The sequence below is a fragment of the Osmerus eperlanus genome, chromosome 1 (assembly GCF_963692335.1).
Source record: "Osmerus eperlanus chromosome 1, fOsmEpe2.1, whole genome shotgun sequence".
NCBI lineage: Eukaryota > Metazoa > Chordata > Actinopteri > Osmeriformes > Osmeridae > Osmerus > Osmerus eperlanus.
In genome coordinates, this window is record NC_085018.1 from 3,625,205 (window position 1) to 3,747,100 (window position 121,896).

At 42.7% G+C, this 121,896-nt stretch overlaps 2 protein-coding genes and 1 non-coding gene across 3 annotated transcripts; 1 reads left to right on the forward strand and 2 right to left on the reverse strand.

The window, feature by feature from the left end:
- Nucleotides 1-7,282: 7,282 nt before the first annotated feature.
- LOC134021658 (33kDa venom protein-like) lies at nucleotides 7,283-8,456 on the forward strand. The gene is made up of 3 exons (XM_062463066.1): nucleotides 7,283-7,360; nucleotides 7,780-8,341; nucleotides 8,440-8,456. Exons 1-3 carry the CDS (start codon nucleotides 7,283-7,285, stop codon nucleotides 8,454-8,456), a joined length of 657 nt encoding a protein of 218 aa, XP_062319050.1.
- Nucleotides 8,457-27,687: 19,231 nt separating this feature from the next.
- Nucleotides 27,688-27,877, reverse strand: LOC134030883 (U2 spliceosomal RNA). Its single transcript, XR_009931761.1, has one exon. It is a non-coding gene; the product is annotated as a U2 spliceosomal RNA (small nuclear RNA).
- A 20,016-nt stretch (nucleotides 27,878-47,893) lies between these two features.
- On the reverse strand, nucleotides 47,894-121,245 carry si:dkey-81j8.6 (serine/threonine-protein kinase 10). The gene is made up of 17 exons (XM_062483519.1): nucleotides 120,909-121,245; nucleotides 117,067-117,231; nucleotides 116,511-116,559; nucleotides 91,153-91,302; nucleotides 90,988-91,060; nucleotides 90,586-90,780; nucleotides 88,174-88,342; nucleotides 85,919-87,286; nucleotides 84,800-84,927; nucleotides 84,036-84,159; nucleotides 81,861-82,040; nucleotides 81,579-81,708; nucleotides 63,896-64,020; nucleotides 53,445-53,630; nucleotides 53,030-53,155; nucleotides 52,657-52,770; nucleotides 47,894-49,864 (listed from the first exon to the last, which is right to left on the reverse strand). The coding sequence occupies exons 1-17, from the start codon at nucleotides 121,056-121,058 to the stop codon at nucleotides 49,739-49,741; spliced, it is 3,558 nt and encodes a 1,185-aa protein (XP_062339503.1). The 5' UTR covers nucleotides 121,059-121,245; the 3' UTR covers nucleotides 47,894-49,738.
- Between the last annotated feature and the right edge of the window lie 651 nt (nucleotides 121,246-121,896).

Genomic DNA, 121,896 nt, shown 5'->3' on the forward strand with positions numbered 1-121,896 from the left:
GGATACATCACAGATTTTCCGCTCGTAAATACAAGTTCAGTCAAGACACTCACGTGATTGATTTCACCATTTATTCATACACATGACAAATGGTTTAACATTGGCGGAATGGATGTACATGGGGAAGCGCTCCCTGCCTTCACTGCAGCATGCATGACATGAGGCAGGGAGCAACAAGTTAAATCCCCCACGGGGAGTACAGACAGACAACATGGGGGAGAAGGGGATGGTGGTGGGTGGCAGCAGCGCAAAACACAAGGGTAATCGAGGACATGTGTGCGTGCGACTTTATAGCGCCGCCTATCAAGCTAAGCCTATGGGCTGAGAACACGGCGATGGGTGATATGGCGCGCGCTGCCCGAGTGCCATGCCTGAACTAGCTCCGCCCATTTCAGTCAAGACACTCACGTGATTGATTTCACCATTTATTCATACACATGACAAATGGTTTAACATTGGCGGAATGGATGTACATGGGGAAGCGCTCCCTGCCTTCACTGCAGCATGCATGACATGAGGCAGGGAGCAACAAGTTAAATCCCCAAAACACCGACACTCCTCCAGTCTATACTATGTGTAGAGCGGAGCGTCGCGCCTCCTGAGCCTCAGGAGGACCGCATGACATCCCACTGTTACTAGCAAAAAAACTATGTGTGAGACAAATCAGCGGTGCATCCGCTGTTCCCAGGGCATCTGGACGGACGTCCCCATGTAGACACTGGATTCTGATGCCGACGTAGCGCATCAGAGGACGTCTGCGGATCACCACGGCTGCATGGAGATCCGAAAAGACATACTAGCATTGCATGATGTATGAAGCCACCCAACCACAGGATACATGCGGACCACATTGGTCACCGGAGGTCTCAGACCCGCTCGGCTTGAGCGCCCTGCTCGGCTTGAGCGCCCTGCTCGGCTTGAGCGCCCTGCTCGGCTTGAGCGCCCTGCTCGGCTTCTTCTCGAGCGCCCTGCTCGGCTTCTTCTCGAGCGCCCTGCTCGGCTTCTTCTCGAGCGCCCTGCTCGGCTTCTTCTCGAGCGCCCTGCTCGGCTTCTTCTCGAGCGCCCTGCTCGGCTTCTTCTCGAGCGCCCTGCTCGGCTTCCCCTGGGGGCCTGCTCAGCTTGGAGGCCTTCTCGAGCGCCTGCTCGGTTTCCTGAGCGCCTGCTCGGCTTCTTCTAGTGCGCCTGCTCGGCTTCTTCTAGTGCGCCTGCTCGCGCCTGCTCGGCTTCTTCTAGTGCGCCTGCTCGGCTTCTTCTTGGGCGCCTGCTCGGCTTCTTCTTGAGCGCCTGCTCGGCTTCTTCTTGGTAAAAAAAATATATAACAAATAGTCAATGTCCGTGTTTTTCTTTCTTTAAACCAGTCCAAACCCTGTGTCGCAGGTAGAAATTACCACAACCAAGTAAAACTGGAAGTCTTTGTAGATTGCGTAATGGTCAGGCAACTTGATAGTTTCAAAGCATTTCAAGGTCCTTGGGAGACGTCCACCTCCCACTTTTACTATCAGCTTCTTAGGTGGGACCTGGCAAGAAAAACAAATACATTTAATAAAATGTTAAAAAGCACACCTGTACAATAATAGTCCAGAAATAAGCCGTGACCCGAGTGACAACCTCGACAGAGATATCATCTTTGTCATCATCAGACTCTGGGTTCAGCCTGGGCAATGTGATGTGTGCAAGAATCATCTGGAAAGACAGAGACTGGTAATGAAGACGTTTTCATACTTGGGAATAAAAATTGGTATTGGTACATTGTTTCTTCCCAGTTCTTGAAGGTGGAGGTGGGGAGGTGATTCCACCATTGGGCGGCCAGACAGGAGAAGAGCTTGGGTTGGGAGCGGGCGCTCTTGAGAGGTGGGACCACCAGACGGTTGTCAGAAAAAGACCGTAGGTGGCGGGTGGGGGTGTAAGGCTGGAGGAGAGACTTGATGTAGTCGGGTGCAATCCCGTTCACCACTCGGAAGGTCAGTACCAGGGTCTTGAATCTGATACCGGCCGTGATTGGAAGCCAGTGGAGGGAGATGAGGAGCGGGGTAACATGGAAGCGTCTGGGTAGATTGAAGACACATAGTATTCTGGAAAGAAAACATCTACTACAGTAACTGTAGCACAGTGCACATGAGGGATATTTTTAAGGTCCACTGCCATACTGACAAAACATCTAATCATTTTGACCTGCAGTGTTTACACAATGCCAAAGGGACTTTTCATTTTGGGGGCACTGACTATTTGTATGAGAAAAGGATTTAGTTTTGACTGATGAGTTGTCTGTTTTGGGAGAGATATGACCTTTTGCAGGTGTGCCATGGTGTTTTGCTGAACCATCTAGGTTATTCTGGCAAATGTATTTAAAGCTTTGAGAATGTCCTATTTTTTCTCGAGAGATGGGCCAAAGCAATCGAGAAGGAACTTTTCATTTTGGGGGCACTGACTATTTATAAGAAAATGATTTGGTTTTGAAGCATGAGTTAACTGTTTTGGGTGAGATATGACCTTTTGAAGGTGATCTATGTATTTGTGCTGAACCATATTGGCTATTTTGCCAGATGCACTTAGAGCTTTGAGAATGTCATTTCTGTTTCAAGAATTGAGCCAAAGCAATGGAGAAAAACTGTAAACCAAATCTCATGTACCTTGGGTGTGATTTCAGTATCTTTTTCGCATGGGAAAAGCAGCTTGACCACATCTGCTTTGTTAGAGAGAAGTGGCCAAATGCCAGTCTCCTCCTTTTCTCAACTGTTTCATTTGTTTCCCTGATCGCCCCAGAACCTGTGTTAAACAGCATTACAAGTCAGAAATATAGCTGCAAGCAGCAATGAAGGGGCTAAGCAGAACAAAAGAGGGAAATCAAGTAGCTAAAAAAGTTAAAGCGAAATAATAAAATATTTACTTTTTGTTTTTAAATTGCATTATAATTTGATGACACTAATACTTGGATTGGGGTTTAAAAATTGTGATTAACACTGAACTTGGTGCAATTAAAAAAATATAACAAATAGTAAATGTCCGTGTTTTTCTTAATTTAAACCAGTCCAAACCTAGCCTGGCTGCCAGCCCAACTTCTCCCCGCCCACAAAACAATTTGGTCGGGAAGTTGGGTCTGGAGGGTCTCGTATTGGGAACAACTACATAAAACCAGGATCTGGGCGGACCAATAAAATTGCCAGGGCGGGCTTTATACGATGATGGACAGATGATCAACAGTAACGTAATCAACAACGTCACGAAAGAGCCCTTGGGTTGAATTCGTTTTCAACAAACAACATATTACGTTGCTCTGATTGGTTGTAGGTCTATCCAATTGAGCGAAGAGGCATTTGTTTTACGAGTTCGGTTGAAACACGCCCCGTAGTCACAGCCCAACGGAGAGTTTTCAGACTCATATTCTGACTAGAATTATGAGTATGACAACGTCAGGCTAGTCCAAACCCTGTGTTGCAGGTAGAAATGACCGCAACCAAGTCAAACTGGAAGTATTTGTAGGTTGCGTAATGGTCACACTTGTCTCTAAACATTAAAAATACCTCCATGGCATTGTGATAATACAGTTTTGTAAGTATATACAACACATCTTTTTTTCTTTTTTTTTTACTTAGTTATTAAATTTGGTGTAGGAGATTGAAAGTGTTTTTCACAAAACTCTAAATGATGGAAAATTTTGTGATTACTCCAAAATTATATTGAATAAATAACACAAATTGTCTTTGTCAAGTTTTTCAAATAACTCAAGAACATTGACTAGTTGCTTGTAGCCATGTCGTTCAATATCCACAACTGTCACTCACCAACGACTGGTCAATAAAGTAGCACCATGTTTAAGTAAAACAGATCAATTGTTAACGTCTCCATTCACATTATATTTTTATTTTAAAGAAATGATGCATCTCTTTTACATTTCTCATAACAGCACTTTCGGCATTTTATCACAAAACAAATTTGTACCCTTTGTTCTAATACTCTATACTATAATAAAACAGGCATTTTGTTGTTGATCTTAAATTTTCTAAAGAAAATAAATCTCTTTCCTATCATTATTACAACAAAATAATCTCATGAATTTACATGTAACATTTCTCTTCACACGTTTTAAGGAAAATATTTCTCATCACACATTTGAAAAAAATTATCTTCACACATTTTTTAAGAAAACATAAGTGCAGCTATATTTAAAGTAGCAATATTTTTTTGGTACCATTTGTTCCAATACTCTAAATAAACAAGCATTCCCGAGTCTTTTAAAGAAAACGTGAGGCATTAGACCAAACAAATGACACATTTGCCATCATCCTCTAAAGAAAAGAAAACACGTTACTTCTGAGTCAACATTAGAAGTATTAGTAGTGCAGTTGATATTACAATTTCTGCTTTGAACCTGGAGCATTTACAACATCAACAAAAAACATATTTTTGCCATGTTCTCAGCAAATGACAGAAATCATTCTGTCTCAGTTATAGATATAGCTTTGTCTGTGAGAGTTAAACCTGCAATGTTTTCCGAAGTTGAAGAGCAGTCAGGATGTTTGTCTTTACCACCAGCATGTGGGGAAGTGCAAGAAGACAGGTGTAAAATACTGGGTAGCTTTGAAGTGGTTTGCAAGGCAGATTCTACTGTTTAACAGATCTCAATAACGGCAAAGTGATTTGTGTGTATAACTTGAAATGGTCTTCCAACATGTCAGCATCTAAACTGAGATGTGTGACATTTTGTTTTTTCATATACGTAGAGATTGTAGCATTGGAAACAGAAACTTTTGTGGAGTGATCCAGACACATGCCCTTGCCCTTGAAATAGATCTGTAAGAGGATGATTTTTCTCGGAGGCTGCAGTTTCCACATCAATGTGTAGGATATTTACTGTTAAACTCGATTTGTGGTTTGCGACACATTGGACACTTCCATGTCTGTGAGATTTCAATGGCTGTTATCATTGGTTGTCTGGTAGGTTTCCTCATCAGATATTTCTTCAAAGTAGTTAACGTCAGCTTTTTCTATGTCAGTGATTTTTGTAATGACTGGTTTTGGTTGTATTCAGACAAAATTTTCGGTTGGCATTTCTTGTGGTAAGATTTGTGAATCTGTATGTGGAGCTCACATCGACAGCTGTGATGGTGTCATTCCAAAGATTGATCTTTACTGTGCCAGTTTCATCACTGCCGTACGCTTTGCTCAACTCCATGTCCACTCCTCTTACATTGACAGTCTCTGTTGGCCTTACCACAATGATTTTGAGAAATTGCACCTAAAATGAGAAGAGTAGTAAAAGGAAATGCATCAGTAACAGCAAAGTACATGCATTACTTCAGCAAACAATGGACACTAAAACAATATCAGAAAGTCATCTGAATTGTGGATAATATTGGCGATAAAATTGGGGATAATGTTATTGCAGAACACGGTGACAAGGTTTATTCACTCTCTTGCATAAAAAACATCAGCCAGTCAATTAGTTTAATTGGGTGTGCTCACGCCCTCGGCGAGCACAACCATTGTTCTTTCACATATATATTTTTATTATTATTTATTTTTGGCCCCCTAAGGATCCGTCAATATTATTAAATATTAAATGGACCCATCTGCAACCGACGCAAGCAAGGACACCCTACAATTTCCCCAGAAATTGTATACTCTCTAGTTGGGTGTGCTTTGCCTTCGGCAAGGGCACAACCTTTGTTCTCTCACATATATATTATTATTATTATTCTTTTTGCCCCCCTAAAACTCAGTCAATATTTGGCCTACATAGACAACCTAGGTGTCAAAAGTTTCGTCTTGGTAACGATTGAGTTGCTTCTATTGGGATTTACGTTCCGTTGCATGGTTTAGGCTCAAGTTAAGTTTTTGTGGCGAAAAGTGAAGCTAACGGTGGCTAATTTGCTAGCCACAGTCACTGACGTTACTACGTCACTAACGTCACGAAAACACGCGTGACTACCTGTAGCAGAACATTCGTTTCGCATCTGTTAACTTGGGGGATAGCTAAGCTAACTATAGCTTTACTGCAAGGCAGTTGCAGAAACGCCACAAGCAAAGAGGCCAGGGTGATAACTATTTACTCATTTTACTTTGTGGTATGAAACACAATTGTGAAGTGTAATGTACAATATAAGCTGATATAAGGAAGTACATCTACTTTCGGAAACAGTAGTCTACTATTTACATGTAGTCATTTAGCAGACGCTCTTAAGTAAGTAAGGGACATTCCCCCCGAGGCAAGTAGGGTGAAGTGCCTTGCCCAAGGACACAACTTCATTGGGTACGGCCGGGAATCGAACCAACAACCTTCTGATTAATAGTCGGGCTAATTAATAGCTGATTAATTAGCCCGACTCTCTAACCGCTCAGCCATCTGACCCCCCTCACTTCACGCCAGTCTGCTGGCATGTTATTGTTAACTGTATTGGCGCATGCGCCGTGTGTATTTTCCTGTCTCTGCTTCGTGCCTGCATGTCTCCGGTGCGGTCGCCCGGTTGGCTCCTTGTACAGTAAAGTACCAACTACGCGGCGCCAATGGTCCTTTGTGGGCGGTGGCTGGACCCACGCTGATACCAGCCTTTATGTGGCTGCGACATCACAACACGTACTCTCGGTTGTGAGTTATTCCTAACTACTGGCGTCAGGTATTCATTTGTTTACCTGTTGCCCTGACTGGAAAGGAAGATTACCACGACGATTGCGTATTTCCGGGCAAAAATACGGAAGTTGTGTGAAAGGTCGGTGGATGATAGCTGTTACGCCTCCCGTTGGCTCGGAGTGGAAGTACGCAACATAGGGCTACAGGCAAAGCCAGTGAGGGTGCAGTCACACAAACCAGATACTCAATATGAATAATGTAACGTTTATTCATTATACACAGCAACACCGGGATCAAAGAGGACAATCAGTGGCACCAAAGAAAAAAACATAAACAAACAAACCCGCCCGCCCCTTAGACCGGTGCTAAGCACCTAAAAATGACAGTGCACTACCCTAGAATAATAAGGTTCTATCTGACATTTTTGTCAAAATTGAGTTATTTACATAGTCTTACTCTGGTATAACTTGTGAACATTATTTAAGGTGTTTTTTTTAAATAAAATTAATTTTGGGTGTTTTATTCGCAAAACTAAAAGGTTCTATCTACAAAGTTACGCTCAGACTTGGAGTTATAAGGTTCTATCTGTGGCCCAATCATCTTTTGGAATATTTACAGAAGGACCAATCAAATACTGTCGTCAGGCGCTCGCTCTCTGAAGTCTCTTTATGGCGCCAGGTTGTCTTTTTCACCCCAGTAATAGAAGATGGAAAAATGTCAAGCAAAACCAAAGCCAGATTTACGCGCAATTTAAAGGTTAATGATTTCATCGATGAACTAACAAAGAAACAGGTGAGTTATCTTCTTAAAATCGCTTTAATGTCAGTTCTTGTTGAGGAAATCTATAATACCAGGCTATAGATAGTGTGCTAATGTTAATTTAGTAGCATACATGTAATTTAGTCATCATTTTGAGGCAAGCCCTAACATACAGTGGGATTTATTTAAGTAATATATTTCTTTCTCGTGCTTTTAGATTATGCCGAAGGCAACTTAGATAGCTAACGCTAGCTAACGCTAGCTAAACTGCATCTCATACTGGTTGTCCTTACTTGTGCAATGACGATAAAGTTGAATTTAATGTAATCTAGAACTGATAATGGAGGAATACATGGGCCTAAAGGGATTTTAATTTTATCCTTGATTCTCATCTATTTTCTAATGTGCTATATGATTACAGCAATGGTATAATATCAGTAATTTTCCCACAGACTGGTGATGTTGACCAAGATGCTGAGCCTGGGACTGTGGAGGAGGAGGAGTTGGCGGCAACAGACATTCTGGGTGGGACTGTAGATGAGGAATTGGGGGCAACAGACATTCTGGGTGGGACTGTGGATGAGGAATTGGGGGCAACAGACATTCTGGGTGAGACTGTGGATGAGGAGTTGGGGGCAACAGACATTCTGGGTGAGACTGTGGATGAGGAGTTGGGGGCAACAGACATTCTGGGTGGGACTGTGGATGAGGAGTTGGGGGCAACAGACATTCTGGGTGGGACTGTGGATGAGGAATTGGGGGCAACAGACATTCTGGGTGAGACTGTGGATGAGGAGTTGGGGGCAACAGACATTCTGGGTGAGACTGTGGATGAGGAGTTGGGGGCAACAGACATTCTGGGTGAGACTGTGGATGAGGAGTTGGGGGCAACAAAGGAGTCGGGCATGGCAGGAGAGGAGCTGGGGGACACAGAACCAAAGAAAAAGACAAGAAAAAGACCATCAAATTCATCTAAATGGAAAGCAAATATCCGCAAGAGGCTACATCAAGAAGGCAAAGAATACACTAATGCAAGCAATACAAAAGTTCCAGCCCAAAAAGTAAGATCACAGAAAAATTGTGCCCTCTCTTGTAAATTTAAATGTGCACAGAAGGTTACCCCTACTGAAAGGGAAGAATGTTTCTTGGACTACTACAAATTGACACAAAACAGGAAACATGATTACATTGCAATGACAACAGAATGTGCAATGAAAGAAAGGCAAACATGCTGCGAATCACAAAGAAAACGCACATTCTCATTTAAATACTACCTGAATATTGAGGGTGAGAGGATTAGAGTGTGCAAGTAATTTTACCTGGGCACACTGGCAATTAGTCAGAAGCCAGTTTACTACACACATTTAAAGAAAAACCAAACGACTGGCATGCCAAAACCTGATTCTAGAGGCAAACATACACAACGTGTGATAGATCTTCAACTAAAAGAGCAGGTTCGGGATCACATCAGGTCTTTCCCTGTTGTTGAATCCCATTACTGCAGGGCTAGGACAGAGAGGCAGTATCTGGAATCCACGCTCAATGTGTCTCGAATGTATGATCTGTACAAACGTAAATGTCTTGAAGAGGGCAATACACCTGTAAAGGAGTCTTTCTATAGATTCATTTTCAACTCTGAGTTCAACCTCAGTTTTCACGTTCCTAAAAAGGATAGGTGTGATCAGTGTGAATCTTATCAGACAGCTCTCGAACAGAATCTTCTTAGCGAAGTTGCTGATAGCAAACAGAGGAAACACATTACCGACAAAACTGCAATGCGCCAAGAGCGACAGGCAGACAGGGATGCTGAAAACACATTAGTAGTGTGTTTTGACCTTCAGAATGTTATAACTTGTCCACGTGCAGAAATCAGTTCATTTTTCTAGAAACGAAAACTGAACGTGTACAATCTTACAGCTCATAGCTCTCTCTCAAAGAAAGGCTATTGTGCGATATGGACAGAGGGAATGTAAGGCAGAGGGGCTAACGACATTGCTAGTGCACTTGTTAAAATTTTCGACAAAATTATTCTTGACCACCCATATGCCACGAGCATAATTACATGGAGTGACAGCTGTGTGCCCCAAAACAGAAACTCCATAATAGCGTTTGCTATGGCAGCATTCTTGACAAGGAATTCTAAGATTCACCAGATTACAATGAAGTACTCTACCCCAGGTCATTCTGCTGTACAAGAGGTAGATAACATGCACAGTCAAATTGAGAAGGCAATGGCATTATCTGAATTCTACTCTCCCGTGTCATTATTGCGTGTGTTACTCAAAGTAAACAGGAACAACCCATACAGAGTTATACAGATGAGAGAGTCAGATTTCTATGGCTTTCACTCATGTTCCAAACTGTTCAAGTACAAACAGGTGCCATTTTCTGCAGTGTGTCAGCTCTTATTTGATCAGTGCCCATATACACTTCACTACAAAACATCACATGCACAGGCATTAGAGGTAGCAGTAGACCTTAGAGGACCAAGTAAAACCAGGAAACCAAACTTGGCGCCTACATGCACCCTACCCAAGCCAAGGATGCTCCCAAAACAGAGCCACGTCCCAGAGGTCAAGATGAATGATCTAGAGTCAATGTTTAGATTCATGCCACTTGCAGATAAAGAGTATTACCATACAATAATGAAGAAATGAGCAAAATGTATGTATGTATGTATAGATGTACAGATGTATGTATGTATGTATAGATGTATGGATGTCATGGGTTGGAAATTCATTGATATGTTGAAGAAATAATTGTTCAATAGGCCTTAATGTTGCCAACATGAGCTGTGTGTTGATTATAAAGTGAATAGTATGTGATGTAAGTATGTGATGTATGTGTATAGTAAGAGATACTATGTAATACTGTGTATTTTTATCGCATTAAATTATTTTCGTTGCAAGGAGCAGCATCTCAAATAAGTTCGATTTTAAGTAACCAGTCTTGAGTTTGAAATACCTTGTTCATAAGCAAAACATTTCTGATCAGTTTTATCTGAATGAGTGTCAGTATTGCCATGTGTGATGTATGATGAATTTTACATTTAAATTGTTTGAAAATGATTTGATAAACTAAAAAAATAAAGACTGATTTTAAATATTCTTTCAACTCGTTTTGGTTTTCTACTGAAAATACTTTGATAAACTGAAGGACTTGACCTTCATCAGACCATGTATTTTTTAAATCATTCATTTACATTTAACATTATTAAATTACTGTTATCTTGAATAAGAAAGATGAAAGGAAAAATAGTGTTATAGCAGTAAGTGCACGAATGCATGAAGATTTAACATATTAACCAATAAAAATACACTTTTTATTATATAAATTGAACATCCCAACAGTATGTATAAGTAAATTGTTAAACTTATTTGATAATCATTGTTCCTTTTTCAGTTTTTTAAGATAGAACCTTATAATTCCAAGGCGGCTGTTAGTTTTTAGAACTATAAGGTTCTATCTACAATTGACCTAATTTACAATTCATGTAGAATTTTGGTATCTCAGATGTAAAATACATGTAAGGTGTATGTAACTCTGGTGCTATAAAGAAATGTGCTCCATTTGTCAGTTTTGCTATTTGTAATGCTAAAACTTTAAACCTCAATATCTCAAAACTGACCTGAACGCATATAGAACCTTATTATTCTGAGGTAACGAGTGGGTGGTGCTCACTGCTAACCTGGGGAAGTAACAAAAGGTGCTACTACGTGGGTGTGAAATGTTGGCCCCCGGGGTATCTTACCTATCCCCGTTTGTCCCGGTGCGCGCAACAAAACAAACAGAAACAAAAGAAGACACAAGCAGGGCCCCGTTCGTCGTAAGGATTGAAGCTAAGTTAATCAATTGTCCCTTTAGCCCGTTAACATTAGCGAGATGAGTGAGAATAGCAAATATCGGTTCGTCAACGGCTGATCCGCATCCAAATCATGTGGTTAATTTCAATCAGGCTAAACTTATCAGGGAAATTGCACGTGCACGTCCTACTTCAAAAGGCAGGAAAGGTTGATCACCAAAACCGTGATTTTCTAACGGTATGATGGCGGAAAATACGAAAGAGAGAGCGGTGATAGGCTATTCTCGCCATCCGAGCAAACTATTATAATGAGTCTCTATAAGACAATAAGCATATATTATCATGGCTAAGTCAAACACCGTCACCGCTGCCAGAGCAAGACAAGCAGCTTGGCAAAAAATTGCCAATAAGCTAAATGCGAAGGTTTTGGGGAAATGTATAGGCTCATCTTAAGTGCCTCATTACCCCAATCAATCAGATCACATTTCTTTAAATGTGCCTGCTGGTATAGGCTTAATGGAAATTAATAATCGAATGAGATCTTGCTAGCGAAAATAATGATCTCAACTCTTTCAGAATAAGTAGGCTAGATAAAAACAAGGCCAAAGAGTATCTAATTGATACGAATTCATAGACAATTATGAGGATATATGTAGGCTACTGCGCTTATATCATGTAGGCCTACTATATATGTGCATGTAGGCCTATGTGTAAATCCCTCTTTGATTTCATTGACTGGGACATGGCCAGCGAATATGATGAATTGATTCATCAGCTGGTTAAGCGCCAAGTACACTTTTCTTACAGAAACGCATGCTGCGGCTTTGCCAATGTTTTCTGCATCACCTATACTGTATAAAAATGTAGCCTATAGCCTACCTGACGCAAAAAACCTCAAGGCTATGCAGTCTGAAGCACAGTTAAAGTTTCAAGTAGCTTTATTGTCAATTTCTTCACATGTCAAGACATAAAAAGGAATCGATATGACGTTTCCCACTCTCCCACAGTGAAACATATAAAAAGCACAGGCACAACAGATAAGACAAGACATTTCGTAAAACATAGCGTTACATATTCACATACAGCAGCATAAGCTCATAATAAAGCATAAAGCTTGCTGCGGCGTGTGATATTTGCAATGTACGGCCCGAGAAGGTCTTGCAAATAAATGAGTCCTTGTCGGCTGAATCGATATCGCTCAAACAAGAACTCATCCGTGTGAAATAAAGGATCTTGGCAATCGCGAAGAACTCTATTGGTATGGAAAGCTAATCGAACTAAAATATAGCTCCTTGGTCAACTGGGTCTCTCAAAAAGGGAGTTGCCATGTTATTTTCCGGGGGTGTGGCAAGCTTATCCAGCTACACTTACGTTAGCCTGCTCTGGAGCAGGTTAGTGCTAATTGATATGTTACTATGGTGATTTATCGAAAGTTGCTTCCACGAACCAAAAAGAGGGACGTTTTTTATCTTAGCCTGAAAATTAGCTTGCTAAACCGCTTAGCGAGCTACGACGAATACCCCCCAGGCCTCTAAACCAAAGTAAACGGTAAAGACAAACGCATAAACAGAGATAAACCAGGAAACCAGGAAAACCAATACCAAACATACCAGAGCTCTGCCACAGCTCAACACAAAACCAGTCCTCTCTCACACTAAACACACAGAAACAAAAAGCTTTTAAAGTGTGGCGACGAACTGATGACCAATTGGACCCAGGTGTGCACATCTGATGACCGATGACGTGGGAGAATGAGGCAGTAGGAGGAGACAGAACACAAAACAACACAAAACAGAACACAAGACAGGCAGGGCAAACAACGTGCAAGCACGTAACAATAGCATAGATATATATAAAGACTAGATGTCTTACGGCGGAGTCTAGAACGTCCGCACATGGCAGCCATCTTGCTACAGTCAACTCGCTCACCCATAACATTGTGTTGGTGCTACATGTTATTTTTAAATGACCATAACTTGCTCAATTTTCAACCGATCTTTAAACGGTTTGGTTTGTTATCAACGTCAGAGATGTTGTTATGCCACTGCATACTTACGAATAATTATGTTTATTTTATATAGAATAGAAGTATGCTTTATCATGTTACACATCACCAATTGATTGCTTTTGTACATGTTTATAGTAAAGAATGAAAGACTAAATTATATTCCAAATGCAGTGAAGTATTTATTAAAGCTACGTTTCTGCATATGAGAAAATGCTGGGGCTGAGTTGCACATGAATTAGCCTACATGCATTGCCTACATTTATACGTGCTTGGATGCAACATTTAATATTGTGTGTGATTGAAATTCATGTAGACTAAATTACAAGAGTGTCACAACTGAGAGCAGTCAAATGTGATCTCCATCTCTGGATAAACCACTTGTACTCGAGATCCGTTCTACGACCAAGATACGACGTCGCGGCAACGTTGTCCACGGGTCTAAAAATAACGTAACCAGCCGACTAAGGTACAACGTCGCGGCAACGTTGTCCAGGGGACCAAAAAATAACGTCTCCAGCCGACCAAGGTACGACGTTGCGGCAACGTTGTCCACTGGTCTAAAAATAACGTAACCAGCCGACCAAGGTACAACGTCGTGGCAACGTTGTCCACAGGACCAACTGGCAACATTCCCTTTATAACGTTGCTACGACGTCGCCACGACGTTGCCAGAAGGTAACGTCGCGGGTTACCAACTGAGCATTTATTGGCAACGTTGCCGCAACGTCATGTGTTAGTTTTTGCAGAAACTGCATTTTGCCAAGTAAATATCATTTGGCACTTTTAGCAGCCATTTGTATTCAGGTTTTTTTTAACCATAAATCATTGAAGCAGCATTTGCTAGGCATGTTTGCTAGCCATATTCTGGGTTTCACTTCAAAGTTCCAACTCCTACCAAAGACACTATGCGAGTGTGTGAGTAAATTTTTTGGCATTTGAGCGCCAAATAGTTTTTGGAGCTTTATGTAAAATAAACATTGCCGTTTTCCAATTCAACCCTCTACGGATACAATGAAGCTTAAGTCGCCATTGGCTAGTAATTTTTTTATTTTACTCGCCAGACTTCCATGAAATGCATGAACAATGCAACTGAAAAAAAGTAACCTACATTATCTGTCTGAATAATTCTTTATGTTGCATATGGCTTTAATATTTAGCAAATGCATTTCTGCCACTTGACTTAAGCCACCTCTCCACAGCTGATGATGGATCATACTGCTGAAGCTCTGGGCCTTCTGTTGAATGAAGATCAGGTCTGAAAGGCGTGAGGATGTGAGACGGCTGCGGGCATCTGATTGTATTCTCTTTTGGGGACTGAAGGCTCTTTCGCAGTTGACAGAGCTGATTAGAAGAGCAAGAATAATCTGAACAAAGAACAGTAATCTTAAAATCTCAGTTTTCGTTGTTGAGCAGCAGCAAAATAACTAATTGTATGTCTGTTGTCATAGCAGCCAATCATGTTAACTCGTAGTCAAGTGACGGTGCGTCACTGAAATCTGCGCTAAACATATTATTTGTCTCGAACAATTTACTATCCATTGGCTAATTAAAGATCATTTTTAGTCGACTAGTGTGAAATTTGGTCACATATGCGAGTGATTTACTCGTATTGTAGAGGGTTGCAATTGGTAAAACCTTGTCTAGTGAAGGTAATGTCTTTATAATTTCTGGCTCCAAATTGTCGACATGGGAAGCAGAAACATGCATCTAGCTTGGCTGAGTTCTCTAACCAAGTTCGAGAGCGATACCAACCTGGGTTGAATGCCCGAGGACCTTTGTTGAAAATGCGTATAGGGTACGTTTGCTGAACCGGCTGCATTAGAGTGCTGTCATGCAAACCATGCTCGCCTTCACCCGCAGCAGCGGTAATGTTGGTACCGAGAGACAGGGAAGTGCTTCCACTCGGACCAGCAGGCTCTGCCTGCTCTGGAGTAATATTTTTTTTTCAAATATCCCTTGTCGCAAGAGTTTCAAGGTTGATTTCACTTTTACCGGTAAACGTGGAGGCGGAGCTCTAACCTACGTCTCCCATTATCAACCTGCCAATCATGGAGAATCATTAAAAAATGCATATTACTGAAAGCCTGACAGACTTTTTCATACCTTCAACATGTAACATTTTCGGATTAAGTCAGAAAGAGCTGGGGGAGCGCTGATAAATCGGGGGGGGGGGGGGGGGGGGAGGCTAAATCCAAGCACTTTTAAGGACCTCTTCATTGCTCGGTAAATTCAAGCACTTTCAAGGTCTTGATTTTTTTTAAATTATTATTATTCGTGCACTAGCACCGTTGCTGTAAGATGCCTCGAATTTGCCCATTCTCATCTGATCACCCTGGTTTGCAGAGGTGCACACTCAGTCATTTCAATGAGGGGAAAAGGCAGATATCGCGCGCGCCATAACACCAACAGCAGAACGGTTATCCAAATAACAAAGAAGTGTACAACACTCGCATTACAGCATGTGTATTCACACTGTGAAGCACGGAGACAGACTCCAAGAGAGAAAGTAAGCCGAAGGGTTTTAATAGCACCTTTTGGTACAAAACAAAAACAGTAAGGAAAACAGAGTTATGTCGGCGTGTCTATTCTTCTTCAAGGGTCTTTGCCTCTGGCCCCCCTGGCTCATTCGTTTGGTCTCTTCTCTCCTTACGGCGAGTCTGTGTAGCATAAAAACCACGTCAACCACATATCACCCCTTTTTGTACTCACCAGGAGTGGGGTAGATGAGCAACAGGTGTGCCTAGTTGAGGCTTTGCTTCGGTAACGAGGCCAACGGGCTGCCAGGCCCACAGCTGAAAAGGCCCCCTTGTCACAACACACATACTTGATGCTATCTACCTTTACATTAGCGACAGTGACTCAGCTGTTAGTTGCAGAGCTAATGTTACAGCCACATTCTAAGGGTAGCAAGATATGTAACCATATACAGTAAATCAACAAAATGATATAGCGTTAGTTAACTTACTTGTCTGAGGTTTGTAGCTGGACCAAGGAGAGTTAGTACTGATCCAGAATTTAATTTCAGCAAGGCCAGCTTTGTATTGGCTTAAGTTGAGGAAACAGTTCAATCAGGAGAGACCTGGGATGAGTGAAAGATGTTTATTACAGAATAATAAATGTACTACAGTCTTTGGAGCTTGAACCCCACAGGGAATTATATAGATCAACGGGCGCCTGCCCAACGCCCAAAGAAGAATCCCCCACGGAGTCCAGACACTGGTGGCGGTTGCGGCAGCCGACGACCAATCGAGCCGAAGACAGACAGGAACCGGGTGGCGATGGGGTGGTGGAGGGTCGCGCACTTGATAGCATGAACAAACTACACAGGGAGAAAATCATATTTAAAAGGCACTGATCATGTGACACCATTAATTGATAGGCGGGAGCGCTAATTGACCTGAACCCCAGTGACCGCCTGACCAGGGAACGGGTGAAGGAGCAGCAGCTGCCGCTTAGTCATGACAGAAGACGCCATGAGCGACCGGGCCATGCTGCTCGAGCTTCTCAGCCGGCAGGGAAGCCTTCATCTCGACCGTGTCCAGCGTGATGCCCAGAAACTCGAGGCGAGTGGCCGGCCTGAGAGTTTTCTCGTCGGAGAGGGGAACGCACAGTCCGCGGAACAGGTTTTTTAACAGCAGCAGGGAAGCGCCGGACGCGTCGCTCGGAGGATCTACCAAGAGAAAGTCGTCTAATAAGTGGAGGATTAACAGGATCCGGCAAAGGGCCTCGGAAACCTTGTTGGAGGGGCGAAATAAAACCGATTCCCCCATTTCATCCCAAGCAAGTGCCACTGTGACGGGTGGGCTTTGGAAAGCCAGGCACCGGGCCCCGCCAGCTTTATGCCGTGGTCCACGGTGGCATAGTGGAGCGAGAAAGGCTCGAGGGGAATGAGCCCGGTTTTTTACCGGAATACTTCCGTGTAGCGACACCGAGGGGACTGCTACGAAACAGCAGAAACGAGGACGAGTCGAACGGCCCTATCACATAGCGCTTACTACACTCTCTGGCCAGCAGCTGGGAAACGACAGCCGGCTCCCGCAGCGCTGACTGGAGGTTGCCTAAAACAAAAGAGGACAATGGACATGAAACCCCCACCCTGAACCCTTGAGTCAGCCCAGTGAGCATATGATCGACAAACACGGAATCGGAATGGGACGAGAGTTCGAAGGCCAATGCAGAAACATTTATTGGAGTGGAGGGGTGCTCGGCCGTTAATTCGGACCACCACGACGCCCTTGTGGGGCACGGTGTGCCGACATGGGCACACAGACCACGGATGGGCTTCCTGACAGCTGCTGCAAACATGAAGGAAATCATAGGAGCACACACTCTCATTGAAATTGTTACAGATAACCCTCCTGGAAGCAACGTGCACCTTGCGGCCACGGACGTCCACGTTCACCTTTCCGCTGGAAGAACCAAGCCCGCGAGCGCGAGGCAGGGGCCCGGGATCCCCCGGGAGAAACGGCACCAGCGGACAGAGAGGAGCAGGATGCCCCAAGCCGCCGCACGTGCCGCAAGACACGGCCTGGGAGCCCCCGACCAGCATAACCAGCAGCTCGGTATCCAGCACGGACCAGTCCAGCAACACGTTAGACCGGGAAACGTAGCGAGCAGCCTTGCTCGAAAACTCCTTGTGGTACTGGTAGAACAGGTTTCTCCCGTAGCGCAGATTCAGGTCCCCAATGAGAGCCATGTACCTGTCTAGTTCCTGCCGTCTATGGGGAAACACGGAGCACACCACATCGCGGAAGATCCCGAAAGCTACTAGAAACTCCCCAATAGAACGGAGCACCGCGCTGTACTGATCGCTGGTGGAGACGCTCGCGTCACACTCGGACGAGGGGAGGATCAGACTAATCAAATTGATATTCCTGCCTTGCAGGATGTGGGATCTCAAGCGGGGGGTTATGTCAGCCCCCGAAGGGATGTAAGGCCTACCTGCTGACAGAACAGCCACTGCGGAAGCCAGGGTGTGCAGTGTCTCCTCCATGGGCCGGAGGCTGGGAGCGGCGCAGCCACGGGAGCGGAAGCCCCGGCGTTCTCCAGAGACCGCATGCGGGCATCAATGGATTGAAGGGAAGACGCCAGGACCAGAAGGGTAGAAGAGAGGGCTTCCCCGGGACGATTGGAAACGGGAACAGGCAGAGGAGCGACGGCAGATGTGCCAGCGTCCAAATCAAGCACCTCCGGACGGTGCGACTTCCTTGTACGCTTCCGACCTTGAGCAGCGGAGGAGGGGGGAGCCTCGGGCGACGGGACTCGGCAAGGAGACACGCAGTCCACCCCCAACGGCCAGGGCGCGGAGCTGGGAAAGCCCCAACCCGGGCGCTGGAAGGACACCCACGGCGCGCAGCCCCGCCTCTAACGCAGACCCGTTGGAGCACCGACGAGCAGCGAGCCGGGAACTACGTCGAGCAGCAGGGGAGGCGGAACCTGGACGACCTCCTCCAGCTCGTAATCTGACATAGCCTCCAAAAACAGAACAAGGGAGGTCCAGCCAACACGACACACTAATAGCAATCGCGCACTTGATAGCATGGACAAACTAAACAGGGAGAGAATCATATTTAAAGGCACGGATCATGTGACGCCATTAATTGAGCGCTAATCGACCTGAACCCCAGTGACCGCCCGACCAGGGAACGGGGGAAGGTAGGGCGTTCTTAGCGGGGGGAGTGAGTAGTGTACACAACGATTAAACCCGAGTGCAGGGATCGGTCTTGCCTGACTGAACTTGCGCAAGCTTCATATCTCTCTTAAAGTATGGCATTGCACTGCGGTAAAGGATCCTGTCTATTACGCAATACAGGATTAATTCGAAAAGCTCTGCAAATGATCCTTGCACATTCCGCAATAGGTTCCTCTAGTAAAAACGGGCAAGACATGGCTGTGACAGACTTCCTGTATCACCTCTGCTTATAAAGCCTCAATCTAATCTTGTTTACATAAAATAAGCCTGCTCCCGAACAGGTTTAACTTTACAGACCTGTTGATATGACAGCAAGTCAGGGATGAGCTTCGAAGAACCGAACAATCCAAGATAATGACAAATTGTCAACAATCAAATCCAGCTAACTGAGTTAGCGACGTACGGAGAACAGACCTACATTTAGTGTCTGAGGGCCTCATGTACGTACATTCGCAAACGTAGCGTTATTAGCGCCATGGCCAACCCGCAGATTGCGCACGCTGTGATACTTCAGTTTACGTCGTATTTACGAAACATGCAAGTCATCGGGTAATCAGCGCCTTTCTCCGCCCACTATACCGTACATTGCGAGCATTTAAACGCGCAATTGAATGGGCCTCCTTCTCTCTTTCTATCATGGATCAGCCACCAAAGTCGAAACAGCGATGACTGTTTGAAATGATCCTGATGCCAATATTTGTAATGTAGCAAGGAGTTTCCGACTGCTGGAATGGAATGTGAACGCTGAGTCGGAGATTCGATGTAATCTTTGATTTCTTCCAGTAACTGTAATATTGCATGACTGCTTAATCTGTAACGCGTAATGATTTTGTGTTCGCTCAATTCAAAAAGTGTGATCCTTGTGGCAAAAATCCTTTGGGCATTGTCTTCGTCTTTCTCGGATTACTGCTGCCATTTCACCAGGAAGCATATGCGCATCCTGGTTTACGCCTGCTTTTAAAAAGCGTAGAATTTTCAACGCAAAATAGAGGTGCGCTTTCACAGGCGGTTTTTGTACATACCGCGGAATACATATTTAGGCGCACTTAACGCATCCCCTCCCATCTTTTTATGGGAAACTACCACTTTCCCCTTGACCCTCCCGTGAATGCATATGCATGACACAAAAAGCGCAATTTGCCATTTTCAGTTTCCGCGACAGGCAGTCTGCGCTTTTACCTCAGTGCGCCATGTTTGTACATACCTCGCCATGCTTTTACGCGCAAATTGCGAAACAAATACGCCTGAAGTGGGCGCAAAAGTGTTAGTACATGAGGCCCTGAGTGTTTTACGTGTTAATTACTTGGTCTTTGCATCGTACCAGCTGAGTAACGGAATGCAACCGTCTGTGATCTGACGTAGATAGGTGGCTGTGACGTAGATAGGTTGGGTTTTGCCCAGCCTATATAAACCCTGACCTGAAAATGTGAGAAACGGTTCAACGGTCTAACTCCACATTTCAGTGCAACAAAGTCTTAGACCTTTGCACATGCCTTCAGCAACTCATTTCACACATATATAATTTACTTAGAAGCAAATCATGGAATTTGTTTTACAGCATCTTTGTGCGTTGTCTGTTAAGACTGGAATTGTAGCTTTTTAGCATCCATCTCTGTGCGTGAGGAGTGCCGTAAAAAGTCGATCTTCTTGTGAGAGAAAGCAACAGAGGCAGTGTAGCTTTTTACCTTCCCTAGCACAAAAAAATCTTATCTAGCGACTTTCCGTTACTTTGGCAATCTTCGTTTAAGTCGTTGAGCAGCAGCAAAATGACTAATTGTACATCTGTTGTCATTAGGGTTGCCAACTTCCTCAACCCCAAATGAGGGACACTTTCTTCCAGGATATAGATAGAGGACAACTTTTGTTGTTTTTATTTGCAGATGTTGTTGCATTTCCACTCTGTAGTGGTTTGACAACTGACAAGCTGCTGGGGAATCGAACAATCTTCTCGTTTTGGATAAGGATGGTGAAGAGGATTTTTGGAAGAAGAAAAGATGTCAACAGTAGCCATGTGCTCGAAGGTCAAAAAGAGGTTTTAGTGACTCCTATGTGTGTAAAGGGCAGGTGCATCGAAGGTTTTTCTATATATTTTGGCTTGTTTTCAATGGAGACACAGAGAAGGTCAGTGTGAGAAAGATGGTTCACAAGAATTGACCAAGAAACAATAGATCCATTTGAAAAGCATCATTTATTCAACACAATCGTTTCTTCAGGACAAGTCGATCATTTATTCGACACCACGTTATCTTTGATGTGAATACAGGAGAAAAGGCTAGTCACAATGATACATTTGTTGTGGTTTCTCAAGACATTCAATGTAGCAACAACAGTGCATTTTTTAGTGCACTATTCACACATTCACCGAATACCCCCCTATTTTGACGATCTGAAACGCAAGTATCAAACCGCAAAGCGCAAGTAACTTTGTGGGCGGGACTCTGGCTCGGTTGCTATTTTGCCGGCGGGATAAATGACTGCGCCTGGCGCAAATCTAAAATGGGTAGGTCCGAAGTAGCTACATTACTAATGGGTGTGGTTTGGGCGTAACGTGCAATAAACCAATCAGAGCGTCATCTCACATTCCCTTTAAGAGCAGCGCTTGTTCCATGGCGGATTGCTATTATAACGGCGGATTTGCCAGGTGCACGCCAGGAGCGGTTCACAGCCAAGGAGACCGACGTTCTCGTCAGGGCCGTAACAGATAGATAAGTGACATTGTATGGGAAAGGCAGAGAAGTTTTCTCATTGCACTAAATTGCCCGCTCATGCTGCTCATTCAAATTCTTATTCTTATTTTTATATAGCCTACCCTATATTTTATTGTTTGGTTCTTGGAATTAGTTTAACTATTGTACTTTTTAACTTAATTTAAGACCCGTATATGTTTATTGTTTGCACCTTCCTGCCACAGTATATTCCGTGTTTGTGTAACATAGGCTACATGGCGAATAAACCGAATTCTGATTCTGATGGAGATGGGAGAAGAAACCCACCCAAATTAGCTTCGGTTAAACAGGCGTGGGAGAAAATTGCCACAATTGTTACAAATCATGTTCACATACATAGAGATTTCTCATGAAAATCTTTTTATAATCATTGAAGAAATGTAACACGCCATAAATCAAAACAATGTAACGTAGCTTCGCAGAAAGAAGACCCTGGCCTCGCCAGCAGTGTGCACGGACCAAGCTTGCGCCCTTAAAATAGCATCTGAATAATGCGCCATTGACTTTAGACCACGTTTTTCCTGTTTAGTGGCGGAATTGTTTTTCGGAAACTGCAAAATAGCACCAGGGAATGTTTGCGCCGGAACACGCCTCCTTTTTCGCTGAACCGCCCACGGGAGCGCAAGGTCATTTTGACGTGCGTCTGTGGAGGGAAAAGTCCGCTTTGCGTCGAGTGCAAACTAGGAATGATACTTGCGTCGTTGACAAAGTCAATTGCGCTGGGTGCAAGATCAGGCCCATAGTCTTAATACAGTTTAGCGTACTCTTTGAATACAGTTTTAGTTTACTCTCTTTCCGGACATTGGATTGGCTCGAGCCGAAAACGACAGCAGCGTTTTTCTCAAACCCCACAGACGGTGACATTGTCAAAGCAGAAATACCCCCCCCCCACGCAACAACAACAAATACGAGCGTCTATACGACAGCATAAACGGTGGAAAATGACTTTAAAGCTTCCAATTTTGTTACAAAGCAAACATTTACACCCCACACAGCATGCTGGGAATTAAAGAGACAGTCTGGTATACTTGTCATTCGACAGTTGGAAAGCTCAAGCCGAGGTTAGTCTGGTGTCCGAAGGATCCCGGACACGCGCAAGCCTCTACACCTCGTCAAGGTCTCGGATCTCGTAGAGGTAAAAAGCAGAAACCAAAGTAATAAAACAAAAAGGGAACTATGTACAAAACGTCCAAGGCTCCCCGGGAGAGGCACACAGTGTCACTATCACGTCGCCCCTTGGGAGCAGCGTCTCTGCTCCGCCAGCCAAGCCTCGACGCTCTTCCCTCCGGAGGCCACCGAACAGAACGCAACCCTGCCAATGCGGCTGTGTCCCGTGTCCCGCCGCTTTGGCTGGCCGCACTGACTGCACAGGTAAACCTTCCGGGGCTTCTCTGGACCACCCGCCTGCTCCGCCTGTCTTTTCCTCCAGGCGGTGCTCCGGGGGACGTCCAGTGGCGGGACTGGCACTGGAGGAGGAAAGACGGCGGGTGGCCAGGCAATGTCCTGGGACGTTGAGGCTGGGGGCACGGCTGGCTGAGTGGGCGCTGAGGGGGCGGGCCGTTCCTCCCAGGGAGCCTGGCGTGCGAGGCCCTGTCCCGTCTGGTGGTCGAAGGGAGCCTGCTGGTGTCCCTCCTCCTTCTGGTAGTGGAGGGGCCTGGCAGCGGGGAGAGGCTGGGTGGCAATGCCTGGCCCGGGAGCTGGGGCCAGACCTTGAAAAAGGACTGCCCTCTCCCTCTCCCTCTGACGCACGCTGTACCTGTAACAAAAACGCGCACACACGTCGTGTTAAAAAAGACTGTCGCAGCACTGTCGCAACGTAAACGAGTCACAACGACTGTTCTCTCTCACCATTGGGACAGGGTCCGCTGGTTTAGCTCGTAGAGCTGGAGCTGGGTCTGGTCCATCAGCCTCTGGCTGGCCAGCACTGCCTCTCTGATGGCCGCGTAGTCCGCCATGACGAGGGCCCACCTCGACCTCCTGACCCCGGCGGACCGCGTGGCGCTGGGGTGGAGATGGCAGAGCAGGCTGCAAATGGCCTCGACCAGGCGGCTGGTGCCTGGCCAACTTGCGGGGCCGGAGGCTGTTCTGAGCAGGCAACTGAGAGAGGAGAGGAGGGGGAACGACCATTGAAGACCGTGTAGGTTTGAGTCTGAAAAAAAAACGTACCGTTGAAGGGACTCCTTCCCGGCCACGCCGGGAAACTTGGCGGCGCTCCTTGTTGCCTTAAACCTCCCCCTGACTAGCCTCTCCTGGTGTCTGGCTCTGGCAGCGCGTGCCAGAGCTCCGTCAGCCTGTCTACCCTGCTGTCAGATAGCCCCGGAAGGTCACGCACCTCCACCAAGGCCTTGGCCAGCCTGCACACATGCTGGTATCCAGGCTGGCCGTCGGGGCCATGGCACTCCCCCTGTGTAAAGAGGAAAAGGAGAAGAAAAAAAAAAAACTTGAATACGAGGAGGCCAACGCACAACACAAACGCGAAACCAAATTTGTCTCTCACCTCAGAGTCGGAGGAGGAGCGCTGAGGTGCGTCTGCCTTTGCGTCCGGGGCCTCCGTCGTCGTCAGGGGGGGGCCTCGGAACCGATGATGCGGAAGGACCAGACCCTGGTGCGCCAGCGGGATACCCCGACCGAGAGGCCGCCGTAGCGCCGGAGGACGAGGCTGTGCGTGGCCGAGGCGGGGAGAGGTCGACGTGGACGATGGTGGGGTCCTCGTCCTCCCCCGCCTCTTTGAAGCCCTCGTCCTCCGTTTCGATGTCCTGGAAGGCGGCCTCCTCGTCCGGAACGTCGGGGTCCATGCTGGCGTCCTGCAGCACTCTGCCTGTCTGGGAGTACAGGTACTCTACCCCCAGAAGTTCTCCTGTAACGTGAAAACGAGAGGTCAGGAGGAGGAGAGAACGTTGACGCGCGCAGACACACACACAAGACAAGAGTGCGTTTGAACCACTCACCTTTGTACTCCCTTGGGGCAGTGTAATCCTCAACCAGACTCACGCCGAGCACCAACTGGCTGAGCTGGTTGAGTGAGTGTTGCAGGTGACCACTGTAGGAGAGCAGAAGTTGCTCCCGTCCCTCCACTGCCGCTGCGGCGCGGTTCTTGTTCCACCTCAACAGTCCATCCAGGAGAAACGCCTGAAAATGGCGTGCATTTGCCCTCGTGCCTAAAGGAGGAAGAGAAAAAAGACACAACATCAGCCTGAGATCCCCCCAAAAAACAGATCACACACACACACACACGGGGTGTTTCCTCAAATACCTGGGATGAACCAGCGATGACGAACCGCACGCGCAGCGATAAACCGACAGACTGACTCCGCCCTTGATGAGCCTGCCGGTCTCGGTGTACAGCTGTACACCGGGTGGATCCTGGATGCAGTGGAGGTGACGCCTCTGCTCTCGCCAAACCAGAAGGGGGATTCCCAGGGTGTCGCGCCCTCCGTCGCCGTCGAAGGTCTCCAGCAGGACGATGAGTTGTAGTTCCGTCTCCGCGGCGCGTGCGTCGCCGGCAGTGGCGGCCCATCTCCCTCCGTGATACCCGACTGGAGACCTCTCTGTCCGTCAGGTCGACTAGCCCCTGCTACACCGCCAGCTGACTCCTCTTGGCCTCCAGCAGTCGGCGGACATCCTCTGCATCCCACTCGAAGATGCAGGAAGACAGCTGCCCCATGAAGGGACCGTACAGAGGAGAGAGGCTTAATACTCGGATGTCACGATAAAGCGCGTTCCTCTTTTTTTTTGGGGGGGGGGGTCAATGTTTTTTTCTCACCTGTATGTGAGGACAGCCGGAAAGAGGCAGCGGTGATCCGTGTCCAGATGCCTCACGATGCCCTGCGACCATGCCACAACCTTCTTCGTACACAGAGACCACGCAAGGTACTCAGTGGCCATGAGATACCAAGCGTCAATGCCGAAGACTTTCCGGATAGTCTTGGTGTACATCCCAGCCTTGTGCATGTTGCAGGCTGGGGGCATGTCAGCTTGAATGCCCATAAGCGAACGGGCATCCAAAGAAACAGCCAACAAGTGCAGAAGGCGTCTGGCGATGCGGGTGGCTGGCTGTGGACCGGCCGGGGCTGCGGAGGCTCGTATCAGAGCGGGAGATCTGGACGAACCTACGCTCGGTTGTTCTTCCACACGAAGAGCACCCGGCCGATCCACTGTTGTTGGCCAGTGCTGAGCGTGCCCCGCCAGCCAGGGGGACACAACTGTGTGAGAGAGAGATTTAAATTCAGTACACGTGCTAAACTTTCAATGAGCGATGTACAAAATAGCACACGACAGTGCATCACTAATCACGTACCTCAGCACTGTCCCTCGGCTCCGGGAGGAGGGGGGCTTTGAATGGGAGAGCCCTGTCCTCCTTCTCCTCCCTCGGAGGGGCTGGGGACGCCTGGGGCTTTGGGGCTGGGGACGCCCCTGGTGGCGGAGGGGCTGGGAACGCCCGTGGTGGCGGAGGGGCTGGGGCCCCCCGTGGTGGCAGGTGGGCCGTGTCCCTCGTCGGGGCTGGGGACGCCCCGTCACTCGCTGTAGGCCGAGGTGCGTGGACCTGTACGCTCAAGGCTTTCCCCCACGGAAAGAAAAGGAAGTTAGAAATTAGACACCAAAACAAACCGGTCCACGAAATGTGTGAGGAAGCTCGGCACGTGCGTGCAATTATGTAAGACGCTTGAAATGATGCTGCATGCGAGGGAGGGGGTAGTGATGAAAGCTAGACTAAATGAGTAAAGCACGCACACCGATGCCACGACGGAGGAGGCGATATTGAAACAGACCCAACCTTACCCGTCCTTGTGTGTGTGTGTGGATGCGTTTGAGGGAGAATAAAAACATGTCGCACGGTTTAATACAGACAACGACAACAACGACTCTGGAGAAATGACTTCAAGGCTGGAAACCAAGTGCGTTATACTCAGTCTTCGTATTCGTCAACGACCATGACCATGGCTCTGCGTCCGTGGGGTCTCGGTGCAGGAGAGCTGGCCGCTGAGGAGACGCCGCTGAGAGAGGAAGAAGACGGCGTGAGACGGAGGTCGTTTTCCACTTTGACCGCAAAAAAACGGTCCATCAATACCTCACCTGGTGCTGCAGGCTTGATGACCTTCATCATTTTGGCCTGCAGCGCCTGAGGACTCAGAGTGGTCGGCTGCCCCAGGTACTGAGAGACGACTGAGCCCAGGAGCCTGTAAAACCACACACAAAAAGGCGGTTTAAGAAAGCAGGCCGCACGTCAGAACCCCGTTGGCGGAGACGACAACACGTCCTACCCCTTTTTCCTGGGCTGGCGCGGGGGCGGCGGACTGACGCCAGAGGGGTCGGGGTCGCTGCTGGTGCTGGCCACGGCCGTGGCGGACCCCGGCCTGGCCGCCGCGCCTGGTCGTCTCTCTCCTCGCTCGATAAGACGACCACGACGTTAACCGTTATGACAAATAATTTTCAAACAAAGTATTGAATGAGAGAGCACTCACGGTAAACTTTGACGAGTAGTCATTTTGCATCAGTGTAGAGAATGTTTTTCGCAATGGCCGCCCCACTTAATATGCGTATCGGCGAGCTGCGATTGGCCCAAAATGTTGAAAAAATTGCACCAGACCTAGAAAAAATTGCACCAACCCGGCTCTCACCCATTGGTGGAAACAGCCGGACCGGCAGGATTAGCCCGCCGAAGGCCATGTGACGCCGGAACCAACTAGCTGACTGGTGTGACGTAATTGCACCCTTGTTGCACCATTTTTGCAGAGAATAACCGTTTGTCCGTTGCGAAAGGATGACACCCAAATCCATGAAGCGTTCCGAGTTTTGCATTATCATCCCACCTTTTAGGGCTAGGGTTAGACCTTGACCACCTAGTTGTAAACAAACAAACAAACAATCCAATTTTATTAATTTTAGAATCCACAGAACAATGCTTCACAATTCCTTTTATACCCAAGAACAACCCATTAGACCACATCTTCACTTATGAACGCATGACTCGCAATGCTACAGTAAGTTACACAACGAGATGTGAGAGCCATCAAGTAGAGACGGCGTCCAGCAACTCCAGATTTTAGCCTATGACTGGTGGGGGCAGGATGACACCCGGCCTTGCACTCACCTCACTCACGCACCCACAGGGTTTCCCTTTGACACGCTTAGAAAGAGTGCACCGTTCCCCGGAGGATCTGCGATACCGGGGCAATGCGCTGAGCGGACGGAGCGAGCCCTCGTTCCGACCCCCTGTTTGCAAAAATCTGCTTAATAAGAACTGGTCGCCCCCGTGGGAGACCTATCAGATATTAAACTGACAAGAACAGAATGTCAATGAGTTTATTACCTTAACAGAAACTAAACACCAGGCTCACCAGCCTCACAGACCACAGGACCCCCACGGGCCCCCTCTTCCGCACCAGGGTGTCGTAGAGCCCCCGGTGGTCGAGGCACAGATCCCCCTCCCCGCACTCCGGGTGCCGGCCAGCCCACCCCACCACCTGCCCGTAGTGGGGCAGGAGCACCTCGCCCTTGGGCCTGGAATTGTCCGAGGTCCCGACCAGCCGCCTGAGGGGGAAGGATAGACAAAAAAACAAAAAAGCATCGAACCGGTGTCCGCTCGGGATCCTCAAACACTTGCACAGAAACGAGAAAAACAGCACGTCAAGCTTGAGGGGGATGTCGGGGACCCCCCTCCCGCCCACCTCCACCGGCTGGTGCATCCATTCCCGCTTGACGAATTCATGCCCCCCCCCACACAAAGGCGAAAACGTCCTTCATCAAGGGTGTCCTCAGCTCGGCCGGCAGGGGGAACACAAGTGCCAGGTAGATGAGTGAGGGCAGGATGTCGGCCTTCACCGCCAACACCCTGCCGCTCAGGGTGAGCCTCCACAGCCCCATCTTGGACCGCACAGTGGCGCACTTCCTCCAGTTGAGGGCCACGCTCCCCTCCACTTCAAAGTCCAGCCCGAGGATCCTCAAGGGCCCCGGGCACGGAGACTGGCCGCCCACACCGCCCTCCCTCCCCGCTCAAGGCCTGAAGAACTTGATGGACCACTTGCCAAGGTTTACCCGGGCCCCCGACACGGCCCCAAACTGGTCCAGCAGCTCCACCACCCGCCGCACCGACCCCTCTGATGTCAGGAACAGGGTCATATCGTCCGCATGTAAGGAGATCCGGAGCTCCTCCGGGCCCCCACACGGCAGACGCAGGCCTGCCACCCCCGCGTCCACCCTGATGGCCTCCGCCAGCGGCTCCAAGTAGAGGATGAAGAGTAGAGGATACAAAGGGCACCCCTGCCTGACCCCCGACAGCTGCGGCACCACCTCCCCCCTGCTGCCCACCCCTGTATAGAGAACCCCCACCCACCGCAAAAACCGAGGCCCAAAACCCACCCGCTCCATAACCGAAAACAAAACGGTCGAACGCCTTCTCCATGTCCACCAGCATCAGGTGGACCCCCCCGATCCCTCACCCAGTGCACACAGTCCCGGACCAGGCCTGTGTTGTAGTGTACCCTGCACACCACCACTCCGCACGTCTGGACCACATGGGGAAGCGCCGCCCGGAGCCGCCGTGCCACCACCCTGGCCAGGATCTTGTAATCGACACAGAGCAGAGTGATGGGTCTGTAATTGCCCATCAGCTCCCGGTCTCCCTTTCTGTACAGGAGGCTGAGGGCCCCCACCCTCATGGTGGCCCCCCCCCAAAAAAACTCCAGCACCGCCGCCAGCACCTCCACAAAGTCCGTCCCCAGTACCCCCCAGAAAGCGGTGTAAAACTCCCGGGGGAGGCTGTCGAGCCCAGGCACCTTCCCTCCCGGCAGCCCCCGCATGGCCACCTCCGCCACCTCAGCGGGCACCCTCCCGGGCAGGCCCCCCACAAATCGATCAGCCCTGTCCTCGTCCACCCCCCTCAGTCCAAACGCCTCCCTGTAAAAGGTAGTCGCCACCCCCACCATCCCCCTGGGGTCGGTGACGCAGGCCCCGTCCTCCCCCCGAAGTCCCGGGATGACGCTCCGCTTCCTGGCCGCCCGGACCTTGCGGAAAAAGAAGGCCCCAGACACCTCCCCCAGCTCGAAGGCGTCCGTCCTGATCCGAAAAAGGAAGGCCTCGGCCCGGAAGTAGGAGGCCAGCCTCCCCTTGACCTCCTCCATGCCCCCGAGGTCCATCCCCTCCCCACGGTTCTCTGCCGCCACCAGGCGATGCAGGGCCTTCTGGAGGCCGGACAGCTCCGCCCTCTCCTCCCGCGCCCTGCCAGCACAATAGCCCATGGCCAGGGTCCGGGTGTGGACCTTGACGCTCTCCCACCAGTCCACCACAGACCCAAAGCAGGGCTTGAGGGACGCCCAGACTTCGTAGTGCTCCCGGAAGCAGGCCCGGAAGGAGTCCTCCTCCAGAATCCGGGTGTTAAGCCGCCAGTACCCCCTCCCGTGCACCGGAGCCTCCACCCCGAAGGTCACCCGGAGCTGGTGATGGTCCGAGAACTAGACCGGTGTGACCTCCGCCTCCCCTACCACCACCGTGCCTGGCACAAAAACAAAGTCAATGCGACTGTGGTCCCCCCCTGTGTTGGCTCATGTGTAGCCCTCCCCTGTGGCACCTTACCGCCCTCGACAGACCAGGGGCCGCCCAGAGGGAAGGAGAAATCCAACTCCGCCAGCACGGCCAGAGCGTTGCTCTCCGTGGCCTCTCCCCAGGACGACATTGAGGCCTCCACCGAACCGCCAACCTCCGCTGCCACCTGGAGGCTTGGATCTGTCGCAGGACCGGGAGCCGCCACAGGAGCAGCAGGGACCCCCACCAGACCGGAAACCTCCACCGCAGGACCGGGAACCCCCACCGCAGGACCGGCAGGAAACGCCGGACCGGCCGGGGCCGCCGGACCGCCAGGAAAAGGACCCCATGCAGCAGGTGCTCCGCGACGACCGGAAACCGCCCAGGCGTAGGAGCGCCTGGGGCAGTCACGAAACAAATGACCATCCTCGCCACAGTGGTGGCACTTCTTCGGTGCCCGGCAGGAAGCAGCGCTGTGCCCCGCTTCCCCCCAGTTCCTGCAGCGCAGCTGGGCGCACCCCGTGGCCACATGTCCGAAGACACGGCACTTGCGGCAGAAAGTGGGCTGTCCAGCGTAAAAGAGGAACCCCCGCTCGGCCCCGATGGTAAAGTAGGCCGGGGGGTGTTTGAGGCCCTCTGCCCCCTCCGGATCGTCCGCCAGGAGGACCCGGAACTGCCTCCGAGCAGCCCAGATCCATCTCTCAGGTACCGAACCAAAGGGTCCACCTTCCCGTATTTCCTGAGGAAGCCCGCCACCGTTGTGTCCCCCACATAAGGATTGTAGAAGAGCATGGTGATGATCTTCAGGCTGCACAACGACTCCACCGTCATCCGGTAGAGAGGTTCCTCCCCCGCCTTGGCCCGGCACAGCGCCGCCACCTCCCAAAACCGGTCATCCTTTGTTATGGAGAGCTCGTAGCCCCCCTCTGCCAAATTAAACTGGAGGCAAAAGACCTCTGCCGGATCCAGCCCCAACGCCACATCACCACCTTCCGTACGAACCAATCGTTGTCCCCAACTCCAAGGATTTCTGCACAAACTGTCAAAAACCATCTCAAGGAAGCTCATCTGCATGCTCGTCGTCCTCATCGGGGTCTCGTCCTGACTGCAGTTTGTCGTCGTAACCGACTTGAGTGGGCAAATATTCACATTTGATGGCATCTGGCACTTGAGAGGTGTTTTCTTCACGGATGAATCTTTGTTTACACTGTACAGTGGAGATGGCAGACAGCGTGTATGGTGTTGTCTGGGTGAGCGGTTTGCTGTTGTTTCAACATTGTGGATCGAGTGGCCCATGGTGGCAGTGGGGTTATGGTATGGGCAGGCATATGTTATGGACAATGAACACAGGTGCATTTTATTGATGGCATTTTGAATGCACAGAGATACCATGACGAGATCCTGAGGCCCATTGTTGTGCCATTCATCCACGACCATCACCTCATGTTGCAACATGATAATGCACGGCCCCATGTGGCAAGGATCTGTACACAATTCCTGGAAGCTGAAAACATCCCAGTTCTTGCATGGCCAGCATACTCACCGGATATGTCGCCCATTTAGCATGTTTGGGATGCTCTGGATCGGCGTATACACAAGTTAACGCGCCAAATCCCAGGGGGCCGCCATAATTCTACACAAATGCACTTAATTTCCGCCGGAAGTGGTTTGCACAGCGTCTGCCGGTGTAAACACAGCGATATCGATGCTAGCTTGGGATCACGGTTCTACTACTTTAACTGGTATGGCGTTACTCTCCCCCACCCGAATTCAGTGCAGAACTGAAGAGGATAACATGATGACGTGGCCCAGCATAACGTACAGCAAGATTTGCTCCTACTTCGTCCAATCCATGGCAATAGATGGAAAAGCAATGGACAATCTGAAAGGCTCCGAGGCATATCAATATCTGCACAGCAACAACATCAGTGTTGTCATGTCATACAAACATGATCGTTTTGTTTATCTGAAAGCAAATGTAGAGCCTAGCCAGTGTTTGAACAATGCGTGGCATACTGCTTGGGTGCTGGTAACTGAAGATGGAGAAGTCAAAACTGCGGGGTGTACGTGTGCTGCTGGACCAGGGAGATCTTGTTCCCACTCAGCTGCGATCCTGTGGAAGAGATTATTTGACCATTGTAGCCTAGGCTATGTCTTTTTTATTGTTGGTATCCGAACTACATCATAGGCTACTTGGCTAGAGTGCAAAGTGTGTGTGTGCGCGCTATGGTTGCATGTTGTGGTGGAGAGGGCGATTGTATCCCAACCACAACTCTGGGAAAGGATTATCCTTGGTTGGTTTTTGGTTAACAAAGTGATAGGAACAAACAAAAACGTTGCGGGGTGGTTTCTTTAGATTCAATGCCTTCAGCCACGTCCTTGATTCCGAGCCGGAATCAGGCTTGCGAAAAAAAATTAACAATGGAGCGCATGGACATTGCCTCTTCGTAGCTGGTTTGTGGTCATAGCACTCTATCTAACCACTCGTTCAGGTGCTTTCTCGAGTGTTTGCAACCAACTACCGCACACGTCGTTCCCAAACCACTTTTCTTCATGTTGTAAATTTAATATCCTCTTTGTCACTGCGATATCAGTGCTTTGCACAACGAAGGTAGCTAGTAAAACAAACCCAGCCTGCCAGAACGGAGGTGGATTGCATCGAGGGGAGGAGTTTAGGATGTAGAGCGGAAACGGCTCAAAAACTTGTGTATACAACAGCATGTTCCAGGTCCTGCCAATATCCAGCAACTTCGCACAGCCATTGAAGAGGACTGGACCAACATTCCACAGGCCACAATCAACGACCTGATCAACTCTTTGCGAAGGAGATGTGTTGCACTGCGTGAGGCAAATGGTGGTCACACCAGATACTGACTGCGTTTTGGACCCCCTAATACAGTAAAACTGCACATTTTAGAGTAGCCTTTTATTGTGGCCAGCCTAAGGCACACCTGTGCAATAATCATACTGTCTAATCAGCATCTTGATATGCCACACCTGTGAGGTGGATGGATTTTCTTAACAAATGAGAATTGCGCACTAAACAGATTTGTGAACAATATTTGAGAGAAATAGGCCTTTTGTGTACACAGAAAGTCTTAGATCAGCTCATGAAAAATGGGGGCAAACATTTTTCACACCTTCAGGGACCCTAACTCTTCCGAGTCGACGATCACGCCGGCGTGATCAAATCGCATGTCGTGTTTAAGATGGTGCAGCATGTAAACAAAGTGACGCAGAACGCTGCCATCGACTTTTGTCGAAAGTGCGGTCTTGAATCTCCATTCTAGTTTTTATTTTATGTTGATAGACCAAACAGAAGCGAAGTTAGGGTCATTTCAATTTTATGAAATAGTTTTAGGCGTGCGTAAAATAATGCGCTCTTTTACGCACGTGTTGCATTTATTAGAATATTTTTGTCGTCTTTTGTCATAAAACTAAATGGAAAAAAACGTCTATCTGCTGACTAATCTTTACATTTACATTTATTCATTTAGCAGACGCTTTTATCCAAAGCGACTTCCAAGAGAGAGCTTTACAAAGTGCATAGGTCACTGATCATAACAACAAGATAGCCACAAAACATCGCGAGTAGCCAAAACATGAAGCACACATTGTGAACAACCAAAGTAAGTGCCAAAGGGAAGAACCATAAGAGCATGTAGTTAAACAAGTTACAATTAAACAACATGAACTGCTATAAGTGCAAGTGTACCTGTGGAAAAAGCAAGCAACAATAATAAAAACAATATATCACAGCGAATACAAAAATTTAAATCAGTTACCACTAACCACAAGAGCAACAAGTCTCTAAGCAAGAGTCATTGTGATCCTTGAGGAAACTAACATCGGGTCAGGCGAACCATTCCTAAGTACCGTTGTACTCCCGGAACAAGTGCGTCTTGAGCCTTTTCTTGAAGGTGGAGAGACAGTCAGTGTCTCTGATGGAGGTGGGGAGTTGATTCCACCACTGGGGGGCCAGACAGGAGAAGAGCTTGTGTTGGGACCGGGCGGTCTTGAGCGGTGGGACCACCAGGCAGTTGTCTGAAGAAGACCGTAGGTGACGGGTGGGGGTGTAAGGCTGCAGGAGAGACTTGATGTAGACGGGTGCAGTCCCGTTCACTGCTCGGAAGGTCAATACCAGGGTTTTGAATCTGATACGGGCCATGATAGGTAGCCAGTGGAGAGAGATGAGGAGCGGGGTAACATGGGAGCGTCTGGGTAGATTGTAGACCAGGCGGGCCGCTGCGTTCTGAATCCTCTGAAGAGGGCGGGTTGCACATGCTGGGAGACCAGCGAGCAGCGAGTTGCAATAGTCCAACTTGGAGAGGACAAGTGCTTGGACTAGCAGCTGGGTGGAGTGCTCAGACAGGTATCTCCTGATCTTCCGGATGTTGTAGAGGGTGAATCTACACGACCGGGAGACCGCAGCAATGTGGGCTGTGAGGGAGAGCTCGTTGTCCATGGTAACCCCAAGGTTCCTGGCAGAGGATGAAGGGGTCACCGTCGCAGATCCTAGGGTGATTGAGAGATTGTGAGAGATGGAGGGTTTAGCCGGGATGATGAGAAGTTCTGTTTTGGCGAGGTTCAGCTGGAGGTGGTGCTCAGTCATCCAGGCGGAGATGTCTGTGAGGCAGGCCTCAATCCTAGCTGAGATCCCCGGATCGTCGGGGGAAACGACAGGTACAGCTGCGTGTCGTCAGCGTAGCAGTGGTAGGAGAAGCCATGGGAGGTGATGATTGGTCCAAGTGAGGTGGTGTACAGAGAGAAGAGGAGGGGTCCAAGGACGGAGCCCTGTGGGACACCAGTGGAGAGCTGGCGAGGTCCTGACAGTTTGCCTCCCCAGGAAACCTGGTAGGATCTTCCCGACAGGTAGGATGAGATCCACTGGAGTGCAGTGCCAGTGATGCCCATCTCAGAAAGTCTGGCGAGCAGGATCTGGTGGTTAACCGTATCAAACGCTGCAGAAAGGTCCAGCAGAATGATGACGGATGACCTGGAAGCCGCTCTGGCAGACTGGAGGGCAGTGGTGACTGAAAGGAGGGCAGTCTCTGTGGATTGGCCAGTCTTCAAGCCCGATTGGTTGGGGTCAAGCAGGTTGTTCTGAGAGAGAAAGTTAGACAGTTGGTTAGATACAGCACGTTCAATTGTTTTTGAAAGGAAGGGTAACAGTGATACCGGTCTGTAGTTCTGGAGGACGGCAGGGTTAAAATTGCACTTGGACTTGAACATCATATAAATTCAACCAGGCCATCCAATTATCACTGATCACTCGACCTATTTAAAAGGACGTGTGCACCCTAGGCATACAATATGGCACAATTGCTTTTCGCTTGGACATAACGTGCGTTCCTGTTGCTTTCCTAATTGTGTCGATTCTGACTGCACACGTCACTGCTGTTGCGTGCCCTTATAAGGAGCTGTCGGGGCATGTATGTATGCAAATTCAGGAGCACGAGGACGCGCTTTCAACTTAAGAAAACTCTTTCGGGGGAGCACAGCTCAGAAAACTTCTGCTGTGTAGGAACACATTTTCAAGCGTTCATGAATTTGGCGGATTTCTTTTTCTTACGTTGTTTTTCCAAAGCCCGTAAGAAACATTTCAGAAGAAACTTCAGAAAATTTTCGAGAATTAGGCCCAATGATTTGATACCATAGCCGTTAAATGTATGGATATGGTAGTTTGTGATTTCAAATGTTTAGGCATCAGGCATAGGCCTATATCTCAATCTAAATTTATATAATTGGGTGTGCTCACGCCTTTGGCGAGCACAACCATTGTTCTCTCACATATATATTATTATTATTATTATTTATTTTCCCACCTCTAAGGATCTGTCAATATTTGGACTACATAGACAACGTTCATGTCAAAAGTTTCGTCTTGCTAGCGATTGAGTTGCTTGTATTTTTATTTACGTTCCGTTTCATGGTTTAAGTTGTGCCTTTTGTCAACAAAGGGTACTCAGTGCTAGCCTACGTCATAATGTCAGCAACGACGCATGGATACAACGTGCATAGATGTGCTGTTGCACAGCGAGTATCGTATCGTGCCGTGGTGTACTAGCAGCTAGTGATGGGAAGTTCGGATCTTTTTACTGATTCGGTTCTTTGAATCTCGTTCAGTAAAATGAACAAATCTTTTTTCGAGTCATTCGTTCATTTCAACGGGAGGGGGGGGTTGGTGTATCCGTCCACTGCAAACACGTATCATATTCTCATGTAGGTTAGTGCATGACATGTGCACCAGCAGATACAATTTTAAAAGAAATTCCTGCATTAAAATAATGTATCATGACAGTTTGTGTGATTTGGTCATTTATTATCACACTCACATTTAATTATCACGGCAAACAATTACACTGCACTAAACTGTAAGTGTAAATGTTAAGTGAAAATAACAAAACCAGTCAGTATGATGACTTGAGTGAATATCATTCACGTCTTACTAAAACAGCGGCCACGCAAAAGGGAATGAGGAAACTGTTTCCTCTACTAAAAAATACAATGCGGGTCACGTGAAAAAAGGATCTAAAGACTCGTAGAAAGACCGAGTCGGGAAATGAACGAATCGTTCGTTTCCTTTATCACTACAGAGCCTATGCAGGTCACGTGAAAAATGATCCAAAGACTCGTAGAAAGACCGAGTCGGGAAATGAACGAATCGTTAGTTTCCTCTATAGCTACCATTACTGAGCCTATGCAGGTCACGTGAAAAAGGATCCAAAGACTCGTACCCGGCAGATGAACGAATCGTTCACCTCCCGACCATGTCTTCGGATTAATGTTTCGTTCTTCTGCCAACCGAGTCCTTTTTCACGTGACCTGCATTGTATTTTTTAGTAGAGGAAAGTTTCCTCATTCCCTTTCGCGTGGCCGCTGTTTTAGTAAGACGTGAATGATATTCGCTCAAGTCATCATACTGACTGGTTTTGTTATTTTCACTTTACATTTACACTTTGTTTAGTGCAGTGTAATTGTTTGCCGTGGTAATTAAATGCTAGTGTGTGCTAAAGTTGATCAATTGCATATCTTTAACATACTGCAAAACAACTTTTCATTGTTTGTGAAGATTAACTAGTTACAAATAAAATGAAACACTTATGGAATTGTTTGTTTTTACTGTTTATTACTTCTATGGTCTTTTACTATTTGACCTACACCACAATTTGTTATATTTACAGAATATCCTTATTCTTCTGAACTTGTAGCAGCTAATCAACATATATACTTTAAAGATTTGTACAATGGGAGAAAATGAATAGTGAGCAGAATTAAGTTCAAGTTATCGTTGATGTGGCCCTCCAACACTTCAGGTTTCTCATGTGGCCCCTTGTAAAAATGAATTGCCCACCGCTGGTTTACACCGATGCAATACCAATTTACTGTAATAGCTTGATTTGCCTCCTATAACAGGATGTATAATATTGTGGAATTCACAGAGGAAGGGCTGGTTGGGATTGTAGCCCAATCCTGGACATTTAAAGACAATGGGGTACGTATACTTGAAATCTGTAAGAGTATCATGTCACTAATTCTTCCAAGTTGTGCATGACATCTGTTTTTGGATTAAGTTTATTTGTTTTTATTTCAGGAGACATAGTTATTGGCCGCCGGTCCATCAAACCAAGAGGGCCAAACTTAATGAAATGCCCGATACGGCAGTATGGATCTCGAGGAAAGTGCGGGTGTTTGCAACTACAGTTACATGATAACAGGCAATGTACTCACAAACAAAACAGAACACTAGAATGCCTATTCAAATCTCTGAAAACGTGTGTTATTTTGATTGAACCTATTTGCTATTGGCCGGGTTTCCCAGATTCGTTAAGAAGCTCTTAAGGCTAAGAGCTTCTTAGGAGTGTTCTAAGAGTGTTCTAGAGCGTTCTTAGATTCTCTTAAGAAGCTCTTAGCGTTAAGAGCTTCTTAACGAATCTGGGAAACCCGGCCATTATCATTTCGTACGTAGGAGACTTTGAGAAAGCCTTGCGGTGGAGCAAGACTGCAGAATACTAATCGGCCGTTGAGACGGAAGATGAAGCTGAACAAAAAAGACAAGTCAAACGTCCGCACAAATATGTGGACAGTAGTGGAGGTATGTCAGAACCACCATGTGTTGTATTTTGTGGTACATAAATGTGTGTAGCACTAAAACATCTACGTTAATAATTAAGTTTATTTTAGTATAATATACAAATTAAATAATGGGCCTGTGCAACAGTGTTTCATCATTTGAGTTCTGTTTAGATGAGGAGCAACCATGGGTCATGGAGAAGAGGCGAAATAATTAAAGGTACATTTGTTATTGCACTACAAGACAGCTACAAAAAAAGTTTATACAAGGCCCGGTTCCAAATATCCATGCCACCGTGGGCAACCAAAAGACCCATAAAGGTTGGATCTTGTTTTAAATGTTTATGTCAAAGACTGTACTAGTATAAATGCCATAATTTTATCACAATGTCACTCATCTTAAACTGTGCAGAGATTACCTTACCTACTCCACCACAACCACAACATCCCATCGTAGGTTATTCAAGAATCTAAATACTCAACAGTAATAAAAAAATTGAACACAATAGTTGTACTATCAATATGCTAATACTATGTACATAAAGTACATGCTGTCGTTAAGCCTGTACTTAAAAAGCCCAGTTTGGATCCATTACAACCTAAGAACTACAGGCTAATTTCCAAACTTCCATTCATGTCTAAAATCCTTGAAAAGTTGTAGTAGAGCAACTCACTCTTTTCCTAGAGAATCACGAGCTGTTCGACAAATTCCAGTCTGATTTCAGGAAAAAGCATTCTACGGAGACTGCACTACTTAAAGTTTGTAGTGATATTATGACATCAGCTGACTCTAAGAAATATACAGTTTTGGTCCTATTGGACCTCTCATCTGCTTTTGGCACTATTGATCATAATATTATGATCAATAGACTTCGTGATCTGGTAGGGATGTCTGGATCAGTTATAAAATGGTTTTCATCCTACCTTTCTGGTAGAAGTTTCAGTGTCTATGTGAATCAAATAATGTCTGAAACTGCAGAATTGTTGTGTGGGGTACCTCAGGGTTCTGTTTTAGGACCTATTCTGTTCCTCTTGTATATATTTCCTCTAGGACAGATTATTAGTCAATTTGGCGACATATCTTACCATCTGTATGCGGATGATATTCAATTGTACTGCTCGTTTAAGGAAACTGAGTTCTATAAACTGTCGTCTTTAATCAATTGCTTGACTAGTATCAAACAGCGGTTGGGGGACAACTTTTTGATTTTAAACTCAGATAAAACAGAAACTCTATTGCCCCTGAATGTAAAATCCCGCAGATAAAGCAGCATATTGGTGATTTAGGCTCATCTGTCCAGCCGAGCCTCAGGAGCTTGGGTGTAGTGTTTGATTCAGCTATGTCCTTGGGTCATCACTCTAAACAATTAGTTAGAAACTGTTTTTTCCAACTGAGGAATATTTCCAAATTAAGAAAAGTAGTGTCCAAGGGTGAACTGGAGATGATTATTCATGCTTTTATTTCTTCTCGTTTAGATTATTGTAATCATCTTTTTACCTGTTTGAACAAGAAGGAGCTCGACCGTCTCCAGGCCGTTCAGAACTCTGCTGCAAGGCTTTTAACACACATTAACAAAAGAGCACACATTACACCCGTTTTAGCATCACTTCACTGGTTACCTGTCCAGTACAGAATTCAATTTAACAATTTAACCTACATTTCTGATTTAATACAGCTTCATACCCCCACCCGTAATTTGAGGTCATTGGGTCAGAAGCTTTTAGTGGTTCCCTGTACCCATTTTAAAACTAGAGGGGATCAAGCAGGCTTTTAGTTAGTTGAGGGGTTTTTATGGTTGTCTGTCATGTTTCTATTTAAATGTTCTGTATTCTTTATTTGTAGTGTTATATTGCATTTTGTTGTGAAGCACTGTGATTTTATCTGCGAGAGGTGCTATACAAATAAACTTTACTTACTTACTACATTCCACTTTCATTTCTCTACAGATTATCCTACCACCATCACACGGCCTAGCGACGTGTCCCTGTTACATAATGGTAAGGTGATGAATGACCGTATAACCGTATGAGCCATGGCAACCCTAAAGGCTATGTTTTGAAGCAAAAGCATGAACTTTTGCATCACCAGATGCCATACACCCAGGAGTCATTTCTGGAGTGGTGGAGGAGAACCCATTGGGGGCCCAAGAAAACAGCTGGCAGCCCGGCAAGTTCAAATATAAGACACTCAAAAAAAAATACTAAATACTAATAGCTTTTCAATAGAATTGCCAACTCATTAAAAGGCATACCTAAGTTGTTCTGTTCGTGGCGGGGGGAAACATATGTCAAAACAACACATGTTGTTATACTAATGCTTTTTATACCCCATTCAGCTGTACCATCTTGGGAGAAGAAATGTCAGAAAATTCAAGGTAACATTTGTTAAATATATCAATGTTAAAGCTAGAAGAACCACAGTGTATGCCAATCATGTAAAATCGTTTTACGTGTCCTTGAGTAGACACGTTACAGGTTATTCTCCAAAAAATGGAGACCTTGGAGGAGAACCAGAGAGAGGCTCTCCTCTTTAGGTGGTCACAGGGCGGACACGGTTTTAGACCTTCAGGTGTCCCAAACTCTGGCCGAACTCCAAGACCTGGAGGAGCGCCTTACAGTGCTGGAGTTCCGAAAGAGAGTGGTAGGTGTTTGGAGATGCCAGGATCTATGACTTACACGCAGCGTGCAACATTTTAATTCTAGTAAACAATTCAGCAATGGCTTGTAATATTGTACCTACCTTGTTGATTCTGGTTGATATCCTAGATCCACCATCTTAGCCTTGTAAGTGGCTCCAACCCTGGAGAGTGCGTGAGGAGGGTGATGCGGGCATCGGCCACCAATGCCGTATGGAGCAGCTACAGACTCGGGGAAGAAGGAAAGCTGCCACTCCTCGGCACAGCCCTGAGCACAACAATTAAACGTGAGTCTAACCACTCGTTTCTAAAAAGGATCTATGTGATATCACATGTCCCATAACCACAAGCTACGTAAAAGTAATTAGATCACAGGCAAATAACTATCACGTCCATTACCAACTTGAATTCCGATTAGATTTGCTAGTGGTGAAGTAGGCCCACAGTAGTTAACTACCTGTAATGTAGCTAGTTGGCTAGCTAATCCTGGTTGGTTATTGATGAAATCCATGCATTAATTTCCGTATCTGACACAAATAATTCTAACACTTTCAAATCATTGTCATATTAGAATTGCAAAAAAGAATAGAAAATATGTATCTTACCTGGCTGGCAACAGCGTTCAATGTTCAAATTGGTGCTGACAATAAGTTCACGACTTCTAATTGCAGATGCTGTGATGAAGTGGCAGACCGGACCGGGGGAGAAGACAGTGGAAATCCTCATAGGGGACATGCTCAAACATGCCCCGGCAGTAGTGATGGGCATTCCGGCTCTTTTTCGTGAGCCGGCTCGTATGGCTCAGCTCACTAAAAAGAGCCGGCTCTTTTGGCTCCCGAACGGCTCTTTAAAAAATACATGTTTTAACTATGAATTTGACTATGATGGGTGTGAAAACAATTTGAATTAAATTATTAAATGAAATCATACTCAACCGTAACCACATATCTTTAAAAATGCATTGATTTGTCATGGCTCTCCTCCGAGTTTTGACTACTCTCTGACTGTGTGTGAGTTGGCTCGGCCCTCCCTCATGCAGGATTGACAGGAACAGAATGTGAGGATGATCGTGTGCGCCTTTAAGCCTACAAGTATTTTTTTGTTGTTCTTTGAATTAGTCAATTATTTTAAATACAATTAAAATTCATTATTTCATAATCATTTAGTTTTTATAGGCTGTATTAATCTATTAAAAATAGAGTCGGCTCTTCAGATATGCGAGCCAGCTCCCGACGTTCACCTTCAAGAGCCGGCTCTTAGAGCTGGATCGTTCGCGAACGACCCATCACTACCCGGCAGCCCATTTGAAACAAGCCAGGTGAATGACTCATGATTGCAGCTTCCATATCCAATCTGTCACATTGCTATGTGACAAACTAGAATCACATATCTTTCTGAAGATGTATGTTATTTTAGATGTGATTTTTTTGATGACTTGTTTAGCCCCTTTCACGTGTGCAATTATGTTGATAGGACACTAACTTATTTTGTGCTTCATTGTCAGGGCCAACAGACAGGACCTGTAGCGGAATGGCAGACGATTTTAATTCAGTTTTGCACTTTGTTTGTTTGGCACTTTTGTTTTGCAGTGTTTGTTTGGCACTTTGTTTGGCACTTTATATCAAGTATGTATATATTTTGGCCATTTTAGTTTTTATTCTAAATGTTACATACTTAAGCCCCTTAGGGGTGAGACTTTGTACATTGACATTGTCTAGACGCTCTTATCCAGAGCAACTTACAGTAAGTACAGGGACATTCCCTGGAGGCAAGTAGGGTGAAGTGCCTTGCCCAAGGACACAACATCATTTGGCAGCCTTCTGATTAATAGCCTGATTCCCTAACCGCTCAGCCATCTGACCCCCCTTTAGTATAGGTAGACCACATATTTAAGATTCCTATATGTTGAATGTATACACCTTCCTGCCAAAGTAAATTCCTTGTCTGTGCAAACTTTCATGGCGATTTAAAACGCTTTCTGATTCTGAAATGCTGCCTTGTTTATGATTAGCTTGAGTTAGGCTACACATCACACAAACATAATCCTCCTAACGTTGGCTACCATGTAGCCTGGGGAGTCAGGTGGCTGAGCGGTTAGGGAAGCGGGCTAGTAATCAGAAGGTTGCCAGTTCGATTCCCGGCCGTGCCAAATGACGTTGTGTCCTTGGGCAAGGCACTTCACCCTACTTGCCTCGGGGAGAATGTCCCTGTACTTACTGTAAGTCGCTCTGGATAAGAGCGTCTGCTAAATGACTAAATGTAAATGTAGCCTATTATACCAAAACAAGTAGCCTTTTGGGCAAATGAGGTCTGCATATGAAATATAGGTTACTTAATTAACGTCGCAGTTACGGACTAGCAACGTCACAATTTACGTTGCTAGGAGGTCGTGGTTACGGACTGGCAACGTGACAATTTACGTTGCTAGGAGGTTGCGGTTACGGACTGGCAACGTCACAAAAATGTTGTTGCCAGGACGTCGCGGTTACGGACTGGCAACGTGACAAGATTACGTTGCGGTTACGTTCTGGCGTCCCACAGATGCACGGTCCCACGTAACTGTGTTAGCTGGGTATGCGCCAGGGAGACCGCATAGGCTTACGCCTGGGACACACTGGCTGCGAAGCGCCTGGACGCGAAGCGCCACGATCGGCTACGACTGAGCAAAAGCTGTTCACACCAGACGACACCAGACGCACATTTCTCCGTGTCAGTCACCAAGCCTTTCAGCTACTCTGAGCTTTCCTTTACGCTGACATGGTACATAAACATGGCATTGGCTATATCCCAGCATTGATCCTTATCTACGTTGTCCTTGTAAAATTGTTGCTGACATACAACAACTCCCTGTGCTTTTCAACTTTGAGAATTCATTTGATGCTGATTTTAGAAATCGACTTGGGGGTTCTCTCTCGGTAGGCTATGTCTGCGTGTGTGTTGTGTGCAACGAGTGACAACTCGGTTCTCTCAAACAAACAAAACAACTACGGGCATGCTAGCTCAACGGATCAATCCGTTTATTTTCATTCGTTTTCATCAGGGTAACCACAAGTAAAGGACGTTCGTTACCAACATTGTGTAATTATAAAAGTCTACAACTTTACAAATGTTCACCGTAGTCTACAATTAATGGAGTAAAATCTTAATAACATGTTTTTTTATTAAAATATATCAACTAATATGGTGTATTTCATCATCCTGCAGCCGATTTCGCAAGCATCTGGCGAAAAAATTCGACCAGCTGCCGAAACGATCGCAGGCAATCGCGGCGCTTCGCAGCCAGTGTGGTCGGTCCCATTTGATAACATGGGCGCCGAAAGAAAAAAGGAGGCGCTTCCAGGCGCGTCGCAGCAGATCGCAGCCGATTGCAGGCAGTGTGTCCCAGGCGTAAGGGGGATTCTCTTCTTAACGCAGCTGTTGTGCAGCACCGCAGTAGCATCAATAATTACACAGACGCGTTCAGGGTGCATTCACATTTCACTGTGGAAGCAGTGAAACCTAAAAGAAACAAGAACTAAAATCACCATATAGGCTATCAGAGAAAAATATGCACCTACAGGTCCTACTGGCCTTTACTAAATGTGTAGGCTATTCATTTTTGCCCGTTAACCGGGCTACTAACCTGCGTTCGAGCACTCCAATGCAGCGCTCAACAATGTTCCTTATTGCTGCGTGCTTGTTGTTGTAGTTCTGCTCTTGTGCAGTTCTCGCTGCGATCACCGGTGTCATTAACCACCGTTTCAGTGGGTATCCACTATCCCCAAGGAGAATGCCATTCCCTCTCCCTGCCTCAAATTCCTGATGGAGGGCACTCTTTCGGAGGATGCGAGCATCATGTGTTGACCCAGGCCATCTTGCCACAAGGTCGATATGTCTGAGTTGCATGCTATTTGCACATTAATTGAATGGTAACCCTTTCTATTTACATACAAATATTCATGATCGGTGGGGGCCTGAATACGAACATGGGCACTGTCAATGCACCTGACAATACCAGGTATCCCAGCTTTCGAATAGAAGTCTTGCTTTGTTTTTGATTTTTTGATGCTTCTTCTAGGGTGGGTAGGTTGGTATATTGCCTCAAGCAGCAGTGGAGGGCCAACGACACTCTTCTAATTGCTCAACAAGAAGTCGTTCTGTGTGTGCATTTATCATGTCTCCCATAGTATTTTGGAAGGCCCCGTTTGGAAAAAACTTGAGAGCAATCAGCACCTGCTGGGCGGGGGACAGCGCGGCGTTTCTGTCCGTTGAATGTTGGAGATGAGGGGAGAGCTCCTCGATTAGCTCAAAAACATCATTCCTGCCGAAGCAAAACCTCTCAATGAGCTTGTTGTCCGAATATATATCCAGTGGATTTGTGCGATCACGGACGATTCTTTCTTGCCTGCATGCCCTTTCCATATGTTGCCGATAAACAAGACAGGCTGCCATCGTTGTGTGTATTGTGCGATCAAACTGTTGTACATTATAATTACCATGGATATTAGTCTGACTTTCCAACTTACGCCTGCTCCTCAATAGGCGTAAAATGTACACCCAGGTGCAACACATAAAGGGCTTGAGTCTAACTTGTGCACTAGTCATAACTTTAAGTTGGTCGTAACTTTGAGTTCTATTTCGGACGTAGCGTTATGCCCAGGCGTACGCCCAGCTGGTGCACTCGGCTCCAGAAGGTGTGTCCTCGGTGCCTTGTGAGATTGTGTCTTTTAAGATGTAGTCTCGCTGGGGGAATATCTGGCCTCACTCGCTCGCCTAAATCAACAGGAGCAGAGCTCCCCTATGGGGTGGAGCTCCACAAAATAGAACAATAGGTAATGTAGGTAACTCCAGTTCTATGAGTAGAGCGGAGCCACATAGGGCTGTAGGCCCAGCCCAACTTATTTAACCTGGCTGTATTTTATACTTTTGCGAGGATGAGTGATAGCTGTCACCCCCTTATATAGGGCACCTGTGTGAGACAGATGCTCACACAGGGTCTATGAGTGGGGCTCTGCTCATAGAACTGGAGTTACCTCCATTAACTATTGGTTTATGGATACAAAATATTTACTTTGAGAAGTATACTAAAAAAGCATTTATATTAATATTGAAATAGCAATTATTCTTTTTTATGTATGAGAAAAATTACTGGCAACTTGGCAAAATGTGTTAGAAAAGAGAAAGGAATATAATTTGAATTTGTATTGGGTTCCAATTCAATAATAGTTTAAGTATTAGAGGTTTAGATTAGGTTATGAGAGACTAAGTTTTAACATTCTATTCGTAATTTGAAAGTTGTTACGTGTAGCGGGGGTTTGTTCGTTGAAGAATAGAAATATTTGATCTATAATTTATTATTGTTGATGGGACACCACCTCAATATTGGGGGGAGGACATCGAGGAAACCTAGGTTAAATATGTAATAATCAGTTGTCTGAAGGAATGCATTCTTTAAGTGTAGAGTATCAGATAATGTAAGGGGATATATTACGTGAGTTAAAATTATACAAAATGATTTATTGAAATAAATGGAAATATAATGAACAGTAATAGAGATTGTTATTGGTTTTGTAAGATTTGTAATGGGCTAACAAATGTAACAACATAAGAGAATCAGGCCTTATTTTCAATTCTTGAATCTCGTGGTGAACTAGTCAGTTCACATGTAGTCAATCAAACATGCAAAATGTAAATGACTTCATATCCAATGTCACAGAATTGATTAATATAGCTAGTCACATTTACTTTGTCGGTGTGTCAAAGCGGATTCACAGCAGCGTTGTACGGACACTAGTCAAATCAATCCAGAGGAGAGTCGGCGACTGTTAGTTTCTAGTTTTTATAATCAAGAGAAAAGACTTGATGCAGGTAAGACAATACTACCTTGAACATATCTAGAAACCACTTTGTTTCAACACTGGTAAACTAGAGTGATATGGCAAGGTCCTTTACACATAGAATATTTCTCCTGTGTGTGTGGTTTTCTTTTTGGGGGATTTATATCCTATGCTCCCTGTCTTGTCAATGGATGTACTTGTGATATGCTAGATTCTCCAATGCAGAGAGTTTCCCCTTAGATAGGTTTGTCTTTGGCGGGTGTGGTTCTATTTGCATTGCCTATGTGTGCATTTTGACACAAATTGGCGGAGTTAGTTCTGGCATGGCACTTGGACTGCAAATAACTCCAAGAACTTCAATAAGTTCCTCTGCTTTACTCGCTACATGCTCTGGGTCAGCAGGTCCTCCACATCCTCAGCTAAGTCTAAAACGTCTCTCACCAACTCCCTAGAAAGTTCATGAAGTTTCTCCATCGTCTCTATCCAGGCAATGGATCAGACTAGATTCGCGCTAGCCCCACCCACTGACTTTGATGGGCGAGTTTGACAGATAACACAATTAATAAAGCACTGCAACACGACACGTTGTGAAATGTAAATGCAACATGTTGTGAAATGTAAATGCAATCGACTGGGGGCGCTGTTTAGCGTTTGTAAATGGACCATGAAATACTTAAATAGTGAAATAATTATATATGTATTTTACTTAAAATGTATTGGTATTTTAATGAATTCATGACACATTTAAGAACATTTATGTATTTAATTCCTATTTTAATTAATTAATGACACATTTAAGTAATTATTTAATGGTGTATTTATTTAATTCATTGTGGCACTTTTAGTCCTACATAACTGAACTGATGTTCAGTTATGGAGGACATTGTGACATTGGTGACATTTTGTGACATTGGTGACTGTGGCTCGCTAGTTAGCTACCAGTAGCTTAACTTTTGGCCACAAAAACTTAAATTATGCCTAAACATAAAACTTAACCTTCGCGGAGATACAAGCAACGCAATCGGGACCAAGATGAATATTTTGACACAGAAATTGTCTATGTAGTGCAAATATTGAGGGAGAAGTTAGCGTTGGGAAATAAGAAATATATATGACAGAGAATATAAGTTGTGCCTTGCCAAAGGCAAACACACACAACTATCTGTAGCCAACTGAGATTAGCTAGGTTGTAAAACATTATGCAACTTTTTGATCAAGTTACTGTTAGTACTGATAGTACAGTTAAAAACAAGACAGTGGTTCCAAAAATGCATTATAGCTTTATTTGTGGCTTTATCACAAGGTACTAGTTTGTTTGTTTTATTTATTTGCACAAAATATTATATAAAAACATAATACAAAAACAATGGGTAAAACAGGTGCAGGAGGAGGGAAGAAGCGTAAAACGCTTATACGAGGCCCTCCTCCTCTAAACTAAACAAAATGTATAATAATAAACAAGTGCTAAAGCAAACTAATACATAGAAAATGAATTAATACAATGGGGATAATCAAGTAATTAAGTATATCGAATGGTTTGGATTACAATAATAAAAAAGTAAAGTATTACATAGAAATAAAAATGCAATACGGATACACAGATGACTAAAGCTTTGAGTCAACAATAAATAATAAAGTAATACATAGTAAATGAAAATTATGTGGAAAGGGCAATCAATAATTAATGGTATGGTATATAAATGATTGAGTGACAACTACAACGGGGTTGGATTTTTTAAACAGGTATGTTTTAAGATAATTTTTGAAGGTCAGAAAAGAGGAAGTAAAATTCTTGAGAGAGGGGGGAAGATCGTTCCATATTGTGACACACTTGAATTTGACAGACATTTGGGCAAAGGTAACAGGGAGATTATGGTTTATATATTGGGCTGTAAAAAAGCAAGTTGAAATCTGTTAATATCATCAATGTTCAAAATTCTAAGTTTCTCAAATAATGATGTAGAGTGGGTGTATAAACTGGAACTAGTGGCAATGCGTAGAAATCTTTTCTGTAGAATTAATCGAGGGTGTAAAGAAGTTTTGTAGGCATTTCCACAAACAATATTACAATATGTAAGGTATGGGTAGATTAAACTGTTGTATATGGTTGTAAAGGTTTTCTTAGATAAAAGATGTTTAATTTTCCCTATAATCCCAATAGTTTTCGAACTTTTATTTACTGTCATAGCAATGTGAGACTTCCATGTTAATCGATCGGCGATTAATATTCCTAGGAATTTAGCCTGGCATTCCTGGGAAAGTGGAAGGTTCTTTAAGAATATATTAGCATTTTTCCTATTATATGTCTTGTTTTTACTGCAAAAGATAAGATAGAATGTCTTTTTAATATTAACTGATAACTTGTTGGCTTCGAACCAAGTAATGACCTTATCTAATTCTTGGTTGGTTAGATGTATTAAATAATCAAAATCTCCATGTGAAAGGAAAAGATTTGTGTCATCAGCAAATAGGATAGGATACAAAATAAAGTTTTGGATGCTTCGGCAAGATCATTAACATATATTAAAAATAATAGAGGTCCCAGAATTGATCCCTGGGGCACTCCACAAGTTATAGGTTTGCATGAAGATGAATTCTCGTTGAGGATAACGTACTGTTTCCTGTCAGATAGATAGCTATTAAACCACTTAAGTGCCGCGTCATTGATCACATATGTGTTTAGTTTTTTGAGAAGAATAGAATGGTTTACCGTGTCGAACGCCTTACTTAAATCTAAAAATATTCCTATAGTAAATTCATTGTTGTCAATAGCTGTAGTAATTCTGTAGTAAAACATACAATGTTAACTTCACCATCAGTTCCTTAATAGGGAAAAGCAAAAGTTAATGTAAGTGTAAAATACTACAATTAAATGTAATGATTGCAAGTAGAATAACCAACAATAAATGTAGATAAATATGTCACTGTAAATTATAAAATGTAAATTAGATCGGCGGGGGTATAGGTATTTGTTTTAGCATTTGGCTGCAGATCAAGACACGGCAGTTAAAATTGTCCTTTGTATGTCGCTTTGGATGAATGCCTCTGCTAAATGAATACTTAATATTATTAATATTTGTTCCTGTAATGCTCCAATTTATGTGCCTGCCACACCATAGGTTATGATTGTTCAAAAGGTTAAGAGAGGTTGAGGTTGGCAAAAAAAAATGTTCTCCGATTTGTAGATTTTGACTCTTGTTCATGGTCACCTCTCCTTGTTCTGTCCTTCTCCCTTCTTTGATGAGTCAGGTCCTCCTCTAAAACCTGCACACAAAGATTGCTTTTTTTATTTCAGTAGTAATAACTCAAATACGGAAGCGTATTGCATTCACCATAGAAAAGAAAATAGACACCTTATCTCGTAATAGAGAAAAGATCTCGTAATTACGAGAAAATATCTCATAATTAGTTGTCTGTAGGCCACGGCTCAGTGATCAACTATTGTTGATCAATCAGTGTATCCCCTCTGTAACTTATCCTAGAAAAGAGCTGACATCTCCATATTATCTCAGGTTGTTTATTGTGACCAAAAGAACACAGAAAATAGCACACATGATGGCAGGACAGACCCTTTGCATGTTAGGGGAGGGGGTACACATTATATCAGGTCAAAAAACGGCCTGATATAATGTGTATCCCCTCTGTAACTTATCCTAGAAAAGAGCAGACACCTCTGTATTATCTTAATCCACAATACTAAACGACGCATTAAACAATTCACACGTTGCCTTAATGTAACAGACAAATAAGCATATTTATGTAGATAAGAGTCCCTTGTTACTATGGAAACCCCTGTTGAATCTTCCATGACACTAATCAGTATTTTGAAACAATGCAGTAAACAATTCACACGTCGCTATTTGTTCCCTTTAAGAGGTGAAGAGCTGGATTTTGATACAAACACCGCCGAAGGTGCCGTAGTTGCACTCCGTGGGGATCCAGCATTTTCAGACATTGCCTGGTTGTCTCGTGAGTCACCATGTAGCCAGCTTGGACACATTTCAGATGCATCATCTTATAACCGTGAAGCATGCCACATCTGTTCAACCGATTCTGCAGAAACACTACAATGTCCAACAGATCAGAATGGGCTTTCCGCCGGAACAACTGCAAAGTCCTGAAGTGCCTGCGCAAAGTCGACAAACTGATAACAATCTGGTCTATAGTGCTTAAAGACATTGGCATCTCCCAATGTCTCAAAACAAAATAATAACGGATTAAACTAAACAGGTGAGACGTAGGCCTATTTGCTTCCATGGCATCAGCTAGCCTGAAAGCTTCACACAAGAGAGCTGTTTTCTGTTGTTGTGAAAATGCATTCATCTCGTAATTACGAGATATTTTCTCAATATTACGAGATCTTTTCTCAATATTACGAGATAAGGTGTCAAAAAAAAATCTATGGTGAATGCAATATGCTTCCGTACTTAAATCCTCAAGTTGAGAACAACAAATCATATGGCTAGCATCACCAAAGTACCCAATTCTTGCTTGAACAAACACCTCTCTTTGTAACTATACAACTGAGGCCTGTTCCATAAAGCGAGTTTACCGAATAAGCCAGACTTATGTCAGTTAGTCGGACTAATTTCTAGTTCATTCGGTTCCATAAAGCTAGCTCAACGTAGTTCGAACTCGGTTACTATGGCAACTTAGGCTGTGAAACTAGTCTGGTCCGGGGCAGGCTAACTGTCAGGCTTAGCGTGACTTGGTGCTTAACCATACCTTCCACTGACCCAACGGGAAAACGATGATTTACCACGGATATTCTCATTTTCTTATTCTCATCAGTTCAATATGTTCAACATTGATAGAAAATCAACTTAAATAGCCTACATAGGCTACAACATTTAGCCTAATGCATTAAACGATGATGAACAATGATTTGATACACGCCACGTTAAACGTAGCCTATGGCTTGCCTAGTTTGTGATTTCAAATGTTTAGGCATCAGGCATAGGCCTATCTCAATCTAAATTATCTGAGTATAATTAGCATAGCTGTATAGTTGTTAACAGTAGTATACAATTGCAAAACAAACCTAAATCCATAGGCTACATCTATATCCTCCATTTTCCCAACACAACCATGTTAAAAAGTTAGGCTACTGGGTAATGTATTGATTAATAGTAGGCTATTAATTTAAAACAATGTCAAAAAAGTAAATTTACATGTGTTTAGAGGGTGTCTGTTTTTTAATCAACGAAGTAACTAAAGGTCTAAAAAAGGACCTCGACCTACGTAGCCTATCGTTCACGTCAATCATGGCGTGTTGTTTCATTTTGATGAAGCGGTGGATGAGGGAGCTGTCATAGTACAAGGCTTAAAGGGAACGTTCTTACATTTACATTTAGTCATTTAGCAGACGCTTTTATCCAGAGCGACTTACAGTAAGTACAGGGACATTCCCTCGAGGCAAGTAGGGTGAAGTGCCTTACCCAAGGACACAACGTCATTTGCACGGCCGGGAATCGAACTGGCAACCTTCAGATTACCAGCCCGATTCCCTAACCGCTCAGCCGTGACTTTCTGGAAGAAGTCACGTGGCCGTGTGCATTGCTTTTGCCGTGGTGGATTGTATGATCCATGTTTTACCTCTCTGGCTGCTTAAGAATAGGGTGCACGCGTAATTAGCTTGACTACTTAAATCTGACTTGAATTAGTAGGACTGCGTGAGCTGAAATTGACCTTTATGGAACCGCTTTAGCCCCGCTTGACTTGTTAAGATAATTCAAGTCTGGTTTGGGACTTTAAGTCCAACTTATTTGAGCGGCCTTTATGGAACAGGCCCCTGCTCTACTTGCCAGAAAGGTGATGTAATACTAAATAAAATTCATTATAAAGCAACGTCATAATCAGATTGTGTGGTAGGGAATCTGGGTTGTATTGTTAATCAATAGATAATGAATGGGTGTTAGTTATGGGTAGTATTAGCACAACAATTAAACACTGACAGAATCTTAATTTAGATACTTTGTTACTAATTTCCTCCTAGATAACTTATTATTAATTTGCGTGACCTTTTATTCCCTTTATAACCTCCATTACTCTCATACCTCTTTCCTGAAAGACAGCTTGTCTTTCCACTCATTGTGTTCCAGTTTGTGTTCATCATCTAGACCACGGATCTTCTTCTTTTCCATGTCCACCAGCAACTGCAATTTATCTTTCTACACACACACATGCACCCATTTAGACAAGCATGTATGCACAATAGCATAACACACCCAGAACAGCGACAAGGAATAGATATTATTTCTCACAAACTCAAATGCCGTAAATAAGTCTGATCACATCTCCATGAATACTACCTGTTTCACATTAAATCTGCCAATAATTTACGTTAACACAATGTACCGCAATGTAACATGCTTTTCTAAACTTAATTGCATTTATGGTTTTTGTTCGGTTGCATTATTCATCTTGTACCTGTAGTTGTTGGAGTTCTGCCATGTTGGCTTCACACTGCTGCCGGAGATCCAGAAACTGACTCTCTTGGACCGCCTCTAAACTCTGCTTCATCTGTTTTTGTCTGACCTCCTCCTCTGCAACAAACTGAAAAGAGAGATTTCATTATTTACAGGTGTTGGGTGGGATGATGACATTGTTGTCTGTGAATGAACATTGGGTGTATTAAGAGGAAGTAATAAGTTGTGTTTCAGTCTGGAGCTCATTAACCACAGAGTAGAGGACCAGGGCCCAATCCTTCAACAGGTGTCTACTCCTAGCCAACAGTACACTCTGTCAAATCTTTAGTAAGAAATTTGGATAAAACAGCTGACAGAACTATGAGATACTGTTCAAATAAAAGATTCTCATACATATAAGAGGTTCATACACTCACCAGTGCTAGGCGCTGTCTTTGCTCAGGACCACTCCACCCCAGTGTTTTCAGCTCCTCCTTCAAGAGGGAGAGCTTGGCCTTGGTCTCTATGCGGTGTGCTCGTTGGAGCTCGCCTTTCTTCTGTGCATGCTCAGACTGTAACTCATCTAGCAGAATACTGTGAAATTGGCATGTCCGCTCTGTATCCTGCAAAGGGGAAGTGATGAGGGGAAAGGTGTTTGAGAATTGTGTCATGAGGATGTGCTACCTTTAAAAAAAGAAAAGAAATCATGACAATAATAATAATAATGTTTCCCATTTATGCCATAAAAATCATATAAAGAATCCCCTAGTGGCATTTTCCCGTATATAAAATAGCAAAACAAGTAGTTTCCGCACTGCCCCTCATATGCCACAGGTTGAGCTGATTTTAGTTTTGGTGTGAGACCGGCTTCACGCTAATTAGTAGTTTTTTCCGCTCAAATTTAAAGGTCTAAAAAGTGAGTGTGTGCTGAATGATTGGATCGCTTGAAATTGAATAAAAAATGGCAGAGCGGGGCACAGAAAAGTCCTAACAAAGAAAAAAAATTACAATTTGTAGCAAAAGTTCCCAATGTTTTTTCAAAAGCCAAGATCTTCCACTGATAATACAGCACCAACATCCAGTTAGCGGCCTCTTTCTGAGAGCTTTGAGACCGGCCAGCTAGCAAATGAGACCAAACAGTACCGGTGTGCCAAAAATCCACACTATGCCTAAATCTAACTCTCCTGCTTGTGAATGTGTGCACACTGTTTCTGCATTGCTGCCACTTGCTTGCTTGTGGAGTTTGCTATTCACTTTGTGATCAATTTAACTTACGTTTCGCTGTTCTTACATATATATTGGAGTCCATTAAGACAACATTTTGGTGTTGTTTTGTTATATAAAAGAATTGTGGTGTGTCCGCGTGGGTGACGCGCACCAATGTGCAGTTTTCGAGTGTAAGCTTATTCGTCTATAAATAAATTTGTTTACAGTATATGCCCTTATCGCTCCACGTCTGATATTTGTAACGGTGTTAGGTTTAGTAGCTCATGTTGACCAGTAGACTGTGCCACAAAAAGTATTTATTTCCAGTGACAAGGGAAGCACAATGTCAAGGTTTGCATTAAAGAAGTTGACTCTAAAACGACTCCATCAGACAGTTGCTGGTCCTTGCATAGCTTATCAAAATGACGCCTCGTCTTCCTTTTCCGAGTGTCTTCAAATTCGTTCTGAGCTCCCCATTTGTCTGCAAGGGTCTTCGCAGTGACTTTGGCTTTCTCCAAATGTTGTTGGAATCCGGTAAGGACCTCTATCATGTCCCTGAGTAGGCTTACTGCTTTGTGCAGGTTTGCGTTTTTGACCTGTAGAATTTTGGAGACGACGTTCACAGTAACAAAAAATACAACTATATTGTTCCATTTTCTTTTTCAGTGCTGCTGCATCTTCGACCTCGTCCTTCTTGTCACTTAAAAGGACAATCTTTGTGAGGGCTTTCATTATGTCCATATATCTGTATCTCAGGGCGGCAAGGGACTCATACCTTGATGACCAGCAAGTGGGACACATTTGTTTCAGAGTTGCAGTTTCCCGGATGAAACATCCAGTATCCCCCTTGACCATCTCTTAATGCTATTCCCAAAGAACAGTTCAACAGTTTTGTAAAATTGTTAAATATCTGGCACATTCTTGACGGAGTTGTTGAGAGCCAGGTTAAGATTGTACGCTGCGCAATGCACATACATAGCAAGCTGCTCTTTCTCTGCTATTCTGGCATGCACACCTGAGTAGACCCCGCTCATGTTATCAGCTCCATCATATCCCTGCCCATGACATTTTGAACAATCCAGCCCATCCCTGCTGTCCAGGATTTTATGTTGAAGCTGAGCTGCTGATATCTGCAATCTCTATAGCGACATTATTTGCATCCCTTATCCCTCACGTAGCGCCAAACTTGACTCAGCTGGTCAACTTTGGCTATGGGGCTACCTGTATCTCTCCCTTAATGTCACACAGCTCATTTTGGATTTGAGGACTGAAATAATTAACAGATCCTGCAGGCCGTTCTAAAAGCTATTTCAGAACGGGTTTGTAGAATGACAGCAGTTCGACTATACTGAGAAAATTCCTACTGTTGGGCTGCCCCTGCTTTTCACAGTGCCCTCTGAATGCCAGACTGCATTATGCAAGTGTGAGAGTGACATACACTATCCGTTCCGACACCTGTCACCAGAAATTTGGTACATTGGTACGCAACGCTGCGCGCCTCCACGGTCCTCTTCCACATATTAAAATAGTGCTCCTGCCAACGAATAATGCACCTAATAATATGGTTCCTGCAGTGCCATGGCGGGCCGGACGTTCCCCACCCCTGCCTTAGATCATCAAACTCAGTTCCTTTTAGCCATTCCACAGACTCGGATGAAAACAAAAGGTGATCGTGCCTTTTCAGCTGTAGCCCCTACTCTATGGAATAAACTGCCAATTTTTACCAGGTCATCCCCCCACCACCGAGACATTTAAGTCTCGTTTTAAAACCAATTTTTATTCTTTGGCTTTCGAGTCAGTTTAGGGTCACTCGTGCTTACTGTAATTGTGTTGTTTGTTGTTCTTATTTATTGTTGTTTTGCCCTATTAGATGATTTTGTACAGCTCTTTGGTTAGCATTGGCTGTTTTTAAATGTGCTCTATAAATAAAACTGACTTGACTACCTCTCGGGCTGCTTGAGAATAGGGTGCATGCGCAATTAGCTTGACTACTTAAATCTGACTTGAATTAGTAGGATTGCGTGAGCTGAAATGGGCCTTTATGGAACCGCTTTAGCCCCGCTTGACTTGTTAAGCTACTTCAAGTCAGGTTTGGGACTTTAAGTCCAGCATTTTTTAGCGGTCTTTATGGAACTCCAGAGGCCATTTTTTATCGGGTCTTACAGGGTTTTAAGGCATCTGTATGCAAAACAAAATTCAGGCGTAAATAAAAACTTTCTATTTCATTGTGTTCAAGCTTATATTACTCAAAACCAGTAGCACTTACAGGGATTCTGACAATAGGGGAAAGAACCTTTCATGATGGCAGGACAACCTCAAAATTAAGCAGGGGAAGAGGAGCAACGTGTGTGGCGTATTATTAGCCTCAAAACTTATTTTAAACATTACATTTCATGCTAAATAAATAAAATCACTGAAACAAACATCTTTGTATCAATATTTTTACAGGAGAATCCTTCAGGATCGATCCGCCTACTCCTTGCAGGGGTCATGTATGTACAGTCTGACAACCAACAGTCACAAAGGACTATTAAAAACTGCAGTGTGCACCCAAGTTAAATCTTTGTCAAGATATTTTCAGTTGATATTTTTACTTAATTTGTATAGGCCACTGCAGAGATATGAGAATAAACATAAATATTCTAGACACATGTTCAGAAAAACAATTTCAGATACAGTAATATCCAACAAGAACCATCGTAGTTCACCTGTTTTGGAAGATTTATAGTCTAGATGGAAACAGGGGTCCACGCGCACCCCCCGGCTTTTTTTATGCCACCTGATTTTTTTTAATCCTTTAAGTGTTTATTTTCAGAATCTGCCAGGTACCAAGCTGAAATAATGTCCCAATGGCTTCATTTTTAACCCTTTGCTGCATCCGACCGGAACCCGAAAAACCAAAAAGTGATGTAGAAAGTGGCATAACATTTGAAGTAAATAACATATAGAGACAAATGAACACATTTCCCCATACAATTCTGACCCCAGGAATTTAATGGAATGGTTATTTTTGACATTTGACAACATATTGACCCTATTTCCGGACAAAAATAGCAAAAAATGGCCAAAGATGTGTAAAAGATCAACTATGTTTTCGTTTTCTCAAGCGCATAGGGTGATTTTGTTTTCACAACCTGTTATTTCTTTATCATTCAAGTGTCTATTTTAAGATTAAATTGGGTATCAAGCTGAAATTATGTCCAAAATGCTTTATTTTTAACCCTTTGCACCAAACCTGAAAAATCTAAATATGATACAAAGTGGCATACCTTTTGATGCAAACAACTTACAGAGACAAATGGACACATTTTTCTATACAATTCTGACCCAGGGAATTTGTTAGTTGTTATATTTTACAATATATTGACCATCTATGGTCAAAAACAACTAAAAAAGCTCATTTGACAATGTTTTTATTATACTAATAGCATCCTGAAATGGGGTTTATTTTAACATTTTACTGCACCTATCCTGAACCTGAAGAAATTGAAAATAGCTTTACTTTTGAAGTAAACAAAACAAAGCAAATTGACTTTAAAAAAAACAACAACAAAAAAACAGAAAGAAGGAATTCCAAAAAGGTCCAAAAAGTTGACTGAGCATCAACTGCCAGTTTTGGAATGTTGGGGCTTTGCAGTTGGCAGTTGGTACCTGAAGATCACCATCTCCCACTGCTCTCTCTTTTGGAACAATTTCAGTAAGTATTTGAAACTATAATTATATACCTTTGTAGTCATAACTTAAAGTAATTTTTCAACAGTTTTACTATAACAGGCTTTCGGAAATAAAATATGTATCCTTTACTAGCAGTGTTGGTAGCTTAGTTGGTAGCTAGCTAAAGTTTTGTTTTTATTTTCAGGCTCAATACTTCATACATACTTACCATGGGGAAAACCAAACATTGTAACACAGCTGAAGTGCCTCCAAAGAGGATACGTTCCCTAACATGTATTTTACATGTTAGGGAACGATATGAGATATGAGACTCTGTGAAGCAGCCAGTTCAACATACCGCATGATGGATATTTGTGAACAGATTCCATTAACATTAGAGGACCTGCCTTTGGATACAATTGGCTATCACCAAAACTGCTATAAAAGCTTTACAGGAAAAATAGATCGTTTACAAGTGTCAAAGGTTTGTAAATCTGGTGAATCATCATCAATGAAAAAGGACTCTCTGCGCCATGTCAAATCTCTATCAGTTCAATCTGAAGGAGCTCCAAGAAGGTGTTCCTTTTTGTTTCCCAATCAGTGCATTTTCTGTGACAAAGCAAAATCCAAGTTCAAGGGCAAGACTGAAGAGCTTACAAAGTTTCAGAGTTGGAAACACAAGGAACCAGCCTGGAAAGTTATTGAACCTAGGGCACAGGAATTAAAGAAAGAGGCTCTTTATCGCAAGGTGCAGGGCAAGGACCTTTTTGCAATGGAAGCTAAGTATCATCTATCATGCAGAAACAACTTCAACACAGAGTACCAAACCCATGAGCGTGGAAGGGAGAGGGCAGAAAAGGCAGCAGACAACATTGACAGCCTGCAGGCTCAGAAGATAGCAGCACATAACAAGTCGTATTGTGTGGTAAAGGATTACATTCTTGGGAATGTGATTGAAGGCAAAGAGGTTGTCCAGCTAAGATCCATGTGCAACTTGTACATAAAGACATTGGAAATTCAAGGTTTTCCTAATCCTGAATACCGCAGTGAGAAATTGGCAAGACGGTTACAAGGAGACAAAGACATATCTCATGAACTCTCACTCTCCAAGGTGCAACACCGTGGGTGTATTGAGTCAAACCTCATATACAACTCTAGCATTACTGTAGATGAAGCAGTTGGATGTGCGTACAAACTTGGAACAGCTGACCAACTTCAAGAAGCAGCACTCACCCTCCATTCTCACATTATAAAGGCATTCAAAGAGTCGAAGGAGCTACCATGGCCCCCGACAGCACAGGAGCTAGATGCTGTGAAGATGGACGTGCTTCTTCCAGAGCATCTTGTACAATTTCTGAGCTCAGTGGTGACTGGGACACTTGATGGCAAAAAGTGCGAGAAGACACAGAGGCTGGTGTATTCGATTACACAAGATGTGTGTCGAGCAGCAACTAACAGCAAGTGGAAACTCCCAAAGCACATCCTCCTATGTGCCCCACTTCGACACCTCTATAGAAGCAAACAGGTGAGTTCTAAGTTAATTTACTGCTTACGAGGTCCTATATTGTCAATGCTGAACTCTTTTTGTTACAGGTATTTGATTTTGATATTTACTAAAGCATTTTTCTGTCTTTGTAGCTCACAACCATCCTTTCACGACTAGGACACTCAGAAACATATGACTTCAGTATGGAACTTGAGACAGCAATGGCCAAGGCTTTTGATGACATTTCCACCCAGCTGACCCCTCAAATCATCACCGGCGAGGGAAACACTGTTTTTCACAGCGAGTGGGACAACCTGAACAGAATCACAACCAATGTTCATGGCTCAAATGTTGTAAACAGCGCCGGGGGAATCATGATTCAAGAGGTGAAGGAGAGCCATGTGAGCACCAAGAAGAGGACCCTTTCTCTCTATGACAGGTCATCCAAGATGAGAAGCCTTAACATCACGCCTCCCGAAACGCTCCCAGGGCTGGCACTCAAAAGAGCTGGCCCCAAATTCCCCAAAAATGCCAACTTTACCCCTCCTGCTGACAACCAAGAGTCATATGACTCTTGGTTGCTCACTGGGCGCAAGTGTCTTGGAGCTGGCTATGCTGAGATCCTCATGGAAGCTGGCCTCGCAACCAGTGGTTGCCTGAAAAACATTCTGAGCGGCAAATCATACGCCAAGGCTCTCTTCAGTCTGAGGGCGGTCACAGAGGCACTCGAACGGTTACTCATCAATGTTTTCCTGGAGGAGGAGAAACCAGACATCCCACATGAGACCCTCATCAACCTCATCCACTGCTGCACTTGCGAGAACCTTGACTCCACTCTGAAGAATCCCTCACTCATCAACCTGATTAATCAGTACAAGCAATACCAAGACAAGGTACGCAAGGGCCATCTGGGCAAAACAGGCATGTTCTGGCTCTCCATGATGGATCATGCAAGGCTGGTCTTCATGATGGATTTTGCAGTGAAAACCAACAACTTTGAGCTCTTCCACCACTGCAGTGGTGCTATGGCAGATCTCTTCTTTGCATACGATAGCCACAACTACTCCAGGTAATCTATGCAATCAATCCCAATATATCCCCATACACAATATAAAAATAAGTAAGTGGGAGCTCATCTGAAGTATAAACTTTATTTATTCTTCATTTCCTACAGGTACCTGACCTGGTTTGAGGCCTTTCTAACAAACATTGACCTCTCTCATCCTGGTGCTCTTGATTACATCAAGCACGGAGCCATATCAGTCGCAAGATCTCTGATCCCAGGGGCCCATGCAGAAGTGGACAAGACCATGGAGGAGACATTCATGAAGTTTGCGAAGTCTTCAGGTATGTCAATGTGTGAACACAAACATAATCACTATATGCAATTACAGGCTCATGTTGGTTGTTGTGATAAAATTAAGACTTCTCCCTCTTTACATTGCAGGTGGTCTACTCGGTCTCTTCAACAACTGTGGCGCATACCAGAAGTGGTGCCGCACAACCTCTGCCCGAGCTCAGTTCTATGAACTTACTCTGGAGATGTGCGACATGATTGACGACCCTGAGATGCCGAGGGCAGGCAAGCACCGTGAGCTGGAGCCCGCCCAGATCAAAAAGTCTGAGGAGGCGGTGCAGAGAGTCATCACTGCCATCAAGGGCTTCACAAACCCTTGGAGAATCCCTGACAAAAGCCGACTGTACTCCCTAGCATCTGGGGCTCCAATCGATCCAGAGGTTGAGGTTGACGTGCTGCGGGCCGAGGCTGCAGGGAGGGCTGCCAAGGAGCAGTTCATCCAAGACCGCTTTGTTTCAAAGAGGAAGGAGTTCTTTGACCGCCTCAAGAAACTTAAGCTCAAGACAATGGATCACTGCAGCAAGAGGGTCAAACTTACATCTGCACAGGGGAAGGTGGATATTGATTTAACTTATACTAATTGCACATTTCATTACACAAAATATACTCTGTTAAGGTCTGTTGTATTTATGCCTTCCTCATTTCTTTACTTTCCATTACAGCTCTTTGTGTACCAGGAGCAGAGTAACCTCGCCTATCAGCTACTCGTAAAGTCACAGATTATGGAGATGCCCATCAACCTTGAGGAACTCATGCGGTATCCCCTCTCGCCTGTTCCTCATGCCCTTGGCTCTCCTGATGGCTATTTTGCCAAAACAAATAAGGCCACCATCCTTCACCATCTGCTGAAGGACAGGGATGAAGAAGTACCTTACCCCAAGGATGCCCTCTACATACAGGATGGCAATGCCCTCTTCCACATGATGTCCAACCTACCACCAACCTGTGGAGAGATTTGCATGCAGCTCCTGGACCTAATGGTTGCCAAGCATCATAATGTGTTCTCCACAGATTGCTACCATCCAGATTCCATCAAAGCCCAGGAGAGGCTCAGGCGTGGCTTTACTGAGAAGTATATCATTGATGGTCCAAATACCCGGAAGCCCTATGACTTTAAGTCATTCGTTGGTAATGAACTGAACAAGAAGCAGCTATGTGACCTGCTTCTCAAGGTCTGGGGGAGCAATGAGGCAGCATCCCGGATTGATAAGAGTATGAAAGCAGTGGTGTGTGTTAACGGGAAATCCTATGACCTAACATCAACAAATGGAAAGGTAAGTTGACAGAAGTCTTGAGCAATCACCCTATACACAATCCTTTGAAAAAAATATTTAGGTTTTACAATGATATGTAGACCAAATGGTTCTGGAATTATGAATTCTAGAATTCACACATGTACAATTGCAGACCATATTTGGGCTCTTTAACATTTGTAGTCATGCAGTTGTTGTCTTATGTATTAATTGTAACATTATGTAGTAGTATTCAGTTTCTTTATTTGTAACAGGTCCAGACTTCTGAGATATTTGCACTGCGGTCCAACCAGGAGGAGACAGACAGCCGCATTGTCCTGTACCTCCATCAGGCTGTCAAATGGGGGTACAAGTCCTGTGTGGTGAGGACACCTGACACAGACATTCTGATGATCCTCCTCTACCATGCCAGCAACATCAACCTCTCCATCTACCTTGACCACGGCTCTGGAAAACATCGCACACTCATAAATGTGACGGAACTCTCTGAATCACTGGGCCCTGACTACTGTAGCACCCTGCTGGGATTCTATGTCTTTACTGGGGAGGACTGTACTAGCGCTTTTAAAGGCAAAGGAAAGGTGAATCCCCTGAAGAAGCTCCAGCAGAATCCTAAACTCCACAGTGCTTTCAGGCAGCTTGGTGCAGACTGGCTGGTCACAGATGAGCTTCAACGGGAGATGGAGAGCTTCACATGCATCATGTATGGCCAAGCACGGATGACATCAGTTGACGCAGTACGAGCCAAGATTCTGAGAAAAATGGTCGGTGCTGACAAAGTCCTGGACTTGAAGTCAAAAGTAGACCTGGAACGCCTGCCACCCCCCAAAGTGAGTCTCATCCCACATGTACAGAGAGCCAACTACAGAGTTGCCTGCTATAAGAGAGCAGATGAGGCAATAATCGAAAGCCTTAAACCATATGATCCAGGCATGGGCTGGGAGAAGATGGGAGAGGAGGAGGTGTTGGAACCTGTTTGGACAATTGGACCCATCCTCCCTCCTTCTCTTGTTGAAGTACTGGCTCAGAGAGCAGAGTCAGAAGAGCAGGCAGCTCTTGACAAGGTAGCTGATTCCAACAACAACTACTTGTCTGTGGGTGAAGAGGATGGAGAGTATGAACATAATGATGAGGATGAAGTGCTGGAAGAAATAGACTTAGAAGATATCTTCAGTGATGATGAGGAAGATGAGTAGTTTAGGTCAACTTTTATTATTTATAATTTTTTGGCCATAAATTAAAGAAAACAGAGTCGATATGTTGTCAAATGTCAAAAATAACATTAATATTGAATAATATTGAATTCCATTCAATTTCCCTGGGTCAGAATTGTACAGAAAAATGTGTCATTTGTCTCTGTAAGTTGTTTGCATCAAAAGGGTTAAAAATAAAGCATTTTGGACATTATTTCAGCTTGATACCCAATTTAATCTTAAAATAGACACTTGAATGATAAAGAAATAACAGGTTGTGAAAACAAAATCACCCTATGCGCTTGAGAAAACGACAACATAGTTGATCTTTTACACATTTTTTGCCATTTTTTGCTATTTTTGTCCGGAAATAGGGTCAATATGTTGTCAAATGTCAAAAATAACCATTCCATTAAATTCCTGGGGTCAGAATTGTATGGGGAAATGTGTTCATTTGTCTCTATATGTTATTTACTTCAAATGTTATGCCACTTTCTACATCACTTTTTGTTTTTTTGGGTTCCGGTCGGATGCAGCAAAGGGTTAAAAATGAAGCCTTTGGGACATTATTTCAGCTTGGTACCTGGCAGATTCTGAAAATAAACAATTTAAGGATTTAAAAAAATCAGGTGGCATAAAAAAAGCCGGGGGGTGTGCGTGGACCCCTGTTTCCATCTAGACTATTAGGCTTGTGTGTGTGCATGTGTTTTGAATGTTTGTGTCAAATTGTGTGACTCACTTTTTTGTGCCTTTTGATGAGCTGCTGTCTTTGAAGAGAAAACTGCTCCTTAACCTGCTGTTTAAACAGATGATACTTCTCTTGGAGATGACGCTGCTCCATCTCCCAAACCACAGATTCTCTAGCTGAAGATCAATATGAAGAGGTATAACAATTCAGTGAAAAAAATAATATATATATATATTTGAGTACAAGAATGAACAATGTCTACATATTTTGTAACAATTAAGTAGTCTTGAATTAAAGGAACAACACTTGTAAACATACCCAGCCTATATCCAATGCATCAGCATTAATGTAATTTAAGTAAAGATTTCAATCTGTTAGTCACTTCATTTGAGTTAATTGTGATTTTTTTGGTGATGGATAGTTTTTACACACCCTTGACCACGCCAACTGTATGTTCTTCCTGGTACGGCAGCAAAATCTGACATGGAATTATTTGAAATGTCTCTCTGTCTGTCTGAATTAATTTCAAATGGACCTCAAAACCACCAGGTGGCATAAATCATAAAACAGGCTTGACCGACCACCTACATACACCTTATCAGAAATGGAAATTATGCACTGAGAAACCATGTTTTGCCAAATGTATAAAATATTCTTTCCCATCCTGGGGCCATGAAAGGGTATCAACTTTATTGTAATTTATTTGAGAAAAAAAAAATGTTTTCACTAAAACACTCAATACAATGAATTTGGATCCTGGATGCAGCCATAAATGCTAACAGGTTACATAGACCAGGGGCCAGTTGTTCAAAAAGCCGAGGAGAACAAAGGATTCAACAGTTTTTGGACCGAATAATTTGCTTTTCATTGCCAAAAAGTTGAATCTGGATCCGAATTATCTGGACTTTGAAATCCCATGTTTTGCTATCCAGGATCAGGTAATCCATTTTACATTAGTACTGTTTTTCAAAGTAACATTGGATCACCCTGATCCAGATACAAACTTTTCAAGATTACCAAATTCAGATTCCCAGTGTTGTAAATGGGGCTACGTATAACAATGTAGGTCAATGTAGTAGGCTAGCCGAGTAAAGAACAGGTTCAATAGCCAGCATGGCATCACTTTTAAGTGTTTTGATTTGTAAAGTCTGAAAAGGTCAAAATAAAACAATCCTAACAGTCAGAGCCATAATCTGACCCACAAACAAATATACATTATTCACAAATACAATGTGAATATTTTGAACATGCGTTTCAAAATCAGAAAAAGGCTAAATGTTCAAACTCTCCTTTTAGGAGGCGGATCTCAAGTCGGGTTTTGGTTTGCTGAAGTTGGGAAAGAGTGATTTTTTCCTCTGCCAGAAGAATCCGTACTTCTGCTCTTATATATAAATAAATGTATATGAACTAAAGAGGGTACAATTTCTGCTTGCGTCGGTTGCAGATGGGTATGTTTCCAGGCTGTGAATATCAACACCCTGTATTTTTGTACGCCCTTTATCTAGGAGCAAAACGGAGCACAGCTGCCAGCTATAGGTATATGCAGATAACAACGCTAGTGCTAAATAACTATTTAGTTGGTCGGCTCCATGACGCCGGGTAAGTAGGGCTTGTGAGACTGCTCACCAAAAGAACGAAGGGGAACCCACTTGTCTAGCAGATTAAGACATGTTCGTAGGTACACTGTAAAAAATGATTGATGCAAAAAGTTGTACAAATGAGGAAATACATGTTTCCTCAACATAATGGTTGTGTCAAAAAAGAAAAATATGTTTGGTCAATGATTGCATGATTTTCATTACTGAACTACAAAATGTTCATCAAGAGAACATCTATAATTGTGTTCAACAAACTTTTAGCATCGCACAAAAATTATTATGTTGGCCGAGCAAGAGGGACCAGCGATAATTGTCTGAGCATGCGCAACGGAGTTCTACTAGGCTTCTGGAATTTTCCTCTCAAGTCACAACATTGTTTGAAGTGGTGAGTGCTTCAAAGATAGCTCCCTGTCTTTGTGCTACGAGGTAATCAGCAAATTTAGGTTAACAGTGCGTTCACACTGCAGCGACACAAATCGCTTGCCATCGCCCGCCTTCCCACAGTGCACCACGCTTGGGGGCATGTCAGACAGATTAATGTAGAGTTGTAGTTCTCTAGAGTCACTGTTGTAGTTCGTATAACGTCATGGCAAAGTGTGCAGACTTGGGTTTACATACTCGCAATATCGATCAGAATACAACTTGTAGCCTATACAAAATACAAAAATGTTTAATAGACATACACGTTGAAATGTGTAAAAACGTTTTGTTATATTACTCAAAGTCTGCTAATCTGTCGATACGACCAGGGAGTTCCATCCGGGCTAGCTAGGTAGTTACCAAAGAAAGAAGTTACGTAATGTGACGAGAGACTGAATTTGAAAGTACAAAAAACCCACCAGGAGCACCGACAACATCGGCAACCCTGCGCCAGGCCTCATTCTTTTTATTAATGTCTTTGTACAAATACAGAGACGTATCGTACAGGACTGGATATGCATGGATACTGGATTGGGTCGCTACCCACAATGCACCACGCAAGCGATTCTCCTGGCTCCATTGAAAATGAATGAAGAGCATGTTGTCGCGTTGCTGCAGTGTGAACGCACTGAATATCTATTGTCTATTGTATATATCTGTTTTCAACAGTTTGAAATAGCTATATTGTCAGTACCTGCAGCGATGAACAGTGCGCCAAAACTATTACAGCTTAGCATTCCTTTCCAACTGGCACGTGGTTAACATTGGCGTGTTAACGGTTAGGTAGCGCTACGTTGCATGGCATGTTCCCCGTTAGTATTTTTAAAGGTTACATTTTTAATTTTCAAATTCCATTTGCATAGCTGCTACTCGAGTTTTAAGCCGTTTAACATATTTTGACGTAATCAATTTGCCTCACCAAACCCCCTGTACCCAGCTATACTAAGCCTAGAAGAGGCATGATGGCTAGTGCGCCATTGTTAGGTTTAAGAATGCCCTGAAAATACGTAAGCATCCTTTAATATGGTTGTTCTCTTCACATACTTATGAGTTATTGATGCATTTGTCTTTGTTTGTATTTCAGGTATTTTTTTCAGGCTTAAAACCAAATGCAGTGCCGCTATTGTAAATGTTTTCATCTGAAAAGCACTACAGGCTTCATCACTGGCAAGCCGGTAAAGGTTCTTTTCCCTGCATTCATCCAGACTGTGTTTGTATTTTTACAACACGGTCTTTAAAAACTCATATATGGAGAGCACATCCTAAGATAGAAAGGCCTAGCTCTGCATGCTCTGACCATGCCAGTTTTCAGTGTGAATTATGTGAATTCTCAGATATTTGCTCACTTACGCAATTTCTGAAACATTTGGAAGACATTTGCAAAACCATGAGCGAGTTCATTGTCCATTCTCCAACTTTGATTTTAGCAGCAACAACAACAGAACTTTCAAAGCTCACAAGTCCAAGAAACACAGAAAACAAACTTTGAATGACCTCTGCACATCTGTTTGTACAGTAGGCAGTACAGACAATGAGTTTGACACAGTCAGTTTCACAAAGTCTATCAGATCAAGCTGATGACATTCATGCAGATCCTCATGTGTCAGATTTAGACCTTGAGGAATGTGAGCCAGTGCTTGAACACAAACTTGCTGCTTTAAGCTTAATTTATACTTCGGTCGCGGACACTTTTGAAATGGTCGCCGACGAAAAAAAAAAAATGTCGCTCAGGCTGCTGCATTTATACTTCGGAAAACAGTCGCCTGTGCTCAAGGTTCGCGTGACGTAAACAGAATCATTTTACCGTTACATTCATAGCTATGGTTACATTGTTAACGCTTTGTAGCCTAGGTGATCAATCGGAGAAACTGACAATTTTAATTTTTCACTATGTGACGACATCCGCGCCAGTAGAAATTTCTCCTGGTAGGCGACACTTCTAAGCGACGGTTAAAAGTGTCGACCGAGACGTCATTTCTGTCGGCGACCTTTTCAAAAGTGTCTGCGACCTAAGTATAAATTGGGCTTTATTCTTGTGTATGCAGTCACAGTTGCATTTGTCCAAAAGTGCCTCTCAGCAGATTATTGATAATGTAAATGACATTCTGTCAATTGGAAACTCAAATACACTGTGTGTAATTCAGAATATTCTGCTAAAACACAACTGCAATGTCAATGAGTCTATGGTTGCTGACATTACTGACACATTACAAAATACAAACCCGTTTCTGAGTGCCACCACTGACAAAGGTCCCCTTTCAAATAATTATAAGCGAAACATCTACTTTAAAAACTATTTTGGTATAATTGAACCTATTGAATGTGTTTTTTGGGGGGGAAATGCTGTTTTTTTACATTGAAGTTAATTATTAATAAAAGTAATTTTAAAAAAGTAATAAATAAATAAATAAAATATATTAGTTTTTATTAATAAAAGTCATATTTACCGGCAAAGAACAGTTTATAACTAGAGAGGGTACAATTTCTGGGGAAATTGTAGGGTGTGCTTTCTTGCGTCGGTTGCACAGGGGTCCGTTTTTGAATGACATTTTTACAACTGATATTTCTGTGTATTTTATATAAAAATGCATACTTATTATTTATAAAAATTACATAGATTTAAAAGCATTTTTTTGTGCTGCTCGTTTACAACTGAAAATACGAGTGAAGTGTAGAATTAAATATGATGTCTTCTCATTTCCCCTGCAAGAGACAGCCTCATAGCTGAATCAAAACGAATAAATTTGGCAGACCGGTGTAAAAATGGACCTAATCTCTATGACTTAAACGTCCTTTTAAGTTTCCCCTTCTCGTGATATTTTCAGGCATTTAGCCTACTCATATTGCATTCATTCATTAATAAAGAACCCCCTTTGAAGATTATTCTACGACGTTACCCGGCAGTAGAAGATGGAATCGTGATTCAAACAGTATCATCTGCTAACTGAAAATATGCCCCCAAAAACGTAAATAAGCTTGACATTTATTTAGTGGAAAATCGCTCATTCATAAAAAGCTCACTGGTAGCGATCAGTCAGTAACAACGCAAAATGCGATATAGCCCTGTGTGGAGAAGCTGCCCCGGTAAATTCTACTACAGTACAGTACTAGACTACTGCTGTGTTCGTCTTGGTAGCGATTGCGTTGGTTGAATTCGATTTAACGTTCCGTTGTACGGTTTAGGCTGAAATTAATTATTTTCATGAACAGATTGACAAAGTTTAGACTGTGGCAATGAAGTTAAGGTTAGTAGTTAGATAGGCTATATTTTTGATTTAAGTAAGGAGAGTGCCGAACATGTTCTGTCGCCGTTTGACTTCCTAAACAGCTGTGTCTCGCGTAGGCTACTGCGTTTAAGTGAGCAACACTGGTTTGAAACCACAGGTAATGATAATTTCACCCACAAATCGTTTACTTGTAATGTAATGTCATAATAAATCCTACAACGAAAATGTATTTGTGAGGAATGTTTATTTTAACGATTGAAAACAGATGCATCATAGACCACTGTAGTATGTGTTGCCCGGGCAACAGAGGCTAATGTCATGATGCTAATACTAGTAGTCTACTATGACATAGTAGACTACTGTTTCCGAAAGTAGATTTACTTCCTTAATAAAATCTGCTTATATTGTACATTACACGTCACAATTGTGTGTCATATCACAAAGTAAAATTAGTAAATAGTTATATTCTACGAGTCTGGCCTCTTTGCTTGTGGCGTTTCTGCAGCTGCCTTGCAGTAAAGCAGTTAGCTTAGCTATCTCCCAGAAGTTAACAAGCTGCTAAACTAATGTTCTGCTAGAGGTAGTCACGCGAGTTTTCGTGACGTTAGTGACGTAAGTAGCGTTATTGACTGTGGCTAGCAAGTTAGCCACCGTTAGCTTCACTTTTCGCCACAAAAACTTAATTTCCACTTAAACCATGCAACGGAACGTAAATCCCAATAGAAGCAACTCAATGGCTACCAAGACGAAACTTTTGACACCTAGGTTGTGTATGTAGGCCAAATATTGACTGAGTTTTAGGGGGGCAAAAATAAATAAAAATAATAATATATATGTGAGAGAACAAAGGTTGTGCCCTTGCCGAAGGCAAAGCACACCCAATAATGTGAATGTACACAACTTACATTTTTTTTACAATTACAATTAGTTTTTTTCTAAATATCTGGTTTATTCAGGATACTATTACACATTTACAATAAGAAAATTGTGGGGGGTTTTTACATCGAAGTGTAATTAATAAAATATTTACCAGCAAAGAAGAGCACGTAATGTAAGATTACAGATATATATTATAAATTCGGTACTGGAAAAATACAATTCTTTTACGGCTAATTAATGTTAATCAATCTTCTGTAATTTAACTGGGTTTTTTTCTGGCGTCCCAGCTGCCAGATTGTTCCTGTTTTTTTTACTACTTTTTACAGTGCACCTTTTTTAAAGGACTTAGGCCAGGGGTCGGCAACCCGGGGCTCTAGAGCCGCATCTTTAGCGCCGCCCTAGTGGCTCTCTGGAGCTTTTTCGAAAATATGAAAATGGAAAAAGATGGTGTGAACATATTTTTTGTTTTAATTTTTAAAACAGAAATGTTGAAAAAATATTTATTATACACATTTTTACAGCAAAATGTGTATGTGTATAATAAATATTTTATTTCAACATTTCTGTCAACGAAAATTTACGTCATAGCCTGCGACACACGTTTCTTTCAGCTCGGCGTAGTGCCAGACAGGTGGCTTTTGCAAACAAACTGGCGGGTGTGTCATGGGCCATGGATCCCAAAGGGAAAAAGAGAAAGATAGCCGAGGAGAACAAAGGATTCAACAGTTTTTGGACCGAATCATTTGCTTTCGTTGCCAATGCGGAAGAATTGCCTGAATGTTTGCTTTGTAATAAGAAGTTGTCAAATAACAAAAAGAGTAACGTGGAAAGACATTTCCAGGGAAGGCATGCTACATTTGCAGCTGAGTACCCAGTTGGGAGTGAGAGAAAAAGTGCGATTGCATGAATGCTCATTATGTATTTGTAGCCTACTTATCATTTTGATAGTAATATAGCTAATATAGACCAATTATCACCCTACGTCACACCACTGTCAAGCATGCTCAACTGCGCATGTCGGCTGCAAAGGACGGACTTCTTCCAGGTATACACTTGGATCAGGTCATCATATCTCTGGCCACTGGATTTCAGAGCTTGACACAAACTAGCCTGGCTAACGAAGGTCGCTGTCTCAGGCAAATGATGAATGAAACAGGCTTGGTTAAAGAAATCCGAGATGCTGGCTATCTTCAGCAGGCTTGTATCTACAAAAGGCAGTCTTCCCTGACGTTTATAGTGTAGAATGGAGTGAAATACAACATTGTGCACACTGCCAGTGAGCGACCCGAGTCTGACTGAGGCTAACAACGTGAAAACAGTGTAACGGGGACGCAGTCTCACTCAGATTGCCAGTTTTACACAAATCACAAAAATAAGCAGTCTCCCACAGCAGAATAAGCAGAATTCCCATATCTCTTTAAAGCTGCCCTGCTTGACTTTTAAGGTGTATAATTGCCTGTAAAACTGTAAAATTATGAACTTTGTGACATGACGTGAAGACATGGCTGCCGCATGAGATGCGGTCTACCGGGCGACATTCTCACTCAAATTTCAAGACTTTCGTAACCCAAATCAAAATTCTGATGTGACAGATCAATGGGGAATCGACTTTTCTCTTAAAGGCTGTCCTTCTCGACATTTTTGGTCTTCGAACCAATCAAACTATTAGTATAATCCGTGTACTTCTCTAGCCATTATGAAGGCTATCCTTTCCCGGTTTTCTGCAGCCACATTGCGCGCGCATCCCAAATTAGTGATGTGTCGTTCGTGAACGATTTGTTCATTTTGAACGAATCCTTACAAGGACTCGGGAGTAACGAGTCCTCTCAAAGAGTGATTCGTTCATTTTCTCGTGGCCACGCATCGGGACTGTTGCATAGGCTCGTCCAAGTAAACATAAATGATTTGTTCATTTCCCGACTCGGTCTTCGGGTACGAGTATTTGGATCATTTTTCACGTGACCTGCATAGGCTCTGTAGTGGTAGCTAGAGGAAACTCTAGAGGGAACGATTCGTTCATTTCTCGACTCGGTCTTTCTACGAGTCTTTGGATCATTTTTCACGTGACCTGCATAGGCTCTGTAGTGGTAGGAGCTAGAGGAAACGAACGATTCGTTCATTTCCCGACTCGGTCTTTCTACGAGTCTTTGGATCCTTTTTTCACGTGACCCGCATTGTATTTTTTAGTAGAGGAAACAGTTTCCTAATTCCCTTTTGCGTGGCCGCTGTTTTAGTAAGACGTGAATGATATTCGCTCCAGTCATCATACTGACTGTGTTTGTTATTTTCACTTTACATTTACACTTACAGTTTAGTGCAGTGTAATTGTTTGCCGTGATAATTAAATTGTAGTGTGATAATAAATGACCAAATCATACAAACTGTCATGATACATTATTTTAATGCAGGAATTTCTTTTAAAATAGTATCTGCTGGTGCACATGTCATGCACTAACCTACATGAGAATATGATACGTGTTTGCAGTGGACGGATAGCCCCCCCCCCCCCTACTGAACGAGATTCAAAGAACCGAATCAGTAAAATGATCCGAACTTCCCATCACTATCCCGAATGTTTACAAACAAATAATTGGTCTATAGACACTTACAGCATGTGTTGCCTTCATTATAAGGCTTATATAAGGCTTTTAATTTTTTGCGGCTCCAGACAGATTTGTTTTTTGTTTTTTTGGTCCAATATGGCTCTTTCAACATTTTGGGTTGCCGACCCCTGACTTAGGCCTACTTTCAGTGGGAAACCTGAGCCTGAGATGATGCACACAGCCTATCAATTCTGGCAGGAATGGATGAGAGACAGACACGAAGGTCCTGATCCACCGTTCTCAGACGTTCTCTGTACTTATTCTTGATGTACGTCAGGCTAGAAAAACTCAGTTCGCACAAATAGGTTGTGGAAAAGGGAATCAGAACTTCAACGGCACTATTTGCAACAGCTGGATATTCTTTCTTCACAGTTATCCAAAAACTGTCCAAAGCCATGTCTTGAAATTTCATTTTTAAACTGCGATCTTCCCTTAGGTCTGCGAATTGTTCTTGTACTTGCTGTGGCATGCCTTTTGAACTTTCCAGTCCTGATGAACTCCAAGGATCAAGGACCCAGTCAAACTCAGCATAAGTCTCAGCTGGAAAATAAAAGTTGAACCTCTCCTCTAGGACTTTCAGATGCTGGGTGATAAGCCCAGGGAGTTTGCTGTTTGAGTGTGCATTGCACAAGGGAAACATATCAAGTTGTCTCTGTTCAACAAAAGAACGCCAGAGTGCGAGCTTGGACCTGAAGCCTTGCAATTTCCCGCTAGAAGTGAGAATATTTTCATCTTTGCCTTGCATTTTTGTGTTGAGGTCATTGAGATGCTTAAAAACATCGGCGAGATATGCAAGTTTTGAACACCATTCCATGTCTGCAAATAACTCTGCATATTCTGACTTCTCTTGACTGAGGAACGTGTTTAACTCTTCCCTCAGTTCATAGAGCCGCGTGACAGCCATCGAATGGCCGTATGTAGCAACAAACTCTGATGTTCCGCTCCCATTTCCTCGCACAAAATCGAAAACAGACGGCTCTTCAGTGGGCGTGCCTTTATAAAATTAACTACATCTACTGCTCTGTCCAGTACATCAGAGAGTTCCTTCGGGAGCGTCTTTGCTACCAGTGCCTCCCTGTGTAAAAAGCAGTGTGGCTTTCACATGAGGGTTTTGCACTCTGACTCTGTTAATGAAGCCCTTCGTGTTTCCCGTCATGGCAGTGGCCCCATCGGTACATAAACTGTGACAGTCCTTCCAACTCAACCCCCCCTGTTCAAGATACTCCATTGCCACACGATATATTTCTTCTCCCGTTGTTTTGTCGAGCATTGATTTACAAAATAAAGTTTCTCTGATACTGTCGCCATCTACAAATCTAACATTTGCCGGGAGCTGTGCGTGCCCACTTATGTCAGTTGACTCGTCCAGCTGCAAGGAAAATTTGCCGCTGGATCTGATTTTTTCCCAAACCACACTTTCAATGTCTGAAGACATATCATCTATTCGCCTGCTAATTGTATTATCTGACAGGGGAACCTTAGATATTTCTTTCGCTGCTTGTGGGCCTAGCATGGTGTTAACGAGGGCTTTGCATGCTGGCAAGATAACGGTCTCAGCGATCGTGTGGGGTTTTTTCGACTTAGCTACTATTTCAGCCACAAGATAGCTTGCCTTTAATGCTTTCTCAGACACTTTTGCACTCTTCGTTATCATTTCTTCTTGTTTTTCGTGTTGCATTTTCAGTCGACTAAAATATTCTGCATCCTTGCTCACTAGAGATGGGTGATTTTTTGTCAGGTGCCGTTTCAGTTTGCTAGGAACCATTGACTCATTCGCCTATTTGTCCCCACATACCAGACACAGAGGAAGAGCCATATGACAAGTAATTGTCGATATACTGTCTCTTCTTCTTCGCTCTGGACTGCTGCTACATGAGGACGTTGACGGTCCAGAAGCATCTGGAGCTTTTCTTTTAAGAAATCTGTCCATATTCTTTTGCACTACACTCATGTTACACGCCAATTGTTAAGGATAAAACACTCGCATACGTCACGCATACAGACGATGATGTGCTGACAGGTCAGTAAGGGGCGGATATATATTTTTTTAATTATGTGTGTGTATGTCTTATTTGTTATTTCAGACATTAGATATTGATCTTATATCTTAATTGTTTTATTCATATTTTATCATAAAAAATAAAATTAAATGGAAATTTGAATTTGAAACTTTTACACGGCACCCCTGCTCTCGTCAGACGGCACCCCAGGGTGCCGCGGCACCCCGGTCGCTGTGCTAATGGACCAAATCACTTCTTTATGTACACTTTTTCATGTCTTCATTAACATCTAACTGCAACATCAAAGCTGTTGTATATGCTTCATTATATTAATTGCATTAAGCTAAAATGTAAGTATTAACCATGTCAATTAATATTTTAGATGAACCCAGGGATGACTCCTTCCATCTGACCTCTGACGTGGAGAATAACGTAGTACCAACTGAAGATGCAGCACCACACCCAGACAGTCACATTGACAATAGCCAAACATTTGCTGCACCTGAAGGTCCTCAAGGTATAATTTATATAATCTCAAAAGCGCACAGTTTATAGCTGGGAATTACTGCTATTGTAGTACTTGGCTGCTGTGCCGAAAGTAATTTGTCTGCCAGCATTGACTTGCAAACAATAAAGCATAAACACCTAAATGTTAAATTATGAATTCATAAGTTCCAAACTATTAGGGAAAATATACGTTCTTAACTAATCAGGAAGATGTATTTTCTCTCACAATAGCTACAGTATTTTTTAATCTGTAATCTGTAGTTATCTTTTATCCTCTAGTTATAATCAGAATGCAACAATAATGTGAACTCTGAATAACCAGGGTCACTTTCCTACCATCCATGGGACATGTTAAGAACTCATTTTACATTAGCCTACTTCTCAGCTCATTTAGCGTGAGAAGATTTTCACCAGCAGCTCCATAGAATTGAATCACAAGATATTTTTGAACTCTCAGCATGCTTTACAACTGTCTACTCTAGTCCTAAGCCATTGCAGTATGTAACAAGTAGTAGTTTTTTTTAACTCTTGGTATTTGTAGATATTTCGCAATCAAGAGCTGTGGGCCCGGTGCAACCAGTGATGAAGGTATTCCCCAGAACTGAAGGACAAGGTGGAAAGAGGAGAGCTTTTTTTTGCTGCGTGGTACAAAGACTTTACTTGAATTGAGTACTCCCAGAGTCAGAACTCTGCACATTGTTTTGTATGTAGACATTTTTCACTCCCCTGTGCTCCTCAGACACCATTCTCATCAGTTAATGGTTTTTGTAACTGGAAAAAGGCCTTATACAAAGATGGCGGTTTTGCAAAGCACACCAAGGCAGAGCACCACATAAATGCCATGATGGCATGGGCTGAATATAAGAGGGGTGTAAAAAGCAACTATTCAGAATGAAATTCTGGAGGTGCTAGCAGAGATGGTGAGGACTGATATTGTCCAAGAAGTCAGACAAAGTGAGGTGTTTAGTGTTTTAGCTGATGAGACTAAGGACATGAAAAAACAGGAACAAATGTCCTTGGTGCTGAGGTATTACTACAATGGCTCTGTTCATGAAAGTTTTTTTGCAATTTCAGCAAGCTGAGAAACTTGATGCGGCTGGTCTTACAGAGAAGATAATAAATTACCTTGAACGCTATGGATTGCAGTACCGTGAACACCTTGTAGGCCAAGGATATGACGGCGCCTCTGTAATGAGTGGGAGACATTCGGGTGTCTCTGCACGGATAAAGTCTGTAGCAAAACAAGCCTTCTATGTCCATTGCAATGCACATTGCTTAAACTTGGTGTTGGTGGACACAGTCAAATCTGTGCGAGAGGCCCATTGCTTCTTCTCTTTACTTCAGAGATTGTACACCTTCTTGTCTGGCTCTTATGTTCACCAGAGATGGCAGGAGGTACAGAAAGAGATGGTCAAGGATCAGCCTCGAGAGCTACCAAAGCTAAGCGACGTCAGATGGGCTTGTAGGTTTTATGCATGCCGCAACCTAATGGACCGGTTGCCTGCAGTTCTTCGTGTCTTACACCAGCTTGACCATGAGAATAGCGGAGACAGGTCTGTAGAGGCACGTGGTCTACTTAGCCAAATTGATTTGGTCTTCATTGGCCTACTGGCTACATTTCGAAGGGTGCTTGGTAGCACAAAGTATCTGTCTGATATGCTCCAATCCCCATCCTTGGATTTAGCAAGTGCGGTTGACCTAATTGACGCGTGACAAGACACCATTGTACACTACAGAGAGGACATGTATTTTAGGGAGTTGTGGGCAGAAGTGCTGGACACTGCTCACCATTGCAATATTAACTCTGAGGTTACCAAAAGACACCCAAAGACCAGCTCTTCCCTTCATGGGTCTGTTGTCACATCCACGATTGGTCAGCAAAACCGCAATGACGACCAGGATAGTGTTCGTAGGAATATTTTCTATCCTATCTTGGACACTGTGAAAGCTGAATTAGAGAGGCGATTTTCCAAAGACAATTGGGACATAATGAAGGGCATTCAAGCATTCAATCCTAAAAGCAACAGCTTTTTGGATGAGATTCCTCTGGTTTTGTTTGGCAAGATTTATAACACTGACATAGAGGGTCTTAAGCATGAGCTTTATCAAGTGAAACAGGTTTTCGAGAGGAAGAAGGCAGCTGGAATGGAGTGTCCAGATAGTGTGCTGAAGTTCACTGTATTCTTGGAGCCATTCAGAGAGGTCTTTCATGAACTGTACAGATTGTTCAAAGTTGCCATTGCTCTACCTGTAAGCACAGCAGCATGTGAACGTAGCTTTTCGGCACTGAAATTTATAAAAAATCATTTGAGCACAACCATGAACAATGAAAGGCTCAGTGATCTTGGAGTGCTTAGTGTGGAGTCAAAAAGAGACAATCCCTTAGATATGGACAGGTTCATTAGGCTGTTTAGTAGCAGAAGTCTTGTAGGGCCTGGTAGGGATCTTGGGGGGATTTTTAGGTGGGACTGGCATGTTAGCCCATAGCTAGCCCATAGCTAGCATGATGTATTCTTTCTAGATCTAGATCTAAGTTTACCGGTAGTATTAGTCTTAGTATTAGTTTGCTAGCTGTATATAATATTTCACTGGGTCTTGCAGCTGTTTGATTGACCGAAATTGTTATGAAATGTTATGGTCTACTAGCCATTTGCCTACTTTTGCAAGTCACAGTATTTCCAGGCCCTGATAGGAATTACTGTGTCTTCTCAGTTACACTCTTTCAAGTAATAAGCCCCCGTTCAAGTGTTGAGCATTAAATTAGCTGCACGGTCTGTAGAGATATTGGGACGAAGCTGCAATACAGTACATAACAGAAAGTGTTTCATTCTTCAGAAATTGTGTAAATGTTTAATGTAACAAATATATTTTTTAATAACACCTCAATTGTTATCATTTGTATAATTTTACAGCTCATCTTCGTTGGTCAAAGGCACAATCTTTACCCGGACGTGACTTTTGTGCATGGAAAAGTGAAACGTAAATGTAGGGCTACTTGTCCAAAGGACAAGTGCCTCAAAAATGTTATGTCAGGCCCTGAATGATCACTGTCACTAGATATAAAGAAAACGTTGACTTTCACTCGGTGCTATTCACTGACAGTAAAAAAAATGTTTATATGTGCACTGCTGTTCGTAGACTAGCTCCAGAGATCGTTGCTGCGTTGCTAAATGATAGCAACTCACCAGGACACTTCATCCATTTATTTGGCTTTGACGGCCATCAGGTCTCGGCAATTCCTCATTTGCCCTCTCATGTCTACTTGGTTTGAAATTATACGGCTGCGGGCCATCTTACACATTAGTGGTTTTTGCCACCTCTTCTTCATCCCAGTCAGTCGCCATAGTTCTAGTACTAGGCTGAGGCTTCTCTCCTCCATGACTCCCCAACGTGACGTCATCGCCGATTTGCGCTAATATGCTAATGCTAACACCAAAAACAACAAAAACTGGTCTTTAACACCATTTGGAGATATTTTAAATGATATACATATCTTGAGTGCTTCATGTACCCATTAATCAACAGTCGTGTTTAACCTGCCATATGGCCTTTAAGGCAGCCAAAATAGCGGAGATGGCATCCCGCAATGAACTGAGCAGGCAAGTTCAATCTATGCACAGGGCTGAACACAAAACTACATCTCGGGTGTTACGAACGGCATACAAAATGCAAGCATGGGCGTCCATTCAAAGACTTGCGAATGGATGTAATGTTGCAAGAGTTGAATGGAGTGAACATGGGCCGAGTTGTGCACTCCGACAAGACGTGCCAACATTATTGACCATATTGCAACGGAGATGAGAAAAAAGATGGTCGATGACATCATTGTAAACAAAAAAAAAGTGTGCTTGTTGATCGACGAGTCTACGACAATCAGTGGGAAAACTGTGTTGGTTGTCTGTTTGCGGACAGCTATTGCTGACGCAGAACCTGACACGTTTTTTTTGGTGTGGACCTGCTTGAGTTGGAAGGGACCACAGCAAATGCTATCACAGAGACATTGTTGTTATGCCTCCACAAATACGGATTCAATTACCACTTTTTCAGTGAGTGTTTTGTGGCTTTTGTATGTGATGGAGCATCAGTGATGCTTTCCAGAAAAGCAGGGGTGGCTACACAACTTTGTGCCAGATTCCCAGACTTGTTTGTGTTTCACTGTTTAAATCATCGCCTAGAATTGGCAGTTTACATTTACATTTATGCATTTAGCAGACGCTTTTATCCAAAGCGACTTCTAAGAGAGGGCTTTACAAAAGAGCATAGGTCACTGATCATAACGACGAGATAGCCCCAAACATTGCAAGCAGCCAAAACATGAAGCATACATTGTGAAAAACCAAATAATTGCCAAAGGGATGTTGGGGATGTTCTCAAGGAGGTCAGTAGTCTTAATCACTTCAAGATTTTTTTTGATAAGCTATACAATTTATATCATGCCTCACCCAAAAACCAAAGAGAATTGCATCAACATGTGTTGGGCAGCGTCTCCTTGTCATTGGCCATGTTTTGTCAATCCGTTGGGTAGCTTCAAGTGAGAGGACTGTAAAGGCTGTTTGGGAGAATTACAGAGCGCTTCAGACACACTTTTCTAGTGCTGCCCATGATGTCACCATGGATTCAACAGAGAGAGCAAAATATAAGGGACTCCTTGACATTCTCACCTCTGTGTTTTCGTGTGTAATCTTGGAGTTATGTACTTTGCCCTACCAGAACTGAGTGATCTCTCAAGGATGCTGCAAAAGAGAGGCACAGCACTGCCTGAAGCAGACAAGCTGCTGTTTCGGGAGATCCGGGTGTTTGAGTCCATGGTTTCAACGCCTGGCCCCCACACACAGACTATTCTTCAAGCTGAAACCGAGAAATCTCTTCAGAATGTGTCACTGTGTGACAATCAAAGGATTGTAAAGATCAATGCAGGACAGTTCTTTCGCAGCATGGTGGAAAATATTAGAACCAGGACAGCTACAACAACTTCCTCTCATGTCAACACACAGGAAAGTTCCTCATATAGAGGTGGAAGCAAACTGATGTCCGACTTCAAGGTTCTTCAACCAGATACTTGGCCAGAGGGAAATCTGGACATACAACATGGTGAAGCAGAGGTCCTTCGGTTATGTGACACATTTAAAATAGAGAGAAGAGAGAGCATCCAGGGAGTTCGGGAGTACAAGGAATTGAGGGCATCCCGGACCCCAGCATCCCTGAAGCCTCTTCTTAAGCTGTCCATACAATTGCAGTGTCTACCAGTGAATGCGAAAGAGCCTTCATTTGCATGAATGATATCCTAACAGTCAAAAGGGACTCCCTTGCTGTTAACAGACTGTCCAACCTGGTGTTCCTGAAATGCAATGGACCACCATTACAGCAGTTTAGTCCACACAATTATGTGAGATCATGTTTGGCAAAGGGACGAAGATCTGCAGATGAACTTACATGTGAAGCCCCTCACCATTTGGCAGCAGCTGACCCCATGACCTTCTGGAGCCTTTTTTAAGTAGGTAAACCATCTTTTTGTCTTTTAAATGTAGAACAGAATTTAGATTCCAAATACTTCTGTTTAGGATACCTTTGGTTTCCTTCTCTGTCTTTGGCAATGAATGTGTCAGCACAATAGATTACAATTTATTTAATGCAACTTCCTCACTAAATGCATCCCCACACTGCCAACTAATCCTTTACCTCTGGTTCTATCTCTGAAAGCCTGTGCCTCACAAAGGCACCAAAAAAGCTGATGAACCCCATGTTCCTGGGATACTGATGAGCTGATGAACAACCCCATAACATCCTTTTGCCAATCTGTAAGTTTGAACACCTATATATTATTAATAAATAATTATGTTTTTTCATGCCATAAATGTATGCTACTTTCGAATATTCAATCAAATAATTTAACTTAATTGTCTACTGTTTATTTAGAATAGCCGATTTGGTTAATATCACAGCAGAATATCTCTAGACTGAATTCACTGCCATCTGTGTAGCTACTCTCTAATTTTATGTCTGGCATAAACCCTGCTCCCCGTCTCTGTTGTGTGTGTGTGTCCCTAGGGATTGTACAGTTCCAATCTCAGCACCGTTGCAGACTTGGAGTTCCGTTTTCACACGCACGCACGCACACACACACGACTTGTTTAAATAAATACATACATTTATGTTGTTAATAAATAACAATAAGTTGTTGTACCAGCAATATCTCTAAGTTTTGTTTTTCACTGTAGAAATCTCAAATGTCATAATGATTTGCCAATGCAAGAGAGTACCGGCACCTTTTTTCCCCACTTCAAGCACTGGGACATACTGACCACTGAAGATTTTCAACTACAAAGTTATATTTACAATTTATTTAATACTCGGTTTAGGATTATCTGCAATTACTACTTGTATGTTCTATTCAAGCATTAATTAAATATTTTCATCTTTCCACAAAAGGGAGAATTCATTCATTTTGTTTATGGTTGGGATGACAGTGATTATAATTGTGTGCATAAGTATGTGCATACCTCTTTTAAGCTGCTGAGTTTTGATCATGAATTCTTTCTCCATAAAGGCAACCTTCCTTTTATGTTCCTGAACAACCTTCTGTAATGCCTCATTTAGCTCCTGCTGTTGCTTCTGTATGAATGTTTGTTCCTGGTAAAGGGGGAAAATGTAGATGAAGGTGTTACAGTCTAATAGAAGGTCTTACAGAATTAAGTAATAATTTATTTTCATATGGGCATAGAAAAAAATGAGAACCTGTGACTGTGTGCAGCATCATGTATCACCCATTGGGATGTGTTTACCTTCATGGGCTGATTCCTCAGTGCTGCTGCCTGGCGGCCTAGATCTTTCTCCTGCTGGCTTTTAAGTCTGCGGGCATCTTCTCTTAACCTGACTGTGTGATCGGCCTCCACCCGACTACTCTGCTGGAGGTACTGTTTCTCCACCTTCTCCAGTTCACCGTCGTAGTACTGCTTCTTAGTCTACACATGCAATAAAAACCCACAAGTGGAAACTGTAACCAATCCAAATTGTGCAGAGCAGTAATCAAAACTCCAGGCATAAAGTAGTGAGGAAAGTGCTTCAATATACTTGTTTTACTCATTCCTTTACGTTTACAGTTTCAGGTTCTTGTCTTTTTATTAGTGCTGTCAAACGATTAAAATACGTTGGTGTGTCCGTGAAAACAGAGTAGTATAAATCGGCCTTTAAGAGTGTGTGCGGCATGCCTGTTGTTTTGTTTCCGGTCTAGCTAGATCCAGTGTGGTGTTGTAGTTTTTGTAACGTCAGTAGTCGTTGCAACAGCATGTGAAAAAACTACAAAGTTTGCTAAGCCAAAAAGAACGTTAATCTTGCGATAAAAAAATTAAAAATAAAAAAATTAATTTTTAATCTTGCGATAAAAAAATTAATCTTGCAGTTAAAATGGGTTTGCGTTAACGCCGTTAATAACGCGTTTAACTGACAGCACTACTTTTTATTGTAGGGATTGCCATTTGTATATATACGGGTAGGGCCTAGTCCCAAACCTTATGATCATTGGGAAATTGAAGACAAGCCAAGAATTCTGTGACATCACACAAAGCTATTTGGAAAATTTTGAAATCATGCTGGGATCAGGTTTTGCACAAACATGTGGAGTCCATGCCAGCTCAAGTGCACACTTTCCTTAAAGCAATAGTGGGACAAAGGGCTATAAATACTAAGATATTCTGAAATTCATTTTACAAAGATTTCAGATTTTCACACACTTCAATTGTTAACCTGATATTATCTCTCTAATAATGCCAGGAATCTCTATTTGTTTTTTTGTGTGTTTGTGTCCGTGTTAGTTGTCAAAGATTATCTGGAGAAACGGGCACTCTGCAAAGTTCATAATTTAGCAGGTGTCTTTTTTTATAAAGACAGTGCAGTGCCACGTTGTTCGAATCAGCATTTCAAAATGTCCAAAAACAATACCCATCTTTCATGTGCCTCCACAACCCCTTCACTCAATTGTTCCTCTGGTCATCCCTCCCACTAAACGCTTCACTAGCGTGTGCACTAGGAGGCTGTATCGGGGGCTGTATAACTTCAGTGAATTTAGTTTTGTCAATGGACTAATGCGATTAACAAAGGAATTCACAATTAAATGGAACAAAGCGCGTAACGCACCAAAGTTTGCTGTAATAAAAATAGGGAAATTCTGATTGTTATTTTGTTAAATTTGTAAATCTGCTTTTACAACCGATATGGCCAGGTTAGTGCTGACTACTGGCATAACATTGAATCTCTGCTTTCACAGGGGTTTATTTATGGATGAAATGCTGGCTAGCTAACAGAACGACAATATAAAGTGGATATACTTCAAGTATAGATCAGGGAATTTTGTTACACAAATTAATGTGTTCACTGTCCTAACTGCCTGCACATTCCAAATGTGCTAAATCTCTTAACACCAAATCAACTACACATTATAATCACCAGCTGCATCACGGACATGGGCATATAAGGAATGCATTTTTAGCTGTAGCAGTTACAGCAGTTTCCCTGTATAGTAGAGAGGAATAGCAGGTCAACTGTTGAAGAAGGGGAACGGTACACAAAATGAAGGGTCTGCATTTGGTGCAGATGAACTGTCAATGTTGGTGCTTTGGGTTCACCAGTGTAGAAATGTGAACGTGATTTAAACTTTTGTTTAAATACTTTCTTTCTTACCCTAGCCTTAACCCTACCTATTTCATACAGAATTTAGTATATTTTGGTGTTGCTTCGTTAAAGTAGAGCGCATGAGAGGCTGGGATTAAGAAGGGGGACTCCCACAACCACGACAGCGTTTGCCAAGGAAATGCATTTCTTAAAGGGTGAATTGATCACTGCTAACGCTCAGGAATGACCCATTGCTAATTAATACAACAACCAAAAAATCTAGGTTTTAAGTGTATCTTTTTTGCCAAATGCTAGATGAGATGAAACTCCATTTAGGGAAAGTTCCTCACAGTCATTTGCTGTGCAACTTGTCGAAACATCATCTGTCTCTGTTGATGCTGTCGCTGCTCCAACCGGGCATGCTCTCTCTGCTCCTCCCTCTGCAGGATTTTCAGGGCCTGCAGCTCCTGGCGTCTGCATTCAAAGTGTACCCGAGTGAAACACTGAATGGGTTAGCTTGCATATCTAATCATCACTGCTGATCCAACAACTTTTAAATAAGTTAATGAGATATTTCATGTTGAAATTAATTACGATTGTTTGCAAAGCTAGTAGAGAAGCAAGCAATTTTTTGTGTTGGATCAGTTGTACAGTTTAAAGAACAAAAGCTGCCAAAGTCAAAAGAAGAGTTTTAACAGGATTAAGACTGTTTCACACTATGTATATCATTTACAGTAGCCTTACAGTATACCATGTTTTGAGTATGAATCGTGGCATGAAGTTTTTTTTTACTTTGACCAAAACTTTGAATCAGAGGCTTGATTAAAATGGATGCAAATTAATGTAATCTGATAGTTATGTCAACTGTGTCTGAAGGTTTCTTTGTAATTGTGTAGTTAAAACCAGAAAAACTTGGAATTGTAATATACAGTCGGATTCACATATATATATTTTTTGTCCAATATTAAGATGGCATGCACGTAAGTTATATCTTTGCTAAATGTATTTTTGTTTTGTTTATGGACAATGTGGAAAACATTTGAACATTATTTTAACTAAAATAAACTAATCACGTGTGAACCTAAAACATATTTTTTTCAGGAAATATGGTTACCTGGCAGACCTCATTTGCTCTTTGTTGTCGCTCTCACAAACAATTTTTGATGTGGTGATACTAACTTCCCGGCCATCCACCATGAACGTTCGAGTCTTCTTTATAGTCATCCTATTGTTGGTTAACTCCTGAAATTCAAAAAAGAATGGCTGACTGTTAACCTCTATCCAATCTTTTAGTTGGATATTTTACCTTCCATCCTGCTGTTTTACATCCTATAGTATGTCCTATTTCCTGGATTCCCTCTAAGGCCCTATTTGAAGAGCTAAGTTTTACTAGGGGACATGGGCAAAGATAAGGTTCTCAAGAACAAATCACCACAAACATTTTTAAAAAAAATTATCCTGTCCAAATCAGTCTTTGTTTCTGAAAACTCTTTCACTTTCCTCTGTTGAAATAGTAAGAGGCAATAGTAAGAGAATGTCCTGTATTGTGTAAGGAATTGTGTTAATTTTCCAAGTGCCAATACTGTCTCTTACAACTTTGTCTGTGGTTCCTGGGTTCAGTGTGCTCTCTGCCCTCTTACCAGTTCCTTATGACAGCTGTAGTCATGATCAATTTGAAGAAGATTCTTTAAACTTTTAACTCGACATTGATTTAATAAGCATTTTGCTGAATGGTTTAGAGATCAATTGCAGTTTTTCTTCAAAATTGCAATAAATATTCTATACAGTACTGCCTTTCCAAAACTACACAATAGGCATGCACAATTAATGTTATGTAGGAAATAGGTTACATAACAATGATTTAAATGACTGTATTAAAGTTGCAGTATGCATGAACTGATTGAGATTGAGGAACTAATGCGTTGTGCTATTTTCATGTAGTTCCTCAACCTGTCCAGTGGATGGTAACAAAGAACTGTTTATCTGGATTTGGTCATCTTCAAAGTTCTTATAAACATCAGTGATCCTATCCCACAGAATGTTATTTTGAATGACTTTCTCAAATGGATTGGATTGATTCTAGATAGAATGTAGCATAATACCAGATATCTATAATTATTAATTACATTATATACTCTACAGGCCCTGGGATTTTTTTCAAGATAGGCTAGATCCTAACTTTCATTGTCATATAGGATTGAATACCTTTCTGCAGTGATACATGATAACTCACCTTACAAGGTGGGGACATTGTTAAAACTCCATTATTCGATGTTATATTGTCATCTGTGGCCCTCTTGATTTTACACTCTGTCATTTGGTGGAATTTTTCATTTGATTCTGGGTTTGACTGTTTTGTGTCTGAGTGTGTAGTCTGAGCAGAGGAAAGTATCAGACTTGCATCTTCTGTCTCTTTCTTCTGTGTGTCTGACACAAAGTTGACCTGGGTTTTTGCTGTAATTATATCTGTTTTGTCTTCTCTCCTGTTATACGCTTGTGTGTCCTCTTCTTCTAGTCCTTGGTTCATTGGTATTTCTGTGACTTGGTCTTGTTCACTAAAGTTACACTTTTCCATTAGTTCCACCTTTATCTCATCATTTGAGTGGTTTTCATCTGTCTCATCACATTTTCTGTCCTCGTGCTTTATATCTTTACCTTTCAACAATAGTTTGTCTATAGTTTCCTTCATCCTTCCACTTTCCTCCTGCATTTTTTCTTGACTTGTTTCAGTAGTTTCCACTTTGATACTCGATTCCATCTCCTTAAACTTCCTACCCATGGTCATTTTCCAGTGCTTGGCTCCGAGTCCATTGAAGTTCAGATCAGCACAGTCTCGCATTGAAAGCCACCAATCCCCTTGGCACTTTTTTGGTGACCTTGGAAATTCCAAAGCCAAGGCAATAATCAATAGACTGTGTGTGTTCATTAAGTGACAGATGCAACCCGAAGCCTTACTATTTGTATCACAGGATGCTCTCTGTTGACAGAATGACATCTCCACTAAGGGATGATGAGGGTGTACAGTGTCATTCACAACTTGTATTTTGTTTTCTTTCATATTATAATGGGGGTATTCTTTGGCCTGTACTCCTTGTCTAGGAACCTCGCTCAGGGAAAGGTATCGGCATCTGCAGTCCACTGCTTCTTTTAGCCCCTCTTTTTGCTGCCATTCAACTCTTTCAGTCTTTTCTTCATCATCATGTGCATTGTCTTTTGTTTTGCCAAAGTTCTCCTTTGATTTGCTCACTTCTGTTGCAATTGCCTCCGTCTGAGCAGACAAACCAGTCATTAGTCTCTGATTGGTTGTCATATTTTTGGTGTTATCCCAATGTCCAGATTCCAAAAGGGAGGAGAATGCAGTTTTTGTCTTTGCATCTGTGTTATGGTTATTTTCATTCATTTGTACAGTTTTGTCATGTTTACTTTGCGTAAGAGGATGGTTTTGGTTTGGGGTGGCAATATTATTTATACAGTAATCAGGGCAAGGTTGTTCGGAAATATGTGCCATGTCCATGTCTTTCTGCTGAGTGCAGTTTGTCTTTGTTACAGGGCTCTTCACTTGCATGACCTCATCAAGGGAAGCCCTGAAGTCGGTTATGGACTGGAAAGAGTAGGAAAAGGAAAAACATGTTCAGTATGCAGTATTATGCCTTCTTGGTGATTATGTATGAAGAAACCATGTGGCTTCTACATTGACTGGAATGTGGCTTCTACATATGGTGAAGCCGCATGGCTTCACAAAGATCTGTGGTATTTTTCTTTCAAAATACATAACGTACATAATTCAGCTTTCTGAACACCAATCACTAACTTGATCGCCTTACACAGATGCTGTTTTCAGTCTCATGTTATTGTTTTCCTAAACCTGTGTATTTGTGGATATGGTATACATACAGTACATCTGCTAGCTTCTACAAGACTTTCAGGGCCTCATTTACTAACAGGATTGCGCCCATTTCAGACATACAATAGCGGGTAACATAAAACAGTATTTACAAAGGCAGCGCACTTGAGTAAAAACGCAGATTACCGCTGCTGGGAAGATATAAGGGAAAGTGGGCGTGTGCCGCAAAGAGATGGGAGTAGAGGTGTATTTCTTCCTTCTAACATGTTTATGTTAGCTGTAACTTCGTGAACCAATATTTCTATGTCCTGTTCGCTGAACTTTCTTTCTCTTTTCCTCGAATCACCCATGGTGGCAGTAACATGCAGGCGATTTCTCCCGTCTTTTTACGGCGCGCTAATTAACACTAAAGGCGGAGTAAGGCGCTGATTGCCCGACAAGGATCTGGTTTGATAAATATCACGCAAAATGCGGAAATACACCGTGTGCTATTTGCGGTTGGGCAAAGGCGCAGATTAAGCTGCGGTCGCAATGTTAGTAAATGAGGCCCTCAGTGTGCAAATTATTTATGATATACTTTTATGTAAGACATCATTTACATTATAGCCATCCATGAAAGTCTTTACTGAAAATGTGTTTCCTACCGCAGCTTCCTCCATGACATCAGCTTTAGCCTCAGCTATAAGTTCTCTGAGGGCTCTGTTTGTCTGTCCTGTGGAAGGGAAAGGGTGGTTTAGGAGCTGCTGAAGTCCCCAACGCATCTCAGGGCTTTTCTGTAGCACTCTTTGTAGAAAGTCTTGGAAGTGATGGGACCTGAGGGCCCAAGTTAACAGAGGGAGAAATGTGTATCATAGTAGTCATAGAAACAAGGACATACACCACATGTTACTACTTAACCGACATGTATTGGAACTTCCCATTTAATTTATCTATATATAATTATTGCTTGATTACTCATTACTGAACTTTGAACCAGGATTATCAAAAACCACTTCCCCATCAATCTAATATAAGACCACATGACACACTACTGTGTTTTGAAAGGAGCTATTTATTCTGAAATTGCTATTCATTCATTGCTTTTAAGTTACTGTATACTTTACTTTCCATTGTAAAATAACTGAGAAAGTGACTGCCTATTCTGTGGGGACCGACGGTCTAGCTAGTAAGGGTGCAACAATTCAACAAGCCCTCGGTTCGGTTTTATGGGTCACGGTTTCGGTTTGTTTAGCACCTAAGGGGGAAGAAAAAAACATTACCATTTCAGTGTTCTCTCTGTATTTTCTGTATATCCGGCGTAAATGCGCCCCATCATGTTAGATGTATTACCGTTAGTACAGGGCTGCCAACTTTTCAAAAAACCTTGGAGTGAGATTTGGTGGGGCCAACCCAAATTTTTCTGCTTTCTAACCCCCCTCTAACCCCTTTCACGGGTTTTCGCGCGCCTATGTTGCTTCACTCTGTGTGCCTGCGCTTCATCTATTACTGTTTACAATGTTAGCAGGACTACTTGGTTGGCATTGCCTTCTCAGCTTAAGAAATACAAGGTGTGGCGTAAGAGCGTGTGAACTAGTTGAAATACATGTGTCTCACGGCCAATGCGTGAGAGTTGGCAGCCCTGGTTAGCATACTTTACAGGTGCCTAGCTTCGTCTGATTTGCCTCTCTCCAGCAGTGTTGCCATCTCCTCAGTAAGGAAAGTAGCAGTGCTGCGCGAGGCTATAGTGAGACTGACCGCCTGTGAGTGCTTTGGGACGGCAGAGGAGCTCATGGCAGCACCCACTGCTCGTTGAGAACAGTTGCCTACTGCAAAACGATCCGTGCTTTCACGTCTCTAAAATGTCTTTGAGTCTCTAAAACACCAGCAAGTCTCCAACAACACCGGTAAAAGTCGGTAGATTTGTTGGTAATCACTTTTGACAATAAAAGTCGCCAGGAGGGTTTAGAAAGTTGCCAGATATAGCGAGAAAGTTGCTAAGTTGACAACACTGCTCTCCAGTTCCTTCCAGTACGTGACTCATCATTGATATACTGACAGTTAATTGGACAGCTACTCTCCGGGAAAGGTTACGGGAAAGGAGAAGGACAAAGGGTGTTAGGTTGTGTTTTCTCGTAGATCTGAAAAAAAACGCAGTTTACATGTAAAAACCGTGTGTGTGTTGAACAATAAAAAAAAATTCGGTTCGGTTTTGCACCCCTACTAGCTAGCTTTAGTTAGCTTCTGGGCTAAGTTAGCTAGCTCGTAGCAATGCTACTACCATACTAGTGTTACTTGTTAGCTTTCTCATTAGTACATTTTGAAGCCATACTAAAGCGTTTGTGGCATAGTTTTTGTCCATCAGAAAATATTCAGTTGGAATGTTTGAAATTGCATATATGCGACGTTACGCTGTGAGACCCGCATTCAAACGATCAAATATGTGCAATGCTACTCCTTAACGGGCTAAATAGCATTCAGGAAACAGGTGTTTCTACTGTTGTTGTTTTTTATAAAAACAGGCTACAATCCGCATCAAAATATATGTACAGTACTGTACATAAGTCTTGAGCACCCAAGATTTTTTACACAAATAATGTCTTATACTGTATTTCTTCAATTAAATGCTACAGCTTTTCTTGAATTACATGTTTCGATGAGGGCGGTGTGTACACGAGGGCAGCTTTTATTATTCTTTTTTAATTCGTAATTAAGAACAACACAGGAATTGCGCAAAGCAGTTTATTAATTAGTAGGCGACATCTCTGGTGTCTTGTCGGTAAGGAGGCGGTTTTGTACCGTACCTATTTGTAGTAAAAATAAATTACAATTATAGTCAATCTAATTTAATGTTGCTGCATTTTTTCGAGGGCGGCGTTTAAGTGTATCAGATTTGAATGCAACGTTTAATCAAATAAATATATGTAATATAATTTTTTTAATTTGTGCAGCAGTATAAAAGTGCAATTTTGCTAAACTTTTTGTTAAATTTCATTATTTCTTACAGCATTTTTCCTTAACCTTTTTTATTTTTATTGTGCGTAAGACTTTTGCACAGTACTGTATGTATGTGGTCTAACCATAGGTGTGGGTTTCTAAGAGTGGGTGGTGGTGACTTGGTGATCTTCAGCAGGACCCTCATGGGAGTAAGGGAGTGGTGTGGAGGCTCCATCTCTGCTGCCTCAATAAGAGTTATGCCCAGCGACCACATATCTGCCTCAGGGCCATAAGGGTTCTCCTTGGATGTCTCACACTGGATAACCTCTGGAGCCATCCTTGGATGGGTCGATAGTTAAAGAAGACAAACAGATATACGTACATTTCACATGTATATTATTATGTAAATCAAGCATATAAATACATGATAAATTAACAGTAAAAAATAAATTATCAAACTATCTTGCCAGTTACCAGTTATTTAATTAAAATCTAATGATGGACAACTCACTTTTGGCTGTCTATTGTATAAAGTAGATACAAACCAGTATGGTGTTCCAATGAACGTGGTCCTATTCTGGAGGGTGTGCGTGTTTTTTACAGAAACTCCAAAGTCCGCTACAAGAAAAAGGGATAATTAGAGTTGTCATATCATCAGCAGGATAGGTGGTAGGGATTAATGAATAGATGGATAGAGAGCATGGCTATACCCAATTTGACCTGTCCATCAAACATGAGGAGGATGTTGCCTGCCTTTAGGTCTCTGTGGATGATGTGGAGTTGATGCAGGTAAGACAGACCCTGCAAGGTCTGGTAGCACACTTCACTGATCTGTTGCTCTGATAGACCCCGCTCTAGCTCTGGGTTGGTTTCAAAACATTCAAAACAGTGAATGCATACTCCTTCATAATCATGCATACACACACAAAACAGAACTTCATTATAGTTAGTTAATCATTTGGGGTCAAGATGAGGAGGTGTAAACATACTAAATACAAAAATAGATACATTAAAAAATACATACATTTAGACAGTGACACATTTACACAAATTCAGTCCTGTTCATACTCTGGATTTGGAAGTGATAATATTACTATGGAGGTTTATTGTCAATCCATCCCCCATTTTATGGTGTTAAAAGTATTTAGAAAGACAAGATACACTTTTAGACATTCTGTGTCTGGCCAAACAAATGCATACCGGTCACTTAGAACACTGCTAAATAAATAACTAAATACTGCTGTTAAAACCATCTGCAGTAACGTCATCAATAAAGACAAATTAGTAGTTCCTCCAAGAAATATATTTTAATGGTTGTCTTCCCTGTACTGTAATCTATGAACCTCAGTTTGTTATTTGCCCAAACTATGGTCTCTACAACTTTTTTCAGCCAATTGCCATCTGGCCTTCTGTTATGGACTGTTATAATATTTTGCTGGTATTGCTATCTACAAATTGTATTCTCTGACCCATCAAAGCCGATTTCTGTGAATGTATTCTGAGTTGTTTTACCACAGTTCTGGGGTTTAAATTACTTAGTCGCCATTGCTGAGGTCACCAACTCTTTTTTTTAAATTATAAACCAGACCATATATTCTGGTAATTGCATAATGTTTGAGCCATGTCAACTGATGATTTAGAGAAGCTCAGCGGAAATTCAGCCAAGGAACATCTTGCAAAAAGAATCTCCTCGTCCCTTATCATGGTCTTTCCTCATTCACCGAATTACAGAACCATCAACAGAACCTCAGGAGCAAACATCTTAGGTCAAAATAAAATGCAATCAGTGTATTGATATCCATCATTGTTCCCTAGAATGCTCCTGATATTTGATTGCTCATGCACAATAACACAATTATAACACAATATTGCAAAACAACTGTGTGCAATATCAACGTGTTACATAATATTATTACTTAAGTGAGTAACAAAGTAATATAACGTGTTAGTTTTTGACATAGAGTAATATTATTACAGTTACTTATTTAACCCTTGTGTTATCTTCGGGTCATTCTGACCCATCAGTCGTTGTGACCCACCGTCGTATTGCGACAACTTTACCGCATTCAAAAATGCGGTAAAAAAAGTGAAGCTTTTTTTTTTTTTACCGTTGGGCTGTCTCAGACCCGAAGGCAGCACAAGGGTTAAGTAACTTGCGTTAATTGTCCAAGTTGCTGCATCATAAACAGATTGTTGCCGAAACGACACTTCTTGGGCGCAGTAGCCCACTGTTTGCCTTTGATTCACACCGCAGACAAACACAATAGTATTAGGCAGCAGCCATGTCTTCACTTCATGTCACAAAGTTCATAATTTTACAGTTTTACAGTCAATTCTACACCTAAAAAGTCGAGCAGGGCAGCTTTCAAGAGATATGGGAATTCTGCTTTTAGCCAGCTGGTCCGATTATTTTTGTGATTTGTGTAAAACTGGCAATCTGATTGAGACTGCGTCCCCATTACACTGTTTTGACGTTAGTCAGACTCGGGACGCTCACTGGCTCACTCATTCATTCTACACCAAAAACATCAGGGAGGACTGCCTTTTGTAGATACGAGCCTGCTGAAGATAGCCAGCATCTCGGATTTCTTTAACCAAGCCTGTTTCATTCATCATTTGCTTGAGAAAACGACCTCCGTTTGCCAGGCTTGTTTTTCCCGTTTCACTCGTCAGGCTATTTAAAGGTCTGGGGGGATAAGTGACTTTTGTGCATGGACAAGTGAAACGTAAATGTACTTGTCCAAATGACAAGTGCCTGTCAAGCCCTGCAATCCAGTGTCCAGAGATATATAATTACCTGATCGACACTCCAAGTGTATATTTACATTTACATTTCGTCATTTAGCAGAGCATACCCGGGAGAAGTTCGTCTTTTGCCACCTTGAGCCTGCTTGACGTTGTGTGACGTAGGGTGATAATTGGTCAATAGGAAAAAACATTGTGAACTGCAAACTGCACTGCAAAATACTATCGAATGCCAAAAGCAGCACTTCAAACAAACAAAAAAACACCTCGAAAGCAGTGTTGGGGGTAATCAGATAACATTTGTCTGTAACGCAGTAATGTAACGCATTACTGTTGATAACTTTAGTAATCGCATTACAGTTAAGGCCGAAATATACTACTCCGCTTTCATGGACACAGGGAACGCCCTTTCCAATGTGAAAGCCCTCTCCGAGCCCCTTGGAGAGCTCTACGTGCACCTCCTGATTTTCCTGACTATCCGACCGCTAGTCCGTCATTTTACGGATACCCCTTGGCTGTGATTGGTCCGTATTAAGAACCGCTTGCGTCAGGGGCAGGGTTGCCGTGACCAACAAGACGGAGAGAATCCTTTGACTGCCTTTGCCGTAAGTTTTTACAATTCAGATTTCAGCTAAACAGTACATGTAAATCAGCATCTGTATTAGAATGTGACGAGAAATGGGCAGTGTAGTTGCTGAAAATGTGCTTATTTTATTGATGAAACGGCTAATTTGTAAATTTGCTCCTACTTTTCGATAACCTAGCTAGCATCGCAGTGCAGCGCCACCTACTCTTCTGGCAGTGAATTGTTTTCAGCACCCACAGCCTTCGGAGTACTATAAATTCAATGAATCCGTCCGACTACGTCCGTCTGTCTGTCCGTAACGGAGTCGGAGTGGAGACGGACACAGGGAACGCCCTTTCTGATGTGGAACGCCCTCTCCGAGCCCCTCGGAGAGCTCTACGTGCACCTCCTGATTTTCCTAACTATCCGTCCGCTAGTCCGTCATTTTACGGATACCCCTTGGCTGTGATTGGTTCCACACAGAAAGACGTCATGTGGCAGGCTTCAAAAACTTTGCTCCACCTACTTTTCTGGCGGTGAATTGCTTTCAGCACCCACAGCCTTCGGAGTACTATAAATTCAACAAATCCGTCCGAGTAGTATATTTTGGCCTTAATTCGGCCTTTACTAATACAAAAATGTCTTGTGTTACTTGCATAACTGCGATCTGCATATCGGGAGGAGAAAAAAACAACAAATCAAACCTCCCTTTACAGTACATGTGTTTGCATAACACATCACTTGACTTAGCTCCAGAGTTCAAGAGGCGAAACAAGAATAGCAGAGCCGCTTAGGACTTCTTTTGAGGGATGAAGGTATGCACATTACTTCGTATTAGTTGCACGAAAAGGACAAAAACGTGAATGTACATTGTGATCAGGCCAAAAACACCTCTCCGCCGCCAACACCTCATTATAATAAGAATTTGAGTTGATTTGGGCATATATATGGTACATATTTGGCAAGTGCATCTCAGGTGATGTTACAGAGTAATCCAAAAGTAATGTAACTAGTAATGTAACTAGTTACTTTCACCAGTGAGTAATCTAGTAAAGTAAAGCATTACTTAAAAAAAAAAAAGTAACTACACTGTAAAAAATAATTTTGGAGGGTGGTAATTATAACCCATGAAAATTGTTTACATTTTACTGGAAGTCAGCAAGCAAATATATCATTATGGGTAACTTACACCTACACTACCTATTTTTCAACAGTAACAATTGCAGCCTAAAAAAAACATAATAAAATCTACCCAAAGATGATTAGTCTGTAGTACACTGTGCGCATGCGTCAACGCTGGTTCTTGGCGCCAAGGTCTATCCTTTCGTTAGCGGGATACTGGAGTGTCGAGCTATTCGGTTTAAGGTAAGATCCCTTTTTACCAGGTTGCTGTGTATCATATTTAATTGTAAATTTATATGGTATTGTCGGCTTGCTTCTGTGAAGACAAGGAATTTTGGTTTGTAGCCTCTAGGCTGTTAGCTACTCAATGGCAGTCTCTCAGCAAGCCAGCTAATAACCGAATGCAAGCTAATGCCGGAGTTGAAAGGTTAGCTAATCCTACTTACCTTAAAAATATGTTGGTTACGTTAGCTAATTTAAACTAGCTAACGTTACCTGTCGTGGTACTTTACAGGGTCACATGTATTGCTGTCACAGCTGTACAAGCTGTTAGGCTCTAAATTTAAGCTAACTGCTAGCTAGCTAATGTTACAGGTAATGTTAGCTACCTAACGTAATCGCTATCAAACCTAGCTAAATTAGGCGTTAGCCGGATGTTCATTTTGCCTAAATTAATAAAGTAGCAAAATTTTTTTTTTAAGGCAGCGGTTTTAAGCATTTTTTTATTCAGTGTGTTATGAGTTTAACGTTGGCGTTAGAGCCAGAATAGCAGATGCGTTAAGGGAGCGACCGACCGGTACGAGTGCGGCTGTGTGAGGGAAACGAGAGATAGACAAGATGATATAAAGTGAGTTGGAAAGTGTCCAATAAAACAGCAAGCTTTTTAAGACACGGTGGCTTCATCAGTTTTCAATACTGCTTGCAAGACGCACGTCAAGTATTAGCGTTAGTAGTTATTATAACGTTGTAACGTAACGCCATCACTCAGACTATAACGTTAGTGGAGCTGAACAGCCATCAGCAATAACAAACGAGACCCCTACTGACATTCCACGGAGCTAATGTATGTTTCAGACTTTTTTTCAGTAGATTATGGACTCTAGGGAATGATTTGCCAGACACTATACTGGAGCAAGAGACCGAAAATAGTAAACTTTCTATTCATTTAATATTTTTGCATTGACCCTAACGGCCGTCAATGAATTGATCGACCTCATCGTTACGCTTATTTTTTCGAGCCGGTTACAAGTGGCACACAGGTTTCCAGGGGACTCAAAAACGTTACCCAAGCGGGTGAAATTAACCTACCGTTAGCCTTTTTCTCATATTAACTTTCCAATTCAAATAATTGGACGAAATACACAATTAATTGTGATCCGCTGTTATAAAGGTAGCATAGCTATAAATAGCTCAGTGTTGAGGGAGTGTGTGTGGTCGAGGGAGAGAGAGAGTGAAGGCGAATGCGCACAGGAGCCCCGCTTGGAGCAGAGGAGAAATAAGCAGAATATATTTGTACTATTACTGTTAACTGTAACCCAAATTATTTTCATGTCTAGACATAGCTTTAACTACTGCTCTCCACTTGTGAACTGCTGTTGTTGTGATTATGTACCATGTATAAATAGCTGTGTGTAGCTTATGTGTCAAGCCAAAATGCTTTGATTTCATGTCCTGCCTAAATCTTCAGCTAGTGCTTTAGCATTACAATAACAATTAACAATGTCTTGTGTTTCTGATTTTATTTTTCTTCCACAGGTGGATCTAACGTAAACCATTGAACAGCATTTAAGAGGCATTCAGGTTTAGGGCTGTATTTGGCAGCCCCTTTGTCACTGGTCACCCAGACACTCGTCTGGGACAGTCGTTGATTTGCATGAACGCTAAAATGACAATCACACCTTAATGACACACCTCTGGAAAGGTGGTCTCAACAGTTGAAGAGGAAGGTGGACTGAGGAAGACTGAAATTATCATTAAAAGTTGTGTCTATAAAGTCTGGAGAATTTCCACATGCTATGGAAAAATGTGTTTCTAGGTTGAGAGCTTGGATGACTGCAAATTTCCTTCTTCTAAATTCGGATAAAACCGAGGTTCAAATTTTCGGTCCTAAAAAATATAGAAATAATTTTTCCAATCTGACCTTAGACCTAGACGGCGTCAAAGTCTCTCAAAACCAGCTAGTAAAAAATTTAGGAGTCACAATGGACCCAGACCTTTCGTTTGAGTACCATATTAAGCAAATTACTAGAACTGCATTTTTCCATCTACGTAATATTGCCAAAATACGAACATTTCTCTCAAAGGATGATGCCGAAAAACTAATACATGCATTTGTTACGTCCCGATTGGACTATTGCAATGTGTTGTTCTCTGGCCTCCCAATTACCCACCTAAAAAATTTACAGCGGGTGCAAAATGCTGCTGCTAGACTATTGACCAGAACAAGAAAGTTTGATCACATAACATCTACTCTTGTCTCTCTACACTGGCTCCCTATCCAAGCCAGAGCTGACTTCAAAGTTCTACTACTAACCTACAAATCTCTGCATGGATTGGCACCACTGTACCTCTCCGGTCTCCTTGCACCCTATTGCCCCGCAAGGACACTTAGATCTCAAGATGCCGGCTATCTGGTGGTTCCCAAAATTAAGAAAAAAACAGCTGGAGGTAGGGCGTTCTCATATAGAGCGCCTCTTCTCTGGAATAAACTACCCGTCTCAATTAGGGAGTCTGATACTGTTTCGACGTTTAAAATTAGGTTAAAAACGTTATTGTTTAGTCAATTCTACGACTGTTAAAGGTAAGTATGTTACTAGTTGGAGGCAACGGGGGACGGGTTGTTTCCATCCTTATTCTTTAAGTATAACTTATTTTAGAGTTCTCTTCCCCTGGAACAGATTTCATGTTCCAAATGAGGGGGGCTGTCGCTGTCTTGGTGTGTGGGGTTGCATCAAATTCCCCTTTTTTGCTCTGTTAAATTGCTGCACCAGTCCACACTTGACCGGTGGGGATCTCATTCTATTATGACTGTAACTGTTAGCTGCTCCTGGCATTCTCTAATCCCTGCTCTCCTCTCTCTGTCCCCCCCACACACATCCCTTGTGGTGTGGGGGGTTTGAGTTGTCAGCACCTGCCTGGTCGTCGGTCAGCCAACGCTGGACCTGGTCGCGAGTCTCCCGGTCCTGTCCTACATCTATAAAGTTGAATAATGGATTTTGGTGTTTTTAAAACCCATCGACACTGTATGACTATGTTTAGCCTGTGTTCTGCTCCTCTCTCCCACCAACCGTCTCTGGAGGAGGGGATCCCTCTCTGAATTGCTCCTCCCAAGGTTTCTTCCATTTTTTTTCTCCTGTTGAGAGTTTTTTGGGAGTTTTTCCTTGTCTTCCTTGAGGGTTTAGGTTGGTTGAGGGGCAGTTCTATGGGCATATGTGAAGCCCTCTGTGACATGCTTGCGTGTAAAAAGGGCTATACAAATAAATTTGATTTGATTTGTTCTTGTAAATATAGTTCTAAAGAGCTTTAAATATCATGTTTGATATGATTTTGTTTCTTATTTTATGTATTACATTCTAGTAATAATTTTAATACTGTAACATGTACAGGGGTTACAGAGTTTGTGCTTGCAGCAGACCATTTAGTCATTTAGCAGACGCTCTTATCCAGAGCGACTTACAGTAAGTACAGGGACATTCTCCCCGAGGCAAGTAGGGTGAAGTGCCTTGCCCAAGGACACAACGTCATTTGCACGGCCGGGAATCGAACTGTCAACCTTCAGATTACTAGCCCGCTTCCCTAACCGCTCAGCCACCTGCCCCCCTACATTTACATTTATTCATTTAGCAGACACTTTTATCCAAAGCGACTTCCAAGAGAGAGCTTTACAAAGTGCATAGGTCACTGATCATAACAACAAGATAGCCACAAAAACATTGCGAGTAGCCAAAACATAAAGCACACATTGTGAACAACCAGTTACCAAGTAAGTGCCAAAGGGAAGAACCATAAGAGCATGTAGTTAAACAAGTTACAATAAAACAACATGAACCGCTATAAATGCAAGTGTACCTGTGGAAAAAGCAAGCAACAATAATAAAAACAATATATCACAGCGAGTACAAAAATTTAAATCAGTTACCACTAACCACAAGAGCAGCAAGTCTCTAAGCAAGAGTCATTGTGATCCTTGAGGAAACTAACATCGGGTCAAGCGAACCATTCCTAAGTACCGTACTCCCGGAACAAGTGCGTCTTGAGCCTTTTCTTGAAGGAGGAGAGACAGTCAGTGTCTGATGGAGGTGGGGAGTTGATTCCACCACTGGGGGGCCAGACGGGAGAAGAGCTTGTGTTGGGACCGGGCGGTCTTGAGCGGTGGGACCACCAGGCGGTTGTCTGAAGAAGACCGTAGGTGACGGGTGGGGGTGTAAGGCTGCAGGAGAGACTTGATGTAGACGAGTGCAGTCCCGTTCACTGCTCGGAAGGTCAGTACCAGGGTCTTGAATCTGATACGGGCCATGATAGGTAGCCAGTGGAGAGAGATGAGGAGCGGGGTAACATGGGAGCGTCTGGGTAGATTGTAGACCAGGCGGGCCGCTGCGTTCTGAACCCTCTGAAGAGGGCGGGTTGCACATGCTGGGAGACCAGCGAGCAGCAAGTTGCAATAGTCCAACTTGGAGAGGACAAGTGCTTGGACTAGCAGCTGGGTGGAGTGCTCAGACAGGTATCTCCTGATCTTGCGGATGTTGTAGGGGGTGAATCTACACGACCGGGAGACCGCAGCAATGTGGGCCTTGAGGGAGAGCTCGTCGTCCATGGTAACCCCAAGGTTCCTGGCAGAGGATGAAGGGGTCACCGTCGCAGATCCCAGGGTGATTACATGTTAACATATTCCCTTGTCTTGCAAGGGCACCACTTGGTCTACTGCACCCTTGATTAATGATCCAATTTGAATTTGTATGCGTTAGACAACTTTTCTGTCATATGGCCAGTGTCCCCATTTTAGTCAGGTTTGGGTGTATATAGGGAGAAGTTTTACCAATCACTTAGAGTTATGTTTACGATACAGCTCCGGTGCGTTAGGCTTCTATAGTCTTCATTGTGAATACCTTCGTTAACCATTGCTCTGAAGATATGTTTTGTATTTGATGATGTTTCATTATCATTGTATTGATTATCTTACTATTTAGATAATAAACTATTATTGTGCATTTTAAGTTACTTCTCCTTGAAACGTATCTTTCACGCTACGGCGGTGAAAACCTTGATCTAGTTTGGTTGATGCGGCTATACTGATTATATGCATAGACTTTTGAAGTAGGTTTGAAGTAGGTTTTAACCAGTCAGGTGGCTGAGCGGTTAGGGAATTGGGCTAGTAATCCGAAGGTTGCTGGTTTGATTGGCTGTGCAAAATGACGTTGTGTCCTTGGGCAAGGCACTTCACCCTACTTGCCTCAGGGAGAATGTCCCTTTACTTACTGTAAAGGGACATACTTACTTAGGGACTTACTTACTGTAAGTCGCTCTGGATAAGAGTGTCTGCTAAATGACTAAATGTAAATGTAACTTAAGGCCTCTGAGTCACTTACGGTGGATCTCCACGCTCCGAAGGAATTTACCGGAGCCTCTGAGTGGTCGGTTTACATACTAGGTCGGTGGTTAAATCCATATTATAGTAGAGATAAACAACTGATTAGTGAACACGCATACTTTAGGGTCGATGCTCTGATCAAGCAGACGATTTTGACGATTTTTGATATCTTGGAGTCAGATATTAACAAGTTAATTATCTCCCTGAACATCTAACCAGAATTGAATTGGGTTTCCCAAGCCGGGGACAAGCACCAAGCGTCTCCGGCCTTACGATTCACCACCTACACAGGTATGCCAATTTTCACAAAAGATACAGGAACTTTTGGTACTTGAACAGAACTGAACACTGACCAAAGACCCTAAACTGAGGAATATTATGGCAAATGAACTGGCTGTGCAAAATATGTCACTTTACAACATCCAACGGTTGGACCTATTGAAACACTATAGATTACAACATGGGCATTTTGGTCGAAACCAGTCCATACCCTGTCTCCATTCGGATTGCCCTTGCAACTTCAGGACATGGGGTGCAGTGCGGACACATTTGTCCAGGTATCACTCACACACAACTGAGCCAGGCCAGCTCCTTTCCTTCAAATGTTAAGTGTGTAATTCACACTGTTCCCACACAGAGAGACACTATTTTGAGTACCTTGGTGTCCACCTTAAAAAGTTTGAAACTGTGTCTTGTGTTTTTAAAGATTGTGATTACAAGACAAATATATATACAACATTCCACGGTCATAAGAGCAAGAAACATTGTCCCCATTCACCGGAAGACTTTAAGACCTCTGTTTTCCATAATTACCTAAGTCAAACACATGAAGAAAGTGAATATGTTGAAAGTGAAAACTACTGTGACTATCCTTGTGGAGGATAAAGACTTGAACAAAACTATTTTGTTCAACTATTTTCTTCCTTAAATTGGAATGCATTTTCAATGTTTCCAATACATGCACAGATAAACCAGTAGAGGAACTTAACTTCCTTACATCATCTGCATCTGGCCCAGTTATTAAAGAAATTATACTGAGCACTTTGAGCAAGCATGGCTGTACTTTTGAAGATTCTGTGATTTCAGAACTGGTAAAAGATCTTTGCGAGCTAAACCCTTTCACTGCAGCTTTAGGGGTGGATGGGCCCTTAAGCACACACTATAGGAGAGATCAATTTATAAAGGAACATCTCTCACTGACTGAGCCAGTTGAGTACATACTTGATGTAGGTGAGAAAAAAAACTTTCAGTATGTACCAATGGTACCATTATTGTCTCAACTTGTAAACAACAGACACATTCAAGACATAATATTACAGATTAGCAAATCTGATGCTTCTTCTGGATACAAATCATTGCATGATGGATCTTACCTAAGAGAAAACAGGTTTTTATCTGGAGATGAGCTTAAACTCCCACTCAATCTTTACATAGATGATTTTGAAGTATGTAACCCTCTGGGGACGTCCCGCAAGAAGCATAAAGTCACGGCTGTATACTGGGTCTTTGCAAACATCCCTGCTACCTTGCGATCTAATCTAACATCCATTTTCCTAGCCATTCTTTGTAAGGCAGATGATGTCAAGAAATATGGATACACCAAAGTGTATGGTGGAGCCACTGTTGAGAGATCTAAAATGCTTGGAAGATGATGGTATTTTTGTACCAAGTCTGGGCAAAGTGGTCAAGGGTACTGTGTTCGCCGTAGTTGCAGATAATCTGGGAGCACATTCTATAGGTGGTTGAAAGCTTTTCTTCCTCACACTTTTGTTGCTTTTGCATTGGAGATAGATCACAGATCCAGGAGCATGATGTTACAGAAGGAATGTTTCCTCTAAGGACTAAGTCCAACCATACCAAGCATGTCAAAGCAGCATTGTCTGATACCTCTAAGCCTCATCATTTTGGAGTAAATAGACAGTGTCCCATCTCTGACAAATTGAGTTACTTTCATGCCACATCAGGTTAACCCCCAACGCTTTGCATGATTTGCTTTAGGGGATCGTACCTTTGGAATTGGCACTGTGTCTGAATGTGTTTATAAAGAAGAAATACTTTTCTCTTAAGGAGCTTAACAGTTCCATCCGTCAATTTCCATACAAGTGGTATGACAAAACAAACTTTCCTCAAGCTATTCCCGAGTTTTGCATCACTCAAGAGTGTAGGAGGAAATGCACATGAAAACTGGTGCTTGATGCGGATGCTAGCTTTTATGATTGGTGACAAAGTACCAGAAGATGACAAAGCATGGCAAGTTTTGATGACCCTGAAAGATGTTGTTGAGCTTGTCATGGCTCCTTACCACACAGTTGAGACACTGGGATACCTGGAAAGCAAGATCAGTGAACACCGTTACAGGTATTTGGATGTGTTCCCAGAAGAGAAATTAAAACCAAAACATCTCTTCCTTGAACATTATCCATGGCTTACAACTGCTTTTGGACCGCTTGTGGCTCTCTGGACCATGCGTTTTGAAGCCAAACACAGATTCTTTAAAAGGATTGTGAGGCAGACTGGGTTTTTCAGAAACAATCTAATGACAATGGCAAGAAAACACCAATTAATGATTGCATACCACACTCATAATGCTAAAATTCAAAAGCCAACATTATTGGTTTCTAGAATGACCCAGGTGTCCATCGACGTTCTAACAGACAGCATTAAAGAGTCAATTGCAAAGAAATTTCTCAGGGCATTGGTCGTTAACATGACAAACAAGGTTACCATATTCGGCACCGACTATTGTGTTGGAATGTTATTACCTTTTGGATCAATAGGAGGATTGTCGGACTTTGGAGAAATACTCCAAATAATCATTGTGCATGAAAGCCCTGTCTTCGTTCTGAAGTCGCTGAGTGGGTGGTACCATGAGCACTTGAGAAGCTTCAAAGTAGAGCCCACAGCCAAGATCGAAGTCATTCAGCACGCAGAAATGAAAGATGCATAACCCTTGGCTGCATATAATACAGCAGATGGTCGAATGGTGTCCCTAAAACACTTCATTTGCACATCAGAGTAGGTTTTACACTTCATTGAGTTATTCTGTTATCATGCCATAACAATCATGTGTGTGTAACATAAGTAAACATTTCAAATTTTAACATACTACAATCTCTTCTCTTTCTTTGTCGCTACAGGTGATGACAACACATACTACAAACATATACGAAAAATAAAGCTTCCATCCGGAATTCCAAATACGGTGGAAGATCTTGTTTCTATCATCGTTGATGTTACGGCCTGTAGGGCCTTGTGTTAGGGTTGGTCTGCCTATTGAGTTTGCCCCTCCCTTTTTGTTCTCCTCCCTGTCGTTGTCCACAGGTGGCTGTCTGCGATTGGCTGTGCTCGATCCGGACTCCGCTCAATCCCGATCCCGTCCGTCTTCCCCGCTGCCTTTAAGACCCCGGAACCGTCTTCAGGGCGGGGAGTCAAACATTCGCGTTCTGTTTGTGCTCCTGCTAAGTTCTGTCAGTAACAGAGTCACTGTGTTTGTGTTTTGTGTTGTTCGTTGGTCGCTCACAGGAGAGAGGGGACAGGTAAGCCGCCCATGGGCCTACACTCCCATCACGCAGCGTACTCCCTTGTTAACGCACTAGGCAAGGAACGGTGCCGCCCCATGTAATTTTTGATAGAGAGGCATTATTTGGGTTAGGCAGGGTATTTAGCACTTTTATTGTTTTCATTCCTTTGGCACCGTTCATGGTCCCCTTGTTCTCCTGTGACGCCTTATCTGTTTGTGTAATAAACACACGGTTACATATACACCCTCGTTTGTGTTTGTGTTGGCTGCTAGTTGTTAGTCCCTCCGTTGCCCCTAGATGTCGGAAGCCTTCCGCAGTTTGCTCAGCCCAGGGAGGGTCGTAACAGTTGAAACATTCCAGTTTGGATTATTGTACGAGGACAAAGATTTGTCACCTTAACAGCCGATCTGTATGACAAGGCCACTGTGAAAATTGTAAGAAAAGAGCCTCTGGTCACCCTTGACTTGTGTCCACTAGATGAATCTTGTCTGTCCTCTACCCTGAGTTCAGCAGACAGCTACCCTGAAGATAATAGTGAAGTAGACACCAACGCTGTGGATGACTCTGCATCATCCAGCTCACAAGACACCATTCTCCTCCCTGCGTCATGCTGCTCTGCTCCATGGCCAGTGCCGTTTCAAGTCCCAAAGTTTTCCCGCAATGTTGAACTTATCCTCGCAGAGGCAAACAAGACATATCATGCCAATGGAACACACTTCCATGATGCCAGTGTTAAATCGGCAATAATGCAAGACCTTGCCAAAGCCATATTCTCTTACTCAGCCTACCCTTCAGGTCAGAAAATTTGCTCAGTGGCTGAAGCCCTTGTTGAGAAGTTTCCATGCTTTAACTAGCCTGGGTCCTTTGCAGGGATGTATGGTTGGCAGCAACGCCTCAAGTACAAGATGCACAACTACCGTGCATTAAAGAGGAAGCAAAGGAGTGATGCAGCCCCAGCCAAAAATGTTAAAAGGCCAAAGAAAGCAGAGGTCAATTATCTTCCTCCCCACCCTGTTGGAGAAAATGAGGACACGTTGGAGAAAGAGACTTGAGTTAGTTGAAGAAACAAAAAAGAAGAATAACGCAAAGATAATCGGAGAAAACATTTCCAAAACCTTTTCAATGCGAAGAGTGGAGGTGGTGACCCTCAGCCCAGCTGTCAGTGTCTTCAAAGAGAGTTGGCCTGGATTATTCAGTGAGGCTCAAGTAAGAATGTTTTGTTAATTATTTTATTTTTGTTCACCAAGTTCATCTCATTTGTCTACTCAAACTTAGTTTTGGGTCTTTTAGAATTGGTAACTATCATTGAGAAAGTTGTGTGAATTGAGAATGTTCCTTTACTCATTTCCTAGATCAAAGAGGAGTTCAGACGAATAACAACAATTTCCCTGGAACAGACGTTCATGCTGAAGCTTGACAGGTACACACCACGTCTTCTGCAGTTGAAAGGAGGAGCTGCTGGTACCAGGATGCTTAATCTCCTGAACATTGTAAATTAGGTGTAGTTGTTGTTTTTTTGTTTTTTCACAAAAAGTGTAAAGAATTTGCAGAAATAAGTTTAGTCACTAAAATGCATCTATTTAGAGTCCCAATGTGTCGAGCAAAAGAGGGATGCAGTTGTCTGTTGCCTAATTGAGTACCTTGGGGAACGTCAAGAGGAGCTATTCCAACACTGCCAGGTATGTTATTAAATGATCGACTAAGGTATCACATGGCTTGCCCTGATGTAATTGTTTAGTGTTAGATACCAATCACACATGGATATACAGTATATACATAGATATGGCATTGGCCACCGCTGTTTATTGGAGCGATATGTCGGCGATGTGGCCATTTTGGGACTGACATGCCACGCCTCCTAATGCAAGTGTTGTTTTTGTGTCTTTTTTTAAGATGGAGGACGTACATGACGGCCACATGGACCAAACCATGAAGGTGCTTGTGATCCATAATCCTGCAGCCGAAGAGAATCCAGCAGACGTGTCGATTGCAGGGCTCTCAAGTGTCACGCATTGAGCGTGACAGTCACTCATTTCGGTCTTTTGTCACAGACTCCCGCCACACATTGTATTTCTCACGCGGAAAAACTATTTATAATATATTTAATATGCCGCAGCGCTCAACCGATCAAAAAACAGAAAGGGGCTACACAATAGCCAATCAGAAAATAGCACTATTGTATCTGGGTAAGATTTAACGCAAAAACCAATGAAGAAAAAGCATATCCTGGAATTGTTCACGTGATTCTGCTACAACATCTTCCGAAAGTTTCGTTCACCCACAGAGGAAACCACTGGAGCTCGAGCATCACTTTGAGCACAGAGTAGGCTAAGTCATGATCTCCTGTTTTAATGTTACAACAAATTCACAACTTGTTTGACACAAACAATGACAACTTGACTGCTGTTAGAAAATGTTTCACAGATAATTAGCATCAGTTTTTCATGTGTCTGTAACTTAGCCAACAGTTTTACAGCCTGTTCACTGACAACACCTGCTCAGAACAAGTATTCTAGGCCTAGTCATATTTTTGTTATCACACGATGACTGACATATTGTCACATTATAAACATCTCTCCAAATAGGCTTAATAATGTTATTAGCACTAAATACATTTAAGTGTATTGCATAGTTGATGTTATAGGTCACTTTTAAAATCATGTCATATTTTATAATTATATCCTGGCCATGGATGCATTAATCACTGCATCTGTCTTTCAAAGATGTCAGGTTAAAAGTAATTCGTTCATTAATTGGGGGGGGGGGGGGGGGGGTCACTCTTGCCTGTCTTCATCATGAGGCTTTGGACCTTCTTGAGCAGTTTTGCTCCATCAAGCTCCAAAGTTTCTGAAATACTACAAAAGTATACTTGAGCTTCTTGGGATACTCAAGGTTGAGGGCGTAGAAACTGCTCAAGAAGGTCCAAAGCCTCAAAAGTAAGCTACTGATGAACTGTTTGTAACCGTGTTGCCGCACAGACTGTTTTCTTCTTCATCCCAAAGGACTTTTTGGATCTTGGAACTTACGTTTGATTTTCTTCTATCTTAAATTGGTTGGAAATGTACTTAATTGCCTATGTAAAAGCATGTCTCTCTAAATGAGTTAGAGTACATTGAGTAAAAAAAATAAATTAAAGTGAGCTAATGTGATCTTAAATGCACAAAACTCACATTTTTTACGTTTAAACTGTTGGTCAATAAGACAGTGTTTATCATAGAATAGAATAGACTTTATTTGTCATTGTGCATTAGATACACAACAAAATTTGCTTGTGCAAACCAAAAAACAAAAAACTGCTTACATCTACATACACCCTTCAACCACACTAAAGCACACTGAAGCATGCTTGCAACCCCATGCACTCACACATAAATATATTAAAAACATAAATAGGGAGATCATCAAGACATCGTATACAATATATTATTTGGAAAGACATAAAATGGATTGCATATATAATTTACTTGTACTACGTAGAGTGGAAAGGGCTATTTTTTAACATTTGATTGAATATTTATTTTTTGTTGACATGATCAATTATATCCTTTGTCTGACAATATTTTTTTAAGTAAAGCTTACCTTCCCTGAATAAGTAATGGTTAATAAGTCATATTGTCCAATTATTAATAACAATTATTAGGTATTAAGTGCTTACAATCTAGAGTTAATATTATAAATACTTTTTGTAAGTAATCAGTTGTATAAAGTGTTTATAAATGTTAGGTAGACTTTACCTAATTTATTTTTGTGTATCATAGTTGTAAAACGTAGGTACACTTTACTTTAAACATGTGGTGAAATCTACCCAAACAGAGTGCAAATTGTTACCTCACATTTATTGAGTATATTCTACAGGTTGTTTGTTTTAGTGTAGTAATGTGTAATCTATTACTTTTTTTTGAGTAACTACCCCAACACTGCTCGAAAGTGTCCACAGAGAAACTAAGCTGGAAGCTAGCGAAAAATCTATTTTAAACCTTAAGAGAGATGCCGACCCGTTTCCACAATGACTGCTAACATAGTATAATTTATTCACACAAATATATGATTATTTTTGAATTTAGAAGCCTTTTTGATGTTTAAGATTGTTTGAAATAAACGTTCTTCTTTAAAGAAACACTATTTTGCGTCTGTAGCCTACTGTGTCTAAAATGTTCTTGCTAATTTTTTACAAAGTCAAAATTGCTACTATTAAAAGTAAAAGTAATATATATGTAATAATATTACTTTGGACAGAAAGTAATAATGTAACTTAATCACACTACTCTTACTGAACAATAATAAGTAATAACTAATATATTACTTTTTAGTAACTTCCCCCAACATCTGAATTGAACTGAACTGAATAGAAAATTTATGGTGAACATACTTTCTGACAGTCTTTTAACTGGTTATTCATTGGTTTACTCTGATTTACTCAGCTTATGCGTGACACTTACAAACTTCAGAAAGCAACACCACGAAGAAGCTTATCATGTCTGACAAATGTTTACAGTCCACCCCTATAACTGAGAGTCACACAAAGCAAATAGTTTAAAATGCATAGAAAACCCTGCTGAGACTAGTGAGAAAGAGTTTTGCTGCTTGCAAACACAAAAGGTGTTTTGCAAGCAGTGCAGATGAGCATGCCGTGTAACAGTCAACTTCCCCCCCCCCCTCCACGGTCCCCATTATACTATGTTCTGGGTGAATCCTCGATTCTGATTGGCTGCAGGGGTGTCCATTATCAGGTGATATATGGACACCTACTACGTAGTTGCAGCAAAACTGTCTGTTCACCGTTCTAAATTATTGCGCTGGCTACATAGTATGAGCCTGTACAAAGTGTCTGAAATAATTAACCATAACAACAGGGACGGAGTCAAAGCCTAGCATGTAATTAGCTACAACAATGAGTGACTTCAATATTTCTTTTAACCTATTTGGGAAATGTTACTTTTGTGAATTTATGTCAGTGTCACGTAACCGCTCATGTCACATCCCATTTGCTATTTGTTGTGTTGTACAATGACTTGGAGTAACCACCAGAGGGGGTACTACAACGCTGATACATTTAGTAAAATGCTGTACGCAGAGGAAGAGTGAAGTAAAGAGAAACTGAAGCTGCGCACGTTTCTTGATTGCTGAGTCTACTTTTTCAATGCTACAATACCACATTTTTGGCGACGAGTATGTCTATTTATGTGCCTTTACCTGCTCCATTCATGCCCTGCCCAGGGGAACCAGCAATACCGTTTCCAACATGGTTGAAAATGTTCAAAAACTACATGTTGGTGATAGCCGCTACTGGAGATAGCTGGCTTGAAGAAAGAAAGCGCGCGGTTTTACTTCATGCACTGTCGACCGAGGGTCAGAGACTTTTCTATGACCAATTATTTGTTTGTTAACCCGGTAGACTGCATAGTCTTAGGGGGCAGCCATGTCCTCACGTCATGTCACAAAGTTCATAATTTTAGAGTTTTACAGTCAATTCTGCACCTAAAAAGTCGAGCAGGGCAGGTTTCAAGAGATATGGGAATTCTGCTTTTAGCTAGCTGGTCCGATTATTTTTGTGATTTGTGTAAAACTGGCAATCTGAGTGAAACTGCGTCCCCGTTACACTCGCTCACTGGCAGTGTGCACAATGTTGTATTTCACTCCATTCTACACTATAAACATCAGGGAGGCTGCCTTTTGTAGATACAAGCCTACTGAAGATAGCCAGCAACTCGGATTTCTTTAACCGATCCTGTTCCATTTGTCATTTGCCTGAGAAAGTGACCTCTGTTAGCCAGGCTAGTTTTGCCCTATCACTTGGTCAGGCTATTTAAAGATATCGGGTCAAGTGACTTTTGTGCATGGATAAATGAAACGCAAATGCCTCAAAAAGTTAATGTCAAGCCCTGAAATCCAGTGGCCAGAGATATATGATGACCTGATCGACACTCCAAGTGTACTATACCCGGGAGAAATTCGTCTTTTGCATCCGACATGCGCAGTTGAGCATGCTTGACAGTCGTGTGACGTAAGGTGATAATTGGTCTACACAATACCCGATAGTGGAACCACGTATACTGCTGCACTTACAGGACATTTTGTGCCCAATGTTAATGTCATTGCTGAGCGACACAGGTTTCGACAAAGAGCCCAGAGACCGGATGAGACAGTAAATCAGTTCCTAGCTTCACTGCGTGAGTTAGCTGCAGCATGTGATTTTGGCAACATGGAGGACCAAATGCTACGTGACCAGCTAATCGAGCGTGTTGCAAATACTCACATAAGAGACAGACTTTTAAGGCCATTGCACACTTGAGTCCGAAATTCGTATCCGAAATGTTCGCACGTTAAAAAATAAATACGACCTAACGTTATGTCAATCACGCTTACACACTGCCTCCGAAACTTTCGTCCGTCAAAAAAAAGTTCAGATAGGGTTCGATTTTCTACGTATTTGCATCCATAGGCAGCATTTTGATATTTTTTTTGGCAATACAGAGCCACCGAATGTTGAGGCTGACGATTGCGAAAAAACGCATTCGAAAATTTCGCACTCAGTGTGCAAGGGCCTTTACTTGAGCCGGACCTAACGCTTTCTAAAGCTACTACATTAACACTGCAAATCAAGAGTGGATTAAGAGATGCTAATATCCTCTCCGATGCTAATGCTACGGCAGCTGCTGCTCCGGTGAGAGCTATATAGAAGCAGCCAAAGTCAAGTCGACGCTGGGACAAGAAGCCTGTGACTCCTGCCAAGGTCCGACAATCGGATAACCACCGTTCCTGCTTTCGTTGTGGATCTACTGCTCATCTTGCCAACAACCCTGCTTGTCCTGCTGTTAAAGTTACATGCTGGTGTGATTTGTTGTGATTAATGAGCCCACAGTTCTTTACATGAACAATGCTGTGCAAGATAAAATCAATTGCACTGTCGAAGTGACCGTTCATGGACAATGCAAGGACATTGAGCTGATTGTAGATACAGGGTCATCTGTTTCTATTATTCCACAGAGCACTTGCTACACTCTCTTTCCGAAATGTGTCTTAACTGAACCTACATTTGCTCTTGTTACTTATGCTAAAGAGAAAATCACTGTTAAAGGGTTCTTAAAAGCTACTATTATACATGATGGTCATTCTACTGTAGGCACTGGTTATGGTTGAGTCAGGTGCAGCTCTCCTTGGCTTAAACTTATTTGAGGCATTGCGAATGCAATGCCTCAAATAACTTCAAGGGATAACTTCAAGGGATAACTTCAAGGGAGGAGAGTTGTAACTACTGTCCCTTATTACCAGTCTCAAATGCCTACTACTACTGGTACTTGTGTGCCAAGTACTGAAACAGATAATGCTCCAGAGGTTGTAGTTCAGGAAATAGGCTGTGCTAAAAGCTTTGTCCACAAAGTGCAAATGCTGCCCAATGCTGCTCCTGTTCATCAAAAACTGAGGAGACTCCCATTTTCAGTGAGACAAGCTGTTTCAGAGGAGATAAAAGATCTTCAAGACAAGGGGATAATAGAGCGCATTGATGCTTCTCCTTGGGTCTCTCCCATAGTTGTGACACAGAGGAGAGATGGCGGGAGACCACGCATGTGTGTGGATCTGAGAGAGCCAAACAAGGCTATTGTTGCGGACTGTCATCCCTTACCACACATGGATGAACTGTTCTCAAACCTGAGAGGGGCTACTGTTTTCTCCACTATTGACCTAGCTTCTGCCTACCACCAACTGCTACTGCATCCTGAAAGTCGTGATATTACTGAATTTATCACTCATGAAGGACTTTTTATGCAGGGTGCCATTTGGCTTAGCTTCGGCTCCATCAGCCTTTCAGAAAATGATGTCAATCGTTCTTGCAGGTTTGCCAGGTGTACAAGCGTACCTGGATGACATCATCTGCTATGGTGCCACACAAAAGGACCATGATGACAACTTGCGCAAAGTGTTACATGCAACCAATGCTGGACTCAAACTAAACATGCACAAATGCAAGTTCAACCAGTCATCCCTGAACTACCTGGGACACACTATTTCAAAAGATGGACTTTGCCCTGACCAGGACAGACTTACTGAAGTGATCAATGCTCCTACCCCACATGATACGTCTTCCCTGAGATCTTTCCTTGGTCTCGCATCCTGGTACAGTAAGTTCATTCCAGATTTTGCCACAGTTGCTGAGCCACTACGTGCAGTGCTCAGAGACTCTACTGATTTAAACTTCAGGTGGTCAATTCAAGCAAAGACTAGCTTTACTGCACTCAAAGGACTAATAGTTAATAGCCCTGCATTAGCTCTGTATGACCCTGAGTTGCCGACCTACGTTAGTACTGATGCTTCTGATTATGGACTGGGTGCGGTAATGACACGAATGCGTTCAGATCAAAGTGAGAGAGTTATAGCGATTGCGTCCAGAACACTCTCCCCTGCCGAACACAAATACTCTACAGTTGAACGTGAAGCACTTGCGTGTGGGCTGTAGAAAGGTGGAGGACCTACCTCTGGGGACGCCGTTTTGTCTTCCGTACAGATCATCAGGCACTTACAACACTGCTCACCTCCAAAGGTTCTGACCGTGCTGGACTCAGAATCGCCAGGTGGTCAGCCCGACTGCTTTGTTTCACTTATGACATCACTTACCGCCCAGGACATCTGAACGTGACTGCAGATTGCCTCTCTAGGCTGCCACTGACTGCTGCAAACGAGGCCACAGATGAACCGGATATGATTGCTGCTGTGTTCAAAGAGTCACTGTGTGCCATTTCGCTTTTCACTTCTGTTCACTTCTGCCTGTGAAAGCTGTCCAGAGCTGATACTGTTACGTCAGCAGATTGAGAAAGGTTGGCCCAAATCCAAGAAAGGCCTACCAGAGAACATTACACCATATTTTCAGGTACGAGACGAGCTGTCAGTACACGATTCACTCATTATGAGAGGGACTGATCGCTTGGTTGATTTGGCACATGAGGGACACCAAGGTATAGTCCGTACCAAACAGAGGTTGCGTGAGCTTTACTGGTGGCCACAACTAGACAAACTAGTACACTCTGTCATTGCCTCCTGTGTTAACTGTCAGTTCAGTGATAAAGTTGCTGTTACTGCTCCTGCACCGCTTATAACAGTTGACCTGCCAAGTAGGCCATGGGAAAAAGTTGCTATTGACATTTCAGGACCTTTTGAAAACGCTACTTGGGACTGTCATTTTGCCATTGTACTCACAGACTACTACAGTAAATGGCCTGAGGTTGCATTTTCCTCCACTGTCACTTCAGATGCTGTCATTTGCTTTTTAGCCACTGTGTTCAGTAGGGAGGGTAATCCAAAATTCCTAGTCTCAGATAATGGATGTCAGTTTACTTCCCATGCCTTTGCAAACTTTCTGTGAGAGAGAGATACAGCACCTGAGATCTAGTGTGTACTACCCAAAAGCAAATGGTGCTGTTGAGAGATTTAACATAGTACTGAAAGAGTGCATACAGACAACAGAAAGAAGTTGCAGACCATGGAAAGAGGCTGTTACCGAGTTTTTCCACAACTACAGAGCCACTCCGCATGCAACTGCTGGTGCAACCCCATTTGAGCCACTCCGAAATAGGAAAATGCGCACCAAACTGAACATTCTTCCTGTAGCAAACAAAAACAAAATGCATGCACAAATCAAAGAAACTGTAAAGAAAAAACTGAACCGAATGAAGGAATACACAGACAAGAGAATGCGAGCAAAACCACCTACATTCAAAGTGAGTGACACTGTTCGTGTTCGCCGACCTGAACATGTTCCCAAAGGATCATCCAAGTTCACAGAACCACTGACTGTGATGAGAAAAGTCGGACAAAATACTTACCTTCTGAGTGATGGACGCAAGTGGAATGCTTCAAAACTTGCACATTTTCCAAAACAAGCCTTAAGTGGTTTTGACCAAAACCATGACACTGTATTTGATACTCTTGCACTGCCTGAAAATCCTAATATACCTGATCCAGTCCTATACGTAGCCAGAGAGCTAGAAGCACACCAAGATGGCTGACAGGTTTTGTAAGATAAAGTGAAAGCTAAACTTAACCCATTACTGTTGTTAGTGGTACACATGTTATAAACACTACAGTCTTGTTATGAAAGTGTTGTAATATGAGGTTACAAGTCTGATGCAATATCACAAATGATTTAATTCGTTGTAGTAGATCAGATGATTCATAAATATTATTATATTACTGTTGGTAATACAAATTGTAAGTCTGCTAACCTAACTCGTGTTACATAAGAGTTACACAGTATAAATGTTCACATACTAATAAGTAATTGCTTCAGAAAAAGGGAAAATGTTGTGTTGTACAATGACTTGGAGTAACCACCAGAGGGGGTACTACAACGCTGATACATTTAGTAAAATGCGCAAATGTACGCAGAGGAAGAGTGAAGTAAAGAGAAACTGAAGCTGCGCACGTCTCTTGATTGCTGAGTCTACTTTTTCAATGCTACAAAACCACATTTTTGGCGACGAGTATGTCTATTTATGTGCCTTTACCTGCTCCATTCATGCCCTGCCCAGGGGAACCAGCAATACCGTTTCCAACATGGTTGAAAATGTTCAAAAACTACATGTTACACGAATCTTTTTTCGAGTCATTCGTTCATTTCAACGGGGGGGGGGGGGGGGGCGTCCACTGCAAACACGTATCATATTCTCATGTAGGTTAGTGCATGACATGTGCACCAGCAGATACAATTTTAAAAGAAATTCCTGCATTAAAATAATGTATCATGACAGTTTGTATGATTTGGTCATTTATTATCACACTAGAATTTAATTAATCACGGCAAACAATTACAGTGCACTAAACTGTAAGTCTAAATGTTAAGTGAAAATAACAAAACCAGTCAGTATGATGACTTGAGCGAATATCATTCACATCTTACTAAAACAGCGGCCATGCAAAAGGGAATGAGGAAACTGTTTCCTCTACTAAAAAATTCTATGCAGGTCACGTGAAAAATGATCCAAAGACTTGTAGAAAAACCGAGTCGGGAAATGAATGAATCGTTCGTTTCCTCTAGCTACCACTACACTCTAGCTACCTCTAGCCCCCCACTCCATTAACAACTCTCACCTGGCCAATGACCTGAATGAGTTCTACTGACGATTTGAAAGACAATTGGTCTGTCCTGACCCACACATACCCACCCCAGAGGCCCCCTCCACCACCTTGGGGGCACATCCTATGCTAGGATCCTGTTTGGACTTAACCTCTGCCTTCAGAACCATCATCCCAGCTCTGCTACAGGACTAGCTCTACCAGAAAAACGTGCCTGACTCCACCTGCAGGTGGATCACTGACTTCCTGTCTGACAGGAAGCAGTGCGGGAAGATGGGGAAACACGTCTCCGACTCCCGGTCCATCAGCACTGGATCTCCTCAGGGCTGCGTCCTTTCCCCCCTGCTCTTCTCCTTGTACACCAACAGCTGCACCTCCAACCATCAGTCCATCAAACTCCTGAAGTTTGCGGATGACACTACCCTCATTGGACTCATCTCTGGTGGGGATGAGTCTGGCTACAGGTGGGAAGCTGACAACCTAGTGAACTGGTGCAGCCAGAACAACTTAGAGCTCAATGCTATTAAGACAGTGGAGACACTCAGCCCCGTCACCCTGTGCGACTCCCCAGTCAACACTGTGGAGTCCTTCTGCTTCCTGGGCACTATCCTCTCCCAGAACCTCAAATGGGAACTGAACATCAGCTCCCTCACCAAGAAAGCACAACAGAGGATGTACTTCCTGCGGCAGCGGAAGAAGTTCAACCTGCCAAAGACAATGATGGTGCACTTCTACACAGCCATCATTGAGTCCATCCTCACCTCTTCCATCACCATCTGGTACGCTGCTGCCACTGCCAAGGACAAGAGCAGACTGCAGTGTATCATCCGCACTGCTGAGAAGGTGATTGGCTGCAATCTGCTATCTCTCTAGGACCTGCACACCTCTAGGTCCCTAAAGCGAGCAAGAAATATTGTGTCTGACTCCTCCCATCCTGGACACACACTGTTGAAGCCACTCCCCTCGGGCAGGAGGCTGCGGTCCATCAGGACCGAAACCTCACACCACAAGAACATTTTCTTTCCGTCTGCAGCTGGCCTCATCAATAATGCCCAAAACTCCAAACTGTCACTTGCATTTTCATAAAATCCATCTTTCACTTTACTGCACATTGCAATTTTTGCACCAACCAATGTTGCACACTTCTCTATATCTTATTTCATATTTCTATATTTCATATTTTAGATTGTATAGAATTAGAGTTAGATACTGCACCTTCCTGCCATAGTAAATTCCTTGTTTGTGCAAACTTACTTGGCAAATAAATCAGTTTCTGATTCTGACCTTAGCATTTGAAAACAAGTGTTTAGACATATTTAAAATGTATTTATTCAAAACTGTATATGTTCGAGGCAGTGTTTTTAAACTCTTGATTTCATATTAAAATGTCACCTATTTAACTCCCACTTTTCACCTACTACACATATGTCAAATTTCATAATAAATGTTTGATGCACTTACCCAGTATGATGTCATCCAGTGCACCCCCTGGACAAAATTCTACCATGATCTTGGACAGAGAAATAATCTCTATTAGTAATGATTAATTACCACACAAAGTAACTAAAACAATTTTCAAAGCGAAAGAACAACTCTTTCGCTTTCATTAAACTTGGAAAGTTTGATCAATTCCACTGCCAAACTTTACTCAATTTTATATTAAGGCACTACTGGTTTGAGATGGCATTTAATAGGCAACTTAACTACAAGGACGTGTTTAAGTTTTTTGTTCCAATACTAATAAATATTAGACTTTATTTTGTACACTAGCCTTTCAAAACATTGACTACTGACATTGACAACTCAACACAGAGTCTAACCATCTTAAAAGCATCAAAACACATTTTGGTTCAATTACTAGACTGATAACTACATTTCACGAGAACAAGCACAGATTCACACTCATTGAGCATTGAAACTTGATTACCAACCATAAAGTAATGTTAGAACATGTGTTTATTGTCTAATATGTTCATTAGTTACTATTCAAAGACCAACATATATACAAATTCCTCACCCATAACCAACCCTCAAAGAAGGTGGCATCCAAAAATGCAAGAACGTTGTCATGGTGACAGGTTGCCAGGATGTCAATTTCAGTAATGTGGTCCTCAAGCTGCTCCTCATTGCGCACCTTGATCACTTTAGCAGCTGCTGCAGTACCTTTTTTCTTGTTCTGCACCTAGACACAAAGGAATGGAATGAAGATAAGTAAGGAGAAGGCATGTCACAGTGGTCTGAATTCTAGGCCTTTCTGAAGATATTTTTGGAGAAAAAAACATATACCTTAAAAATATTCCTTTATTCATGATAATGTAGTCAGTAGTATCATTTTACAGTTATTACATAATAGTGTAATAAGGATCTTGGTGTGTAGGTTAAGACATATGCAAAGTAAGGACATAATTACAAACATGTATTTGCCATACTACGTTGTGCTGTTCATAATCCACAGATACATATAACTCTAAATCAGTATCACCAAGATACGATTTTAGACTTCAGTTATTGTTCCCTAACAAAACAAATCAATATTTATTTTTTCAAATAATGTCACAGAGGGCTTAACTGATGCCCACTGGTCAGCACTTATAACCAATCCAAATCTTCAAAGAAGACATGAAAAAATTTTAATCCATGAAAATAGATTAACATAAAAATGGAAGAAACCTTGAGAGGATATACCACTTAATTAACATATTTAATTAACTTCCATATATTTGTCTTACAATTCTTAATAAATTAAACACAAAAGTAATGCATTTTGTAAGAAAATACTGTTTTTCTTCTCACCCTCCGCCCCTCGAACCAACAAAAAAAATCATGGCTTTTCTGTCTGTCTCCTCATGAATGCCCTCCCACAACCTGAATCTCAATCCCGACTAGACAAAGCTACTCTTCATCCCTACCAGATCGTCTCTGGCCCTCCATCACTATTGACAGCATCTCTGTGACAGCCTCTCACTTGCCAAGAAACCTGGCCTTCATCCTCAATGACAACCTTTCAAGATTTCAAGAAAAGCATCGCTCACATGGCGCAGAACTGCCTGAATTCCCTGCTCAAAATAAAGAGGATTTGTTTATAATAAACCCCTTAAAAAAAGGTCGGAAACGTTATTTCGGTTGATTATTCCTCCCCTTCAATAATACCAATTTGTATTGTATTCTATATCATTGGAAAGCCTGATTAGTCACCTTTACAACGAGGTACAACTTGTAAGGATCGTGCATTTGTGGAATGAGCAACACAGCTAACCGTGTGGGTAGCGCCCCCAAAAAGATGTGCCAAAATCCCCTACAATATTCTTCTGTTGGTATTCACTCTCGTTTACACTACAGATAATGATTCTATCTTATATTATAAGGTAATGTCTCACACACAAACATTAAATCCCAACAAAGACAGTTCCCAGAGACTTCTCTATGAAACGGATTTCAACAAAATGTGGTGGAATCACTTAAACCATGGAAAATGAATGATAATCCACCTTCATATTCTTTTGTAACTTCTCATTTAAAAGTGGATCATTATAGCTCATGAGTGCAGAGGAAATTGTACACAATTGAAAAGCTTCTGTGCATGCCCAAAAAAGAGCAGGTTTTAGATGCTAAGTGCAATGTCACATCCAAAATCCTTTCCAAAAGTGCTTTATTATTCTCTTTTTGCATGGATCAGGCTCTGCAGCTGCCTGTCTAATCCTGTAATGTCATTAAGTAAAATGATGTGTAGCAGTGTACTGTACATTCTGTGTAATTTCACTATTCTTATCAGTTATATCATACTAAATGGATCTGGACAATACAATGAAGACAAATAGGAAAAAGGCACAGTAAAATATTGTGTTAATATAGTTGTTTATTTGTGTGTTCACATTGTACTTCTCTCTGGGTTTAGTGGGAAAACATTTTAAATGTTTTAAAATTGTATAATGTATCAGGTTAGCCCTTGGGCTGGGACTGCACTGATCATTGAACTGATAATGTTCAAACAATCATCGATCTTTTTGAGTTTAAAGTGTTTTCGTGAATATTTTAAAGAGAGTACACTGTTCCAAATGAACGCAAACATGGAGGAAACACCTGAAACCACCATTTGAACAAATCAGGGCTACCCCTACCCCTCCCAGGTAAAGTACTCACCACTGCCTACTGGAGTAGCTCCAATTGAAGTCAGTGGAATCACATGACATGTTTACCCCTTGTGCCACTTTTATCCACCTCCTTGAGCTTAAGGCTTGTTAGTGTAGTGGTCAGGCAAAAGGTTAATGTGATTATCTGTCACAGTCTATTCCCACTGCCATCCTCTCCTCATCTAAACCTCTGTGACAGGTTTGCTGTCCTTGCCTCACTATCCCTGGACCCTGCACCCTCTTTTAGTTCCATTCATGGCTGAAGTAAATTTGACGGGTGTGCAGCCTGACAATGGGAACAGCCAGGAGACTGTTGATGTTGGGCATTCAAGCGTCTAGGATGTTCGATGGATGCATTTAGTTTTAAATACTAACCTGGAGCTATGGCATTTATTGGCAGTTATTTGATTTGTTATCTATTTATCTAGTCTTACTCTCTTACCCACAATATTTGGGGCTATCTTGTTGTTATGATCAGTGACCTATGCACTTTTGTAAAGCTGTCTCTTGGTAGTCGCTTTGGATAAAAGCATCTGCTAAATGAATAAATGTAATGTAAATGTAATGTAATTTCCAGAGCTGAAGTCAAATTAAGCATTCTCAAGGTCCGATGTTAGGTTTTGGCTAAGCCCCAAATGTTAACAATGTCTGGCAATGGCCCTGGTTATGATTGTTGACAAGTTAGTACTTTGCATTAACCCTCGGGTTGTTATAAAATATAAAAAATAATACGATCCCTCTCCTTAATCATGATACCCCAGTGACATGATATGTCACTGCTTTCAACAATTTTACCATTTAAAGACACAGCCTAATAACGTTGTTATAAGCATTTCACACCCTAATCCTAAAGGGAAGGACCCCTTGAGCCCTGACCCCAATTCTGCTTTCATATCACCCAGTTGCCTTGGATCCAGACTAATCTGCCAGTTCATTGTTTATTTGCTCTGGCAGATGGGTCTGGCCACCATCCCATTCAAACTGATGTTTGCAAACAACCAAGGTTGTTTACGTTTTATTGCTTTGATTGTCTGTGTCTATCCAATTCTATTCTATTCAGTGCTCCAGAGGTATTTTTGTCTGAGCCCTTGATAACGCCCCTTGGAAATCTAAAATGAAGTGAGAGGTTCCATACTAATATACAATTATGAGTTGGTCGGGCAGTGCCAGGCTGAAATGACAGCACTCACAACTTCCAATTACAGTAAATGGAATGCTCAAGCAGTGCTTATTTATCAGATTATAGACTGGTGTGATAAAAAAAAGTGTTTCTGGGATGGTCTTGAAATAAGAAAAGTTTGTATTTTTTTGTTGTTGAAGAAATTGATTTTAGCAGTGGGCAAGGGGAAAAATAGCATAGAGGTGCAAGGTGACATTCTCATAACAAACGTATTATAAGTACAAATGTAATAATGCAGTACAGGCAGAACTGAAATAATCAGCTTTTTACCTAAGGTTGATGTACAGTAAGTAATTCTGTGAAGAAAAGGGAATATCATGGATTTAATGATAGACATTAGGGTTAGCCATAACCCTAAAATATAAATGGCTGTACATCTGACTAAATTCAACTAATAGCTGAAAGACATCGCCTTAGGTTTTACTGTTCAAAATTGTATTTTTTCATCTCTGTTTATATGTTTTTATATTCTTTACCAGCTTAGTCATTTGGGATTTTCTAATGAAATAGAGGTCTTAAGTATTGGGGCACTATTTACAGCATTCTTACCTTATAGACCTTCCCGAAGGCCCCATCTCCAAGTTCTCCCTGTGTCTCCCATGTCTCTCGTGGGTCAATGTCCCTTTGTAAGTTCTCATAGTATTTGACCTTCTTTTTCTCAGCTCCCAAGTGCAGGATGCGCATGATGATGGATGCCATTTCATGTACCTACCCTTTCTCTTTAACCTTAGTGTCTTCTCTGACCACACTGATCCTCAGACAAGTAATTAGGCTATTGATTACTCCAATACCAGTTTTATTGTCCATCCAGCCATATCCACGAAAGCCAATCCCAATATTAATACTCTAACTCTGAAATGAATGCCAGTAAACTATCAGAAGTCTACTCTAGTGTGTGTACAATGTAGAAGCATGACAGAAAGGCAAACGACTTAATGCGCCTGCATACCTCTGCTACTCAGGAAGCTGCTACACCACATCCTGTACACAAAACAAAAAAGTGTGCAGTGAAGACCAAACAGAATGATTGCATAAGCTTATGTGGCAGTTTGATGCAAACATCAGGTAAAATTCTTGACTTTCAGCTGCCCTTATAAATATAAAGTACTCTAATGTATCTTGATTTTGTATGTTATTTAATTAATTAGAGTTGGTGAAAAGCTCGAAAATGCAACCAATAGACACATGGACCTTTCTCATGATGTTGATGATGCTTCCCACATGATCTCATCAGAGTGACCCAGGATTAAAAATGTTTTATCAAATGAACATACATTATTTAAGTATTCTTATCCATTGGTTGTTGTGTTTTATACTTTATTAATGTAAAACAATTAGCTGTTCTATATACAAAATCCCAAACTGTGAAACCTGAAAAAAATTGACAAATATAGTTTTTTGAAGGAGCAACAACAAGGGGCTTGCTGGCATTATAATCTGACATTAAAAGGCAAGAACAAATGTAGACGTCCACCATTTTTTTGTGGTCATTTTCTATTGGAAATGCTGCCAAACTATTGTACATTTACAGTTAGGT

What these genes read in the sequence shown, in the direction of transcription:
- si:dkey-81j8.6 (XM_062483519.1), bottom strand. Translation starts at nt 121,058, where the DNA reads ATGGCATCCATCATCATGCGCATCCTGCACTTGGGAGCTGAGAAAAAG. An exon ending in CAATGTCCCCACCTTGTAAG is followed by an intron (nt 84,928 to 85,918) that starts GTGAGTTATCAT and finishes TTTGAATTTCAG; the next exon opens with GAGTTAACCAACAATAGGAT. An exon ending in AAAGACAGCGCCTAGCACTG is followed by an intron (nt 53,156 to 53,444) that starts GTGAGTGTATGA and finishes CTCTCTTTTCAG; the next exon opens with TTTGTTGCAGAGGAGGAGGT.
- LOC134021658 (XM_062463066.1), top strand. Translation starts at nt 7,283, where the DNA reads ATGTCAAGCAAAACCAAAGCCAGATTTACGCGCAATTTAAAGGTTAAT. An exon ending in ATGAACTAACAAAGAAACAG is followed by an intron (nt 7,361 to 7,779) that starts GTGAGTTATCTT and finishes ATTTTCCCACAG; the next exon opens with ACTGGTGATGTTGACCAAGA.